The sequence below is a fragment of the Ipomoea nil genome, unplaced genomic scaffold (genome assembly GCF_001879475.1).
Source record: "Ipomoea nil cultivar Tokyo-kokei standard unplaced genomic scaffold, Asagao_1.1 scaffold2848, whole genome shotgun sequence".
NCBI lineage: Eukaryota > Viridiplantae > Streptophyta > Magnoliopsida > Solanales > Convolvulaceae > Ipomoea > Ipomoea nil.
The window spans coordinates 1,264,521-1,408,699 of NW_017619276.1; the positions used below are offsets into that span (position 1 = coordinate 1,264,521).

General features: G+C 39.8%; 7 protein-coding genes and 2 long non-coding RNA genes across 10 annotated transcripts; 3 read left to right on the forward strand and 6 right to left on the reverse strand.

Moving 5' to 3' along the window:
- The first annotated feature begins 966 nt into the window (after nt 1-966).
- On the forward strand, nt 967-4,185 carry LOC109160512. The gene is made up of 5 exons (XR_002050749.1): nt 967-1,179; nt 1,323-1,428; nt 1,568-1,737; nt 3,359-3,450; nt 3,722-4,185. It is a non-coding gene; the product is annotated as an uncharacterized LOC109160512 (long non-coding RNA).
- Nucleotides 4,186-17,654: 13,469 nt separating this feature from the next.
- LOC109160585 (pentatricopeptide repeat-containing protein At3g53700, chloroplastic-like) lies at nt 17,655-20,514 on the reverse strand. Its single transcript, XM_019308870.1, has one exon. The coding sequence runs from the start codon at nt 20,220-20,222 to the stop codon at nt 17,934-17,936; it is 2,289 nt and encodes a 762-aa protein (XP_019164415.1). The 5' UTR covers nt 20,223-20,514; the 3' UTR covers nt 17,655-17,933.
- Nucleotides 20,515-38,778: 18,264 nt separating this feature from the next.
- LOC109160502 (uncharacterized protein K02A2.6-like) lies at nt 38,779-39,603 on the reverse strand. The gene has a single exon (XM_019308790.1). The coding sequence runs from the start codon at nt 39,601-39,603 to the stop codon at nt 38,779-38,781; it is 825 nt and encodes a 274-aa protein (XP_019164335.1).
- A 6,953-nt stretch (nt 39,604-46,556) lies between these two features.
- On the reverse strand, nt 46,557-49,186 carry LOC109160582 (pentatricopeptide repeat-containing protein At3g53700, chloroplastic-like). Its single transcript, XM_019308868.1, has one exon. It carries the CDS (start codon nt 49,121-49,123, stop codon nt 46,838-46,840), a length of 2,286 nt encoding a protein of 761 aa, XP_019164413.1. The 5' UTR covers nt 49,124-49,186; the 3' UTR covers nt 46,557-46,837.
- Nucleotides 49,187-51,136: 1,950 nt separating this feature from the next.
- LOC109160583 (pentatricopeptide repeat-containing protein At3g53700, chloroplastic-like) lies at nt 51,137-53,661 on the reverse strand. Its single transcript, XM_019308869.1, has one exon. It carries the CDS (start codon nt 53,404-53,406, stop codon nt 51,274-51,276), a length of 2,133 nt encoding a protein of 710 aa, XP_019164414.1. The 5' UTR covers nt 53,407-53,661; the 3' UTR covers nt 51,137-51,273.
- Nucleotides 53,662-55,533: 1,872 nt separating this feature from the next.
- Nucleotides 55,534-59,402, forward strand: LOC109160503. Its single transcript, XM_019308791.1, has 3 exons — nt 55,534-56,590; nt 56,695-56,767; nt 56,825-59,402. The coding sequence occupies exons 1-3, from the start codon at nt 55,534-55,536 to the stop codon at nt 59,400-59,402; spliced, it is 3,708 nt and encodes a 1,235-aa protein (XP_019164336.1).
- Nucleotides 59,403-60,697: 1,295 nt separating this feature from the next.
- LOC109160461 (pentatricopeptide repeat-containing protein At3g53700, chloroplastic-like) lies at nt 60,698-63,270 on the reverse strand. The gene is made up of 2 exons (XM_019308747.1): nt 60,808-63,270; nt 60,698-60,758 (listed from the first exon to the last, which is right to left on the reverse strand). The coding sequence occupies exons 1-2, from the start codon at nt 63,104-63,106 to the stop codon at nt 60,754-60,756; spliced, it is 2,304 nt and encodes a 767-aa protein (XP_019164292.1). The 5' UTR covers nt 63,107-63,270; the 3' UTR covers nt 60,698-60,753.
- Nucleotides 63,271-94,025: 30,755 nt separating this feature from the next.
- Nucleotides 94,026-96,184, reverse strand: LOC109160576 (actin-depolymerizing factor 1). 2 transcript variants are annotated; one of them, XM_019308862.1, is made up of 3 exons: nt 96,062-96,184; nt 94,685-94,950; nt 94,026-94,603 (listed from the first exon to the last, which is right to left on the reverse strand). In XM_019308862.1, exons 1-3 carry the CDS (start codon nt 96,062-96,064, stop codon nt 94,453-94,455), a joined length of 420 nt encoding a protein of 139 aa, XP_019164407.1. In that variant the 5' UTR covers nt 96,065-96,184; the 3' UTR covers nt 94,026-94,452. The 2 variants fall into 2 exon arrangements, with proteins under 2 accessions (XP_019164407.1, XP_019164406.1); XM_019308861.1 differs by lacking the exon at nt 96,062-96,184 and having other exon boundaries at nt 94,685-95,002.
- Nucleotides 96,185-101,345: 5,161 nt separating this feature from the next.
- On the forward strand, nt 101,346-111,378 carry LOC109160577. Its single transcript, XR_002050781.1, has 3 exons — nt 101,346-101,507; nt 106,130-106,132; nt 111,366-111,378. It is a non-coding gene; the product is annotated as an uncharacterized LOC109160577 (long non-coding RNA).
- The last annotated feature ends 32,801 nt before the right edge of the window (nt 111,379-144,179 follow it).

Below are 144,179 nucleotides of genomic sequence, written 5' to 3' on the forward strand. Positions count from 1 at the left end.
ATGCAAAATAATTAATAATTATATTCTATTATAATTAGTCAAAGTTATTAATTTCATAATTTGTATACATTACACTTATATAATTACTAGTATTTTCTATGCGCGATGCGCAGAAATAGTTGCCCAATATTAGTCTTTATATTAAAAAATTTAATAAATTTAATATTTATAATTTAGGAATTAACAAACATATAACTCCAGTATATAATATATAATATATAATGTGTATAAATTATTATTATTGAAGAAGATAAGGAAATATATGGTGGATGTATGTGCATGATAATAATAGTGGAAAAATAACGGAAGTTATAACCGTAGGTGTATGTTTGTCTGCAATATTGTATAGTACAACTTTTACAGTATAATAAATAAACAAACGTAATGAAAAAATGAACATAAATAAATGGTATAATAATCATTTACACTTATTATGTTTTTAGATATTAAACTATACATTTAAACAATTTATATAATTTGGACAAAATAATAATAATAATAATAATAATAATAATAATAATAATAATAATAAATGGGCGCCATATCCAAATTTTTGCCCCAAAATTTCACTAAGTGGCGTTTCGCGGTTTCTCCCTTATCCCTCCTGCCGCCTCCCTCCTCCCTCCTCCAGTAGAACAAATCTGCTAAACCCAACAAGTGTGAACAGCTCCCACATCTGACATCTCTCTCACCCAAACCCATCCTCATTTGCTCAAACCCATTTTCACGTCTCACAACTTCACCATTTTCACCGTCTCACCATCAAGCCGCCAAGAACGGATGGAGAAACAGATCCGCCACCATCGCTCGTCGCCGGTGGAAAAACAGATCTGCCACCATCGCTCGTCGCCGGTGTAGAAACATATCTGCTAGATCATTATCCCAGGTCAGATGGTGGTGTTTATTAACAGTTTAGGTTATATATTTTGTTGTGAGTTTGGTAGAGAAGTATCTGAGAAATTGAACCCTAGAATTCCGTAGAGAAGTATTTGAGAAATTGCTTCAATCACACAAATAAGTGTAATTTTATTGTTTCTAAGATTAGAATAATTTTATTATTGAGCAGTGTTAAATTTGTGGGGCAAGAGTTATGGCAGAAAGAAGATAATGGAGTGACTGGGATTCTCCTTGTTCAGGATTCTGCAGAGGCTAGTATTGCGGATCATGCTTTGTCTCCAGGTGATTTCCTATGAGTTTCACTTGTTTATCTGTTACCTTAGTTCATTCATGCTTTGTCTCCAGGTGATTTCCTATGGGTTTCACTTGTTTATCTGTTACTTTAGTTCATTCTTTGATTACAATATTATATGCAATTGTTATAGGTACGGGAACTGATTCTATAGAGTGTACCTTGAAAAATGAAGCTAGCATATCAGATTTTAACAAACATGATGAAAAAAGTCTGCAGCAAGTTCACTGGCATAAGTGGTAAATCTGTCATATATCCTCTTGAGTTTGAAGTGTTGAGGATTTATAATTTAATGTAATGTCAGTTTTTTTGTATTTAGAAATTGAACTGGTCAAAGTTATGTGTTATGCAATGTCTTATTTTAAATTTTTAATGCAGGGGAGTTGCTGCTCAAGCTCTATATCTCTCAAGAGGAGTAGAGAGACCAAGTGGGAGAGTGACTTACACAGTTTTGCTATAAGGACTTTGTAAATTCCGTGTACATGAGATGAGTACCAGAGGGACTTATTGCACAACACAAATTACTTCTCTTGAGTTGACTAAAGCTGGTAAAGCTTCTGCTGTTTCCTTATGTATATACGTAGGTGATATCTATTTCTGTGGCTACAACGACAATTAGGTTTGAAATTTGATGCATTTCTATCCTAAGTTATCAGTTCTTAAACATGCAACTTTGTTTGCAGGTTCAGTAAATCACTAAATCTTGTTAGATTTACTGATTTTCAATGAACTAGTCCAAGTTGTGAAATATTAGGTTCAACTAGTTCTAGAGCATAGAAGAATGATTGATGTAGATCAATTAAATCCAGTGGGGTATTACTTACTTTTAAGATAGTAGAAACAATTAGGAGAATAGGACGCCCAATATAACATCTTCAGTGTTTAATGAGAAGACATTGATTGTTTTACTGGCCAAGTTGTCACTTGTTTACTAGTGGAAGTGCTAGGATATCTTAGAGTCTGTTTGGAAACCCGGAAAATGACTTCTGAAAAATGAGTCATTTTCCAAAAGTCATTTTCCTTTCCTGTGTTTGGCTGCACAATGAAAAACTGTCTTTTGGTGTTTGGTTCATTTTCCAGAAAATGATGAAAAATTGTTTTTGGTGTTTGGTTCATTTTCCAGAAAATGAACAAAATGGCATACTAAAACATTTTAATTATTATATACTGAATATGACAATTTGAAATCACAATTACATGTTAGAAACAACATAAATGCATAAATAATCAAGTCTTGAAAATTAAAATTCACAAATTAAGCAAAAACATTTTATTATATAATCAGTACAAAAAAAAAAAAAAATAACAGCAACATGATTTGACATAAAAAATCAAAAAAAAAAAATTGCATCTGGTTTCGGAACTGGTTTTCCGCATCGGAAACCAGATCTGGTTTTCGATGTAGAAAACCAATTCACTGGTTTTCGATCGGAGACCAGTCTGCACTGGTTTCCGGTCGGAAACCAGTGAGACTGGTTTCCGATCGGAAACCAGTGAGTCACTGGTTTTCAATCGGAAACCAGTGACTGCACTGGTTTCCCCAGCTGGAAACCAAACTGGTTTCCGGCTGGGGAAACCAGTGAAGAAGGTTGAAGAAAAAAAAATCGAAAAGGGGAAGTCATTTTTTGGGAGAAGAAGGTTTGAGCGTGTGTTGATTGGAAGATGGAAAATGACTTCCGCCAAAAAAAAGGGGAAGTCATTTTCCGGATTTTAGCCTTCATTTTCCATTGACTAATAAGCATTTTCCTTTGACCATTTTATTTTCAGCCTTCCCAAACACCAAAAACCCGGAAAATGATTTCCAGAAGTCATTTTCCGGGTTTCCAAACAGACCCTTAAAATAGATTACATGAGCTAAATGTGTATATCTTCTTTACTCTTAAATTTCTGTTGCACAGTTTTAATTATATTATGTAATCGTGAATTGAAGTTTGCTTTTTGTGTGTAAGAACAGATTATGAACTCTTAATAATAGGAGGGAGGGTACAGATTGCACTAACACAATTATTTTCTTCATTTTACACCTGTGCATATTTATTAGGGGTATATTTACTATCTACTTGTATCCTATACTCTTGATGTTAATGATAATACCAATATTAGTTCATAATACTCTTTTGTCACTTTCATCAAGATGTGAGTTACTAGTGTTTTTCTGTTCTTAATCAGAGATGGAGCAAGTTGAGCAAGACCAGGAATTCATTGTCTTGTCATGTCAATTCAAAGCTACTGCAATGGAGCTTTTCTCTATTCTTGAGCAGGTTAAAATTCAGGCTTATCATTAATTATTTTGTTCTCAATGAATTTATGGTTAACAAGTCTTATAATTTATAATGGAAGTAAAAAAAGACAGACAAAATGTGGTAAATTTAAGATATTATTATTCAGTAAAATGGAAAAAAGGTCTTATTTCAGTCTTAATGACTTGCATTATCTTGATTGTGATGGCTTCTTCTATAATGAATTGTGAGAGAAAGATGTTATTGTATTTAATTAGTCTAATGAGTTCTCTCTACTTTTTTAAGAATGCAGAGATGAAGCAGCTTGTGGATGTCAAATGCAGCTCTTTTTATGTTCAAATGCAATTGATGAAAAGCAGTTGTGGATATTAAATGTTTTTTTAAAAAAATTTTATTAGGTATTTTAGTGGTCGGACAAAAACTTTTTAAAAAAAATTGTGGCATTTTCCGACCACCAGTGGTCGGAAATTACGCAACTCAGAACTTTCTCTCCCTGACCAAAATTTTCGACCACATTGTAATTGTGGACGCTACTTCCGACCACCACATGAGGTGGTCGGAATTAGCGACAAAGGTTTTTCCAAATACCCATGAGGTGGTCGGAATTAGCGACAAAGGTTTTTCCAAATACCCAAAATGATCGGAAAGGTGGTCGGAACAGGAGTTTTCGACCGATAATCGTCGATTTCTGACCTTAGGGTTGAGGTTCAACCTTTTGGAAGAATGTATTATATACACAATTTAACATTCAATTCATAGATATTTAATTCAAATATAATCTATAGTTAAATTAAATGTTATTTGATAATCTTAATAAAATTATAATGGAAGAAGAAAAAGATATGATGGATGTATGTGTATAGTAATAGTGATGAAGTTATTAAATGTAAAAATAGTTTATTCTAACAAAAATACAATAAGGATAATTTTGCCTAATAAAATGAAATGCACAACATTTAAAATAAAATGTATACATCTATTAGCAATTTAGCGCGCGTACACACACAAAAACAAAAAAAAGAAAAAAAAAAAAAACAAAAAAAAAAAAAAAAATCAATGGCGTAACCTGGATTGCCACATTTTATATTTTTAGATTTAGATATGGTTGTTTGTTTTACTTACCTACATGAATATGATCAATTATAGTTGGCTAAAGTGTCATCCCACACCATGAACCATTCCTAATTATTCGTGCCGCACCATGAACTTTAATAAGTGACATTTAGAGCCATATATATATATATATATATATATATATATATATATATATATATATATATTGGTCTAGAATATTTTACAGGTTTCCTACAGGTTACCGGTAATAATATTGCTGACATAAAAATTTTTATTAGTTTTTTTTTTGGTATTTTTCTACTTTCGCCTTCGTATTATAATTTGTTTCGTATTTTTCTTTTTTTCTAAATGTATAGGCATGCTCTGCGTTTTTCGCTTCTCGTTTCTCCAATCAGATCAGGCCTGCTCTGTATAGGCCTGCTCTGCGGAGTTTGGTATCAGAGAAACGAGAAGCAAAAAACGCAGAGCACGCCTATACGTTTAGGAAAAAAGAAAAATACGAAAAAAATTATAATACGAAGGCGAAAGAAGAAAAATACCAAAAAAAAAAACTAATAAAAAATTTCATGTCAGCAATATTATTACCGGTAACCTGTAAGAAAATTGTAAAAAGTTCTAGAGGAAAAAAAAATTATAGTTTATGGCTCTAAATATCACTTATTAAAGATCATGATACGAAATGAATAATCAGGAATGGTTCATGGTGTGGGATCACACTTTAGCCATTATAGTTTCATTATAACGTTATGGCCAGAAATCAATGCAAGGTGAAATGGATTAATAACACTTACAATAATGATAGGTAACAATTTTATTTAATTCGGTACACGAAATATGACAATATACACGTTTTTTATTTATTAAAGAGAGAGAAAGAGAACATAAATTAGGACATAACATGCATTTACACATATAGGTTTGAAACTCGCCAACGACAATGTATGAATTACGCTTAAAGTGGATAAATTCCTAGCTTGTAAGCACCGTTATTTGGCACTATCTGCTAAGCCATTAAGTTACCGTGATATACATCATCCCAAATGCTCTTTTGAGTCAGGGTGCGAAGGACCCTAAGGTGGGGATTCAATATTTTGGAAAAATGTTTTTAGATATTAATATTAATGAATTTAATATTTAGTGCTTAATATTAAATAGTACGAAGTAATAATTACTTGATCTAAAAAAAATCTTCATTAACCTATGGTCCTTTTGGAAACACAAAAAATATTTCTAGAAAATGATATATTTTTTGAAATATATTTTCACTTTCTTGCGTTTTGCTTAAAGTAAAAAAAAAAAAAATGATCATTTTCTGTTTGACTGAAAACTAAAAAATTGTATTTTTTTCCAATATTTGATTCATTTTTTAAACATGAACATATATCTATTAAAAATTATTTTTTATAAAATATTAATTATTTTATTGTTGATAATAATTAGTATTTATATTGAAATAAAATTATAAAAAGAAGTTGCAATAGTTATAATGATTAATAATAATAATAATAATTATTGTTATTATTATTATTACTATTATTATTATAAAAATGTAAATAAAATAGTTTTTAACTTGTAACATACTAATAATAATAATAATAATAATAATTATTATTATTATTATTATTATAAATTATAAATTTATAATATGATAAATATAATAATCATGAACGAAATAAATCGAAGAAATGTTCTTTTAGTTGTGGGTGGGTCCGATCATACCTAGGGATGACAATTCTATCCGCACCTAATGGGTTCCCCGCATTTCCGTCGCTATGAGTTTTAAGATACACGCATAATTTGGATAATGGGTGCAGGTATGGGTGCGGATGCGGGGAGGTATTCCCGTCCCGCACCCGCACTTATATATATTGTTATTAGTATTCATTTATTATATAAGTTTATGTATATTTTATAATTAAAAATGCATAATGAATTAAAGTTATTTGTTTTTTTGTTTATGAAATTTGAATAGGAACAACACAAATAACATAATGAGTAAACACTTAATACAATTTATACTACCAACACAATTTTAGTTCCAATTAAGGACTAACTTCATTGACTCTTATTAAATTTTAGAGTTATGTTCAAAGTTATAAAAAAAAATTTATGTGATAATTAGAATTGTAGTATAAAATTATTATTATATTTAAGTGTAATATTAATAATTAGAGTTGCGAGTTGGGTATTACCCGCACCGACAAAATTCCCGCGGAGCGAGTATGAAGTAGGAATTTCATTACCCGTGCGGGTGCGGGTGCGGGTGCAAATGCAGGTGTGAGAAGTGGGTTTGGAATGCAGGTGCGGGGGCACTGGGGCAGGGGATATATCCCCCGCCCCCACCCCGCCCCATTACCATTCCTAGACTTATACCAAGACTTTTATTGTGTTAGTTTGGCCTAGTCAAACTCATATTCCGTATTTAAAAAAAAAAAAAATTAATAAAAACAATGACTCTTAACTAATGAAATTGAAGGACAAAACTTAAATTTTTTATGTTGTACGTTGGGCCACATTTTTTATTATTTGGTTCGGTTTAGCTCAATCCATATTTTAATCGGTCATTGGTAAATGTAATAAATCTCAATCGTTATGTTGTGCATCCGTATGCTCCATGCATGGTGCATACGGATGCCAAAACGACGTCGTTTTATTAAAAAACGCGCGTCTCCCTTTTAAAAAAAATTCAGGTTCGATTCCCAGCAACAACATTATATTGTTCATTCATTCTGGAATTATAGTTCATAGATTATGGAATTATAGTTCATTGATTATGGAATTATAGTTCATCGATTATGGAATTGTAGTTCATAGATTATGGAATTTTAGTTCATTCATTCTGGAATTTTTAGTTCATAGATTAGATTATGGAATTATAGTTCATCGATTATGGAATTATAGTTCATCTATTATGGAATTTTAGTTCATATGTTGTTGCTGGGAATCGAACCTGATTTTTTTTTTTTAAGGGGAGACGCGCGTTTTATTAAAACGACGTCGTTTCTGCATCCGTATGCACCATGCAAGGTGCATACGGATGCACAGCATAATTTGCCAATAAATCTGAGCTAAAAAAATTGAACAAAAGTTATTTTTTAACGTTTTGGGTTCTAGGCCGAGTCGAGCTAAGTTGTTTTTATTGATTACCCCAGTCCCATCAAATCCATATTGTAACAGCACAATTCAATTTAAATAAGGAAAATACTTGGTGTACTCCCATTTTATACTCCCAACTTGTACTCCCTCTCACATGTTCTTGATGTAGACATTTTTTTGTGGACCCACATGTTGAAAATAACCAATCCTAACTTGCCTCATTAGGGAGTACAAATGAGAGAGTAGAATTTAGGAGTTCATGTAGTAGAACTCTTTAAATAATAACCATACATATGATGGCTCAACTTGTGATTTGACACCACTAAAAGGAAGAGAAAAAGAGAGAAATAAACGTGTGATAAGAATCTATAAAATGTTTTCAATATAAATCATTTTTTCTTATTTTCAAAAAAAAAAAAAAAACTCATTTTTTCTTTGATTGAAATGAGTATTTTTCATTGATAATTAAACACTAAAAAAATTCAAAAATAACTTATAAAAGTCATTTTTCAAGTTTTCAAAAAGACCCTATTCTCTTGTCAAAAGTTCACAAATTTTCAGATTTTGAGAACTTCAATAAAGAATAGTTGGTTGCCATAAAAATAAAGGGTGTTGCTCTTTGTACCACCCCTAGTGAAAGGTGGAAATTTTTAAAAATACATAGGTGGTGTAAATAACAATAAGGGTGTAAATATAGTTATTAACACCAAACTGATCAAATGTAGTTTACGAGATTCCATAATAATTTTAAAAGATTTAATTGTACCATTAATAAAATTTTAATTAAAATTTAAAATTTAATATATATATATATATATATATATATATATATATATATATATATATATATATATATATATATATATATATATATATATAGGTGCACTTGTAGGTGAACGTAGGTGCACCCGATCAATGAATGCAGACAAAAATTACATGCATTTGCAGGCGAAAGTAGGTGCACTTGTAGGTGAAAGTAGGTGCACCCGATCAATGAATGCTGACACGTGGCGCGCACTGATTGGTTCGCATTTTTCTCATGGGCACTTATTCGCACATGACCGATATATATATATATATATATAACACCCTCGCATTCTCCGGTAATTGCCGCATGTTGGAAAAAAATAGCTTGCATGTTAAGTGGCTATTTTGTGGTACAATTATCAGTGGGGTCCATTTTCGATTTGGGTCGGGTCAAAGTGAATTCGGATTCTTCATAGTGAGACGAAGAGATTGATATATTGTACGCTCAAAACGGAGAATTGGTGAATGAGATATTGATTCTCAAAGTAGAACCATTGAGTTGGAAAATTGAAGGGAAAAAGTGAGCTTTTGTCCCACATTGGTTTGGAAAAAGGATTCCCCCCCCCCCCCCCCCCCCCCCTTTATACAAGAGCTCTTTTGGAGCTTGTAGAATTGTATAGCATAGAGGCTCTCTCGCGGGGGAGGGGGGGGGGGGGTGCAAATCAAATTCCAACTAGAAACCAGATCGAAAGGCTTAATTCAAGCCCGAGTTCGTGTGTGCCGGCACCTGCGGGCATGAATGTCATCCTGAAATTGGTAGGCCTTGCGGGCTAAGTTATGCCAAACTTCGGTATCTTTTTTCCAACACACGCCACTGGATGTGGCCGAAACTTATGTGGTTTCGGCAAGAGTTTCGGCCTTGCGGGCCTAGACTAGATAGGGCCCATGGACGAAACTTCACGAACCTGTCATGTTGTGACTGTTGGGTGTTCAATTCTGCTGTTACGGAATTAATTCTCTGAAATTAATTTCAATTTTAATTTTTTGAATTGAAACACATGTTAATGGTTGCTGTTACAGAAAGGTGGAGGGGTGCCCTTAAGTGCCTATTAAAAGCTATTTAAATCCTCCACCCCTATATAAGAAGTTGTTGGGCAGTAGAGATTTACACACAACAAGAAAGTTCATTTTCCAGCCTCAAAACTCTCTGCTTCTACTCTTTCTTAGCCATACTGTGTTCATAACCTTGCTTTGTTCGTCGGGTTCCTTGTTTGGGTGCTCAAACATTGAATCATAGCAAGTTTTATCTTGGAAAGCCTAGGCCACACCGCTCCTAGCACTTTTGGGAGGTGGCAAATAAGGTTTTAAGGAAAGATTGATCGCTTGACTCTTGCTTAAAACCCAACACCAAATACTAGCCAAATTCTCCATCGTTCCTTCCCTTCTTTTCCAGGAAAATAATAATCTTATTTTATTAGATTATTATTTGTTTTCTACCAACGGATATCCAACAGTCTTAAAACCTTATTTTCGTTTTTCTGTTGGTGGTCTTCTCCTAATTTCCTTGAAGAAAATGGAGCATCCCGTACTGTCAATCGATGGGGAGGATAATATTGTTGCGGACAACAATGGAGGGAACGACAACAATGTTGCGAATTCCCAGGCACTACCAGTGAACGTTGGTTCACAAGACGTTGGGAGCACCGAGGGATATATTCCCATGACTCGGGTACCTTCGGTACCAAGTGGTTCGGCTGAAAAGCCAGAGAAGTTCACTGGTGTCGGATCGAACTTCAAGAGGTGGCAACAAAATATGTTGTTCTACCTAGCAACTCTCGGCTTGGCAAGGTTCTTGTCCGAGAGTGTTCCTATGTTGAAGGAACAAGATGCACAATTCGTGATGGCAGTTGGCTATTGGAAGGATTCGGACTTCCTTTGCCGAAACTACATCCTGAACGGATTGTGTGACACGCTATATGATGTATATCGAAAGATTAGCACATTAAAAGCGTTGTAGGAAGCTTTGGATCATAAATACCGAACTGAGGATGCCGGCTCAAAGAAATTTGTGGTTGGCCGATTCCTTGACTTCAAAATGGTTGATTCAAAGACCGTGCTAAGTCAGGTAGAAGATTTGCAATTAATCTTCGACAAGATCCGTGACGAGGGCATGGTGCTAAGTGAAGCCTTCCAAGTGGGATCTGTGATCCACTTGTTGCCTCCAGGTTGGAAGGACTTCAAGAACTACCTTAAGCATAAGCGAAAGGAGATGAATCTGGAGGACCTGATCCAGCGACTCAGGATTGAGGAGGGGAACAGGACGAACGAGAAGAAAGTTCCTATCGTTGTTGGCGCTAAGGCCAACGTTGTGGAGCACGGTAAAAGCTTCAAGAGGAACAGGAAGGACAAGCGAAAACTAGGTCCGAAAGGTGGCGTTACCAAGAACAAGTTTCTTGGCGAATGTTACAATTGTGGCAAGCCTGACCACAGAGCATCTGAATGCAAAGCTCCAAGGAAGAAGAACAAGAGTTCTGAAGCCAATGTTGTTGGAGATAGCAGTCAGAAGGAGGTCGAGATTAGCCTTTCGGCTATGGTGACCGAGGTGAACCTCGTGGGCTCAAACCTACATGAGTGGTTCATCAATACCGGTGCAACCAGGAATTTATGTTTCAACCGAGAGATGTTCAACACCTTTGAGACCGTTGAGGGTGAAAAGGTGTGGATGGGAAACTTTGGTTAGTCTGCTGTTGAAGGCATGGGCAAAGTGGTTTTGAAGATGACTTCCGGGAAGGAACTGACATTGAACAACGTGTTGTATGTTCCTGAGCTGAGGAAGAATCTTGTGTCTGGCTCGCTGTTGAACAAGCATGGCTTTCGCATGGTGTTCGAGTCAGACAAAGTAGTTTTGTCCAAGTTAGGGATGTTTGTTGGTAAAGGATATGTAACTGATGGGCTTTTTAAGCTCAGTGTAATTCCTGTTATCAATAAAAGCAAAGTTAATTCTGTTTACTTGCTTGAGTCTTCTAATTTGTGGCATGGTAGACTAGGTCATGTTAATTTTAATTCTATGCGTAGACTAATTAGCATGAATCATATTCCTAACTTTCAAATTGACACAAATAACAAGTGTGAAATTTGTGTTGAGGCAAAACTAACGAAAGTACCTTTCAAATCGGTTAAAAGGGAAACTGAACCACTAGAATTAATCCATAGTGATTTGTGCGATTTTAGATCGATACAAACGAGAGGTGGTAATAAGTAATTTATCACGTTTATCGATGATAGCACACGATACTGCTATGTGTATTTGCTTAAGAGCAAAGATGAAGCCGTCGATAAATTCGTTCTTTATAAGAATGAAGTGGAAAACCAACTTAATCAAAGAATTAAGAAGGTTGTAAGCGATAGAGGTGGTGAGTACGAAGCACCGATTGGTGACTTCTGTGCAAGTGTAGGTATAATACACGAGCGTACTGCACCTTACGCACCTCAATCGAACAGTGTTGCTGAACGAAAGAATCATACATTGAAAGATATGATGAATGCGATGCTTATAAGTTCGGGCTTACCTCAAGATGCGTGGGGTGAGGCGATTTTGACAAGTAACTACCTTTTGAATAAGGTACCCCGCAAGAAGCTCGATAAGACTCCTTATGAGCTGTGGAACGGTAGGAAACTTTCCTACCAGTACCTGAAAGTATGGGGGTGTCTTGCCTAAGTCTTGCTGCCAACACCCAAGAGAGTAATGATAGGTCCTAAGACGGTGGACTGTATCTTTATTGGCTATGCATATAATAGTAGTGCTTATCGGTTCTTAGTAGATGAGTCCCATAATCCGGACGTACATGAGAACATGATAATAGAATCAAGGAATGCATATTTCTTCAAAAATATATTTCCTTGAAAGTCCAACGAGGGACCAAGTACGTCAAAATGAACGTTTGACGAAACTATGGATAATGATAGTGGGGAATCTGAGAAAGAACCCGAGCTCGAGCCAAGACGCAGTAAGCGGGCGAGAGTTGGAAAATCATTCGGTCCTGATTTTCTAACTTACTTGTTAGAGTATGATTCGGGTACTCTAACTTGTTTATTAGAAAATGAACCCGATTTTCTATCTTGTTTGATAGAGAACGAGCCTCGAACGTACGTAGAATCCGTGACTTCTACGGAAGGACCAATGTGGAAAGAGGCTATAAAAAGTGAAGTGGATTCTATCCTACAGAATCACACTTGGGAACTTGTTAATCTTCCTCCGGGTAGTAAACCCTTAGGATCCAAGTGGGTCTTTAAAAGGAAGATGAAACCTGATGGTTCCATCGAGAAGTATAAGGCTAGGCTTGTAATCAAGGGTTACAGGCAACGTGAGGGCCTTGATTACTTCGACACGTATTCTCCCGTGATGAGAATAAACTCCATTAGAATGTTACTTGCCATAGCCGCGTTGCGGAACTTGAAAGTTCATCAAATGGATGTGAAAATCGCTTTCCTAAATGGCGAATTAGATGAGGAAATCTATATGGAACAACCCGAAGGGTTCGTGGTTCCGGGCCAAGAAAGGAAAGTGTGTAAGTTGGTTAAATCGTTCTATGGTTTGAAACAAGCGCCTAAGCAGTGGCACGAGAAGTTTGACCATGCGATGTTAACTAACGGGTTTAAAATAAACGAAAGTGACAAATGTGTCTACGTTAAGGAAACGATAGACGGCTACGTCATTCTTTGTTTATACGTCGATGATATTCTCATCGTTGGTAGTAATGATCGGATGATCAAGTCTACCAAAAACATGTTAAATGCGAGATTTGACATGAAGGATATGGGTTTGGCTTATTTAATCCTTGTAATTAGAATCATTAGAAAACTTGATGGTCTCGTGTTGAGCCAATCACATTATATTGACAAAATCCTTGGAAAGTTTAACAAGGATGATGGTCAAATGGCTAGAACACCGTTTGATACAAACATTCATCTAACCAAGAACCACGGAGAAGGTATTTCACAAGTGGAATATGCTCGGGTTATTAGTAGTTTGATGTATCTTATGAGTTGTACTAGGCCGGATATTGCCTTTGCGGTGAGTAAACTCAGTAGATATACGAGTAACCCCGGTGCTATGCACTGGAAGGCAATAGTAAAGGTTATGAGATACTTGAGGTATACTCGTGACTTTGGACTGCACTACAGTAGATATCCCGCTGTACTTGAAGGGTATAGCGACGCGAACTGAATATCTGATATTAAGGACTCTAAGTCCACGAGTGGCTACGTGTTTACACTAGCTGGTGCAACCGTTGCATGGAAATCTTCTAAGCAAACTGTGATAGCTAGATCCACGATGGAATCTGAGCTGATAGCCTTGGACAAAGGTTGTGAAGAGGCTGAATGGTTACGCCATTTTATAGAGGATATTCCTAATTGGGAAAGACCGGTACCTCCAATATGTGTGCATTGCGATAGTCAAGCCACAATTGGGAGAGTACAGAGTCATATGTATAATGTTAAGTCTAGACATGTGCGTCGTAGACATAATACCATTAGACAACTGCTCACAACTGGTGTTGTCTCGATTGACTACGTAAAGTCAAAAGACAATATAGCGGATCTGCTGACCAAAGGGTTAGGCAAAGAAGTTGTGGAGAAGTTGACACGAGGAATGGGTCTAAAGCCCTTGGACTAAAAAGTTCTATAATGGATACCCAACCTAGCTGGCACCTTGGTTCAATGGGACAACTAAATTATGGAACGGAGCGCGTCACTGTGGGGGTCTCGAACTCCCTACCACTCCTCGTTAAAATAGTGACTCCCGCACGAGGCTAGCATGTTGATGCTTTAATGATTCTTGAGTATGCGGGATACTCAAGAAAGAATCACCTATGTAAGAGAGAAGTGAGGGTCACTTCAAAGGAGAATTGATGGGCAACAATTCTTTAGAAACTCTCGCAGAACCAGGAACGGTGACCCACGACCAAAACAGGCACACTCATGAGAACAGAACATGGTTGGGAGGTTCCTGTGTGAGATATGTCATCGTCTACACAAACGGCAGTCGGTTCAAAGACATCGCGTTCTACCGTACAACCAGTAGAGTAAACATGTCTTCATAAGGGAAGGTTCAAAGGGTATAGTGACTCCCTACCTATCCTATGCAGGGATCAACCGTTTGAACACAGTTGTTTCCGATTTCAAAATACTCTGAAAATCAATTTTTCATTCATGTGGGGGATTGTTGGAAAAATAGCTTAAAATGGCATGTTAAGTGGCTATTTTGTGGTACAATTATCAATGGGGTCCACTTCCGATTTGGGTCGGGTCAAAGTGGATTCGGATTCTTCGTAGTGAGACGAAGAGATTGATATATTGTACGCTCAAAACGGATAATGGGTGAATGAGATATTGATTCTCAAAGTAGACCCATTGAGTTGGAAAAATGAAAGGAAAAAGTGAGCTTTTGTCCCATATTGGTTTGGAAAGAGAATTCCCCCCTCCCCCCCACCATAGAGGCTCTCACGTGGGGGGGGGGGGGGGGGGAGGGGCAAATCAAATTCCAACTAGAAACAAGATCGAAAAGGTTTGATTCAAGCCCGAGCTCGTGTGCGCCGGCACCTGCGGGCACGAATGTTGTCCGAAAATTGGCAGGCCTTGCGGGCTAAGTTATGCCAAACTTCGGTATCTTTTTTCCAATACACGTCACTGTATGTGGTCGAAACTTATGTGGTTTCGGCCTTGCTGCCTATACAGTTTCGGCCTTGCGGGCCGAGACTAGATAGGGCCCATGGGGAAGTTTCGTCCTGGTGGTCGAAACTTGAAGTTTCGGCCTGCACGAACCTGTCTTGTTGTGACCGTTGGGTGTTCAATTCTGTTGTTACAGAATTAATTCTCTGAAATTAATTCCAATTTTAATTTTTTGAATTGAAACACATGTTAATGGTTGCTGTTACAAGAAGGTGGAAGGGTGCCCTTAAGTGCCTATTAAAAGCTATTTAAATCCTCCACCCCTATATATGAAGTTGTTGGGCAGTAGAGATTTACACACAACAAGAAAGTTCATTTTCCAGCCTCAAAACTCTCTGCTCCCTACTCTTTCTTAGCCATACTGTGTTCAAAACCTTGCTTTGTTCGCCGAATTCCTTGTTTGGGTGCTCAAACATTGAATCATAGCATGTTTTATCCTGGGAAGCCTAGGCCACACCGCTCCTAGCACTTTTGGGAGGTGGCAAATAAGGTTTTAAGAAAAGATTGATCGCTTGACTCTTGCTAAAAACCCAACACCAAATACTAGCTGAATTCTCCATCGTTCCTTCCCTTCTTTTCCAGGAAAATAATAATCTTATTTTATTGGATTATTATTTGTTTTCTACCAACGGATATCCAACACATGTAAATAGTTTCAGTCAAATTACCATTAAGAAAAACATTATGAACATCTAATTGTTTCACAGTCCAACCAGAAGATATAGCTAAAGAAAGAAGCAACCTGACTGTGGTTGGTTTTACAACTGGACTGAACGTGTCAAAAAGTCTTGACCAGGAACCTGATTAAACTCCTTTGTTACGTTACCAAACTGACTTTGTATCTCTCAATTGAACCATCCATTTTTCTCTTGGTTCGAAAAACCTATTTACATCCAATCACATTTTGATCAGGTTTAGACGGAACCAGACACCATGTCTGATTTTGCAATAAAGCATTAAATTCCTCATCCATGGCCTGACGCTATTCCAAGTAAACCGAGAGAAATCATCAACAAAGAGAACAAAATATCTATAACCATCAGAAGATAAGAGAGGAGCTGGACCCCAAATATCAGTATAGACTTAATCAAGAATGTTGGAACAAGAAGTATCAATTCGTGGTAATGGAACTGCCTTCTCACCGGAGAAGGCGATGGTTTTTTTTTATAAAAAAAAAAATTTTTTTTAAATTTTAAAATAATTATTTAATTTAAATTTATTAAAATAATATTTCAAATGTTTGACTAACTTTAATGAAGGTGGTGCAAATAGCAAATTGTTATATTTACACCACCTATAAAGCTAGCACACCTATCAAAGGGTGGTGTAAATAGCAATAGTGCAAATAGAATTCTCCAAAATAAAATTCAATTTTTAAAAGTTATTACATCCTCAATTAGTTACATACATGATTGTCAAAATTTGGGAAAATGGTTAAATAAGTTCTTAAACGGTCAATTACGCTTATACACTTTTAAAAAATTGCAATTAAGCTTATCAACATGTTATTTTAGTATATTGAAGCCTAGAAGGAGGTAATTGACTTGTAATAGCAGGTCATTAGGGTTCCGGTGAAACTTCAACTAACTCCGAGCCTCCGATGATGCTTCAACTCATAAACTTGGCAACTGGCGGCATTGATCTACCTTTGAAGAAGGCAACCAGCAAGTCGCTTCTCTGATGGAAAACGTGATCAGCTGGTCGCCTTCTTCAAAGGTAGACCGACGATTGCCGATCGTCGAGCTTAGTGTTCAGAGCTTTGTCGGAGCTAGCCAGAGTTTCATTGAAATCTTAATGACCTATTATTACATGTCAATAATGACTTTCTGGGCTTCAATGCACATAAATACCATGTTAATGAGCTTATTGTAACTTTTAAAAGTTTAGGGAACTAATTGATTTTTTTGTATAAAATTTAAGAACTTATTTAACCATTTTCCTCAAAATTTTGATAAAAATTATGCCAAAACATTACCAACTATTTTATCCCTTAAACCCATTAAATGATGGGAATTTTTAAACTTATTATGAAGTGGGTCGAATTTTTCATAAATATTACAATTTCCCAACATCCAACTAAATTAAATTTTGATTTAAAAGTATTATATTTTTCTTAATTAGTATTACACTTTTTATCTCCTAAGCAATTCTTCAACCACTAAATATTATATTTTTTTCTCAAAAATATTACATTTCTAACATAAGTATTAGTGTATTACATATCCATCTTAACCCGACTTGTCTCACATATCTTGATTTATAGACAGTCCCAAATGAGACTCACCCATAACAAAAACCCAATAGAATTATGTTGTGCAACCGTGTGCACCATGCATGGTGCATACAGAATTAGATTTATAATTTCTATACTATAGATTCATAATTATTGAACTCTATATTCACAATTACAAAACTCTATGTTCATAATTTTCAATGTTCATATTCTCAATTGTTGAACTCTGTATTCACAAATCACTGAACACAAATCTAGGGAAGAACAATTATAGGGAAGAACAATTATAGGGAAGAACATGACCAGATAACCAAAAATTACAACCACAATGCCATCGAGGAAGGGTAGGAAAACAAAGAAATACAGGAACCAAGAGAAAAGAAATCATCAAGCATTCTTATCACAAACACCAAATAAATGTATGTTAAAGCACAAGAATTTAGTCGCAGCCACTCCTTTATGTTTTCCTAATTTCCAAGGCATAAGGAAACGCTTCTAAACTGGAAAAACTTTACATATAGAACCTCTTCTCCACTTCCTGCTAACAAATTTCTGTCCCATTTGCATCATAACTCATAATAAAAGTACAGGTACAGATTATGGCTAATCAACTCATTCCTCTTCACCTGTAATTCCTTTTGGGATAACGCCTATTTAAGACACGGCCAAGAGTGGCCAATGCATCTTGGAATTTACGGATTTTAAGGAAACCCTTAATCATGTCCACCTCATTATCCGAGAAGTATGCTTTCTTCATGATCATGTCAATGAGCTTAACAAGAGTCTCCTCTCTAGCTAAAGCGAAAAGCCCTTCTGCCAAATTGTAGAATGAAGAGAACTCAGGTACGTATCCATTCCCCATCATCTCAACTGCAAAGTTAACGGCTTCATCAATGGGTCCTCCACCGGAGCAAAGGCCCTGGAAAACAATTTTATACGATACGTAGTCTGGAGGATCAGCTTTCTCCTCCATTTCCCTAAAGAGTCTCATGGCTTCTTTAGTTCTCTTTCGTCTGAACAGTGCTAGGATTATAGGATTATATGCCTGCGGTGCTAGAACCATCCCTTTCATCTGGATGCTCCTAAGCAACCTAGTAGCAACCTCGACTCTTCCGGATTTACAGAGACCCTGAATTAGGGTACCATAAGTAACAACATCTGGTTCACACCCAGTTGAGGTCATGTTTTGCACAATATCGGCTGCCTTTTTCACATCACCTGCTCTACAGTAATGAGAAAGGATGGAGTTGTATGTGAATTTATCGGGTTTTAATCCTTCTATTATCATCTGGTCCATAAGCACAGCCGCCTCTTCTACCCTCTTGGCCTTACAAAGACCATCAATAAGGGTGTTATAAGTTATCAAGTCCCTTGAGATCCCTTGCAGTTCCATTTCATCAAAAATTTCACCTGCTTCATCAAGTCTCCTGTTCTTGGAGAAGCCATCTATCAATGTATTATATGTTATTACACTTCTTGCACAGCCACTCGATTCCATATCCTTTACGAGGCTCATTGCTTCATCCAATTTCTTTTTTGCACAAAGGTAGTCAATTAGGATGTTGTAAGTGAACTCATCTGGTTGGCACCCTTCGATCTTCATCTCTTGGAACAATTCCATTGCGCTACTGAAATTGCTATTCAAGCAGTGCCCTTTTATCAGAGAATTTAAAGTACACACATCAGGTAAGACTCCCTTGCTTGCAAGAACACGGGTAAGTTCTGTGGCTTCCTGCACTTGATTCTTCTTACACAAGGTGCTGATTAAAATGTTATACGTGACTCTGTCGGGTAAATAGCCCCTCAAAATCATCTGAGTCAGAACCTTAATTGCCTCCTCCACTTCACCCGCTTCACAAAGTCCAGATATCAAAGTGTTATAGGTAACTAAATCAGGATCAAAACCCTCTTGAAGCATTAAATCCAAGACATCTATAGCATGGCTAATATGTCCTGCTTTGCACAAACCGTTTACCAAAGTGTTGAAGGTAAAACTATCAGGAGAGAACCCCTGGCTAGACATCTCTTGCACAAAGCCAAAAATTTCTTCAATCTTACCCTCTTTACAGAACCCATGAATCAAAGTATTAACTGTTATACTGGTTGGAGGGCAATTAGCTGCTACCATTTGGTCTCTAATTCTCAATGCACCCTCTAAATCTCCACCCTCAATATAACAGTGCATTAGTGTGTTAAAAGTCTTCTCATCAGGTGATAAACCATGTCTAGGCATATCTTCTATCATCAAAATTGCAGCCCTAATTTGATGTGCTTTACAGAGGGCTTTTATCAGTATATTAAAAGTTGAGACATCAGGTTTTAAACCCTCACTCAACATCCTAGAATGCACATCTTCAACTAGCTTCAATTTATTCCCATCAACCAGAACGTTCAACAACAAATTGTAACTAAAGGTTCCTGGTTTCACATCAAACTCCTGTTCCATCACATCAAGAACACCAATAGCCTCATCATAAAGTTCAAACTTGGCATAACTCTCAATCAAGATGAAAAAAGTACCTTCACCAATCTCAACCCTGGAGTCTTTCATATCATCCAAGACTCTCCTCATCGCATCAAAAGATCCCGCTTTTCCAAGCTTACGGAGAATCTCCTCGCAAATCTGCCGACTGGGTTCAATCTCAGGCTGCTCTAAAGCCCATTTAAAGAGGTTAAGAGCTGAGGCTTCATCTTTCTCCTGACGAAGAGTATCCAGAAGCTGCTTCTGGGTGAAGTCTGGTGGGAGGTGTTTGGATTTGAGGAGTGAAATTGTGGCGGCAGAGGGTGAATTTGTGGCCGAGATTGAGGCAAAGAGCTCACGGCGTTGTGATAATGTGAAAGAAATGAGCTTTTGAGAGTTTAAGGATATGGTAAAAGGGAACGCATTTACAAAGCATGATGAGACACCCATTGATGCAATTCAACAAGCATGTAGCATGCAATATCAAAGTCTGGATAGAAACTTATACCTTAGCTCGAGATATTTGCACATACAGCCAAATCAGTAGAGGACAGTGAAGGGTGTTGTGGTGCAACACAGAAGAATTCAATTGCAGGTGATACTGAAAAGTGAAAACTGCGATTCTTTAATGGGTGGTTTTGTCATGGATAAGAAAGTGAGCGCGAAAGATTTTGGGAAACAGACTTCAGAAAAACGAAGCATAAGAAATGGAGTCCGGCCTCCCGGATTTTATCTTTTGTTTGGTGAAATATATATTCTTAGCTAATTACATTATACATTTACATTTTCTTTAAGGCAGTTATGTTGCTTTTCCACCCTTTGGCTAGTTGAGTCTCACTGCGCACTAGGAGTCCTCTCACTTTGAGAAGTTAAAGTTTCACCTCTATGACCAGTTGAACTACCCATGCGAGCTTTGTTTTTAAATACTTGATTCTTTATAATGTAGTATCTGTTTTATACTCTCAATTTTTCTTTAGCTCAAAGAATTAATGCCTCCCACGTTGAAAATTGATCATGTGACTACTCATTTAAAAGACGTATTTACTGGTAATAACTGTGTTCAAAAAATATTGTAAAAAAAACTTTGTTCAAAAAATTAGTAACATGTTTGGTGTTATTAAAAAATTAATTATAATATGCAGATTGCGATTAAACTAATACGGAGTTCAACATGAAAATTAAAATAAGTAAATAATTAAATTTCCCCTCCTGAAATTCATCATAATTTATAATTATTGGATGTCATAAAATAGTTGATCCACTTACTTGTTATTAAAAACCAAATTATCCAATGAAAAAATGCTAGTAGACATTACCCTTGAGCCATTGTCTCGCTTACCCCAATATCAACCTCAGGTTCCTAGGGTCTCTATTTCTTTGGGGGTGGCCGGTGGGGAATTGCTTGTGGCTCCTTGACTGTCATATAGCATCCCTAAGTGAGATTATCTTCACCCAAATAGAAGAGTTTGCTCCTGACCAGACTCATCCAATGGACTAGATGGTGGGGTCAACTACGATTTTAGAAATAGTTGTCATCTATAATTTTATAGATATTAAATGAGGAAAGACTTCCTAGATGAAACACAAACTTCACTACTCATTTCACTATCAATTTGCAGTTTGGAGACTGGGGTGTTAATGGTGGATATATTAGACTTGGCCTAAGTTTTTAAGCCTAAGAGGCGTGGTGCAGACCCAAGGCAAAGCATGCGAGCCAAGGGCCGATCTTGGGGTCGACCATGTTGGGAGGTTGGCCATTACTCAGGGTCAACCAATGCATAGGAAGCGAAAGTCGTGAGGATGCTCAAGCTTATGGTCAACCTCTATAATCGGTTTCTAGGGTTGGTTCGGCAAAGATCAAGTATTGTTGAAACACCCTATCCGAGTGGAGGTTGTTAAAAGGACTAGTATAAATAGTTGATTCCTTGTATAGTTCAAGACACACTTTGTCTTATTATATTATAGCACTTCCCTTTGTACTCTGTAATATCTTAGCATTCAATAGTGAAACACAAGATTTCGTTGTCTCATTGAGACATTATTTTCACTTCCATTTCTATTAATCTTTAATCTTGATTATTAAGTTAATTAATTTTGACCGGGTTAATTTTCTATAAAAGTGGGAGAGGAGTAAAAACCTAAAAATGCACCTAGGTTTATGTTGTCTCCTTCTCCAATAGCGCTGGTTACAGGCTTCACATATCGTACTTGCTCCCTTTTTGAGTTTCCAATATGAGCACTTGAGTTTAGGGATGACACTGTGCCCCGTCCCTGTTGGGGATCGCCCACCCCGTCCTCGAATAATTAATATATATAAATTAAGACACTAAAGACATTAACCCTAATATATAATACCTTATTCAATGTATTCAGTATATATATATATGATGGAATAATTACGGAGCGAACCCGAAGCAAAGCAATATGGAGCAGATCACACCCGGCACCGAGTAGACTATGCACGCGGCCGGACAGACCATGGAGGGGTCTACCTCCCCGGGGTCCTCGATTACTACCACGGGGTCCTCGGCTATTACCACGGGTCCCCGGCTACTATGCACACGGAGTGACGAACCACCCTGGGGTCGGCCAACATGGGCTCGGCACCCCGGGGTCGGCCTACGCGGGGTCGACCACCCCAGGGTCGGCTTGGCGTGAGGTCGGCTCGCCGTCGAGCCGACCTCCACGGGGTCGGCCTCGTGGGCTCGGCTGAGCCCATGGCCGGCACATTGGCCGAGCTCCGCGCTTGGCCAAGGACCGGGTCCTCGCGTGGAGCGAGTCCCGCGGCGCGGGCCGCGGGTCCTCCCGTGTGACCCGGGCCCGGTCCAGTCGGGGGGGTATAAAAACACCCCTCGGTGTCCTATTCAAGCATCTCCTACCTTCAGACAACACTTGTAACGTTATTACACGTCCCGAACCTCTGTAATAGCATTTTATGCTCAATTAATATAATATTTACCGTTTTATTATCTACTTCTTACATTCAAACATATATACGGGTTGTATAATCCGGACGCCCGGGTTCATATAATCCATCATTGGTGCTCTTGTTGAGAGCGGCTGTACAAGCTTAAGCGCTCTCCCCATTATCATTCATCCACAGCGATGACAAGATCCGGGTCAAACACCCACGACTCGCAGGGTTCACGCAACACCAGCAACCTCTCCCTCGCCAACCACCCCAACGGGACCACGACGATTCGGCAGACCGTGCCCGTGGGGATGGGAGGGGACCTCAGAGATCAGATCAACGGGAACCAGCAGGGGACGGCGGAGGACCTCTGGGGTCGGCTCACCAACAATCGCCCACTCAGCGGGTCGGCGCCGCCCGTCCCACCCCGGATTCCGACTCCCAGGAGGAGGCCGCCACGCTCGAGTAGGCGGCGACTGCGCTCAACCGCGTCGCGGCGGGGTTGCGACGAGGTGCCCCGGCACCACCACCTCCGCCCCCTCCGAGGGAGCACGGTGGTCCCAGCACTCACGCGCCCCAGGCGCCTGCAACGCCGGCTAATGAGGAATTCAACTCACCGCGACCATCCGAGAGACGAGAAGAGGAAGAAAGAGGAGGAGGAGGGGCGGGGCCGGAGTGACAAGGCACCTCAACCTCAAGAGGACCGTCGCCCATCACGGTCACGCCGTGATCGGGGTCCCCGTCTAGCCCCTCTATGACACCTGACCCCGCTGACACAGCCAGTGAGCATCATCCTGGAACACGCGAATGACATGTGTATCGTTTCGTTCCCCGAGGAGTGCTTGAAGGTCTCCCCTAAGGCCGACTCGAAGGAGTACTGCCGTTTCCATCGGCAGTGCGTGCACGACACGGACGAGTGTATGGTCCTCAAGAGACAGATCGAGGAGCTCATCCAGTGGGGATACATAGGCCAATACGTGAAGAGGACAGGGCAGGACCCCGCCAAGGGCCACGACAACACCCGGAAGAAGAAGGGCGGTGTCGGACCATCCGCCTCTGCCCCGCGCAAGAGGGAACTGGGCCAATTCACCGAGGACGAGGAAACCGAGCCGGAGAGCCCGCCAAAGAAGAAAGTCATCCACGTCATCTTCGGCGGCCTGGAGGGTGGAGACACGCCCGCCGAGAGGAAGAGGTGGGCGCGGAGCCTATACGTGGGGGAGGTCATCCGGGTACCCCACGAAAAGAGGACACGCCGGGAGCCCATAACGTTCACCGACGACGACCTCTCGGATGGCCCCCTGTCCCACCGAGACGCGTTGGTAATCAGGCTGGAGATCAAGGACATCATTGTCCACCGTGTACTGGTGGATACGGGAAGCTCCATGAACGTCATGTATTATGACACCTTCAAGCAACTCGGGCTATCCCAGAAGTAGCTCTCCCCAGTACGGACCCCGCTATCTGGTTTCACCGGGGACTCCACCGAAACAGAGGGCTCCATCACCCTCGAGGTACAAATCGGCACTTCGCCGTACGTCAAAAGGTGGGAGGTGGTGGTCAAAATCAGCTGTGCCCACAATATCATCTTCGGCCGACCTGCCATGGAGGACCTCAGGTGCATCATTTCCATGGAGCACCTCTGCATCAAGTTCCCCACCCCCACAGGAGTGGGTATCGCGCGGGGAGACCAGAAGATCAGTCGGAGCTGCTACTTGAAGGCATGCCGCCAAATAATAAAGGACCTCCAGGTACACACCGTAACTGAGAAGGCGCTTCGATAGGAAGAGAAGCAGCCTTGAGCCAAACCCGCGGTGGAGACGGAATAGGTCATTCTGGACCTCAGCCGACCTCCGGGGTTGGATCATGGAGGTCATCTGCAGCAAAAAGGGCGTGTTCGCCTGGGGTCCCGAGGACATGTCGGGCCTCAGTTAGGAGGTCATCACGCACAAACTGGCGGTGGACCCCAAAGCCAAGCCGGTCCAGTAGCGGAAGCGCTACCTCGCCGCGGACAGACGAGAATTTGTGAATATGGAGGTCGACACCCTCCTCGAGATAGGGCACATAAGGGAGGTCCTATACCCGGCATGACTCGCGAACGTAGTCCTCGCACCTAAACCACCTACGTGGAGGATGTGTGTGGACTACACGGGCCTCAACAAGGCATGCCTCATGGACCCCTTCTCGCTACCCAACATAGACCAGCTGGTGGACGAGATGGCGGGATGCGCGCTCATGAGTTTCCTAGACGCCTTCCGGGGATACCACCAAATCTTCATGCACGAGGATGACGAAGAAAAGATGGCGTTCACCACCCCCGAAGGGGTCTTTTGCTACCGGGTCATGGCCTTCGGGCTCAAGAACTCGGGAGCCACGTACACAAGAATGGTGGCCAAGGTATTCAAGAAGGTCCTCGGTCGGAACCTGCAAGCTTACGTTGACGACATGATCGTGAAAAGTACGGAGACCTCCACATAGCCGACTTGATCGAGGTACCCCAAAGTCAAAACGGGGGCACGGACTTGCTCTCCAAGCTCGGCCTTGGCACCCCGGAGCATGTCTCTAAGATAGCACAGATTGAATACCTCAGAAGGTCCACCCTGGAGGCCTACCCAGCCCTCCCCATACAAACTCGCCCCCCATGCTGGTTAGACCACCTGGTGGAGTACAAGAGAACGGGCACCCAGCCAGCAGACGAGGCGGCCGCCAAGGCAGTCAAGAGGAGGTCACCACCATATGTCCTCCTTGGCGACACCCTTTACAAAAGGTCCTATAATGACGCCCTCCTCTGGTGTTTGTACCTAGACGAAGCCAAGTCCGTCAAGGAAGAGATACATGAGGGCACCTGCGCGGCACACCAAGGAGCCTTCGCCATGGCGAGGAGGGCCCTATTGCAAGGGTACTTTTGGCCAAATATGGCCAAGAAGTGCGCAGAGTACGCCGGGGAGTGCCCGACCTGCCAACACTTTCACGCGGAGCCGGGTCGACCAGTAACCAGCTGCACGCCAATCAGAACGGTGATCCCATTCTCAAGGTGGGGAATCGACATAGTCGAGGACTTACCCATGGGGTCCGCAAAGAGGAAGTACATAATAGTCGCCATAGACTATTTTACAAAGTGGTTCGAAGCTGAGCCCCTCGCCACCATCACAAGCACCCGGTGCACGGAGTTCGTACGGAGGAACATTCTATACCGCTTTGGGGTCCCCATGCAAATCATCTCTGACAACGGGTGGAGTTTGAGAGCAAAGAGTTCAAGGAGTTCTGCGACCAATGGTACATAAAACACACCCGTGTGGCGGTGGCGTACCCGCAGGCAAATGGACAGGTGGAGAACGCCAACAGAACTATAGTGGAAGGCATCAAGAAGAACCTGGACGCAGCGGGAGGTACATGGGTGGAGGAGTTGGACACCGTCCTATGGGCGTACCGCACCACCCCAAGAAGAGCCACCGGGGAAACTCCGTTTGCATACGGGTTCGAAGTGCGGGCCCCCACCGAGGCAATACCATCCTATCGGTTCGCAGTGTACGACCCCGACCTCAATGAGGAGCACCACGCCGCCGACCTCCACCTCATCGACGACAGAAGGGAGGACGCCATGGTTCGCGCGGAAAATTACCAGCGCCAGACAAAGGCATACCATGACAACAGGGTCCGACCTCGCTACTTTCAAGTCGGCGATTACGTCCTCTAGAGGAGGGAAGCAAGCCGACCCCAGGACGGAGGCAAGTTTGCCAAGAAATGGGAAGGACCATATGTGGTCGAAGCCATAGTACGCCAGGGCAGCTACAAGTTGAGGACTCCATCGGGCAAGAAGGTGGATCGGGTGTGGAACTCGGAACACTTGCTGAAATTTTACCAGTAGAAGCACATTTGTACGGCCTACCCCCTCCACAATAACAGGCCGACTCCCCACAATAATGTTTTGTTTTCGTTCATAATGGAATAATGAATTTGGTTGAGTAATTATTCTATCCTGAATGGTGGAAGAGCACAGGCACATGCGAGATCAGGTACTCGGGCACCGCGGGGCCGGCCATGCCGGGTCGGCCGGACATGGAGGCTACGTACGCTGGGACCGCAACGGCCAACTTAGACGTAGCACATGCCCAGGGGGTGGTACGAGGTCCGGCCTCGCCTATCGCCGAACGGAAGGGTTCGGGGCGCGAGTCAATGGACTCCTCCCGAAATCGCTAAAACGTCCTAGGGTCGGTACGTGGTCCGGCATCGCCTACCGCCGAACGGGCGTAACGCAATCTTAACACCCTAAGAGCGGTACGAGGTCCGACCTCGCCTATCGCCGAACGGAAGGGTTCAGGGCGCGAGTCAAAGGACTCCAACCCCAGAATCGCTAAGACGTTCTAGGGGCGGTACGAGGTCCGACCTCGCCTATCGCCGAACGGAAGGATTCGGGATACGAGTCAAAAGGCCCCAACCCAAGAATCGCTAAGACGTTCTAGGGGCGGTACGAGGTCCGACCTCGCCTATCGCCAAACGGGCGTAACGCAATCTAGATTCCCTAGCGACGGTATGAGGCCTGACCTCGCGTACCAACCCCGACGGAAGAGCTTAACGGCCCCAGTCCGGTGACTTGGAGTCGAAGGGCCACCCTAAGGGGCCACGGGGTCCGACCTCGCGTACCAACCCCAACGGAAGAACATAACGGCCCAAGTATGGTGGCTTGGGGTCGATGGGCTACCCTAAGGGAAGCCCGAGGTCCGACCTCATTCGCCACTCGGCAAGGTCTCGGTTGACTTCACAAGGAGGTCTTGGCCGACTTTTCCGATGAGATCTCGGCCGACCTCTCGAGGAGGTCTCGGCCGACCTCTCGGGGAGGTCTCGGCCGACCTCTCGAGGACGTCTCCGTCAACCTCTCGAGGAGGTCTCGGTCGACCTCTCGGGGAGGTCTCCGCCGACCTCTCGAGGAGGTCTCGACCGACCTCTCGATGGGGTCTCGGCCGACCTCTCGAGGAGGTCTCCGCCGACCTCTCGAGGAGGTCTCCGCCGACCTCTCGAGGAGGTCTCCGCCGACCTCTCGAGGAGGTCATGACCGACCTCTCGAGCGGGTCTCGGCAGACTTCTCGAAGAGTGCTCGGCCGGCCTCGCGGTGCACCCTAGGGGCGGTACGAGGTCCGACCTCGCCTATCGTCGAGCGGATGAGCCGCGTCTCCCTATCACCCGGCTGAAGGAGAGCCTCAACGCCAACGGGGTCAATGTGAATCCGCTTCTAGGGGACATCATCACAGGCACCATGTGGAAGGTCTGAAATCAAGTCCGGATTGGACGGGAGGTCCGTGGCCGAGCCCCGAGGGGAAGTCAGATGAACATCTCCATTGGCCACCTCCATCGGGTCGGCTAGAGACTCCGGGTTCCCGAGGTCAGCCGGGAGACCCCACGCCACGGGGTCGAGGGTCTCGTCTCTCATGCAAAGAACGAACTAAACCCTACGCTACATCACATACTCTCCCACATTGTACATCTGCAACCCCTGCACAGCCACGATCTCTTTCCCAATGGGGTCGCGTGGAAGGTCCCCAAAGGTCTCCACCGCATGCTCGGCGAGGTAGGCTTTCACATCCTTGATGAAAACCTCGGGGTCCTTGTAGCTTGACAGGGCTGCCTTTAAAGCCCACCTCGGAGTCCTTGTAGCTCGACATGGCCGCCTTCAAAGCCTCCACATGGACCCAGCGCTCCTGCGCATGGTTGACAATCAACTCGGCATACTTGCCCTCCAACGCCGCAGGCATGCTCTCCATGGCCTTGTGCGCCGCCTCCAACTCTTTGCGACCCCTCATCTCGGCCCCTAGCTACCCCCGAAGGGTCCCCAACACGCTCTCCGTGGACGCCGCTCGGGCGACAGCTTGCACAACAGCAAGCATAGACGAAGGATAAAGCGTTAAAACACGAGGGGGGTCCGTAACTATCAAGCGGCTTTGGTACTCTCTTGGGCTGACGACTTCTCGCAGCCCCGAGAGTGGGGGATTAATGATATGGAATAATTACGGAGCGAACCCGAAGCGAAGCAATATGGAGCAGATCACACCTGGCACCGAGTGGACTACGCACGCGGCCGGACAGACCATGGAGAGGTCTACCTCCCCGGGGTCCTCGACTACTACCACGGGGTCCTCGGCTATTATCACGGGTCCCCGGCTACTATGCACACGGAATGATGAACCACCCCGGGGTCGGCCAACATGGGCTCGGCACCTCGAGGTCGGCCTACGCGGGGTCGACCACCCCGGGGTCGGCCAACCACCCCGGGGTCGGCCTGGGGTGAGGTCAACTCGCCGTCGAGCCGACCTCCACGGGCTCGGCCGAGCCCATGGCCGAGCTCCGCGCTCGGCCAAGGACCAGGTCCTCGCGTGGAGCGAGTCCCGCGGCGCGGGCCGCCGGTCCTCCCGCGTGACCCGGGCCCGGTCCGGCCGGGGGGGGGGGGGGGGTATAAAAACACCCTCCGGTGTTCTATTCAAGCATCATCTACCTTCAGACAACACTTGTAACGTTATTACACGTCCCGAACCTTTGTAATAGCATTTTATGCTTAATTAATATAATATTTACCGTTTTATTATCTACTTCTTACATTCAAACATCTATACGGGTTGTATAATCCGGACCTCCGGATTCATATAATCCATCAATATATATATATATATATATATATATATATATATATATATATATATATATATATATATATATATATATATATATATATATATATATATATATATATATATATATATATATATATATATATAATCGCACTCAGGTGCGAATGCTCCGCCCAGGCGCGAAATAGGAATGGATTCTGTCCATCCACGTGTCCAGATCTAATGGATGAGAAACACTGATTTTTTTTTTAAAAACGCGGTGGCATTTTCTTAAATAATTGAACATCGAAGTGCAATTAAAATGTATTACAAGTGCATGTAAAATGTATTATAGGTGCAAGTAAAAATTTACACTGAGCATCAATATATAATTGCACCTATAGTTCTAAGTAGTTGCACCTATAGTTCTAAGTAGTTGCACACATAGTTATAAGTAGTTGCACCTAGGTGTATGAATGTTTGCGAGTGGTTTTCAGGGGTATTACTACCCGCTGTACTCAGATCAATGAATGTGAACAAGGAAAAATTACATGCACTTATAGGTGAAAGTAGGTGCACCTATAGTTATAAGTAGTTGCACCTATAATTATAAATAGTTGCATCTATAGTTATAAACACACCCAGGTGCATGAATATTTGCAGAAAGTGAATGCTAACAAGGCAAAATTACATGCACTTATAGGTGAAAGTAGGTGCACTTGTAAGTGATTTTACTTGCACTTCGATGTTCAATTATTTACGAAAATGCCACCGCGTTTTTTTTTTAATCTACTAGATCTGGACACGTGTTGCACGCTGATTCGTTCGCATTTCCTTCCTGGGCACTTATTCGCACCTGAGTGCATCCCTATATATATATATATATATATATATATATATATATATATATATATATATATATATATATTGCTTTCACTGCTTTGTATATATACATATATCTATGAGTTATTTTATTAACTAATTTATTTGGCTAGTAATGGCTTTTAATTTGCACAGATTAACAACCAAAATATGAAACTAGGTATATGAACATAATTTGAAGAAGACTAGGAGTTTAATTAAGTTTTGCCTACTGTGTCAATGGCACTCCCTCCGTCCCTAATTTTTTTTTTTTTTTTTATTATAAGGAAGGGGGAGACCCTACATTCCTCAAGTGAGGTTTGAACCCATCACCTCCCACTTAGGGGAACAATCCAATACCAGTGGACCACAAGCCACCGGTCCCTCCGTCCCTAATTGATTGTCTCATTTGCTTTTTGCACAGTTTTAATAAAACATAACAAATGTTACTAACTTTTCAATTTTGCCCCTCAAAAGTAGGTGTTATTTGTACAACATACAATTGTACTTATCTCTAAAAATTTGAAAAGTCAAAAGGGTAAATTGGGAAATGTAGAGTGATATTATGTTCAATTTTGGAAATATGACATTGTTTTGGGACAAACTAAAAAGGAAAGTGAGACAGGTAAAATAGGACGGAGGGAGTATTAGTTTGACACTTTGACTATGGGTTGACCGGGAATGGAGATTCTCCGTCCCTACCAAACTCCCAGTGATAATAGAAACGGAGAATTTTTTCAATTTCTCGCCAGAGACGGGGACGGGGATGGGAATGAGGACGGGGTCGGGATAGCGGAGACGGGGACCCCGCCTCGCCCAGTTGCCATCCATACTTGGGTTCACTTTACGCTCCAAAATCTTTCAATTTGGGCAAAATAAAAAAAAAAAAACAATGAGTTACGGTTTATTCTCCCAAATTTTTATTTTTTTTGGAAGGACATTCTCTCCAATTTAATTCTTTTTAGGGAGAATGACGCTTTTAGTCCCTCAATTGTTTTACTTTTGCAAATTTAGCCCCTATCAATTAATTTGAACACATTCAATCATTTAATTGTTTATAATGTGGCACATTTGATCCCTAATGTTATATAATTAAACAAAATTAATAATTATTTTACATAGGATTATATTTATCAACCATTAGGGGGCGTTTACTAACAGGAAATTTTCAAGAATTGAAAATTGAAAACAGTCAAAGGTATTTACTATTATTTTTTTCCATTTCCAAATTTGAAAACAATTTTCATCTCACGCAAGAAATCAGAAAACAAAAAAAAAAAAAAAGTTGTTTTCAAAATAGAAAACACACGCGTGAACAGTAGGAGTACCATCGAATCCTGCCAACCACATTTTATTCTTTCTTTTCTCCTTTCTTCTCTACTTTAATGTCAGCCAACTACCCTCCATTTTCCTTCATTACTTTCTTCTTCTCTTTCACACCCACCCTCAGCTCCTTTTCTCTTTCTTCTCCCGCTGCTGCTTCCATATATTGTGACTCCTCTCGCCACTGTCTCACACCCACCCGCTATTCCTCAGGCCACCGTGAATCTCACCATCAGTGAAGTGCTGCTGTCCGCCAGACGTTCCTCAGAGCATCGGGAGTCTCCTCAAGCTACCAGTGCGGCAGACTCCGCTCTCTCCTCCCTTCTTTCCTCCGTATCCTCTCTCCAGTCTTCCCTCCAACGAGTTCGATCCGAGCTCTTCGATCCCCATCGCGTCATTGCCGCCAAGACTCTCCAGCTCTCCAATCTCCACTCTACCACTCAGCTTCTCCAGTCCACAAGCTACCAGGTAATTTTATTTTGATAATTTTAACTTGGTTACCATAGAAGATTTCTAGATCTTGAAAATTTTGCTCGTGATTTATTAGCTTGTTATTGCCATATTATCATGTACCGTGTTGTGCTTCTCTAAGATTGCAGGGTATGCAAATTAAAAAAGAAATCTGATATGCTAAATTAAACCAACTTACTGCTATTATTTATTGATGTTTGTTGCGAAAGTGGTGGGCTTTTTAGATTAATCAAATTGCTGCTATTTTGTTAAATTGGCAGTTAACAAAATTCCTTTAAACTAAAAAATTAACAAAATTCCTTTAAGCTAAAAGATTAACAAAATTCTATCTGTCTTATCTTACTTTGAATTCCTTTAAGCTAAAATGGTTTTGTTTAATAAAATTTACTAACACAATTGCTGCTATTTTGTTTATTACAATTGTTGCGAAAGCTGCCATCTAAATGAACACATTTTTTTGCTTTCTAATTGGGTATGATGTACGGAACGCAAGACATGGTTTTGGATGATGGTGGAAGTAGTAGTGGTGGTGGAAATGATACCATACAATTAGATATGAGTCAACAAGACCAAATGCTACAATTGCGTGAGGACATCGCAAATGCACTCTGGGCAAATTATAATCATTGATGGTATACTCAATTTTATTTACAATGTTTTGTAATCACATTTCGTCACGAAACAACTTATTTTAAATTATTGCAATTAATATGTTTTGTAATGGTATTTTAATTTGTCACGAAATAACTTAAGTACAGGTAAACACGTTTTCAATTTCAGTTTTCGAAAACAGAGAATAGAAAACAGAGAATTGAAAACAAAGAATTTTCAAAAAAAAAAATAGAAAACATAAAATAGTTTTCTGTTAGTAAACGGGCCCTTAATTTCTTCTCCCTCCTTTAACGTATGCCTTTTGGTCAGATCCTGTCTTCATATGATAATATAGCATGGTTTAATGTCTCTGTGAAATATCTGAGTCTCCAACTGTTCATGGAGATAGAACAGTGATGCAGCCAGAACAATCTTCTTCCTCATCTCCTAGTCCAGAGGCGGCGGCCCCAAGTTCTCTTATCTTTTGAACGGAACTCTATCAAGACTGCGATTAGGCATGTAGTCATATATACTAAGAAAGTTGATTGTCATGAACACACCACCCCAGAGCTTGACAAGATTCCGGTGACGGAGATGAGCCACGGCCACCAGCTCCGTGCGCGAATGTTATCTCAAATCTCTCCCCTCTCTCCGCCAGCCACTTCACCGCCACCACCGTTCCGTTGCTGGGCATAACCACCCTGTGTACCATCCTAAATCTCCCGCTGCCCAAGATTTCACTTTCACTAAAACCATTAATTAGACCGGACAAAGAGCTCGTAATAGCTAAAAATCCTTGGATTATCGCTCCCTACGTTATTTTCCCCCATCTGCGTGTGGTAAAACTGCCCGGAAAACTACTTCTCCCCACCACTTAGGGGCTGCAAAAGCTAACCCACCCCGAGTCCAAGAATCTATGCAAGGAATCGTTAACAAGTTAAGAACATGTCCCCGCTGCCGCGTTCCACCAACATCAACTCCTTTTTCGTGATCAACCAGCGCCGGCAGTGCGGTCTCATCGTCATCCGGGAAGACGAAACAGAGGCGTTTGATGTGCATCTTGGCGAGGTCTATGGCTATGGCGGCGGTGGAGTCTGTGAAGACTGAAAAAGAATCAATGGTTCTAGTGTTGGAGTCCCTCCATGTCATGAAACTGCCTAGAAAACTGCTTCTTCCTCGCCATTTTCTGGCTAACACATCCAGAAGCTACGTTAAGGAGAAGAAAGTTAATGGTAGAAAAGAATTCACACATATAACCCCACGAGAAAAGAAATTATTAATAAAATTTTTAATTATATAACATCATGGACTAAATGTGCTACATTATAAATAATTAAAGGACTAATCTTGTTCAAATCAATTAACAGGGACTAAATTTACAAAAGTAAAACAATTGAGGGGTCAAAAACGTTTTTCCCCTTCTTTTTATTATTTTAAGCTTTTCAATTAGGTTCACCATTTATAATTTCTTTTGTTCAACTTATTTATGGAATACAAAGATCAAAAGATTAAATTAACCCCTATGGTCCTATTAGATAGCAAATTGACGTTTTTTATTTTTATTTTTTAATTTTTTTACATAGGATCATGGTTGCAAAAATCACGCCTAAGCGCCGGCTGACCGCCAAAATTTTCACCGTAATCGGTGTTCTAGACGGCCGGCCAACTAGGCGACCTAGGCAGTCGGCGGTCGAATAGCTATTGTTTTTCTTTAATGAGTTATTTCACTCACATCGACGTCGTTTTGAGCGAAATAACCCCAAATCGTTTGAATCGGTCACAAACTCAAAAAAAAATGTATATAAAACCAAAAACAAAACAAAAAAAAACCAAAAAAAAAAAAAAAAAAAAAAAACAAAACAGAACAAAATCAGCTACTCTAATATTGATACTTTGTGGGTTGTGACTTTGTGGAATTCTGTTTTAATTCTTTAAATCTTTACACAATTTACAATTCTAAATATTTTTTTAAGTTAATATTTAATATTTTAGTATTAACTACTGTATTAAAATATTAAATAGTTTATAATTATCAGATCTTTAAAAATAAAAAAAAAATAAAAAAAGAAGACACCTAATAAATGCCCCATATACATGTTATGAAATGAAGTAGATGTCCAAGGTGGGGTTTAAACTCCTAACCATCATTGTTGAGTTGGTCTCGAAGGTCCCCGGGCCTCTCGTTGTTGAGCTGTTCTCGGAGGTCCCCTCCACGATTGTTGGTGAGTTGGTCCCGGAGGTCACCTAAGGCATTGCCATTGTTCACGTTGCGAGAACCGTGGGAGCTGCGGGACACCATTCTTTCAAGCTTGCTGTTGAAAGATGAATGAGTTGTGTGTGTCGTCGCCTGCTTGAGTGTTAGACTCAGGCTCTCAATGAAAGCACCAATGACGGTAAATATGTTACCGATAATAATAATATTATACTAACGTTATGTGAAAGAGTGACAATAGTTGTATTGCCTTAGTCTCAGTATAGAAAATACAGTGTGTCCTTTGCTAGCTGAGGAGAGCCCCATTTATACTAGAGTCCTAACGGTAACAACATGGGACATAAATGGGGAGCCTAAGCCTTCAACTCTCTCTCATCAATGGGGGCTTCAATGCTGGCTTCAATGACAGTAAAGGTGGCACCTGATGGAATTCCTAACCGTTGGAGTTCTGCCGGTTGGGTTCCCATGTGACGCTGGGTTAGATGCCCACTTGTGATCCGGGTCGGGTCTATTATCCTGTCACCAGTCTCCCCTACTCCTGAGTCAACGGATGTGTTTGAGTTGACTTGGGAGTAAGGCTGAATCTATTTTGATCCTGTGTAGAATCCTGCTTGATTTAGGATATGTGATTTTATTTGATCCTGTGTAGAATCCTGCTTGATTTAGGATATGTGATTTTATTTTCAAAATCCCTAATTTGTGCCTTCCAAATCCCTGATTTGTGCTTTCCAAATCCTTTCCTGCTTCACTTAACTTTTTTTCTCCCAGGCTCCTCTCCAATATAAACCCTTGCCTCTAAGTAGTTTGAGATCACCTCTTAATCAACTTCTGCCACAGCTCTGTAAGTCTCCGTTGTCCTTACTATTTTGCGATTTATTTGTGTATTTAACATATACGCATATATGTGCGTGTTTTCCTTCTTTTTTTTGGGCCGAGGCGCTGCGCCTCGGCTTGTGGCGGAGGCGTCGGCTCAGCCATCTGGCCGAGGCGTTGCCTCAGCCCCCCTTTTTTTTTTTTTTTTTTTTTTTGCGTGACCGAGGCGGACTTCGATTCTTCGGCCGAGGCACGCCTCGGCCGAAGCTGTCGCCGCGCCTCGGCCACCCGAGTTGTGTCTCGGCCAATCCGTGGCCGAGGACTCGGTTCTCTTTTTTTTTTTTTTTTTTTTTTTAATATGCTCTTTTCCTGACAGGAAGTTTTTGTACCCAAGTCTTTGTGAGCTTATCTGTAACCGAGGTGAGGTTAGTGTCTTTTGCTTATAATGGATGTTACTCCCTCGATTGATGTCGGAGAACTTGATTTTGATGAGGAATACCTTCTCGAGCATGATTCCCCTCTTTTTGCAAAATTTCCCCCTCTTCCGTTTGTTGTTGACTCGCCCACACCTAGGCCCCAACTGAAAAAGAAGAAAAAACGCAAGGCCTCATATTCTGCTCTTGATAAGTCCCTCGTCCTGTCCATACGGCCTCAACTAGGGTCACGGGATTGGGATGATATTAGAGGTCTCCTTAGTCTTGACGTTCTGACTCTCCCTCCTAACCCTCAGGGTAATATCTCCGACCCACCCCTCGATAAGTATTTTGTGGTCCACCTTCTATCGCTACAGGTTGGGCTGCGGTTTCTCCTTCATAGGTTTGTGATAGATTTTATGAACTACTACGAGATAGCCCCTGGCCAGCTTGTTCCCAATGGTCACCAGGTGATTGCGGGCTTTCTTTCTATATGTAAGGACAAAGGGATATAACCCACGCTAGATCTTTTCCAGACTCTTTTCATAGTTGGTAGGGCTTCTCAGGAGGGTAAGGGATTTGTCATGGTTTCGAGCAGGCCGCATTTCAAACTCTTTGAGGACCGTCCTACGTTTAACAAGGATTGGAAACCCAAATACGTCTTTGTCACCCTAGTGGGTAGTCCGTCTCCCTTTCGTGTCACGTGGGGATCCCATTTACGTTGCCCTCCTACTCTCGACATGAGTCCTTCCCTCCGTCGAGATGTAGATGATTTACTAGGGGATGGTCTTTTATCGATCGTTGATTACACTACCGAATGGAAGCTCGCGGGCTTAGGCTTCGTGAGGACTCATCCTTCTGTTCTTGCACCCACGGGTACTCTTCTATTACCACTTAGTCTTTATTCATCAACCACTAACTCTAACTTGTCCTCTTTTGTTGCAGGTACCATGTCTTCGTCTTCGAGAATCGGTCGATACTTGTCGCGATCACAGGATCCCCCCTCCAAGAAGAGCAAGGTAGAGAAAGGTAAAAAGAGCCAAGCTGAGGCCGAGGAGGTGATGCCGCCTCCGCCGGCACGCACGCTTACTCCATCCAAGGTCGCTGAGCGTACGCCTACTCCAACCAAGGTCGCCGAGAGGGTGCGTACGCCTACTCCAACCAAGGTCGCCGAGGGGGTGACGCAGCCTCCACCGACTCGCACACCCACGACCGTTACCTTTTCCCCCCAACCCCCCGAGGTGCAAGGAGACACTTCCACTGAGCCCGGCTGGCGTGTTCGGACCAACTTGATCCGACTGGGAATAGACGTGCCACCGAGAGCATCGATAATAAACAAAAGTCTTGATGCGGTTGAGTATGCTGCTCGTATTGCTCCTCCTGCGGACTTGGAGCACCTCGTCGCCATGGATGTCAACATGCTGCAAGAGCGTTATCTTCGACACATTTTTGAGGTTAGTTTTCTCATACTTATGTTCTTTCCTTGCCCTGGCGTATCTTACTCCGTCTGTTACTTTCAGGCCCTGCTAGAGGGACAGATCATTCATGCCCAACGACGGCGAGTGACGAACGCGCTCATTGAGGATGTCAAAATTAGGGATGTGGACAACAAGAGCCTGAAGGACCTGCTATCGATCCGAGAAGGGGCTTTGAGCAAGATGGAAGGCGAGCTTGGGGCGCTAAGGAAGGAGCACCAAGCGCTGTTGGCCCATGAGGAGGCTCTGAGCAAACTGGCGAGCGAGCTTGAGGCCCTAAGGAAAGAGCACGGAGCGCTTAAACTTGCCCTAGGGAAGGAGTGGGAGGACCATGAGAGGACTCGTGCTGGCCATGCTGACGCCCTTGGCCGGGCTGTGGAGGCCTACAAGAGTTCAGCCGAGTTCAGAGAGGACGCGATGCACTATATGAGCACTCCTGAGGCTATCCGGGAATTCCTCAAAACTGGAGCTGGTCAAGAGGCGGTTGAGGTCGAGGCGCAGGTGGCTTTTAACATTGGGATGTATACGAAGCAACAGCAGATTTTTCCAGTGTTGAGAGAGAAGGTTCCAAATTTTGACCCCGTGTCCCTTGGCTTGCCTGTCATAGAGAAGAATCCTGACCCTGATGCCCAGAATGAATCCACCGATGATGTTACAGATGCTCGTGAGGATTCTTCGGTGGACGAGTTTCACGGCATCGACACTAGCAACGTCCCCAATGTTCCACTCGATCATATTGTGATTGAGGAGCTCTCGGACAATGAGTAGTTCGTAGTCGTACTTGAGATTTTTCCCTTGCTTTCTAGCTTCGAACAATTTACTTTCCTGCTTTTCTATGTTTGAACAATTTGTCTTTCTATGTTCGAACAATCTTGCTATTTTTTTTTTTGGAATATTCGGAATAAACCAATTACTTCGGAGTAAACTCGTTACTTATTTTATTTTATTTTTATTTTTTTTTATTTTTTTATTTTTTGCCGAGACGGACTTCGGCATTGGTCGAGGCGTGCCTCGACCATCTGATTTTTATTTTTTTTTAATTTTTTTTAACAACATGGGCAGACTACGAGCACGGGATATTATTTTAGAAAGCTGCGTAAGAGATGATAACGAACTTGCTTTACTAAATAACATGGACGGACCATGAAGATAAGATATTATTTCAAAGAACTTTAGCGTGTAGAGCGGACGGACCGCGATTACCAAGTACTAGTTCCAATGATTACTACTACAAGATATTTAAGGGAAGTACTTGATCAAATGTTCCGAGTTCCATACCCTGTTGTTTTTAACTTGTATGTTCCTGGGCGAACGACTTCTTCCACGGCATAAGGCCCCTCTCATTTCTTTGTGAATTTCCCCCCTTCAAGGGGTTGGCTGGCTTCCCTTCTTCGCAACACAAGGTCGCCGACTTGGAAATACCGGGGTCGGACTTTTGCGTCATGGTAGGACTTTAGCTGACGACTATAGTTCTCCATCTTGCAGAATACCGCTTCTCTCTTTTCATCCAAGAAGTTCAGATCCACCCTTTGGTGGAGTTCATTTTGTTCTGACTTGAACTCCTCCACCCTTCTACTAGGTATGATTACTTCCACCGGGGCCCGAGCTTCGAATCCATAGGCGAGTGCAAACGGGGTTTCTCCGGTGGCCCTTCTTGGTGTCGTGCGGTAGGCCCAGAGGATGTCGTCGAGTTCCTCCACCCAGGCTCCGCCGGCTACTTCTAGATTTTTCTTGAGGCCGTCGAGGATGGTTCTATTCGCATTCTCCACTTGCCCGTTCGCCTGAGGATAAGATACCGCCACCCGGCTGTGCTTAACGCCCCATCCTGCTAAGAATTCTGAAAATTCTCGTGCTTCGAACTGATGACCATTGTCTGTGATTACCTGGAGAGGGATGCTTTTCTCGACGAACCTTTTGCACCTTGCTGCGGTGATGCTCACCAGGGGCTCGGCCTCCACCCACTTCGTGAAATAGTCGATGGCCACAATGATATACTTCCTGCTTCCAGTCCCCGTGGGAAGGGCCCCTACCAGATCAATTCCCCATCTTGAAAAAGGAATCGTGGTGCTTACCGGGGTGTAATTCGTCGCAGGTCGACCTGGTAGTGCCTGGAATTCTTGGCACTTGGGACATCGCTTTGTATACTCGGCGCAGTCCCTCAGCATTTTGGGCCAAAAATACCCTTGTAACATGATGCGTCGTGCAATGGTGTACGCTCCTTGGTGCGCGGAGCATACCCCCTCGTGGACTTCTTTAATCACCAACTTGGCTTCATCTGGATATAGACACCTCAGTAACGTGCCGTTGTAGGAGCGTTTGTATAGCTTATCGCCCCGAGACAACGTAGCTGGGTGCCCGTAACTTTGTTACCTTTGCGTCTGCCTCGTCTTGTGGTAAGGTGCAATCTGCCTTGTATCGCTTGATATGATCAATCTAACATGGCTCCCTAGTCTGCACAGGGAAGACCCACGAAACGTCGATACTTGAAGTCTCGAGGTCTTCTAGCCGAGCGATCTTCCTAATGTGGCTTGGGGACTTCGGTACTTAGTTTTGAGAGCACGTCGGCGTCGGCGTTCTGCTCCCTTGGTACCTGATGTATTTCATATCTCTCAAACTCGCACAAGGTTCTCAGCACCGCGTCTCTGTATTTCTGCATGCTTCCTTCGTTGGCTTCATACTCCCCAGACACCTGGCTGACTACAAGCTTGGAATCGCATCGAATTCGCACCTTTTCAGCTCGTAGTCCCGCCGCCAACCGCAGCCCATTGAGGAGGGCCTCGTACTCCGCCTCATTGTTAGATAACTTGAAGTGGAATCGGATGGCATAGTAGGTGCGGAATCCCTCCGGATTGACGAGCACTACGCCGCCGCCGCAACCTTTGCTGTTGGAAGAACCGTCTGTGGACAAGGTCCACCACCCTCCATCTTCAGTTTCTACTTGGTCCGTCACTTCCCGAGCTGTGCACTCCACTATAAAGTCTGCAAGAGCTTGGCCTTTGATGGCCGGCCTTGGTTTGAAATCTATATCAAACTGACTGAGGTGCATGGCCCACCGTGCCATCCTGGCGGAGCTGTTAGTATTCCAGAGGAAGCTCCCCAACGGCTGGTGTGAGAGTACGTGGATGGGGTGAGCTTGGAAGTAGTGAGCCAACCTTTTTGATGAAGTGACTATGGAAAATACTGTTTTCTCCAACACACTGTACCGGAGCTCCGCGTCGTCTAGGGCTTTACTCACGTAGTAGATGGGACGCTGAGTCCCTCCTTCTTCTTTGACCAGCACAGAGCTGATCGCACCCTGTGACACGCCCAAGTACAAGATTAGGGCTTCACCTGCTTCTGGCTTTGCAAGCAGGGGCGGGGACAACAAGTATTTTTTCAACTCCTCGAAGGCATTTTGACAGTCTGGCGTCCACTCGAACCCTTTGTTCTTTTTCAAGATTTGGAAGAAGGGGAGGGAACGTTCAGCCGATTTAGATAGAAAACGGCCTAAGGCCACCAGACGCCCGTTGAGTCTCTGGACTTCCTTTATGGACCGCGGAGTCTCCATGTCAAGGATAGTCCTTACCTTTTCTGGGTTCGGCTCAATGCCATTCCTAGTGACCATCAAGCCCAAAAATTTGCCCCCATCAACGGCGAAGGTGCATTTTTTTGGGTTCAAGCCCAAATTAAATTTCTTCATAATGGAAAATACCTCGCTGAGATCCTCGACATGGGAGGTGGCCTTGCGACTTTTGACGATCATGTCGTCCACGTATGTTTCCATGTTTCGTCCCAATACCGTCTTGAACAGCTTTGCCACCATGCGAGTGTATGTGGCCCCGGCATTCTTCAATCCGAATGGCATGACCAAGTAGCAGAATATCCCCTCGGGAGTGGTGAAGGCGGTCTTTTCGGCGTCCTCCTCATGCATGGATATCTGATGGTACCCACGGAAGGTGTCCATGAAGGTCATGAGTTCACATCCTGCCGTCTCGTCCACCAATTGATCTATATTAGGTAGTGGAAAATGGTCCATAGGGCATGCCCTATTAAGGTCCGTGTAGTCCACGCACATCCTCCACGTTGATCCTTTGGGAGCCAAGACTAGGTTGCTCAGCCACTGTGGGTAGTAAATCTCCTTGATGTGCCCCACGTGGAGTAACGCGGTCACCTCCTTTTTCACGAACTCTCTTCGCTGCCGACATATACCTTTTTCGCTGATGCACTGGTTTTCCGCTGGGGTCGACTGCGAGCTTGTGGGTTATGATGTCGATCTCTGCCCGGCATGTCCTCTGGCCCCCATGCGAACACCGCGTGGGAACGGCGGATTACATCCACTATCTGGGCCCTTAGCTCTGGGCTTAAGCCTGTGCCGATCTTCACCACTCGGTCTGGTCTGGAGGGATCTAGAACTATATCTTCCGTTTCTGACACGGGCTCAGCGCGGGGCCAGGCCTCTTCTTCTTTGAAAATTTTCTCCGCGATCGTGTGGACCTGTAGGTCCTTACTGTCAATCTTCTTGCATGCCTTCAAGTAGCAACTGCGGGCTGCTCGTCGGTCTCTGACGACTCCTATTCCATTCAGAGTAGGGAACTTCATACACAAGTGTTCCACCGATACTATGGTCTTGAGGTCCTCCAGTGCTGGCCTCCCCAGTATGATGTTGTGCGCACAAGAGAGTTTTACCACGATGAACTCCATGTCCAGCTTGCGAATGTTGGGGCTCGTGCCTATCTCCACGGGCAGGGTCACCGACCCTTCTGTTTCCACCGAATCCCCAGTAAACCCAGAGAGTGGAGTTCGTACCTCTTTGAGCTGGCCTCTAGGTAGCCCTAACTTGGTGAAGGCGTCGTAGTACATCACATTGACCGAGCTTCCCGTGTCGACCAAGATACGATGTACGATCATATCATTGATGTCCATCTTAATCACTAGTGCGTCGTGATGGGGTAAGGGGCCCTCGGGGAGGTCCTCGTCAAATAAAGTGATGGCATCCCGCCTCTGCTTCTTTCCTTTGGGAAGACTTACCACTTCTCCCACGTACAGTTGTCTGCTCCAGTTCTTCCTTTCTGTGGGTGTGTCGCCCCCCGCAGGTCCACCATAGATAAAGTGTTGGTGTGCTTCTTTTGTCGTCTGGGCGCCACCTCGGTTTCCTTCTCGCTATCATCCTGCTCAGATATCTGGTCATGTTCTCTTTTCTTGGCGTTCGAGGTGGACGACTCGGCGCCATCCTCCTTCCTCCAGACATTTTTTGGTGGATTTTTTGATGGATCGTGTTGCGGCTATTGCTGCTGCTTGGATCGCTTGACAGAATGCCGGAAGTAGCCTTGCTGGATGAGTTCTTCTATTTGCCTCTTCAGCACGTTACATTCATCCGTGTCGTGCCCGGGTTGCCTATGGAACCTGCAGTACTTTGCTTGGTCTTCTTTTGGGGAGACCTTCATGCACTCTGGTGGGAACTCGACTATTCCCATCTCCTCAGCCTGTTTTAGGATGACACTGACGGGATGGGTAGGAGGAGTTAGGTTACGCAAGGGGACCAGGCGAGGCCGTTCGTGGTCCCGACCTTTCCCTGCGGCCGGGTGGTTCGAACATGGTGCCTGGCTGGGCGGACCAGCTTTCCCAGGTTTCTCGTTTTTCCTACCGTCCTCCTCATCTTTTTTCTCCTTGTCGACGTCCTCCGCTTCGGCATAGCAGCTAGCCGTCCTCATCAGATCTTCGTAAGAAGGGGGGTGGTGGGCATTCAGCTGCTTGTGAAAATACCCCGATCTCAAGGCATGGATGAATATCGGGATCGCCGCCTTGGAGTCGAAGTCGTAGACATTATTGACTTCCTTTTTCCATTTGATCAGGAAGTCTTTGAGGCTCTCGCCTCTATCTTGCTTTACTACACAGAGATGAGAGAAGGGTTTCTTACGCTGTATGCTACCACAGAAGTATGTCAGGAAGCTTTTGGACAACTCCCCAAAGCTTTGGATCGACCCGTCCGGGATGGTGTTGAACCAGTCTTGGGCCGTTCCATCCAGGGTGGACAAGAACGCTCGGCACATGATGGCTTCCCCTGCCCCGATCATTACCATAGCAGCCTTGTACCTCGTCATGTGGACATGTGGGTCAGTGGCTCCCGTGTACGCCTTGATGGCGGCTAACCTGAAGTCCCTCGGCAGAGGTACGTCCATGATGCTTGGGGAGAATGGTGCTGCCATCCGTACCTCGGGTTCCAGCGACTGCTCCCGTGCCTTCACCCTTCTTGCTAACTCCTCGATCCTTCTCTGCAGCATCTCGACTAGGGTCGACTCGTCAGGGTGCCGGCGCGGGGCCGGCTGCCGCTCCTCCATGTGTCGGCGTGGGGCTAGTTCATCGACGTGCGGTCCATCTGAGTGTCGACGCGGAGCTGGTTCCTCGACGTTTCGTCCACCCAAGTGTCGGTGTAGAACCCGCTCATCAACGTGTCGCTCGCCCGCTGAGTGCTGACGCGGAGCCGGCTCATCGACGCGTCGCTTCGCCGAGTGCCGACGCGGGGCCGGTTCATCGAAGCGTCGCTCATCGGAGTGTCGACGCAGGGCCGACTCGTCACCGTGCCGGCGCGGGGCCGGCCCACGAGACTCGCCCATCCTTTCTGTGGGCGACCTTTCCGCTTCTCTTTCCTCGTGTCGGCGAGGGCCTCTAGCGGAGGACCCCTCGGCACGTGACTCTGGCCTTTGCCGAGCGGGCGCCCCGTGTCCCAACCGTTCCAGGGCAGAGCGAGAGGGTCCAGGTTGCCGTCTGGCCGAACCGCTTCTTTGGGTGCCCTCTCCTGGACCCCTTGTCCTGGTGCGACACCCTGCGTCCCTCGCTGCACGGGTTGCGTCCTGGGCATCAGCCCTCCGTGGGGATTCTACTTCTATTTCCTGAGGTCGTGGCGGGACTACTTGGCCTTGGAGTCCCACTGCCACCTGATTTAGTGCCGCCGTCACTGCTTGATGAATGGTCGCCTGGAGGTTCACGACTTGGTTCACCCCTCCATTGTTGAGTTGGTCTCGGAGGTCCCCTCCATTGTTGAGTTGGTCTGGAAGGTCCCCTCCATTGTTGAGTTGGTCTCGAAGGTCCCCGGGCCTCCCGTTGTTGAGCTGTTCTCGGAGATCCCCTCCATGATTGTTGGTGAGTTGGTCCCGGAGGTCACCTGAGGCATTGCCATTGTTCACGTTGAGGGAACCGTGGGAGCTGCGGGACACCATTCTTTCAAGCTTGCTGTTGAAAGAGGAATGAGTTGTGTGTGTCGTCGCCTGCTTGAGTGTTAGACTCAGGCTCTCAATGAAAGCACCAATGACGGTAAATATGTTACCGGTAATAATAATATTATAATAACGTTATGTGAAAGAGTGACAATAGTTGTATTGCCTTAGTCTTAGTATAGAAAATATAGTGTGTCCTTTGCTAGCTGAGGAGAGCCCCATTTATACTAGAGTCCTAACGGTAACAACATGGGACATAAATGGGGAGCCTAAGCCTTCAATTCTCTCTCATCAATGGGGACTTCAATGCTGGCTTCAATGACAGTAAAGGTGGCACCTGATGGAATTCCTAACCGTTGGAGTTCTACCCGTTGGGTTCCCATGTGACGCTGGGTCAGATGCCCACTTGTGATCCGGGTCGGGTCTATTATCCTGTCAGTAGTAATACACACACGCAATAGGTTCTTCTTCTCTTTTATTTTGTTAGTTTTGGTGGTGTTGTTTGTATTTTTAGTTATGGAATTAGGGTTTATTGCTATTATGTTTTTCTTGTGTCTCTAGTAAACTGAAATATTTGGTGTTTTAATAATTCTTATTTTTCAAATATTAACTATGCAGATGGATGATTCTTCATCTTGTCATCAACAAAACACTTCAAGTGGCACTTCAAGTGAACCAACTGAACAATCGGTCAGGCAAAAAAAAAAAAGAAAGAAATGTTCAAATAGTGGACTTCCACCAAAATCGAACTGAACTCTAATGTTAAACCGAATGACTTAATATATATTTTTAAATCGAAAAATCGAAACCGAAGCCCAAAATGCTCACCCCTACTTTGTAGGCAATTTATATCCTGCACCAGGGCGCGCATTGCATTGTTGCCCTGATGCAAAACTACTTCGTTTCAGATTTTTTTTTTTTTTTTTTAAATTTCGCTACCCTGTGTTGGCGGTTAATTTTCTTTTAAAAAAAAATCTCATGTTAAAAAATTTACATAATTTTATACTAGAATACACATAATTGTATACATGAATGTACATAATTGTATAACAAAATACACATACTTTTTTTTGAAAAAGATAATACATATAATCTAACATAATACATAATATACATAAACTTTTAACATAATAAACATCAACTCTTAACATAATACACATAAATTTCCTGTTTCGGATGTACATAATTGTATAAAAAAAGATGTACATGATTGTATAAAAAATGTACATAATTGTATTGTTATTGTATAAACAAATACACATAATTTATAAACAAATACACATAATCACGTCAACTCCCTACATAACTTACCAAAACGACGTTGTTTTGAGAGGCGCAGGACGCACAGTGCTATGCGTGCCGTGGTGCTGGTATAACGATTGTACTTTGTATAGGACTAAAAGTGATACTATTATAATAAATGGATCTAAATATAAAATTAAAAAAAAAGTTTGTCAAGGATTAAAAATGAACATGTCTTGTTTTCAAAAAAATAAAATAAAATGAACATGTCACTATAATTAATTAACAGTGGAACCAAAAAGAGAATCAGTTATACAGATTGGTTAATTAATTAATATTTTTAATAAGCTCAAATGGTACAAAAATTCTTTTCAATTTATTTCAAAAATGGTTCTAAAAATTTCTCTCAAAATAATATAATAACTTGAGATAAGTTGGTAAATAGACTGCTAATATAATTGTAAGGTTAGAGAATTCCCTTTTTGGAGGATGATATATGGGAACGTTTGGATCACTTTTTTACAGTGTTACAGTTCTTATTCCCATCTTTCAAGGTTGATATGACAATCTCTATCTGTATCCATAATTAAAGGCAGAGCATGACCAGACAACCAAAAAACATGCAACAACAATTCCATCAAGAAAGGGTGTGAATACAAAGAAACAAAGTGAAACCTTGAGAAATACAAATCATCAGGCTTTTGCATTCTTATCACAAGCATAAAGCAAATGCAGATTGAAGAAGCACAAGATTTTAGTTTGCAGCTAATCCTTTAAGAATTGCTAATTTCTATCAGGTAAAGAGACACTTCAAAACTGGAGATACTATACAAGCAGAGCCTCTTCTCCCCTCCCTGCTGACAAATTTCTCATCCATTTGCATATCATAAGTTCACTCATGAAGAAGAAAACACTTCAGTACAGTGCTAATCAACAACTCCTATTCTTCCCTTCAGTAATTCCTCTAGCAATAATGTCGTCTATTTAAGACACGGCCAAGAGTGGCCAATGCATCATTAAATTTACGGATTTTAAGCAAACCCTTGATCCTGCCCTCCTCATCGTCTGAGAACTCTGCTTCCTTCATGATCATGTCACTGAACTTAACTATAGCCTCCTCTCTGGCTAAAGAGAAAAGCCTTACCGCCAAAATTGAGAATAAAGAGAACTCAGGTACATGTCCTTTCTTCATCATCTCAACTGCAAAATTAACAGCATCATCAATGGGTCCTCCACCAGAGCAAAGGCCCCGGAAAACAATTTTATATGATATGTAGTCGGGAGGACCAGCTTTTGCCTCCATTTCCCTAAAAAGCCTCATGGCTTCTTCCGTTCTCTTCTGTCCGAAGAGTGCCTGGATTATAGGAGTATATGACTGTGGTGTTTGAACCATCCCTTTCATCTGGATGCTTCTGAGCAGCCTAGTTGCAACCTCAACTTTTCCAGAATTACAGAACCCCTGAATTAGGGTACGGTAATTAACAACATCTGGTTTACACCCATTTGAAGTCATGGTCTGAATAATATCAGTTGCCTTCTTTACATCACCTGCTTTGCAGTAATGAGAAAGCATGGAGTTGTATGTGAATTTATCAGGCTTGAATCCTTCCATTATCATCTGGTCCATAAGCTGAGCTGCCTTCTCCACCCTCTTGGCCTTACAAAGACCATCAATGAGGGTGTTATAAGTCACCAAGTCCCTTGAGATCCCCTGCAGTACCATTTTATAAAAAATTTCACCCGCTTCTTCAATTCTGTTGTTCTTGCAAAAGCCACCTATCAATATATTATATGTTATTACACTTTTTGCACAGCCACTTGATTCCATTTCCTTTAAAAGGGTCATAGCTTCACTCAATTTCCTATTTGCACAAAGGTAGTTAATTAGGATATTATAAGTGAACTCATCTGGTTGATACCCTAGAGTCTTCATCTCTTGGAACAATTCCATCGCGCAATCTAAATTGCTACTCAAGCAGAGGCCTTTTATCAGACAAGTAAAAGTACACACATCAGGTAAGATTCCCACGCTTGTAAGATCACAACTAAGCTCAATGGCTTCCTGCACTTGATTCTCTTTACACAAGGTGCTGATTACAGTGTTATACGTGACTCTATCGGGTAAACAGTTCCTCGAAATCATCTGAGAGAGGATCTCAATCGCCTCCTTCACTCTACCCGCTTCACAAAGTCCAGTTATCACAGTGCTATAGGTAATTAGATTAGGATCAAAACCCTCTTCAAGCATCAAATGCATGACATCTAGAGCATGGCAAACATGTCCAGCTTTGCATAAACCATTTATCAAAGTGTTGAAGGAAATACGGTCAGGACAGAACCCCTGGCTAGACATCGCTTGTGCAAAATTTAAAGCTTCTTCAATCCTACCTTCTTTACAGAACCCATGAATCAAAACATTAACTGTTATATTGGTTGGAGGGCAGTTAGCTGCAAACATTTGGTCCCTAATTCTTAAAGCATTCTCTAAATCTCCCTCCTCAATATAACCCCGCATTACCGTTGTAAAGGTCTTCTCATTAGGCGATAAACCGTGTCTAGGCATATCTTCCATCATCAAAATTGCAGCCCTAATTTGATGTGCTTTACAGAGTGCTTTTATCAGTATATTAAAAGTTGGGACATCAGGTTTTAAACCCTCACTCAACATCCTAGAAACCACATCTTCAACTATCTCCAATTTATTGAATTTTCTGCCATCAACAAGAACATTCAACAAGTTGTTGTAACTAAAGATTCCAGGTTTCACATCAAACTCCTGTTCCATCACATCAAGAACCCCAATAGCCTCATCATAAAGATCAAACTTGGCATAACTCTCAATAAAGATGATGAAAGTAGCTTCACCAATCTCAACTTTGGACTCTTTCATACTATCCAAGACTCGCCTCATCGCATCAAAAGACCCCGCTTTCCCAAGCTTCCGAAGAGTCTCTTCACAAATCTGCCGTCTGGGTTCAGACTCAGGCTGCGTTAAAGCCCATGTAAAGAGGTTAAAAGCTGAGGTTTCATCTTTCCCCTGGCGAAGACTATGCTGAAGCTGCTTCTGAGTGAAGTCTGGCGGGAGGTGCTTGGATTTGAGGAGCGAAACTGAAGCAGCAGAGGGTGAAGTTGTGGCCAAGATTGAGACTAACGGTTCACGGCGTTGTGAGGATGTAGAAGAAAAGAGCTTTGGAGCGTTTAAGGATATAGTGAAAGGGGACACATTTGCTAAGCATGATGAGACACCCATTGGAGCAATTCAACAAGCATGTAGCATACAATATCAAAGTCGGGGTAGAAATTTACCTTAGCTCGAGATATTTGCTGCGCCTATAGCTAAATCAGTAGAGGACAACGAAGGGTGTTGTAGAGCGATACAGAAGAATTGAATTGCAGGAATCCAGACGATGAAAAATGGTGATTCGTTAGTGGGTTTTGTCATGGATAAAAATTGAGCATTTTGCAAAGAGACTGCAGAGAAGCATAAGAAACGCAGAAATCAGGCCGGAATAACACATTATTATAAGAGCCCGTCTCAATGTCTTAAATAAACCCTACGTGACAAATTATACTGTGCAATATGATTTATATTCCAAGGTAAATCACAGATACATGTTTATCATTATTATTTTTTGAAAGCCAATAAGGTATTATTACAAGGATAAGCGACGAGATGGAGATTATGCCTAAAATGGCCAGATGATCATGTCTGCTAAGTTATTGAGTCACCGTGATTTACATCCTCTCAATCTGTAGGTCTGGAGACCTTTGTAGTTGAGGATTTAACATTTTTGAGAGAAGAATAATAGCTTGTTGCTCTTACCAAGGCATGAACAACCCAGTTTACTAATCTCTTAACATGACAGTAGACTTTTTTTTTTTTTTGAAAATTAACATGACAGTAGACTACTTTATCAAAAGTTGACATTACTTTAGAAAAACAATTAAAAATATGATCGGCATATGACTGGTCCAACGTCTTCTTGACAAATCAATGATCACGCCCATATAGTCCAACTCTAGGCGAACTTTTGTGATTCCCTGGTCCTTCAGCCACAAGAGGGCCTCACTACAGGCAAAGGTCTCGACTATAAACAGGTCTTGGGGGCAACTTAAGATGCCATTAGTTGCTGCACCAAAATCTCCTTGACTCATGACGAAGACCGCGTCATAAAGCCATCGTCGCCTCCTGGGGGATGAGAGTTGTGTCAAATTGGCAGAGGTATGGGCGAGCTACCTTTAATTGGGCTTGGGTATGTCCACTCTTGATTGCGAGAGATGCATGTTTATTTTTAATATACTAAATATTTATTTTTAAATATACATAAAAATAAACATTCAACGTATTAAAAATGAAAATCATCATTATACTAAAAATAAGTATTATGTTAATAGTCCACGATATAATGATTAGTCATAAATCCTCACTCGTGAGATGAGTTAGGCTAATAATAAATGGTGCCCACTAACCAAGTTCTCTCATTAACCTCTTTCAACATCTCAATCTCTTCTTTTCCTATTCTCCACCATTTTAACCTCTCATCTCCTTCGTCGTTTCAATATCTATCCCACCTTCTCCGTCATTTCAATCTCTTTTCCAGTCTACCCACATTCCCACCACAAGATACAAACTTTACTTAATTTGTTCAAAATATCATTTTAGCTTAAAATTTTAACAATTTTCCTGCACAATACTTCAACTTAGTAGCAAATAGTAGCAATTTTGATTAAATTCTAGAAATTTTGAATTCTTATTAAATTATTGTATTTAGCCAAAAATATTACCAATATGGAGGGTGGAAGTTCATATTTAATTTTTCTAAGCAGTTCATATTTAATTTTTCTAAGCATCAAGATGAAAATGTAGTTAGCATCAAGATGAAAATGTAGTTACCATCATTTCTAAGGAGCACCATGATCATTCTGCATCTATAGACAATGGAAGTAAAAAATTATAGGGCATGCATAGTGCACATATTAGTATAAAATTGACTATTCACATATATTGTAAATGACAATACGAGTTTGTAGTACAATAGATATGTATGACAAAAACTTGCAATGTCATTACTTTACACATTTATTGTGTAATAGACACAGATTTTTTATTTTTTATTTTTTATTTTTTAAAATATATTATACGCATATGTTCTTGACAAGAAACAAACGCGTATAGTGTTATAGAAAAAAAAAAAAAGAAAAATAAAAAAAGAAGAGAGGAATAGGCATCTACTCCTAGTCACGAACATACGCCAGAACATGACCAGACAACCAAAACATGCACCAAACAAATGAAGGTTGAAGGAACACAAGACTTTATATTAGTTGCAGCCAGTCTTTTATGCTTTCCTAATCTCTAAATTCTAACACCTAAAGAGATGCTTCAAAACTGGAGAAACTTTACAAATAGAGCCTTTTTTCCCCTCCCTGTTGACATATTTCTTTCCCATTTGCATCAACAACTCTCATTCTTCCCTTCGCCAAATTCCCTTGGGAATAACCGCTATTTAAGACACGGCTAAGAGTGGCCAATGCATCTTGGAAGTTTCGGGTTTTAAGGAAATCCTTAATCAAGCCCTGATTATCTGAGATGTTTGATTTCTTCATGATCATGTTGATGAGTTTAACTAGAGTCTCCTCTCTAGCTAAAGCGAAAAGCCCTTCCGCCAAAATTGAGAATGAAGAGAACTCAGGTACATATCCTTTCTCCATCATCTCGACAGCAAAATTAACGGCTTCATCAATGGGTCCTCCACCAGAGCAAAGTCCGCGGAAAACAACTTTATGTGATAAATAGTCCGGAGGATCAGCTTTTTCCTCCATTTCCCTAAAGAGTCTCATGGCTTCTTTCGGTCTCTTTTGTCTGAAGAGTGCCAGGAGTATAGGATTATATGCCTGTGGTGCTAGAACCATCCCTTTCATCTGGATGGTTATAAGCAACCTAGTAGCAACCTCGACTCCTCCTGATTTACAGAGCCCCTGAATTAGCGTACCATAAGTAAAAACATCTGGTTCACACCAATTCGAAGTCATGGCTTGCATAATATCAGCAGCCTTTTTGACATCACCTGCTCTGCAGTAAGGATAAAGAATGGAGTTGTATGTAAATGTATCAGGTTTTAATCCTTCCGTTATCATTTGATCCATAAGCTGAGCCGCCTCCTCTACCCTCTTGGCCTTACAAAGACCATCAATAAGGGTGTTATAAGTCACCAAGTCCCTTGAGATCCCTTTTAGTTTCATTTCCTCAAAAATTTTGTGTGCTTCTTCAATTCTCTTGTTCTTGCAGAAGCCATCAATCAATATATTACATGTTATTACGCTTTTTGCACAGCCACTTGATTCCATATCCTGTAAAAGGGTCATCGCTTCATTCAATTTCTTATTCGCACAAAGGTAGCCAATTAGGATGTTATAAGTGAACTCATCTGGCTGGCACCCAACAGTCCTCATCTCTTGGAACAATTCCATCGCGCTACTGAAATTACTACTCAAGCAGAGGCCATTTATCAGAGAATTAAATATAAACACATTCGGTATGATTCCCATGCTTGTAAGAACACAGCTAAGTTCTATGGCTTGTGGCACTTGATTCCCATTGCACAAGGCACTGATTATAGTGTTATATGTGAAACTATCAGGTAAACATTCCATCAATATCATCTCCGTGAGGATCTCAATTGCCTCCTTCACTTCACCCGCTTCACAAAGTCCAGATATCACAGTATTATAGGTAACTAAATCGGGACTAAAACCCTCCTGAAGCAATAAATCCAAGATATCTAGTGCATAGCAAACATGTCCTGCTTTGCATAAGCCACTTATCAAAGTGTTGTATGTAAAATGGTTAAAACAGAACCCATGGCTAGACATCTCTTGCACAAAATTTAAAGCTTCTTCAATCCTACCTTCTTTACATAGTGCTTTTATCAGTATATTATACGTCGAGACATCCGGATTTAAACCCTCACTTAACATCCTAGACAGCACATTTTCAACTAGCTTCAATTTATTCCCATCAACAAGAAAATTCAACAACAAATTGTAACTAAAGGTTCCTGGTTTCACAGCAAACTCATGTTCCATCACATCAAGAACACCAATAGCCTCATCGTAAAGTTCAAACATAGCATATCTTTCAATAAAGATGAAGAAAGTACCTTCACCAATCTCAACCTTGGACTCTTTCATATCATCCAAGACTCGCCTCATTGCACCAAAAGACCCTGCTTTTCCTAGCTTACGAAGAATTTCCTCGAAAACCCGCCGACTGGGTTCAAACTCAGGCTGCTCTAAAGCCCATTCAAAGAGGTTAAGAGCAGAGGTTTCATCGCTCTCCTGACGAAGGGTATCCAGAAGCTGCTTCTGAGTGAAGTCTGGCGGGAGGTGTTTGGATTTGAGGAGTGAAACTGTGGCGGCAGAGTTTGAGATAAACGTTCCACGGCGTTGAGATAATGTGAAAGAAATGACCTTTCGGTAGTTTAAGGATATAGTAGAGGGGAACACCTTAACTAAGCATGGTGAGACCGCCATTGAAGCAATTCAACAAGCATGTAGCATACAATATGAATATTTAGCTATTTACCTTATCTCCTCCGTACAAGTGTACAATCAAATCAGTAGAAGACAGTGAAGGGTTGTTGAGGTGCAATACAGAAGAATTCAGTTGCAGGTGATGAAGGGATGGTTCTTTAATGGGTGTTGGAATTGGAATAGAAGATTTTCGGAATAGAATTCATAGAAGCAGAGGTGAAGAAACCAAGTCAGCTCTCCCATGCTTCAAATTTAAATTTAATCAAAGAAAATGCTCTCAGCGTCAACACCACCGGAGACACAAAGAAGGGCCGCGTCGGCGGCTTCACGCACAACGGAGGATCAAGATTTACTGGAACGTAGCACGAAGAAATCGAAGACGAGCGGTGACAATCCACCAGCTTTCGAGGGAGGGGTCGCGATGGATGGAGTTGAACTGTCAACCGGAGGAAACGATGAGATCACAGCGCCTCAATTGAACAATGCTACGAGTAAAAGCCAAGAACAGCCACCTTTGACACAGCCAAGGGCTGTTACGTTCAGAGACATGTTGGCTGGCCAAACACCTAAGGAGGGGGAGGTGCCTGAGTACCTTGAATCAGATGATGATGAAGTAGACCTTGATGAGGACCCGGAGTGCCCTGAAATCCCCCTAACGAGAGAAGATAAGATTCGGATGAGAAAGCCATGGCGTCAATCCGTGATCGTGAAAGTCCTAGGCAGAAAGGTGGGGTATACATACCTTTCGAAACGACTCAACGCCATTTGGAGACCAAAGGCAAAAATGGATGTAGTAGCACTGGATGATATCTATCATGTGGTACGGTTTTGGTCTGTTGATGATTATGAGTTTGCAAAGTATGGAGGACCTTGGACAGTGATGGACCATTACTTGATCGTGCAAGATTGGAAACCAAACTTTGATCCGAAATCGGACAAAACTGAACGCGTTTTGGTTTGGGTACGTTTTCCTGATCTTCCTATGGAATATTATGACTACCCTTATCTAATGAAACTGGGAAAAAGGATTGGTGAACCAAAGTACATTGATGAGTTGACGAGCGCAGGATCAAGGGGACGATTTGCGAGAATGTGTGTCGAAGTCGATATCACCAAACCACTCCTGTGTAAGTTTACAGCCAAACTGAAGGTGAGAAAGATTGAGTACGAAGGAATCTACCAGGTTTGCTTCCACTGTGGCATATACGGCCATGCGGCTGAAAAATGTCCTCGACGAATGGCGGAGGAAGGCGGTGCAGCGGCAGACACTGGTGGCGCTTCGGGCGAAGGGGGAACGGAACCAAATAAGGAAACAGATCAACCGGTGCTAATTAGACCGGAACTTGTGGAGAGGTACGGCACTTGGATGTTGGCTCCAACAAGGAAATATCGAGGAAATCAGACTAATAAAGGCAAGAATATCATACAGAATGGTAAGGGGAACAATGGAGTACAAAGCACCAACGTCTCTAAAAACACCGGGAATGAAGCGCAAGATGGGAATAAAAAAGGAAAAGAGGCCGATGATCAAGGGATAGGAACTGATTCCATGTTCGCGGTGCTGAGTGAAGATAATGAAGAAGGAATAAATGAGATGAATGTGGAGCTGAACAAGGGAACCCATGCAGAGAATCACGTGCGTCCAGTTGAGAAATCTAAGTCAAAAAATAAGGAGAAAGCCAAACGCCCTAATGTCCAGGTTTCAAAAAAACAGATTGAAAATATGAGGGATACGAGACCAACTCCCATGCATGCACAGGAGAAGAATCGTACGCATGTTGTAACTGAGGCGAGCACGTCCCGACCACATTACAGAAGAAACCAAGCAGCCGCAGGGGATACATACACAGTCGCAAGGGGTAGCATGAATGAGAAAAACTCGGTGACCACTATCTGCCTTAATAGCAATGAACCTGCCGCCCAAGTAAATATGGAGGTAGAGTGTCTTGAGCTTATTGGGGACCCCCCTGACCTTAATATTGACAATATGGAAGATGATCCATGGCACGAATGCGCAGAGGATGAGAGCCGGAGTGGCACCTCGGAAGAGGTTGCTGCCTAGGCTTCTGTTTGTCGTGTTTTTGTCTTTTTTGTTCGTTTGTGTTGTTGCCTCTGTTGTGTCTTCACATGAAGATTATAACATGGAATTGCCAAGGCGCAGCCTCTAAGAGGTTTCTTAGGGCTGCCATGACAATCATTAGGCAACACAAGCCTAATTGTTTTTGTGTTCTTGAGCCAAAATCCTCAGGTACCGGGGCCGATGAAACTTGCATTAAGTTAGGATTCGATCAATGGTTGAGGGTGGAAGCGGTGGGGATGAGCGGAGGAATTTGGATCCTCTGGAATGACTCTCTAAGCTTACACAACATTCGAACGAATCCACAGTTCGTGTCTATGGAAATTAAAAACAATAACAGCAGGACCTGGAATATTGCGGTTGTGTATGGTAGTCCCTCCCACAGCCTCCGACGTAATCTTTGGTTGGAACTAGGTAGGGAACAATGTGGGTTGAATGAAGCCTGGGTTACCCTTGGGGACTTTAACTCCGTTAAAAGTAGTACAGAGGTAAATTGCCCGGACAACTTTAATATGAGACGTAGCAAGGACTTCACTGATTGGATTAGCAGAGAGAGCCTCATTGATCTAGGATTCAGAGGCTCTCAATTCACTTGGAGGAGAGGAACGACCGTGGGCACGTTCAAAGCAGCCCGTCTTGATAGGTGTCTATGTACAGAAGCTTGGCTAGACATTTACCCGGAGGCGGCTGTCACTCACCTTTCGAATTTCTCTTCGGACCACAATCCAATCCTGCTGACTCTGGTTGATAGGATCGAGAATGCAATGCCAAGAAGATTTCAGTATCAGGCCATGTGGGGTTTGCATGCTGATTTTGGGGATGTTGTAAACAATACTTGGAACACCACCAGTGGGGCAGATTTTGATGATAGACTCCAGGCAACGCAAGTTGCGCTAAAGACATGGAGTAAAGCAGCTATAGGTAATCTAGAAAGAAAAAGGAGGCAGATTATGGCTAGGATTGATGGCATACAAAGGGCAAAGAATTACGGAAAGAGGGGTGGGCTAATCAAACTTGAAGCAAAGTTAAAAATCGAGCTGGATGACATCTTACACATGGAGGAGCTAGCTTGGTTCCAAAGGTCGAGGGAAGATTGGATAGCCTTGGGTGATAGAAATACAAAATACTATCACGCTGTCACAAAAATAAAAAGACAAGGACCCTAGTATCAAGTCTGAAAGATGGCGATGGAAACTGGGTCTCGAATGCAGATCAAGTCACGCAGATGGTCCAGGACCATTTCCGGGATTTTTTCATGTCAGCAACAACCAGCAATAACGAAAGGTTTGTATGCCCAAGCTTAATTAGTAAAGATTATAATGAAATATCTGTTTTGTGCAGGAAAGTCACAAGCGATGAAGTGAAGATAGCCCTTTTTGAGATGGCTCCTTACAAAGCTCCAGGGCCTGACGGTTTTCATGCTGCTTTTTATCAAAGAATGTGGAGCGTAATTGGGATGGATTTAACAGACAAGATTTTGGAGTTTTTCCAAACCGCTAAGATGCACAATCATTGGAATGACACCTTGATAGCTTTAATTCCTAAAGTTCACCATCCAGAGCTGATCACTCAATTCAGACCGATCAGCTTATGTAATGTAAAGTATAAAATTGTTACCAAGGTCATCACCAATCGCCTCAAGAGCCTTATGACTCAAGTGGTGGGGGAAGAACAAAGTAGCTTCGTCCCACAACGCCAGATCACAGATAATATTGTTGTTTACCAAGAGCTCCTTCATACTATGAGAACCAAGAGAAGTGGGCTTAAAGCAATGACCCTAAAGATTGACCTAGAGAAAGCTTATGATCGCATATCTTGGGACTTCCTTCAGGACACGTTATATGGGCTGGGAATGGAAAGACACTGGGTTAATATAATCATGGAGTGTGTCACAACACCGAAACTGGCGATTCTATGGAAGGGCTCTCAATTGGATTGGATTACACCAACAAGAGGCCTCAGACAGGGAGATCCCATATCCCCGTATCTGTTTGTTCTTTGTATGGAACGGCTTAGCCGGCTAATTAAAGAGGAAGTGCACAAAAAAAATTGGAAAGGTGTCAAACTGTCAAGGTATGGTCCCGAACTAACACATCTTTTTTTTGCTGACGATATGGTGTTGATTGCAGAGGCTTCGTTAGAACAAATGAAGGTGATAAAGGGTTGTCTCCAAAAGTTTGAAAAAGCCTCAGGACAAAAAGTTAGTATACAAAAATCTCAAATTCACTTTGGGAGAAATGTTGAACCTGCTTTGGCACAAGACATTACCCGAGAGGCGGATTTTGTATGTACAAAGGACCTTGGCAGATATTTAGGTGTACCATCAATTCATGGGAGAGTCACGAGCAACATCTTCACACCCTTAATCGAAAAAATCGACGGGAGGTTGGAAGGATGGAAAGGCAAAAACCTATCTTTGGCAGGCCGTATTACCCTTGCACAAAGTGTTCTGAATGCAATGCCTTACTACATGATGCAATCCATGTACTTACCAAAAGGTGTTTGCGACACTATTGAAAGGAGAATCAGACAATTTATTTGGAAGGAAAACATTCACTTGGTAAACTGGGAAACCATAACGAAGCCGAAGGAACAAGGAGGCGTGGGGCTACGACGGTTGAGAGAAATGAATTTAGCTTTCCTTACGAAGCTAGGTTGGAGATTGCATACAGAAAAAGAGAACCTTTGGGCAAAGGTTGTCTTGGCCAAATACATGCATGGTACATCCGAAGACTGCAATTACACAAAAAAGAAGGCGTGCTCTAATCTTTGGCGAGGGATTTGTGAGGCGCAACCCATTCTGTCAGAAGGAACAAGTCGTCAGACACAGATGGAAGGTATGTTCTGGAAGTTGGAGCCGAATGGTCACTGCTCGGTCACTTCGGCTTATCGACTCGCGCTAAAAACTGATAAAGGGGATGATGACAATACTTGGAAGGTAATCTGGAGCCTGAAGGTGCCAAGAAGAATCAACAGCTTTCTTTGGCTCCTTAGACACAAGAAACTGATGACTAATGTGGAACGCAAACGCCGAGGCTTCACTATTGACGCAAGGTGTATCAACTGCCATGCGTACGAGGAAGATGTTCTCCATTGTCTACGAGACTGCGCAGCAGCAAAGGAAATATGGGAAGTATTCTTACCTTCTGGGGCTCAAAGGTGGTTCTTCCGCTTAAATGTTGATACTTGGTTTACTCGTAATGTAACAGGTAAGCTTGTTGAAAACAAGGAAGGAAATTGGAAATCGATGTTCGCAATAATAGCCTGGTGGATTTGGAACTGGCGGTGCAAAAAAACCTTTAACGAAGACAGCTGGAGCTTAACAAGGAGGATTGATTGGATAAAGGAGCAGGTGGAGAGCACTACGAGAGCCTTCCTACGTCAAAAACTCCACATCAGGACTAAGATGGATGTTGCTGGCAACAGACCGATTACACAAGCGTGGACTCTGTTGAATACTGACGCTTCTTTCTCACCCGGAAGCTCCATGACTGGTTGTGGAGGAGTGTTGCGAGACCATGGAGGACATTGGATCAAGGGGTTCAGTTGTATGATGAAGACAAGTAATTCAACAGAAGCTGAGCTATGGGCGATTTACTTGGGCCTCAAATGGACCTGGGACCAGGGGATAAGGAGTATCTACTTAAGAACCGATTCACAACAAGCGGTGACTTGGTTAAATGGACACTCAAATATCCTGGGTCATTGCGACACGCTAGTTAAATGGTGTAAGGAATGGTTACGAAAGGATTGGACAGTCATCATCGACTATGTCCCCCGTGAGAAAAATGGCGTTGCGGATTGGTTGGCTAAGGAAGCTCCGAGACGAAAATGTGAGTGGGTGGACTTTCACTGCCCACCGAGGGAAGTTGGTGATATGATGAGCATGGATACTGTGTCTCATGTGCTGGGCCACTAGGTGTTAGATTAGCAGGGTTACCCCCTCCCTTTTCATCCCAAAAAAAAAAATTTAAATTTAATCAGATTTATAGTCTTTCGAAAGTGACAATTAAAGATTTAATATTTAATATATAAATTTGAATTTTCAATAATTTAGGTACTAATTTATTTCATGTACTAGTATTAAATGTTTAATTAAGGGAAAAGTTTTTTTTATTTTTTTTAATTTTTTAAATACATTAGATTTTCCAACTTATGCTAGATTAATTCTAATTAAGTTACCATAATTTTTGTCCATGGCGCTGGAGGAGGTAACTAGAAATTTTCATCACCTCTGATCAATTTTTTAAGGTGACCCTTGAACCATTAAGCTAAGCCCCATGCGGCAATGATATGGTCTTTTTTTTTTTTTTTTTATTATTATTATTTTTTTTTACACTCTAACTTATTAGTTGTATCGTTTAATATTTCAAGATAATGTCAAGTCTAACGGGAATGAGACTCCACATGAGACCTTCATTTCTTTTGACATGCTCATTCAATTATTACTTCATTCATTTTTTTCCTCATTAGTTATCTTAAAAGTGAAATTTTTAATTTTTTTGAATGCTACTAGCTCTATTACATTGTAGTATTTTAATTAGTTGATGATAATTTTTAACTTTAATAGCCAAATGACAATAGGTTAATAGGTTAATATTAACTAAAGAAAAATGTTTGGGTTACCCTCTTCTAAATGCAATTGAACTAAATTGACCGCTTCTATCAATTACCTAGCCATGTGATTTTTTTTTTTTTTTTAATTTTAACTTTATTATATTAGTTCACCATTTTCATCACCGGTACCGAAAAAAAAAAAAAAATCTTTGTCTCAAAGAGTGGAGATGAAGAGAAAGTTCTTGGTCTCCGGCATTGAAGACAAGGGAATATATATATTTTTGCAAAAATCCAACTCAAACTAATTAAAAAAAAATAAAATTAAATGCCATCAAATTAATCTAATGGCATAAATTTGACTTGTTCAAGAAATCAATTGTACAAATTTGACTTAAATGGTTCAATTGCACTTTTACGTGTAATTGAGTGGCTATTTTAAAGGGATGTGATTATATCTATCTTCATCCAGAAATCCAGAATTACAAGACAACCAAAGGAGCACAACAATTTCATTGAAACTATTCCTTTATGCTTTCCAAAACTCTAAACTACAAGTCTACAAGTAAAGCCTCTTCTCTCCTCCATTAATTTCTAACTAATTTGCATCATGAATTCAAAACAAAAAATCCACCACCCCCCCCCCCCCCCCCCCCCCCTAAATAGAGAAAAAACCAAAAACAAAACAGTTTCAGACTTTCTTGCTAATCAACAACTCAATGTCTTCCTTCAAAAAAAAAAAAAAAAAAAAAAAAAAAAAACAACTCAATGTCTCAATCTTCCCTTTACCAAATTCCCTTTGGGATAATGGCTATTTAAGACGCGGCCAAGAGCGCCCAATGCATCACGAAATTTACAGATTTTAAGGAAACCCTTAATCATACCCTTCTCATTTTCCGAGAAGTCTGCTTTCTTAATGATCATGGCAATGAACTTAGCTAAAGTCTCCTCTCTAGCTAAAGAAAACAGCCCTTCTGCCAAATTGTAGATTAAAGAGAATTCAGGTATATATCCTTTCTCCATCATCTCCACAGCAAAGTTAACGGCTTCATCAATGGGTCCAGCAGAGCAAAGGCCCCGGAAAACAGTTTTATAAGATACGTAGTCTGGAGGATCAGCTTTCTCCTCCATTTCCCTAAAGAGCTTCATGGCTTCTTTCGTTCTCTTTTGTCTGAAGAGTGTCTGGATTATGGGATTATACGTCTGCGGTGCTATAACCATCCCTTTCATCTGGATGGTTATGAGCAACCTAGTAGCGACCTCGACTTTTCCTGATTTACAGAGCCCCTGAATAAGTGTAGCGTAAGTAAAAGCATCTGGTTCGCAGCCATTCAATGTCATGGTTTGCATTATCTCCACCGCCTTTTTGACATCACCGGTTCTGCAGTAAGGATGAAGAATGGAGTTGAATGTGTATGTATCAGGTTTCAATCCTTCCATTATCATCCGGTCCATAAGCTGAGCCGCCTTCTCTACTCTCTGGGCCTTACAAAGACCGTCGATAAGGGTGTTATAAGTCACCAAGTCCCTTGAGATCCCTTGCAGTACCATTTCATCAAATATTTCACCAGCTTCTTCGATTCTATTGTTCTTGCAGAAGCCATCCATCAATATATTATATGTAAATACGTTTTTCGCACAGTCACTTAATTCCATATCCTTTAAAAGGGCCTTTGCTTCGTTCAATTTCTTCTTTGCAAAAACGTATTCGATTAGAATGTTATAAGTGAACACATTTGGTTGGAACCCTTCAGTCTTCATCTCTCGGAACAATTCCATTGCGCTATCGAAATTGCTACTCCAACAGAGGCCTTTTATCAGAGAATTAAAAGTACACACATCGGGTAAGAGCCCCATGCTCGTAAAAACACAACTAAGTTCTATGGCTTGCTGCACTTGGTTCTCTTTACACAACGTGCTGACGACAGTGTTATATGTGACTCTATACGGTATACAGTCCCGCAAAATCATCTGAGTGAGAACCTTAACGGCCTCCTTCACTTCACCCGCTTCACAAAGCCCAGATATCACAGTGTTGTAGGTAATTAAATTAGGATCAATACCCTTTTGAAGCATCATATCCAAGACATCAAGAGCATGGAAAACGTGCCCCGCTTTAAACAAACCGTTTATCCAAGTGTTGAAGGTATAATGGTCAGGACAGAACCCTTGGCTAGACATCTCCTGCAGAAAAGTTGAAGCTTCTTCAATCCTACCCTCTTTACAGAACCCATGAATCAAAACGTTAACCGTTATATTGGTTGGAGGGCAGTTATCTGCCAGCATTCGGTCCCTAATTCTCAATGCACCCTCTAAATCTCCATCCTCAATATAACCCCACATTAATGTGTTGTAAGTCTTCTCATCAGGCAATAAACCGTGTCTAGGCATATCTTCCATCATCAAAATTGCAGCCTTAATTTTACGAGCTTTGCAGAGGGATTTAATCAGTATGTTAAAAGTTGCCACATCTGGGTTTGAACCCTCACTCAACATCCTAGAAAGCACACCTTCAACTAGCTTCAATCTATTCCCATCAACAAGAACATTCAACACTAAATTGTAACTAAAGATTCCTGGTTTCACACCAAACTCATGTTCCATCACATCAAGAACACCAATGGCCTCATCATAAAGTTCAAAATTGGCATATCTTTCAATAAAGATGAAGAAAGTACCTTCACCAATCTCAACCTTGGACTCTTTCATATCATCCAAGACTCGCCTCATCGCATCAAAGGACCCCGCGTTTCCAAGCTTGCGAAGAATCTCCTCGCAAATCTGCCGACTGGGTTCGAACTCAGGCTGCTCTAAAGCCCATTCAAAGAGGCTAAGAGCTGAGGTTTCATCACTCTCCCGACGAAGGGTGTCGAGAAGGTGCCTCTGAGCGAAGTCCGGTGGGAGGTGTTTGGATTTAAGGAGTGAAATTGTGGCGGCAGAGGGGGAATTTGAGGCGGAGATTGAGACAAACAGTTCACGGCGTTGAGATAATTTGAAAGGAATGAGGTTTTGATTGTTTAAGGATATGGTAGAAGGGAAAACCTTTACTAAGCATGATGAGAAACCCATTGGAGCAATTCAACAAGCATGTAGCGCACAGTATCAAAGTCGGGATAGAAATTTAGCTTACCTCCATACAGCGAATTCAGTAGAGGACAGTGAAGGGTTGTTGAGGTTCAACACAGAAGAATTCAATTGCAGGTGATCAAAAGGTCATTTTGGGAAGAAAATTAAGAGAAGCAGAGCGGACAAATCGAAGTCAGCCCTCCTGGATTTTACGTCATATTCTTCAATTTGTTGTTTTGTTTTGTTTCTTCTATTTTATATTGGAAAAAATACTAAATAGACCAAAATCTAATTGAGCAAGTGAATTATAAAAGAGTTCAATTAAATCACTCCACATTTAAAAATCATTCAATTTTTGCATATAATTTGTTGTTGGTTTTAAGGTCTAGGCTAAATCATTCAATTTTTGCATATAATCTGTTGTTGGTTTTACGGTGTAGGCTAGTCGTTCGGTGGATCAACACTACCGTTAAATACTAAGGTTTTGGAATGGAATAAGAGATGTCGAAAGAGAGGCAGAATAACGATATCTTATTCCAAAATCCGATAAGCTTGCAGATAACAATTCCGGGCCACTTTCTGGTCACATCACACTACTTCGACGTTGGTCGGTGTGCGGAACTTCATGCATAGATGCTCAATGAAAATCAAGGCGCCCAAATCCTCTAAAGCTAGTCGGCCAAGTATAACGTTGTGCGCACATTCCAGAGCAACCACTACGAATTCCATTTCTAGTTTTCTCAAATTGGGCCAAGTACCCATCTCCACCGACAGCGAGGTGCACCCCTTTGCGTCGATTGCGTCACTGGTAAACCCGGCCAGGGGAGTCTTGACCGGCCGCAATTGCTCTAGTGGTAGTCCTAGCTTTTTGTACGCTTCCGGGTATAGCACATTAACACTACTCCCCGTGTCTACTAGCACTCAACAGATGACTACTCCCTGGATGTCCATGGCAATGACTAGGGCGTCGCAATGAGGAGTCGGGCCCCTAGGCAGATCGTCATCGGTGAAGACAATCGGTTCTTGGCAGGCTTTCTTTCGGTCCGATTCCTGGAAGGCTATCGCTCTTACATATAACTGGCTTATGCTTCCAGTTTTTGTCCGAGTCATCTTCTTGAACAGGCTGCTTGCCCTTATCCACCACCTTCCCGCCCGGTCGGGCAGGCGCATCCTTATATCAGGGCAAGCCTGGACGGCGCCACTAGTTGGGGAGTAACGACTGACCACGCTGTATGAGCGCCTCAATTTCTGTAGTAGGGGGCTGCGTTCGCATCGACCACCTGCGAGTTGTCTCCTGGCCGGACGGGTGGAGGAGGAGGTAACTGAGCACGAACCTCATGGACGGGTTGTGCCACCAGTCGGTAGGCAGGAGCTCCCAGCCGGTCTTGCACCTGACGAGCTCTCACACGCGCACCTCCCGTGTCCTCCGTTCGACCATCTCGAACGTTATCTGTCCGAAGCCTCTTGTAGGTGGAAACCTCCTGCTTGCGCTTTTGTTTGACCGCCTCTTTTGTGTCCGCTAGCTGATTAGCCCTCTGGATAGACTAGGTGTACGTCTTGAGATTCTCGTCCCTTAACTTACTGTAATGCACATCCGCTCGGAGGGACTCGATGAAGAACGTCAGGGTAGTCTTGTCATCAAGGCCCTCGACTGCCTAGACCTCCTTCTGCCAACGCGTTATATACTTGCGCAAGCTTTCCCCCTCGTCTTGATGCACTCGGGATAAATCCAAGATATACTTCTTGGGCTTCATGCTCCCGGCGAAGTGCAGCAAGAACTGATTAACCAATTCCTTGAAACTATTGATCGATCCTGGGGGGAGGAGCTTTATGAACCACCGTTGGGCGGGCCCGATCAGAGTAGGAAAGAATGCTTGACAAATCATCAGCTCATCAGCCTCGACCACCTGCATCTTGGCCTAGAAACTAATCACATGATCGCGCGGATCTCCAGATCCATCACAGGTAGGGTCATCGAGTAGTTTGAACCCAGTCGGAGCCTTATACGACAACACTTTCGCCGAGAACAGGGATGAAGTCAACAGGCTATCAGCAATCGGCTTATCTTTCCCTTCTATCTTTTGGTGGAGCTCCTGAACTGCGGCTGCCAGATCGGCCACTCTTGGGGTGGGAGCATGAGTGACTCTCCAGTACCTTCAACAGCCTCCTGCCTATGCCTTGCAGCGATCCTTCTCTGAATGATGGCTCGTGGCGACTCTTCCTCAGGCCTCTCTCTTCCCCTCCTAACTGACTGAGCGAGGAAACATTGCCCCGCTCGATCGCCCAACCAATCCATGACCGACAAAGCGGGAGCTATGGGGCCAAGCTGCGAGTGCACGGAACGGGCCGCTCGAGGATGACCCGGCGAGCGCCCCTCCGAACACAGTGAGTGCTCTGAGGCCACATTGTTTAGGTCTGCGACGGGAACTGACTGCGCAGGTCGGAGAGTAGCGGCGTTGGGCGCTTGGCCGACTTCACGGGCGTATGCATCGAAGGCCTACGCCAACAACTCCACGAAGGTGGTTTGGGCCTGAACGATAGGCGGCGGAGAGTTTCTCCCAGTGTCTCATGGGTTGGCACGACAGTACATTCGGTACGTGCAGTCGTGTGACAACCCAAAATTTAATTTTATAAATTTGGTTTTAAGAAATTCAAAAATAGTCATTTTTCACTCTATAAAAATTTTGCGATGAAATCGGTGTTTACATAAATTATTTTGAGCCATTTTGAAAAAAATTCAACACTAAGACATGATTTAAATTTAAAATCCTAGATCTTCGGGTACATTGCGTACCAAGTTTTGAACTGAAAAACCTGTCTGAGTGAAACCGGGAGAAATCTGAGAAGCCTAAAACAAGTGTTTATCTACAAAAGTCATTTTGAGAAATTCACTTTCAACCCCAAACTATTTTAAAACTCAATTCTAGTCCTTGGTTCATGAAGCATGGTGGATCACAAGCAATCCAAAAACCTTTGTCTGATTCAACTTTTAGCCAAACTTTGCATCTTTGCCCTCCACCAATCATGAGAGATTATCCTAGGGTTTCTTGCCTCTATAAATAAGAGCACTATCAGACATTAGCCTCTTGATTCCACTCTTTGCTTCCTACATTTTGAGCTCTGCAAGATCAAGAGGCAACACAGTAAGTTTTCACCATTCTTCTCCATTCAATCCTAGCATTTCATTCCTTCTAGCTCTTCTCCCTTCTTTGAGGTTCGAGTCTTAAGTTTTGTGTGGTTTGTTTGAGATGTTTAGGAGGTGAAGGAGGGTGTATCTAGCTTGGGAAGAAGGTGGAATCCCACCTCAAAGGAGGAAATCTACAAAGGTATAACCCCATGGACTCCCAAAGCTATTTTAGACTCTGTGAGGTCTATTTTTGTGGTAGAAATGAGTAGACATGCTAGTTTATTGAATTGTTTGAGCTGTTAAGTGATATATTGTTGATTTATGTTGTGTTGTTGAGGTTTTGGAAGTGTTAGAATGCCTGAAATAATTCTTGCAGGTGAAAGAGACCATCTGGTGCACAAAGCAGTGTGCACCAGACAGTCTCACGGGCCTTGCCAACGGCCCTAGGCAGGAGCCGTTGGCCAGCCCCGTGAGTAGGCGTCCCCAGGGTACGAACGGTCCTTGGTGAAGGCCGTGGCCTTGAGCCGTGGAATGACGGAGCTAGTAGGCGGGCCATCCCAAGCCCCGCCGAGAGCCCCGCCAAGCAGAAGCTGTGCAGTGGCCGAATCCTTGTGGCTCAGCTACGTATCATTTCGGACCGGGACTCGCGGGCCCTCGAGGCTCGGACACTCGTGGCCTTCATGACGCACGAATATATGTTGATTTCTTTGAATTTGGAGTAGAATTGAGCTTTTTGTGTTAGAATTTGTGATGAAGAATGCTATAGAAAATGTCTGAGAGTATTTACAGTAAATGATAATGTTAAGTGTTGGCTCTTGGCTATTTGTTTGAGGAGCATGACAATTATATGATTGTTAGATAATGAACGATGATCAATATTTGTTAAGTTTTGCTAGAAAAACATGCTTAGATGTCTATTATGACTTGTTGAGAATTTTGCCAAGAGTATCACATATGTAGAAGTGTACAGAGCATATTTTCCTAGAATGCTAAACTTGCAGTGTATGAGTATAAGTTAAGTATTTTGAATTCAAGTAAATGTTGACTACTTGCTAAGAGTTTGCTAAGAAGATTTGTTAAGTTATGATTTACTAGCATGTTTAAGAATTTGTTGAGAGTTCACAGTGAATCGAAATTGAAGTATGCTTTACAATAAATTGCATATTTGAGCATAGCATGACTTAAAGTGCATAAGTGGCTTAGAGAAAGCCTAAGTACTCTTTGAAAAACTGATATCAATTTTGGAAAATCATTATCTAGTTGCATTGAATAGTTGCATGATATTTGATTTCCTTTTTGCGAGAAAAGAGAATTTGTTGTGAAGTTATGTGCACAAGATTGCATAAGTAAAGTTGTTGCATAAGATTGCATTGCATGAGTTATGTTTATATGTATCTATTATGAGGAAAACTTGTTTTGGAGGACCGTTAGGACTATGTCCTTTCGGAAGAAAAGAGAAAGAAACGGATATTGCGATCCGATATGATGTAACGAGGTCGATATTCCCCAGTTACTAGGTTGGCAACTGCCCGCCAGGCTTGGAATCCTGGTCAGGGGGTGCGCACACTGATAGGTCGATACCTGATTCCACAGAGTTTGAGAAAAGAACCAAGAGAGTGGTTCAGTGGGAGAGATGAGTATTAGGCCGGCTAGATTCCGAGCCCAAATAGGTTCATTCACACTATGGTGAAGTCCTACCTCGCCCACGAGTATAAAGAAAGCGAGTCATTGCGACTCTAGAGAAAGCGAGTCATTGCGACTCTAAAGAAAGCGAGTCATTATGACTCTAAGCAAAGCGAGTCATTGAGACTCTATAAAAGAAGAGCAATGCGAGTCATTGTGGCTCTAAGAAACCTCCACAGAAAAATATTCTTTTTACAAATGAGTGTATATGTATATCTATCTATACTTATACTAAAACATCATGTTTATTTTATTGCATGACCAAGATGATTGCACGAGATTGCATATTGAGTATATGATAGCATGAGATTTCTTATAGATTATATGATCGCACGAGATTGCATGTTGAGTATATGATTGCACGAGATTGCATATTGAGCATGAGATTGCTTATAGATTATATGATTGCATCAGATTGCATATTGAGTATATGATAACATGAGATTGCTTATAGATTATATGATTGCACGAGATTGTATATTGAGTGCGTGATAGCATGAGATTGCTTAGAGATTATATGATTGCACGATGAGTATATGATAGCATGAGATTGATTTGAGATTATATGATAGCACAAGATTACTTATTGAGTTATGTGTTAGCATGAGATTGCTTACTGAGATATATGATGATATGAGTTTATTGATAAGATAAGTATGTGACAGTATGAGCTTATTGATAAGATAAATAATGGTGAAAGTATGCCTATTTTTTAATTAGGTTGCAAGCATATAGAAACCCTGTTAAGCATGATAAAGTGTTGCCTAAGTGATTGAGATTACTGGATCAAAGTATGTGAAGCAAATGTTTTCCAAAAGTATATACTGTAGTACTTTACAGGGTTGAGTGGCGTTCTACTTAGCTTCGTGCTAACGGGTTTTTTTTCTACTTGTTGTTTGTTAACCTCTTTCAGGTGGACCAGTGCATGAGAGAGTACGAGTTAGACTAGACTAGCATAGTTAACTGTTGTAGTCTAAACTCTTGATGTTATATCTTTTGAGATTTGTAGTTGCCTACCCTTGTTTTGATGGTGCTGGACACCGGGGTCTTATCCCCTTGTTTAATTGATGTTGTAGACTTGAATGATTTAGTTGTTTAACCTTTGCCTGTGCAATCACCGTGAAGGGTGATTCTGGCGGTAACACCTCTATTAAGTTGTTTAGTAAGTTTATTCCGGTGCCTTAGCTTACCTTTCAAGGTTAAGACTGTTAATAAGGTTTAAGAAAAGTGGGGTGTTACAAGTTGGTATCAGAGTGGTTTGAACCGCAGGAAACTTAGGAAGTTTGACCCTTAAGATTGAGTATAAAAACTCTATGTGAAAAGTCCTAGAAAGGACAAGTTAAGGAAAAACCTTTGAGTTGAAGTCCTAGGAAGGACAAGGTGAGAAGAGAACTCTAAGTGAAATCCTAGGAAGGATAAGATTAGGGAACACTACAAGAAAAATGCACATAGACAACACTAGAAAGACAACAGTTTTTAAGAAAAGTGTTGTCTTTTGTATAAAAGACAACAGTTTGGTCCAAAACCGTTGTCTTTGATGCAACACTTTTGTCAAAGACAACGGTTTTTACTTAACCGTTGTTATAAGTGTGTTGTCTTTGTGCATTTTGTGAAAAGACAACACCACAACGACAACGGTTTTTTTAAAACCGTTGTCTATGTGCGTTTTTTTTTTTAAATAAGACAACGGTTTTTTTAACTGTTGTCGTTGGTGTGTTGTCTTTAAGCGCACTGGAATACACAACACTAGAAAGACAACGGTTGTTTAAAACCGTTGTCTTTGTGCGCTCTTTTTTTTTTAAAAAAAGACAACAGTTTCATTTAACCGTTGTCGTTGGTGTGTTGTCGTTAAGCGCACTCGAATACACAACATTAAAACGACAACAGTTTTATATAACCGTTGTCGTTGCGCGTTCTTTATTTGTTTAAGACAACGGTTTTATTTAACCGTTGTCTTTGGTATGTTGTCTTTAAGCGTATTTGAATACACAACACTACAAAGACAACGATTTTAAATAACCGTTGTCTTTGCGCATCATTATTTAACAGGTATGATTTGGTCATTAGAACGTTGTGGTCATTTGGACTTGAATTGGTTAGTGGAATTGTTTTTTGTGTAGTAGTATTATGACTTGGATGATAATTAGAATTGGTCCTGGAAGTCTTTTGACTTGTTATTTTGAACCTTATTAGCTTGTGCACAATTATGTAACTACACTTTGCAACATATGGTGAATGGATAAATTGTTTTTTATATGATTATAATTTAAGCAGGTGAAAAACGGTTAAAAACAGTTGTCTATTTTACAATAGACAACAGTTAGAAACCGTTGACTTTTCTACAAAAGACAACAGTTTATGGGTGTGACAAAAGCGATTTCAACAACACACAATAGACAACAGTTTATAACTGTTGTCTTTTAAAGAAAAGACAACAGTTAATAACCGTTGTCTATGTGCGTGACTTTTAACAACACCGGTTTCAACAACACTTAATAGACAACGGTTAAAAAACCGTTGTCGTTGGTAGAAAAGACAACGGTTAATAACCGTTGTCTATGTGCGTGACTTTTAACAACACCGGTTTCAACAACACTTAATAGACAACGGTTAAAAAACCGTTGTCGTTGGTAGAAAAGACAACGGTTAATAACCGTTGTCTATGTGCGTGACTTTTAACAACACCGGTTTCAACAACACTTAATAGACAACGGTTAAAAAACCGTTGTCGTTGGTAGAAAAGACAACGGTTAATAACCGTTGTCTATGTGCTTGACTTTTAACAACGCCGGTTTCAACAACACTTAATAGACAACGGTTAAAAAACCGTTGTCGTTGGTAGAAAAGACAACGGTTAATAACCGTTGTCTATGTGCGTGATTTTTAACAACACCGGTTTCAACAACACTTAATAGACAACGGTTAAAAAACCGTTGTCTTTTCTAGAAAAGACAACGGTTAAAAAACCGTTGTCTATGCGCGAGACTTACAACAACACCGGCTTCAACAACAGAAATTATAGCCCTACGACAACGGTTATTAACCGTTGTCTATGTGCATTTTTCTTGTAGTGGAAAGTGCCCTAAGTTATGAAATTTGAGATGAGAAAGACTCTAAGTTCAGTGACTAAGTATGCGAATCAGAGTTAAGAAAAAACTCTAAGTATCAGTTAGGAACGCGGTGAGGTTGTGAGTTTCCTTACGCTTGCTTAACTATTTATGTGCTTTATCAATGTGTTTAAAGTGCTTCTTGCTTATCTTTTGAAAGTAAAGTAGAGAAGTTAAAAGTGAGAATTGAAAGAGAAAAACCAAGAGTTTGGAAGTTGAAAGTAGAAGTGAAAAGCTAAGAAAGCTAGAAGTAGAGACTTCGAAAGCTAAAATAGAAAGGAAAGCTAGAAGTTAATGTATGAAAGAAAAACCTTGTGAGGTTGTTAAGAGTAAGAAGTATACAATTTTATACTTATGTGTGTTTGTATGTTTGTGTGTTTTGCTTGTAGTAAGCCTTGACTTGAGAATAGAAAAGTTAGAAGCAGTTAACTCCAAGAAACTCTAACTTAGTTTTCCGTTTGCGTTTAAGGGTGGTGAAATGCCACCGAGGCAGCTCAATGAGAATGAGTTACCTCCTAGAAACAAGTGTACCCCTGGCTTGTCAATCCGAGGGGGAGTTAAGAAGAAGAAGAACCGGTCGGGCCGGAGAAAAGAAATCGCCAAGAATTGGCGCAGCAAGCTATCTCACGGGACGAGCGGGGAGGAAGAGAGAGCACAAGGGGGAGTGTTCACCACTTGTTTAGATCCAGTCGTTCCAGTGGAGTTAGTAACCGGGACGTTTCATGTGAATAACGTACCTGCCGTGGTGTTGTTCGACTCCGGGGCCACCAACTCGTTCATATCATCATCATTAGTAGATGAGTTGGGTTGGAAGCTTACTAGCAAGAAGAAAATGAGCATCCATTTAGCATCGCGGAGAATGATTAATTGCGAGGACATCTTAGAAGATTTGCCCGTAGAAATATCGGGAGTAATCTTTCCTGGAGATTTCATCAAGATAGGATTGGAAGGCATGGACACAATCCTAGGAATGAATTGGCTGGGCAAACACAAAGACAAGATTCTATGTGAAGAGCGAAAGGTGATAATGAGAGGACCAAAAGGAAAATACGTGTCTTACAAAGGGAACTCGGAACCACCAGGAATGAGGGTGGTATCCATGACTAAGATGAGGAAGTATGTGAGCAAAGGGCATGAAGTTTACCTATGCACTCTACAGGATTTGAATGCCAAAGATAAGGATCTAGAACAAATTGCCGTAGTAAGGGAATTTCCAGATGTTTTCCCTGAAGAGATACCGGGATTGCCCCCAGTAAGAGAAGTAGAGTTTTCAGTCGACTTGCAGCCGGGCACAACACCCATTTCCAAAGTTCCTTACCGGATGACACCCGAAGAAATGGCCGAACTCAAGGGACAGTTACAGGAATTACTAGAGAAAGGCTACATTAGACCGAGTGTGTCACCTTGGGGAACCCCAGTCTTGTTTGTGAAGAAGAAAGATGGGAGCATGCGTTTGTGCATCGACTACCGAGAGTTGAATCAAGTTACAGTGAAGAATAAATACCCCTTGCCTCGGATAGATGATTTGTTTGACCAGCTAAAGGGAGCAGGAGTTTTCTCTAAGATAGATTTGAGATCGGGGTATCACCAGTTGAGGGTGGCGGATAAGGATATTCAAAAGATGGCCTTTCGCACGAGATACGGGCATTATGAGTTCACTGTAATGCCGTTTGGTCTGACTAACGCACCAGCCATCTTCATGGATTTGATGAATCGGGCATTTCGACCATACCTAGATGAGTTCGTGGTAGTGTTTATCGACGATATTCTGATCTATTCAAAGGATGTCGGTGATCACGAGAGGCATTTGAGGATTGTGTTGCAGGAGTTGAGGGACCACCGGCTCTACGCTAAGTTATCAAAGTGTGAATTTTGGAGGGATAGTGTAGCTTTCTTGGGGCATATCGTCACGAAAGCAGGAGTGACAGTAGACCCAGCCAAAGTAAAAGCAGTGATGGAGTGGCCATTACCTAAATCAGTCACGGAGGTGAGGAGCTTCTTGGGTTTAGCGGGTTACTACATGAGGTTTGTACAGAATTTCTCGATTCTAGCCAAACCCTTAACTAATCTTACAAAGAAGGCAACCAAATATCTATGGACTGAAGAGTGTGAAAAAGCGTTTCAAGAGCTCAAGCAGAGATTGACCACGACACCAGTCTTGACCTTGCCCTCAGGAGAGGATGGGTTTGAGGTTTATAGCGATGCATGGCATAAAGGACTCAGATGCGTTTTGATGCAAAATGGGAAAGTTATAGCATATGCGTCGCAACAGTTGAAGACTAACAAGGTTAACTACCCTACACTTGATTTAGAGCTAGCAGTAGTGGTGTTTTCCTTGAAGATTTGGAGGGCATTACCTATATGGAGTGAGATGCAAAATTTACACAGATCATAAAAGTTTGAAGTACATCTTCACCCAGAAAGAATTAAACATGAGACATCGAAGGTGGTTAGAGTTGATTAAAGATTACGACCTGGAAATCCAATATCACGAGGGGAAAGCAAGTGTGGTAACCGATGCCCTGAGCAGAAAATCTAGTCATTCCTTGAGTGGTATTTGGGTGATGCCTGATGAGCTATGTAGAGAGTTTCAGCGACTGAATCTAGAAGTAAAGAATGGTGGTGAAGTTAGCCAAGAGATAGCATTGTATACTTTGAGAATCACACCAAGTATCTTCGACGAGATAAGAGAGAATCAACCGGGGGATGTCAAGTTGGAGCGAGTAAGGGCAAAGATGATTGATGGGAGATGTGGACCCTTTGAGATACATGCCGATGGGAGCATTAGGTACAAGGGACGCTGGTGCGTACCGATGAAATGTGAAGGGATTAAGAAGCAAATCATGGAAGAAGGGCATTGCACTCCTTATTCAGTACACCCAGGTGGGGATAAATTGTATGGAGATCTTAAGAAACACTTTTGGTGGCCAAAGATGAAAAGAGAGATAGCCGAGTTCGTACAAAGATGTCTTAATTGTCAAAAAGTTAAGGCGGAAAGGAATAAACCTAAGGGGTTAATGCAATCTCTAGAAATACCAGAAAAGAAATTAGACTCTATCTCTATGGATTTCGTGGGAGGTCTACCCTTGACAAAAACTGGGAAAGATAAAATTTCGGTGATTGTTGATAGGTTAACCAAGACAGCTAGATTCATAGCTGTGAAAGAAACGTGGACAATGGAACAGCTGGCCAGAGCTTATATTGAGAAAGTGGTGAAGTATCACGGGATACCCCGAGACATAGTATCCGACAGAGACTCCCGTTTCTTATCACAGTTTTGGAGGACTTTGCAAGCTACCTTGGGAACCAGGCTTAAGTTGAGCACGACCTTTCATTCGGAGACCGACGGACAGACTAAAAGAACCATACAGACACTGGAAAATATGCTTAGAGCTTGTATGATGGATTTTCATGGCTCTTGGGATGAGCACCTCGACCTGATCGAGTTCTCTTATAACAACAGTTACCACTCGAGTATCAAAATGGCACCATACGAGGCTCTTTACGGATAGAAATGTAGGAGTCCTTTGTGTTGGGAAGATGTGGTCGAGAATGTGGTGCTAGGGCCTTAGTATTTGCAAGAAACAGTGGAGAAAGTCAAGCTAATACGAGAAAGAATGAAAGTTGCCCAAGATAAACAGAGATCGTATGCCGATCAAGGGAGGAAGCCAGCGAGTTCCAAGTGGGAGATAAGGTAATTACCCAACTTTGAACTTGTAAACGAGTAAACGTTAAGTTTTTGAAATTTTAACCTTGTATTGACACTAGGTGTTGCTAAAAGTGTCTCCCACTTAGGGGGTGATGAGATTCGGAAGGAAAGGAAAGCTAAGTCCTCGTTTTATCGGACCTTATGATATAGTAGAGAGGATTAGAGCGGTGGCTTACCGTTTAGCCTTGCCTATGGAGTTGGAAAAGGTAAAATATTATCCCTAGAGTTGGATATGAGTTTTATAGTAGCTTTTCTTAGAAGTAACCTTGAAATCGAGTTGTTGGTACACGATGTGTTCCATGTCTCACAACTCAAGAAGTACTTTCCGGATAGTACTCAAGTGATCCAATCCGAAGAAGTAGAGATGGACGAATCTCTAACTTATGAGGAAATACCAGTACGGATCCTCGATCATAAGACGAGAGGTACGAGAAGGAAAAAGGTGAAGCTAGTCAAAGTCTTGTGGTCCAATCCGTTATCTGAGGAGGCCACTTGGGAGACCAAAGAGGATATGAGAAGTCGTTATCTGGCTCTCTTTGATCAAGGTAACCGTTAAGCCTTAAAAGTTCAGTTAGTAGCTTTGCTTGCGTGGCAAGTTTTGAGGAGGGTTTTAGTTAATGTAACTAGGAACTCAGAGATTCCTAATCCTCCAAAGTATTCCATAAGAAATTCTTAAGCCAAATCTTGAAACTCTTAGCATCCTTTTGAAAGTTTCCATACCAAGTGAACCATTCGTTTATCCTAAGTTTCGGCACGAAACTTCTTTTAAGGAGGGTAGAATGTGACAACCCAAAAATTAATTTTATAAATTTCGTTTTAAGAAATTCCAAAATAGCCATTTTTCACTCTATAAAAATTTTTGCGATGAAATCGGTGTTTGAATAAATTATTTTGAACCATTTTGAAATAAATTCAATACCAAGACATGATGTAAATCTAAAATCCTATATCTTCGGGTACATTGCGTACTAAGTTTTGAGCTGAAAAATCAGTCTGAGTGAAACCGGGAGAAATCTGAGAAGCCTAAAACAAGTGTTTATCTACAAAAGTCTTTTTGAGAAATTCACTTTCAACCCCAAACTATTTTAAAACTCAATTCTAGTCCTTGGTTCATGAAGCATGGTGGACCACAAGCAATCCAAAAACCTTTGTCTGATTCAACTTTTAGCCAAACTTTACATCTTTGCCCTCCACCAATCATGAGATATCATCCTAGAGTTTTTTGCCTCTATAAATAAGAGCACTATCAGACATTTGCCTCTTTATTCCACTCTTTGCTTCCCACATTTTGAGCTCTGCAAGATCAAGAGTCAACACAGTAAGTTTTCACCATTCTTCTCCATTCAATCCTAGCTTTTCATTCATTCTAGCTCTTCTCCCTTCTCTGAGGTTCTAGTTTTAAGTTTTGTGTGGTTTGTTTGAGATGTTTAGGGGGTGAAGGAGGGTGTAGCTAGCTTGGGAAGAAGGTGGAATCCCAACTCAAAGGAGGAAATCTACAAAGGTATAACCCCATGGACTCCCAAAGCGATGCTAGAAATGCTAGTTTATTGAACTGTTTGAGCTTTTAAGTGATCTATTGTTGATCTATGTTGTGTTGTTGAGGTTTTGGAAGTGTTAGAATGCCTGAAATAATTATTGCAGGTGAAAGAGACCATCTGGTGCACAAGGCAGTGTGCACCAAACAGTCTCACGGGCCTAGCCAACGGCCCTAGGCAGGAGCCGTTGGCCAGCCCCATGAGTAGGTGGCCCCAGGGCACGGTCCTTGGTGAAGGTCGTGGCCCTGAGCCGTGGAATGACGGAGCTAGTAGGCGAGCCATCCCAAGCCCCGCCAAGCAGAAGCTATGTAGTGTCGAGCCCTTGTGGCTCAGCTACGTGTCGTTTCGGACCGGGACTCGCGGGCCCTCGAGGTTCAGACACATGAGGCCTTCATGACGCACGAATAGATGTTGATTTCTTTGAATTTGGAGTAGAAATGAGCTTTCTGTGTTAGACTTTGTGATGAAGAATGCTACAGAAAATGTCTGAGAGTATTTACAGTAAATGAGAATGTTAAGTGTTAGCTCTTGGCTATTTGTTTGAGGAGCAAGACAATTATATGATTGTTAGATAATGAACGATGATCAATATTTGTTAAGTTTTGCTAGAAAATCATACTTAGATGTCTATTATGACATGTTGAGAATTTTGCCAAGAGTATCACATATGTAAAAGTGTACAGAGCATATTTTCCTTGAATGCTAAACTTGCAGTGTATGAGTATAAGTTGAGAATTTTGAATTCAAGTACATGTTGACTACTTGCTAAGAGTTTGCTAAGAAGATTTGTTAAGTTATGATTTACTAGCATGTTTAAGAATTTGTTGAGAGTTCACAGTGAATCGAAATTGAAGTATGTTTTACAGTAAATTGCATATTTGAGCATAGCATGACTTAAAGTGCATAAGTGGCTTAGAGAAAGCCTAAGTACTCTTTTAAAAACATATATCTATTTTGGAAAATTATTATCTAGCTGCATTGAATAGTAGCATGATATCTGATTTCCTTTTTACGAGAAAAGAGAATTTGTTGTGAAGTTATGTGCACAAGATTGCATAAGTAAAGTTGTTGCATAAGATTGCATTGCATGAGTTATATTTATATGTATCTATTGTGAGGAAAATTTGTTTTGGAGGACCGTTAGGACTATGTCCTTTCGGAATAAAAGAGAAAGAAACGGACATTGCGATCCGATATGAAGTAACGAGGTCGATATTCCCGAGTTACTAGGTTGGCAACTTCCCGCCAGGCTTGTAGTCCTTGTAACACCCCGTGTTACGGACTTTAATCCCGGATTAATTATTTAATTAATTCCGTTAAAAATAATTAAAAAGGATTTAATTTGGTTAGGATTCCCTTTAATTAATTAATGTGGTCCACCGTGGACCGTGGACCCTTTCCTAAACTACAGTCTTAAGCCTATTAGGAATAAAGAGAGTATACATTTTACTAGTCAGATTCTAATTAGGAATCCTAGACCTATATATCTGTTATGAATAAAGAAAGTAGGTCTTTACTATTCAGATTATGATTAGGATTCCTGATTCTATAAATAGGGGATTAGATAAAGCAATTAGAACCCTTACCACCCATAGTTATATCACACGAAAATATTCCCAAGAGATTCCCCACCACCAAGCCTAGGGAGATCAATCGGAGGGAAATTTTAGAGAAGAACCTTAATAGCCAAGGGAGGATTAATTAAGGCTAAGAGGTAACCCATGTCTTATAAAACCTATTTTCCTTGCTATATCTTATTCATTGGCTCCTTTGATAATCGTATGTGTAATTCTGTGATTGAGTCTTGGTAGAGCTTTGATTAGGGTTCATATTGTGTTTATTCGATAATCTCGATGTTATTGATATTGTGATTGATTATACATATGATCTTGTATTTTAATTACGTCTAGGGTTTATATCGTGAATTTCGTATTATGATGTTCTTGGTATATTTGGGTGGGATTATGCATGATCGGGTGTTGAGTCTAGCCTAGGTCTTGTATTTTGGACTTTGCATTTAGATTTCTTGATGTTCTTGTAGTTCCGGATGTTCCTGAACCGTTATATGATTAATACGGAGTCTTGACATGTTTAGGAATCGTGTTAGAACGTATTTGGTACGATTCTTGATTGAATCCCGTTAATTGAATACGTGGTGTTGTTTTTATGTGTTTGGATGTGTCTGGACATGGTTTTGGGTTCCACGAGAGATCCCGGGACCGAAAGTTACATGAGTATCAGTGCGGGGTAGGTGAGGGTACGGGTACTCGCCACCTACCCGCTGCCCGTGGGTACTATTCCAGCGGGCAGGCGACTGCCCGCCGGGCATCCGCTGGAACAGAGGGTCGCCGCCGGCAGGTGGTCCTCCACCTGCCACCCACCCGCTAGAATTGTGTGGTGCGTCATGATGTTTTTCCCGTTTGTTGTTTCCCCGTGTCACGTTGTACCCCGTTTGTCGTGTATTAGTCTCGTTTGGTGTTTTGAGTACCGTTCTAGGAATTTATGTGTAATACATGTCATTGTTGTTGTGTCTTGATTTTTAATTGATTATGTGTTGATTGATTGAATGGTGATGAGTATCGTGGTCATTGCGCAATGGCCGGTGTGACTGATAATGATGATGATGAGATTGTGATTGGTGGAAATGAATTGTTGGCGGTTGGCACCACTTGTGCCCGGTCATTGTACTAAAGGTACAGGCCTAGCGGTTACTGTGCTAAAGGCACAAACCCACCTTCGAATAGCTTGCCATTGAGCATGGGTCAGGTTATAAGTGTTGCGGTGTCATGTCAGGGCTATATGCGTTGACCCCATTGATATTGGCACTAGAGGTGCGGATCATGTGAATGGCACTGCGGCGCTATCTTGATATGTTGGTGGTTGAAAGGTGGTTTGTCGGTGGGGGAATGTAGTTGCCGGAGGAATAAGGGAGGCGATATAAGGGTGGCCTGGAGGTATATGTTGGAACTGATATAAGGACGGAGGGGAGCTACTAGGTTGGAACTTGGTATAAGGTTGGAAAATGGATTGTGTGTCTTGATGTTTACCTGCTAATTGATTGTCCTTGAATGCCATTGTTGTCTCTATTTGCTATTTACGAGCTTATTTGTCTGTCATGTCTTGTATCGTATTCTTAGGACGCATGCTAGCCTTTATGATTATATTGTCGAGTCTATTACCGTGTCTTGAGTCTTGATCTTGGATTTAAATTAGAGTCTCGTATGTTATATATGTGTTCCAGTTTCAAAATGATTTTCTTATATCTACCTATATTGTACTTAACGCGTTGGAGTGGTTACCAGCATTATTCGCTGACGGTTGTTACACCGCATGTTTTTCAGGCACTGACTAGTAGCTTGGGAGTGTGTTCGACGGACCCGCAGATTTAGCATTAGTTAGTTCTAGTCATAGTTGCTATGGCCTGTGTGCCTGGAATTGTATTTGAATATTAATTGTGGATTATGCTTGGATTAGTTAGTTGTAGCCTGTGCATCTAGGTTCTCAAACCTAGGTGTGGCGTAGCACCCCGACTCTTATGATTAGTTTATGCTCTGTTTGGATGATTAATAATAGATTTACCTTGATTTCATAAGCTTTAAATGTTTTAAAAATTAGGGGTGTTACAGTTGGTATTAGAGCTTAGGATATAAGAATCTTAGGACACGCGGATAATGCCCTTAAGACAAGACTTTAGGACATTAAACTTGAACTCTAGGTGTTTAAGTTCTTAGGATATAAGAATCTTAGGACTCGCGGTGAAACTGTGAGTTTATCGCTTTCTGTTACGTTCCCTATACTTGTTCCTTGTTTCCTACGCTTGCTCCAAAGTTGTGATATCCTTACATACTTTTACATGCTTTGTCACATATCATTCTTTGATTATTAATGATTTACCTTGACTTGCTATTGATTCTGTTTCTTAAATAAATGCTGGACTTGGTTATTTGCTTAAGCATGAAAGTTTGGTTATTTTCCTAATTAATTCATTCATATATCGGCTAAGGACTTGCATATTATTGCTTAATTGTTTGGTCAATACGCATTATTTGGATATTTGTTATTTGATGGAATATTTTGGAACTTGCAATTGGCGACCTTATTTGATCGATAATTGCTCGCTTTTTCTTAATTGTGATTGCTCGATTATTTTGATAGTTAACTTACTTATAGCTTGATAAATACTTGCATGAGTTTGCCTAAAAGTTGTGGGAACGTAGCTTTATTCTTTAGGAGGGGAGGAATGTGATGTGTGATCCTTATGATGTCTTGAACTTTCGTTTAAGTCTCCCGTGTTCCTTGTTGATATCATAATAATGTTATTTCTTGATGTTTACCATATACTCAAGTACCTTTTGTTGTTCATATGAGTGTGGAATTGTTTGGACTTGAATTTGTGCATTCTTGGGACTTTTCCCGAAGTGATTCCTTCTTCACAGTCACGTTCCAGTGGGATCCTGGTAGGAGGTCAACCTCCCACCACGTGCCCACTGTCACATTCCAGTGGGACCCTGGCAGGCGGTCGACCGCCCACCGCGTGCCCACTGGTACGGTATGTTGATTTCTTGACTTCTCGTTTTATTGATCCATTGTGCGCTTGTATGCCTTCCTTGATGATTCCTTATGTGTTAAACATGTGAATAACAATCTATACTCGGACATGAAGGTTGGATTATTTCCTAATTATATATATATATATATATATATATATATATATATATATATATATATATATATAATTAAAAGATAAATGCATAGGTACGTAGGAGCATATATATGTACGGTACGTAGTGATCCCTGTCCCCTAACTCTATTAACCTAATATCGTCATAAACCCTATTACATGTTGGGCCCAATACTATACTCGTAGTTCTAATATACGTGTACATAGTTATACATACCTGTACCAAGTTTTGACCCAGAAGACAATCTGAGAGAAACCGGGAGAAATCTGGGAAACCTAAACTAAGTGGCCACTTCAAAACTATTTTTGGAAGAAATCCATCTTGACCCCCCAAACTATTTAAAACTATCCTTCTAGACTTCGGTCCATGTTGCATTTCTGATCCAGGAGCACTACCAAAGTGTTTCAAGGGCGGGATGATGGACCACAAGCTTCCAATGCCTTGTCTGATGCTCTTGACCATTAAGATAAGAACCCCATGAACAAACATTTATACATAAATAGGTATATCCCTCTATTATAAACATATTCCCCTAAACTTCTATTATATATATATATATATATATATATATATATATATATATATATATATATATATATATATATATATATATATATATATATACACATGTTCCTAAAGTATAGTAATCCCAATTATATTCGTATGCTACACTAACAAGCACATAATAATTATTATTATTATTGTTATTATTATTATTATTATTATTATTATTATTATTATATCCTAAACCTAATCACTTTGCCTAATCCTAAATAATACATATGTACCCTAGCTATGTTAATCATATATGTATCTACAAGTTTACACTTAGCGTATCCTAACCTTGAAATATTATTCCGTACAAATTACATTACTCTTTTATATATATATATATATATATAGAGAGAGAGAGTTAGGATCATATGAGAACATGTGTTTAGGTGAGAACGTGAGAACACATCATGTACATCCATCTAATATTTTTTAATGGTCTAGATTAGATTAAGTGTGTGCGAACGCGCATTAAATGTGTGCAAACACACTAAATCGCGTTCGCACACATTTAATGCGCGTTCGCACACACTTAATTTAATCTAGACAATTAAAAAATATTAGATGGATGCACATGATGTGTTCTCACGTTCTCACCTAAGCACATGTTCTCACTGGAACCCTACCCTATATATATATATATATATATATATATATATATATATATATATATATATATATATATATATATATATATATATATATATATATATATACACACACACACACACACACACACACACACACACACACACATATCTTGAGATAACCCTAATTCTATATTTCCTCCTCGCATAATCTTTCTATTGTCACTCCTATCTTCCCTAAATAATTAAAAACTTTAGCCTCGTCATCAAGTCATCAATTGATTCAGGAATTAGCAATCAAGGTTCTTCAATTCTAAGTTGTTTAGGTATTCTGGGCTTCTAGAGGTAAGATTTATGCCTACCTAAAATTTATTTACCCCGAGATAAAACTAATTTTCCTAAGTGCTTGTGTGATCAAATTCTGTCAAGATTTCTCAAAGATAAATCTTTTAGTATTTATGAACCTAGGTTATTTTACTCGTACTTATTAAAGAATATGTGTATGCGAATTGTATGTTCAAATTGTAGGTGGAGATTTATATTTTCATGGTGTATGTATTATGTGTCAAATCAGATAGCTCGCATGTTTGTGTTGAAATACATACTTACGCACATTCATGTATATATAAAGCATCTTAGACAAAACTGTATGTTATAAGGAATCCCACTATGCATATATACAATATTATTAATTGCAAGCAATATGCATATACATGCCAATACTTGTATACTTAGTATGCCATGAACAATCCCGTATAACACCTCGCGTATTCATGGCGTATGAATTAGACATAAAGTATTCGTCTATGAAATCCAGTGAAATATTCCGTATGTGCTAAACGTTAGTATTTATGTAAATACTTGTTATGTGATTATCCATCATTATTCATGATGTGTAAAATAAATGTCTTAATTCTATTGTCTCCCCAAAGTTTATTTAGCCCATAAGAAACAAGAACCTTTCTCCTAATTGCTTACATGAAGATCTTTTCATAAAAAATCGATCTTTTATTAATTCGAGTAATTGTTATATGATTTATGACCTTCCTGAATTTATATGACAATTGTTTGGTTATGCCACAATGTTGAGTACGTGAATTTATTTGTTAATTATGCACTAGTTTAACGTGTTGAATAATACGTATATGTGTTGTGTGATTCCATAGGACTAGTTATTATTTAAGATTTGAAATATGTTCACATGCATTCATACTCTATGCCTATAGACTTAAGAAATTGCATATTTAGCATAATTACGACTGTATACATATAGGCATGCCAACTTGTAGGTTCCACACATAAATAGTTAATTATTATACGTGTTAGGCTTGTTATTTTGTAATCGCGAGAATTTGGTATAGTCTGTTTAGCACAATAATTAGGTATAGATCCTGTATATATGGCATTTGGCTCACGACATGCTACACTACATATTAAATATTTGCATCCACTCGTAAATGTGGTTCGCCTGTGTTGATATATGTGCATGTGTGTTTTATAATGATTATGTGGCTATTCGAATCTGCACCCGCATGGTATTAGCCTCTTATTTAGGTACATAAATAATTATATTTGCATGTTCGGTGCAACTTGTGATCCTATATGTTAAATCATTATAAATTATTTAAACAATGAACATGTCATGGGTAAGACTTCTATGTTATGTTATTATTCATTCATAAAAGTAACGTAATGTGAATTGCATATTCATAACCTTATTATTTGGTGCATTTTGCTAGCACAATAGTTAGGCTTAAACCCAGTACATTTATATGTGTATATGTATATATTTCCAATATAATACTTTCCTTATGTACTACTATATTAATTCTGACTCTTTATCCCCAAAATGATCTCTAAGCTTTGGGGACGAAGCTTCTTGTGAGGGGGGAAGGTGTAACACTCCGTGTTACGGACTTTAATCCCGGATTAATTATTTAATTAATTCCGTTAATAATAATTAAAAAGGATATAATTTGGTTAGGATTCCCATTAATTAATTAATGTGGTCCACCATGGACCGTGGACCCTTGCCTAAACTAGAGTCTTAAGCCTATTAGGAATAAAGAGAGTATACCTTTTACTAGTTAGATTCTAATTAGGAATCCTAGACCTATATATCTGTTATGAATAAAGAAAGTAGGTATTTACTATTCAGATTCTGATTAGGATTCCTGATTCTATAAATAGGGGATTAGAAAGCAATTAAGACCCTTACCACCCATAATTATATTACACGAAAATATTCCCAAGAGATTCCCCACCACCAAGCCTAGGGAGATCAATCGGAGGGAAATCTTAGAGAAGAACCTTAATAGTCAAGGGAGGATTAATTAAGGCTAAGAGGTAACCCATGTCTTACAAAACCTGTTTTCTTTGCTATATCTTATTCATTTGCTCCTTTGATAATCGTATGTGTAATTCTGTGATTGAGTCTTGGTAGAGCTTTGATTATAGTTCATATTGTGTTTATTTGATAATCTCGATATTCTTGATATTGTGATTGATTATACATATGATCTCGTATTTTAATTACGTCTAGAGCCCTAGGGTTTATATCGTGAATTTCGTATTATGATGTTCTTGGTATATTTGAGAGGGATTATGCATGATCGGGTGTTGAGTCTAGCCTAGGTCTTGTATTTAGGACTTTGCATATAGATTTTTTGATGTTCTTGTGGTTCCGGATGTTCCTGAACCGTTATATGATTAAATTGGATTCTTGACATGTTTAGGAATCGGGTTAGAACGTATTTGGTACGATTCTTGATTTAATCCCGTTAATTGAATACGTGGTGTTGTCTTTATGTGTTTGGATGTGTCTGGACATGGCTTCGGGTTCCACGAGAGATCCCGGGACCGGAAAGTTGCCTGAGTATCAGCGGGGGGTAGGTGGGGGCACGGGTACCTGCCACTTACCCGCTGCCCGTGGGTACTGTTCCAGCGGGCAGGCGACTGCCCGCCGGGTGGTCCTCCACCCGCCACCCACCCGGTGGAATTGTATGGTGCGTCGTGATGTTTTTTCCCGTTTGTTGTTTCCCCGTGTCCTGTTGTACCCCGTTTGTCGTGTATGAGTCTCGTTTGGTGTTTTGAGTATCGTTCTAGGAATTTATGTGTAATACGTATCGTTGTTGTTGTGTCTTGATTGTTAATTGATTAATTATGTGTTGATTGATTGAATGGTGATGAGTATCGTGGTCATTGCGCAATGGCCGATGTGACTGATGATGATGATGATGAAATTGTGATTGGTGGAAATGAATTGTTGGCGGTTGGCACCACTTGTGCCCGGTCATTGTACTAAAGGTACAGGCCTAGCGGTTACTGTGCTAAAGGCACAAACCCACATTCGACTAGTTTGCCGTTGAGCATGAGTCAGGTTATAAGTGTTGTGGTGTCGTGTCAGGGCTATATGCGCTGACCCCTTGATATTGGCACTAGAGGTGCGGATCATGTGAATGGCACTACGGCGCTATCTTGATATGTTGGTGGTTGAAAGGTGGTTTGTCAGTGGGGGAATGTAGTTGCCCGGAGGAATAAGGGAGGCGATATAAGGGTGGCCTGGAGGTATAGGTTTGAACTGATATAAGGACGGAGGGGAGCTACAAGGTTGGAACTTGGTATAAGGTTGGAAGATAGATTGTGTGTCTTGATGTTTACCTGTTAATTGATTGTCTTTGAATGCCATTGTTGTCTTTATTTGTTATTTACGATCTTATTTATCTATCATGTCTTGTATCGTATTCGTAGGACGCATGCTAGCCTTTATGATTATATTGTCGAGTCTATTACCGTGTCTTGAGTCTTGATCTTGGATTTAAATTAGAGTCTCGTAGGTTATATATGTATTCTAGTTTCAAAATGATTTTCTTATATCTACATATATTGTACTTAACGCGTTGGAGTGGGTTATCAGCATTATTCGCTGACAGTTGTTACACCGCATGTTTTTCAGGCACTGACTAGTAGCTTCGGAGTGTGCTAGACGGACCCGCAGATTTAGCATTTGTTAGTTCTAGTCATAGTTGCTATGGCCTGTGTGCCTGGAATTGTATTTCAATATTAATTGTGGATTATGCTTGGATTAGTTAGTTGTAGCCTGTGCATCTAGGTTCTCAAACCTAGGTGTGGCATAGCATCCCGACTCTTATGATTAGTTTATGCTCTGTTTGGGTGATTAATAATAGATTTACCTTGATTTTATAAGTTTTAAATGATTTAAAAATTGGGGGTGTTACAATCCTGGTCTGGGGGTGCGCACACTATTAGTTCGATACCTGATTCCACAGTGTTTGAGAAAAGAACCAAGTGTGTGGTTCTGTGGGAGAGATGAGTATTAGGCCGGATAGATGCCGAGCCCAAATAGGTTCATTCACACTATGGTGAAGTCCTACCTCGCCCACAAGTATAAAGAAAGCGAGTTATTGCGACTCTAGAGAAAGCGAGTCATTGCGACTCTAAAGAAAGTGAGTCATTGCGTGTCTAAGCAAAGCGAGTCATTGAGACTCTAGAAAAGAAGAGCAAAGCGAGTCATTGTGGCTCTAAGAAACCGCCTTAGAAAAATATTTATTTTTTTACAAATGAGTGTATATGTATATCTATCTATACTTATACTAAAGCATCATGTTTATTTTATTGCATGACCAAGATGATTGCACGATATTGCATATTGAGTATATGATAGCATGAGATTGCTTATAGATTATATGATCGCACGAGATTGCATGTTAAGTATATGATTGCACGAGATTGCTTATAGATTATATGATCGCACGAGATTGCATGTTGAGTATATGATTGCACGAGATTGCATATTGAGCATGAGATTGCTTATAGATTATATGATTGCATCAGATTCCATATTGAGAATATGATAGCATGAGATTGCTTATGGATTATATGATTGCACAAGATTGTATATTGAGTGCGTGATAGCATGAAATTGCTTAGAGATTATATGATTGCACGATGAGTATATGATAGAATGAGATTGATTTGAGATTATATGATAGCACAAGATTGCTTATTGAGTTATGTGTTATCATGAGATTGCTTACTGAGATATATGATGATATGAGTTTATTGATAAGATAAGTATGTGACAGTATGAGCTTATTGATATGCTAAATAATTATGAAAGTATGCCCATTTGTTAATTAGGTTGCAAGCATATAGAAACCTTGTTAATCATAATAAAGTGTTGCCTAAGTGATTTAGATTACTGGATCAAAGTATGTGAAGCAAATGTTTTCCAAAATTATATACTGTAGTACTTTACATAGTTGAGTGGCGTTATACTTAGCTTCATGCTAACGAGTTTGTTTTCTACTTGTTGTTTGTTAACCCCTTTTAGGTGGGCCCAGTGCATGAAAGAGTACGAGTTAGACTTGACTAGCATAGTTAGCTGTTGTAGTCTAAACTCTTGATGTTATATCTTTTGAGATTTGTAGTTGCCTACCCTTGTTTTGATGGTGCTGGACACCGGGGTCTTATCCCCTCGTTTGATTGATGTTGTAGACTTGAATGATTTAGTTGTTTAACCTTTGCCTGTGCAATCACCATGAATGGTGATTGTGGCAGTGACACCTCTATTAAGTCGTTTAGTAAGTTTATTCCGCTGCCTTAGCTTACCTTTCAAGGTTAAGACTGTTAATAAGGTTTAAGAAAAGTGGGGTGTTACAAGTCAACCTTTCACCGGAGGCGCAGTGGTTTAAGCGTTCCCTCAGATATCTTACGGAGGCGCGATTACCTGCGGGTTGCACCCCCGCATTCGCGATGACGGTGACATGCACGTTGGCTGCCGGGTCGACAGCGTTTCGACCGTTGCGTCGTGTACGAGCTATTAGCGAAGCTTAGAGATGAGACATTTTGTTTTGATTCCCCACAGATGGCACCAATGTTGGTTTACGGCCTAGGGTAGCTGTTCGACGGGCCAACACTACCATAAAATACTAGGGTTTTGGAATGGAATAAGAGATGTCGATATCTTATTCCAAAATCCGACCCTTTACATGGTGACCCCCAGGGGGTATTTATACAAGAGAATAGGCCCTTTACATGGTAAGTAGGGCAAGAGAATAACTAGATTAACTTAGGAATCTACTATAATTAATGCGAGAACAAGGAAAGGAATTTCCGCAGAATCTGTCATTAACTGCCTCCGGAGCGCGCACTCGGTCGGGGGCGCGCCGACTACCTGACGAGGTAGCCCAGTTAGGGAGGCTAAGGCACCCAGACGGGGACACTCCCACCACAGAGCCTGGTCGCCCATCCGAACCTTTGTGAGGGCTCGGTCAAGGACACCCCGACTACTGAGCCTGGTCACCCACCTGAGCCAGCCGAAGACCCCTACCAGGTGTATACCCGCTTGGCGGCCTGGTCTCCCTGATGCTTGCATCGTCGTGGGCTACGAGAGAATCCCTTCCTTTTGTACTGCCAAGTGTCATCCCACAATCGGGTCTGATTACTGTTCGTACCTCTTGGCTGAGTGCCAGATTTGGGGTATCTATCATATGTTATTCTAGATTCATGCAGGTTAAATTTTGTGTGGTTCGTGAGATTTTATGCCACCAACAATCAATAAAATAAAGAAAGTATTTCCACATCATATATATACCAACAATTTTTATTTAACTTGCGTGGACCTGAAACAACATGTTATATTGAAAAATTGGATAACTTTTGAATGGTGAGTGGTTTAATTGAACTCTGTTGTAAGAATATTCAGAAATAGAGAGATAAGGGAGAAAAGAAGAGGATCATCTCATTCATCGGTTAGGAGCTAATGGCCAACGGGCACAATAAATCACAACAAACTCTTTATTGATTCAATGACTCAATTGAATTTTGGTCTCTGATTTAGTGGTTTATTTGACCATTTTTCCCTTTTTAATTCATTTTCTACTCCTTTATGACGTGGCGTACTTTGATTCATCTATTAAAAAAAAAGTGGGACAAAATATTGATTCCTTTATTTTTATTTTTTGTTTCTCCAATAAAATCCATACAAGTGGAGGTAGTTACTCCCTTTGAAGAGTTGAGTACAATTTTTATTTTCCTTTTTTATTTTTTATTTTTATTTGGAGGATGCTAGTCAAACTAATTGTTATGGAGTATTATTTATTTCACGTTATTCTACCTCTCATCGAACTAATCCTAAGTCCTATAAACCCCTCCTTAGGTCATGATGAGGTAAATCGAGCATGTTTTTCTTTTGAGACCCACACCCAAAAGGATAAACTTTTTTGGTCAATCAATTAAGACTCATACCAAGATTAATCAAGCTAGTTAATTATAACAATATACGGAGATTAATCTTGTTCAAGTTAAGTATGATCTTAACCGCAATGAAGCACTCTGTTACTAGTTTTAAGGTAACTATAATCTTAGGGTGCAAATCAAGTTATTTTATTAAGTATTTAATCAATAATTATTTGGCATGTGATGCATTCTTTTGTTGGAAAAATGACATTTTTGTTAATCAATGATCAACATAGTTTAGATTTAATCTCTTAGTTACTCATAGTTCAACATCCAAATTTTATACTTTAATAACAATGGTTGGATGGTTGGACAAAATTTACATCATGAATGAGAGAATGAATAAGTTTTTAGCTTGGTGCAAGAGTGCAACAATAAGAGAGTGAGAGAGATGCAAAGAGGAAAATTACGTATATCAGTAATCTAAAAATAAGTTTTCAACTCAATATTACTAAAAGACAAATAAGTAATTGTATAAATTTTACATATTTCAACTATCTAAAAAAAAAAAAAAAAAAAAAAAAAAAAAAAGGAAGGAATCCTTTAACTTAAGATTCTTAAGGGGCGTATTCAATCAAACATTTAAATACTTTCAAAGATTTTTAAAGTGATTAATTTTAAAAGACTTTTGTAGAGTTTTTGTAGATTTTCTTAAAATCTTTTAAACTCTCATCAACTTTGGCTCTGTTTGGCAACGCTAAGCTAGGAGCTTATAACTTATTTTAAGCTACTAATAAGCTATAAATTCTGTTTGGTAATGTTCTCAAAATAAGCTCTTAGCTTAAAATAAGAGCTTATTTTAGAACGTTACTTTATGTAGCGTTTCAAAATAAGCTACTAGTTTCCTAACTTTTTTTCCATCTTTACCCTTATTATTTTAAAGTAATGACATATTTTAACCTTATGAATTAAAACCCTTTCTCTTCCCCTATCCCAACTTTCCCGTCAATCCCTTCCTTAGTCTTGTTTCCTGCTAAACAATTATGTTGAAACTTTAGCTTATTATTATTATTATTATTATTATTATTATTATTATTATTATTATTATTATTATTATTATTATTATTATTATTATTATTATTATTATTATTATTATTATTAATGTTATTTTAAAATTAGCAATATGGCTTCAATCTCAAATTGAACAAGAGCCGCCAACTAATGCTCAAGAAGCATCAATTGTGCACATTCTTCTTTTCGAAGTTGTATTGAGAGGTCGTTTGGAGTATTGAATAAGAGATGGAAGATACTTGCTAAAATGCCGCAGTTTAGTGAGGAGACCCAAATTGATGTTATTATGGCCACATTTGCACTACATAATTATATTCGGAAGAATTCACAATATGACATGATGTTTAATGTGCTTGAGCAGCATCCAGAATACATACCGCCTGTTAAACTTCAAGATTCAAGTAGGAATATCTCCATCAACGAAAATTTAAGTCACACCTCTATGGAGATGAAGGAGATTCGCAACAATATTGCTACTTCATTATAGGATGCTAGATCATGATCATGCTAATAGTTTTATTTTAAAAAGTGTTTATGGAAGACGAAATGTTAAATTTTAATATGTAAACAAACTAATTTAAATTTTATGAAGATATCATTTTTAGTCTTTTTACATTTATCAGCTTATCAAAAAGCTAATTTTACCAAACACTTTCAATCATAACAGCTAGCTTAACAGCTCTTCAATTTTCAGCTCCAAGCTTATAGATTTTCAGCTCCTTTTCAGCTATCAGCTCCTACCTTATAGCTTTTCAACTAGGTTTGTCAAACAGAGCCTTTGTAAGAGTCTATCACAATCCGTAGGACAAATAGTTATAGACTTAAAAAAAAATCATATTAAAAAGTCTACAAAAATTATTAAAACTCTAAATTGAATACACTCTTATAGACATTCCATACCTTCTATTAATACATTATTTATAATTTTCTTACAAAAATATATTTTTATAAATCATAAATAAATTAATGTATTGTAAAAAAAAAAATATTGATTGTCAAAAAATAGAGTATATTATACATAAATAAAAAATAATCAATTTCACTAAATATAACCAATCATACAAGTATATAAAATTATGTTAATTATATAAAAAAAAATTAATAAAAATTGAGTATGTTAATTTTACTACGACCAATAGCAACTTGCTACTGGTCGTAGCAAAAGATTTCTGTTGCGAGCAGCAATGCTTGCTGCTGTCCGCAGTAGATTTTAGCGAAAATAATAAATGAAGAAATTTGTTTGTATAAATGATAAAAATATAAAAAGTATATGAATATTTATGAAAGGATTGTTGATAAAAATTGATGAAAAGTTTGTCTGATTTAAATAAAAGAAAAAAGGTTGTAGAGAAAATTGAAAAGTTTGGGGTTAGAGACTTAGAGGGATGGATTCATCTATTTATATTAATAAAGAAAAAGTGTACAGAAATCCTATTCTGATAGAGTTTATGAAATTTGATAAATTTTTGAATACTAGTAGACTTTTAAAGACTCTATAAAAGTCTGAAACGAATACCGGTATACTTTTAATGACTTTTGAAAAGTTTGAATCGAGAATATCGATACTTTTAAATGGGGTGTTTGGTGGGATGGAATTGCAATTCCATTCCTATCAAATTCCATGGAATTGTAATTCTATGGTTTGGTTGGAGGGAATTACTGCAATTCCCTCCAACCATGGAATTGCAATTCTTATGGCCCCCTAGGAATTGCAATTCTATTATAAATTACCACTTTACCCTTATTATCATTATTATATTAATATCATATAAGGACATTTTATTATTTATTCACTTCTTCCCTTTCAATTTCCCATCATCCTATTCTTTCTTACCAAACAATGTAATTTAAATTCTCACATTATTCTTTTCACACCGAATTACTATTCTTTTCTCCCCTAATTCCCTCCTTCCAACCAAACGCCCTGTAAAAATCTAAATTGAAAATCGTTAAAAGTTTTTGGAACTCTTTAAAAGTTTTGATTGAATACACCCCTCGAGTTTATTTAAAATTTTCCAACTCAACATGTACATTAAACATGGTAATAACTTGTCCACGTTTTAAGTTGTCAATCTTTCCTATTCATCCATTATCATCTTATAGTAACTTGGAAAAGCCTACGCATCAACACGTTATCCCAGAGCTTTCATGTTAATAGCCTTGTTTGAAAGAATTGATTCTTGTTGTCATCGTTTGTTGATTTTTGATAGTCTTAAATCTTAAGATTCCTTAAACTAAAATACATGCTAACTACAAAAAAATATTCAATATTTTGTGACATAAATTAATAAAAGAATTAATGTCATATGAGATCCTCCGAATATAGTGATTTTGTTACATTTAGTCTTAAACATTCAAATTAATTACCAGTGGTCCTTCGAGTTTCAAATTATTACCATCTATGGTTCAAGTTAATCACTCATGGCCCTTCAACTTTCTAAATTTAACCAGACATGGTCCACCTAGAAGGATTATGACACGGGTGGTAACGATTTGAAAGTCAAAGAACCACAGATGGTCAATTTAAAAGTTTAGTATAACTCGACATCGATAGTGTGACATAAAGCGCCTTTAATAGGATTGGGGATTCATTCTTTTGGGAGAACAAAACAAGCATTGAAAGTGGTTCTTACTAATGATAAATGTGAGTTTATTATTGCATGAGATGACCTCATAAACCTCAATAATTATATTTTGATACATTTATGCCGTAGACATGCAAAGGTAGGCACATGTGAGTGGTCCTCAATTGGTGACCACTTACACTTTTCTTATTATTTGTTATTATTATTTTGATTCGTTTTCTTACCTGGCTTATAGGTCTCCAAAAAAAAAAAAAACTCTTAAATAAACTTAAGCTACTATGGATGTTATTAATTTCTTTTCACAAAAAGGAGTAATTTGTCAATTATAGATACAACCATAATGGTTTCATCAATGTACATGTAATGTTCACTTTAGCCTATATAAAATATGATGAATCCCATGAAACTTTTCCATCATAGGAATTAGGACAACCATAAATTACCATATGATTATTAAAATTAGTCTTCAAAAACTTCTTGATTAAGGCATTTCTAACCATCTATTCAGAATTCAAGGGAGTCCACAATTCCTTAACAAATTCAACATTATATTTCAAAAAATATCAAAAATTATGTCAAAACATATCATTAAAAATTCACCACAAATGGGACAACCTCAACCAAATCCATCAAGCTGACTTAGTAATTACAAAGTCACAATTTCAACTCCCAACAACCTATTGACTTTCTTATTTAATAATTACAAAGTCACAAATTCAACTCCAAACAATCTATTGGCTTTCTTGATTGCGGGCCCTCATCACATTTCCAACCGCTCAAAACTATTCTTCTTCTTCTACTTTTAAGTTTTGTAATGAATTTTTTTAACTCCACGAGGTGGAATTGCCCACCCCAAACACCCCCACACTCCGACCTGACAGTTTGCAGATGAATAAATCATGGTGACTCAACTGACCAACAGGAGGCTAAACTAGACTTTTACTCACTGCGCACAAGGGGCAGAGCCCCCTTCATGTACAAACAACCTTGTATGAATCATGAGTTCCATCTACCCCATACATTTTACAGGTAAGTTGCAGAAACATCATGGGACAGCATTAAGGCAAATATAACAGCACTATGATTCTTGCATCTCTTAACTTGAAGAAAACAAAATATTCATATTTCTGATCTGATCACAAGACAGAGCTAGGGTGAAATATCAGATGAACTACTATAAAGGCAAAAAAAGGGAAACTAAAAGTAGCATCTATCCCCCTTGCAAGCTCTTTAACATTATGGATCATAGGCATCAAACTATTAGTGAGGCACACACAATGAATTTTTGAGGCAACAAATCATCAACTCATATACCAGACACCACAAATTTTGTTCAAAATAAATAGAAGAAGAAGATCATATGGTAGCCCTTGGCAATCAAATATTATCGGTAGCCAAGTTTTTCCCTTTCACAAACCATAAAAACATTTTGACCGAGTAAAGAAGACTGCAGTGAGTTCTCCCTTACAATGTCTATCAGAAGTCTATCGATCCATCTCTCTCTGCTGCATCTAGTTAGCGCGGCTTCTAATCACATCCATACCCATTTCAGTCGGGTCGGTCGCTTGGAGTTCCACCTGAATTCCATCGAGCTCCCTCTTGAATCTATCCTTGGAGCTCGCGTATATCATCTTGCTCCTAACCCTTGATGTGTCGGGGGACCTTAAGACGACAAAAGAAAACACGTGAGCAGCTCTCGGAAGATAAATTTACTAAATAAACATTTGCCAACGACAAGAGTACCATGCGATGAAGAAAATCTTGCTTTTCTGGCAGTTCTCCGCTGTCACGAAATCAAAATCATAAACTGCGTATCGGCATTCATCAGCAGGAAGGCTAGCGGTGAAATCCTCGTAGCTTTGCGCTGGCTCACCAACCTTTTCGACAATGACCTGCTTCTGCTTCTCCTCGATCTTGAAAACAATAAAACGGTGCGTTCTTTTCGCTTTCAGCTCCAAGAACCTCAACTTGCAGTCATCGTGCACTGCCATCCCAGAAGCTGCATTAGCCTGAAAGATGAAGTGTAAGAAGAATTCTACAACTATGGATTGCATAAACTTCCACGAGAAACGAAACACCAACAATAACCATCCCAAGAACTTCAGAACAGTTCAAATTTAGAAAATATGCACTATTTACTCAGGAATCTCTAATCCCAATCCATCAAAAAAGCAAGACAATTCAAAATCTCATACAATTAACGAGATTGATGAAGCTCCAGGATGTTTTTCTAAGCACTCAACAAACATGAGTAGCAATTGGGCAACAGGCACTAGTGGGCCGCTGAGTCATCGTTATTTACCCTCCACTATATTGTCTGGCAAAAGTGTGGGGCCGGGGCCGGGGCCGGGGCCGGAGCTAGGGAATTTCGCCTTTTGTGGGCAATCAATTGGATTCAAAAATTATGTCCAATCAACAAACCTTACTCCCAACCACCATCAGTAATGAATAAGCTAGATTTAGGGGTAACATGAACCAATACAGAATCCTAAAGGCCCTCTGAAAGAGCATAGAAAGAAATGCATACATGCCACAATAATTACAAAACATTACCTATGGAAGTTCAATCATATATCTTAACAACAAATTCAAGTAAAAGCCAATAAAAAAGGTACAGCACTTTCTCCTATGACACTGTACCAATCATAGATAAAATTATTTGAATACCTATATTCCAATCCACAACTATTCCTATACAGGATTATCCCCAATCACCAATTCCTATCAGAAACTACTAGAAAAAAAATCCAAATATCAAACAGTACCATCTCAGATTAGTAAGAACACAGTGGATCAAGCACAAATCATCAAGAACTTCAGATCCATTACAGTAATGCTCAGAACACAATCTTGAATCTCCAGCTCAGCTCAACCCACATCGACAAAAGAGTTACACAATATTGAATTGCATGAGCTGCTTAAACAATCAAGAACCGAAATTCTGAACCTTTTAAAGATCTCAAGCCACAGATGATCATCAATTCCCATTTGAACACAGATCAAGCACTAAACCCATACATGGAATCAAATGACACCCAAGAAAACGCAGTACCCAGAAAAGAAAAATGGATTTTTTAAAGGAAAAAAAAAAAAAAAAAAAAAAAAAAACAAAGAACTCACCATTTTCGCTGTACTGAATTAGGACCCAAGAGAGACTTTGCCAACCAGAGAAGGAAACCGACTTTCTGTGTGTGGCAGAAGGGCGTTGGAGCTCTTCTTATGAAGCAGCGCCTCTCCTCTCAGGTGGGCGATTATACTGTGTGGTTGGAATACCCAATTCTAGTGTGTGGCTGCGGATTGAATCAATTACTTGGCGCCGCGTAATGAGAAAAAGACTTGACTGCTGAAGCCGGCGCTGAAAGAATCGGCTCAGATGAGTCGGCTTGGACAACTCAAATTCTCAAAACGCAAAATGTAAACAAAACGACGGCGTATCTACATTAGTGAAGCAAAGCTCGGCTTGAACTAATTGGCCAAGCTGCAATAATATATTAATTTAATACTCCGTAACATATTTTTGAAAACAATTAATTTAATAATATTTGCATATAAAATACGGAAAAGAAAAAGAGAATACTTTTTTGAGTACTACTCCTTTTGTATATTCTAATATTCCGTATTCTATTTAGATAACAATACTTGACTTACAATATTTACTATTTAATATAATATAAATTTTATATGTTTAAAACTTCTACTACGTATTAAATATAAAAATATAAATTTGAGAATTACATAAATTATTAAAGAAATATGTTAATAAATAAAAAATTAATTTTTTTATTTATTAACATATTTCAGAAAAAATATTAATTTAATTAATAAATATGAAATATGAAATATGAAATATAATATTGGACAAAGGGGAGTAATTCATAACATATTTGATAATAATTTTTGGGGATAAAGTACAAATAAGTCACTAAACTATTTGGGAAACAGCAATTAAGCCATCAAACTCAAATAACTCCCAAATAAGTCATTGAATCTGAAAAAAAAAAAAGAGAGAAAATAAGTCATTGAACTCAGAAAAAAAAAAAAAAACAATTAACATTTTTAACAGGTTAACTATAGGTTTTTGTTGACTGGATTGCCAAATGTTTATTTTATTTACGTTTTTTTTTATTATAATCCACCTACATAATAATATATTTTAAAGTAATTATAATTAAAATAGTTTTGTCTTGTCGAGGTTTTATTGATTGAATGATTGATTTATTATTATTTTTCACTAGATCTTCTTATTAAAAAATAATAACAAATAAATAAATTAGATCTAAACAAGACAAAATTATTTTGATTATAATTACTTTAAAATATATTACGGAGTACTATGTATGTGGATTATAATAAAAAAAAAATGTAAATAAAATAAACATCTGGAAATCCAGTTAGCAAAAACTTGGAGTTAACCTGTTAAAAATGTTAATTGCTCTTTTTTTTCGAGTTCAATGACTTATTTGTAGGTTATTTGAGTGGGGTGACTTAATTGCGATTTCCCAAATAGTTCGGTGACTTATTTGTACTTTATCCCTAATTTTTGTATCAATATATAAAAATTGTATTCTATAAAATGATATTCATATTGCAATGAGGTGTAAAAAACTTTAACTACCACAAAAAAACTTGTACTCAGATACAAAAATATATGGAATTAATTTAAATATTTGTTGACTTGTAATCTAAATGTTGCATAATTAAGCACTTATATGTTAGTCTGAGAGTATGCTTTTATAGTTGATTTTTCACTTTCATTTTATTTGTAATATTTTGTCATCTTGATCTCAGTTAATGAAATTTCTAGTTTGTTTTCAAACTACACAGGAGTAGTAAATTATATTAGAAATATCTTGTGCTGAGAGTTCGATCGGAAGAGTGCTGGTAAAAATCAAACTTATTAATTTTAAGTATATAATCATGTCTAAGTCAATAGAGACTCGACCACTTATTTTGAGATAAAATAATAATTTAAATAGGTATGTTGAGTTTTTGGTATTATAATTATATAATATACTTATATATTTATTTATTGTATACTATTTTGTTGCAAATTGGAAGGCTGATTTTAGTCAATTGAGTGAACAGATTGGAAAGTAATGGCACTACAAGCTGGGGTCCATTAAGAATCTTTATTCAACTTTCTGCGTTACTCTCACGCAACCCATCTTTAAGATTTTTTATTTTTTATTTGTTATTTTTATTTTTGTTTCCGAATTTATTTATTCTTTTGTACACGGATCCAATTTATCATGATCATTAGTGTACCTCAAGAAAAGTCGTTTCAAGAACAAAAGGCGCACTAACCCATGTTGGCAACTTTGAACACTTGCATGGCTCTCTTTGTGTGTGTGTGTGTATATATATATATATATATATATATATACTATTTCTTTTACGCGCTTTGGACGAATGGAATAATGTCCAATGATTATTTTTAAATAAGTATTTCAAAGTATATCAATTCAATATTACATCGGAGATGTTCATGCATAAATAAATAAATATTGAATTTATTTAAATAAAGTAATTATAGACATCTAATTCTAAACTAATTAAATGCATATGTATTTTTTTTGTAGCTACTAATTTATTTAATTTAATAAGAGTAATAAAGTGTCATACATACTTTTCATCAACAATAATGAAATCATTGATTTTTTTTTTTAATTTACATTCGTTGTTGAGATATTATTTTGAGAGTTTGTCAATAACAATTGTTACAATTCCTGTCAATAGAGGATGATAATAAATAATGCAAAATATATAGTTACAATAGATATTGTTATTATGATATAGTAAACTGAACTTACAAATTTCTTTAGAAGCTTTCATGCATTGATAAAATTCTGATGTGTAAACTTGTTCAATTAGAGCCAGTAGGATGTCAACATTGTCAATTATTTGGAAAATGGTCCTACCGTTTAAGAGTCCATGTGTAATTGTATTTATGATCAACAACTTTGTAGTTAGGTCGTGCAGGTCTGACAATGATGTAAGAACAATTTTGTTCGATAAAAAAATAATAGTATAATATTTGTAAAGTAATGTACAATTATACCATTATAAAAATACATACAAAAATTTTTAATACCATAACGACCTAAATCATACCAATAATGCAAAAGTATAATTGAAATATTAAGTTTTTTTTTTTTTTGGATCTAAATAATCAAAAGAAGATTAATTAAACGAAAAAAAAACTTAACCTAACTTTTTTTTTAAATGCATAAAAATCAAATGATTTTTAAAATTCTTAATTTATAATCTTTGATGCTTAACTTTGAATGTTATGTATTTAGTTGAACTAATTATTTGACCAAATTTTATGTTAAAATTTATATTATATATATTTTTAATACATTTTAACATATTCGTAGTATATGTTTAACAATTATGTCAACTCTAATTGGGATGCGTTCGAACCTAAGACCTTTCTTATAGAAATTAATGAGTAAGTTTAAAATAATAAATAGTTAACGAAATATTCCGTTACTAAAGTTTATACTAACGGAATTTAGGTTATTTAAGTGAAGAAAATAATATAACATATGGTAAATAAGGAAAATCATTAAAAAAAAAAAAACTAAAATCAAAATAATATGAACCATTCATTTTAAGAAACAATACTACCGACATTTTTTTTTTTGTTCCAGTTAAGGGCCTAACATTATTGGCTCTTATTAGAATTTTACTAGTTTTTCTACGCGCTTTGCGCGAATAAGATAATGCCCAATACTTACTTTTAAATAAGTATTTCAAAGTATATCAATGCAATATTATATAGAAGATGTTCATGCATAGGTAAATAAATGTTGAATTTGTTTATTTGAATCGGTAATTTAAAGTATATAAATGCAAGATAATATATGAGAAATTGATTATATATAACTGTCACAAAAATAAATGTTTGCAACTTTGTAATAACTTTAATCTAAGTATTAAGTCTAAAAGCATAGTCTAAATAAATACTATTTTTGGTTTAAATGTTTCTAATTCTCTTTTAGGTAGCATTGTTATTGTTTTCATTTTCAGTACATGTCTCTTTTTTTTTTTTTTTTTCTTGTTATTGGTAGTGTGTCATGTGCAATTGGTTTATTCGTAGTATCATAGAGGGATTCATCATGCAATGAGATTATGGTGTATGAAGTTTTAGATTTGTCTTGTTGTGTATATGACTGGGATCTTAGTTATGCTATGAACTCTTTATCTTATAAGCACATGTTGATATTTGGTAATGGTAGTTTTCCCTACATGTTTCATGTGTTGTGAGACATCTAATTCTAAATTAATTAAATGCATATATATTATTTTTTGTTGTAGCTACTATTTTTTTTTTTTTAAATTTAAGTAATAAGAGCAATAAAGTGGGAAAATTATGATGTGGAACCGTGTCCACCTTGCAAGGTGGACAAAGGTGGACACGGTTCCAAAATTGTTCATAATTATGAATATATAGTTCAAAAATTATGAACATAAAGTTGTGAACATAATTATGAACATATACTTCTATAATTATGAATAAAGAGATTCAATAATTGTGAATATGAAGTTAAAAAATTGTGAATATATAGCTTTATAATTATGAACATATAGTTCAATAATTATGAACATAGAGTTCTGTAATAGTGAATATAGAGTTCAATAATTATGAATATGAAGTTAAAAAATTATGAATATATAGCTTTATAATTATGAACATATAGTTCAGTAATTATGAATATAGAACTGTGTCCACATTGCAAGGTGGACACAGTTCCACGGCATAACAATTGAATAAAGTGGCGTACATACTTTTCATCCACAATAATGAAATCATTGATTTTTTTAAATTTCCATTCGCTGTTGAAACAAATTGTTTTGAGAGTTTGTCAATGACAATTGCTGTCAATAGATGATGATAATAAATAATTCAAAATATAAAGTTACAATTGATATTGGCCCTGTTTGGTTATCGACGGATCCGCCATTTTTAACGGTTTGACCATGTCAAACCGCCGCTTTCGCAAACGCTGCAAAATGCAGCGTTTGCAGTTAGCGTTTTGGGGAAAATTAAATTTTCCCCAAAACGTCCCTGTTTATATATTATTAATTATTTTAAAAAAAAACCTATAAACTTTTATTTAAGGAGCCGAAATGGCTCCTCAATTTGAGGAGCCAAAACCTCAATGTTGCCCATCCCAGATGGGCAACGAATGAATTTGTGGAGCCTTGAGGCTCCTTAAATAGGAGCCTCAAGGCTCCATTCCCACTTTTCCCACCGATGTGGGACGGTGGGAAAAGTGGGAATACAAGAGCCAAGAGGGGAGCAGCTTGCGCTGCTCCCTTTTTTTTTTTTTTTTTTTTTTTTTTAATTTTTATTATTATTATTAATTATTAATCATTAATTATTATAAGTATATAGGTCATTTTACATATTAACCGCTAATCTAAACAGCTAATTTTACCAAACACTTTTTTATAAACCGCTAATACAATCTGCTTGTCAAACACGCTAATACAATCCGCTATCTGATAACCGCTAACACAACCCGCTACCGCTAACCACTAACCGCTGATAACCAAACAAGTCCATTGTTATAATAATATATAGTAAAAATTAACTTACAAATTTCTTTAGAAGTTTTTATGCATTGATAAAAACATAATTGAAATATTAAGTTTTGTTCTCAATAATCAAAAGAAGATTAATTAAATGAAAAAAAAAAACTGAACTTAAATTTATTATTATTTTTTTAATTAAAGAAAATCAAATGATTATCAAAGTTCCTGATTTATAATCATCATTGAATGCTATGTATTTAGTCGGGCTAATTATTTGACCAAAGTTTATGTTAAATTTTATATTTTATTTTTTAATACATTTTAACATATTCGTAGTATATTATATGCTAACTCTAATTGGAATGAGGTTCGAACCTAAGACCTTTCTTATAGAAATTAATGAGTAAGTTAAGAATAATAAATAGTTAACGGTCAGTCAAAAAAAAAAATAGTTAACGGAATATTCCGTTAATAAAGTTTATACTAACGAAATTTAAGGTTATTTAAGGAAAGAAAATAATATAATAAAGGGTAAATAAGGAAAATCATTAAAAATACTAAAATCAAAATACTATGAACCATTCTTTAAGAAACAAGTAGTACCAACATTTTTTTTATTCCAGTTAAGGGCATAACATTATTGGCTCTTATTATAATTGTGTATATATATATATATATATATATATATATATATATATATACACTAATGATAATATGAGATCACTTGTTCTTATGAGTCTATGTAGACAACTCTTAACCATTATAATATGAAGATCTAGGGTTTAAAATAAAAGATTTTTAAAAACTTCAATCCCTTATTTTGTGCACGTACTATTTTAGCTAAGTAATCAAGGCTTAGGGGTAATTTAGAATGCCACTTGCACACTAATCCTTAGAATTTTGGGATTAAACTGTCGCTAGTCTCATTTCCTTCCACTCAAGCATTAAACTCCATCAATTCTTCTCCTTCCATTCGTGTAAGAGTGCAACGTCGACAGAGATATGGGTGAAGAGCTTAGGCATGCACACAATAGACATGCACGCTATCGCATATGCATACTCCTAACTATACGCATGCACACCTGCAAGCTAATTTGCACACTCTCGCATACTTATTATTTACACATGAATACACATTTTCACTTAATGAACTTACTAGTTGTTGTTTTTCTGGGTGAATTTCTAATTTGGTGTTTTGTTCGTGTGCGTGTTGTGTGCATCTCCCCTTCAACGCTACTATTATAGAATGTGGTTTGGTGTTTTGTTTTGTATATCGAATGATTACGATTCGAAGTTTGTTGTTGGTTTTGTGGTCCTGGGTTTTGAGTGTTTTTTAGGCAAAGTGTATATTGTGTGCATCTCTGTATTTTCTAGCGTGTAGCTCACACGGATCCACACATGCACTCAATTTCTAGTTGAGGTGAATTGTGCAATTCCGTTTGCAATAATGTGCAACTGTGCATACCGTTAGTCCAAAGTGTAATTAATAATGTACAACACCGTTACTCACCTAAACTGCCAGGAGTGTTGTGTGCATATAGGGAATCCAAAGTGTGCAACAACCAAAATCATGCATAATCCGATGGTGGTGATGCAGGCCAGTGTTGTGTGCATATAGGGAATCCGACGTATGCTACAATTAAAATCATGCATAATTTGCTGCTGGTGATACCGACGGAACCAAAAATGTAGTAAATCTCCTAAAAACGCTAGCATAGAAAGATTCTACTTAAACCAAAATTCCTAAAGTCATACATAATATCTAATAAAAAAATTAAAACATTTAAAATAGACAATCAAATTACTAAACAACCCTCACTAGAATACAAAAATGGAAAACAAAAAGTACCAAAAAAATCTTAGCCGTTCATAATACAAAGATCAATGAATATGATTAGCATAATAAGTGTGAAAATTATTTTTATAAAAGAAAATAGTATGTTGACTCTAATTTTATGCTCTTAACTTTTATTCTCACTCTCAAATTTTTGGTGTACACATTTTTCTAGATACATGAAAATAGTTTATCATTGTAATAAAAGTGAGGGAGTAGAATGTAAGAGTATACATATAGTAAAACTCTTTTCTAAAATGGTATTTACTTTCTTTTTTATATAATATTGATAATGATGGTTTTTTTGAGATTGGGTCCACCATAAACGGGTATTGAAGTACGTACAAAACGGGGGTAGGAAAGTAGTAGTATTATCGTCTAGGGCGCTAGACTCAAAATAGTACGTACAAAGCACGAAATACTGGCCCAAAATAGCGGCCTAAAGAATACATATAAATAATAAATACTATAACTCTAATAGTGGACTAAAAATAATAATGTTGTTGCTAGGAATCGTGTTGGAAAAATAGCATAAAATGACATTTTAAGCGGCTATTTTGTGGTACACATATTAGTGGGGTCCACTTTCTATTTTGGTCCGGTCAAAGTGGATTCAGATTCTTCGTAGTGAGACGAAGAGATTGATATATTGTACGCTCAAAACAGATAATAGGTGAATGAGAAATTGAATTGATTCTCAAAGTAGACCCACTTGAGTTGAAAAAATGAAGGGGAAAGGCTTTAAAGTAGCATTTGTCCGACATTGGTTTGGAAAGTGGGTTTGCACCACTATTTATATAAGAGCCTTTCTAAGGCTTATTGAATTATATAGCATAAAGGCTCTCTCTCGCGCACATGGGAAAAGCCTGAAAAGGTTTGACTCGTGCACGAATGCACGACTCCTACTATTAACCGTACAACTCATATTTTTACACACTGAGAAAATCTAAGGGGGGTGTATTCAATCATGACTTTCATAGAGTTTTAAAGACTTTTATAAACTTTAAAAGTTCAGAGGTATTCAATTCAAACTATTAGAGAGTTTTTAAAAGTCAGGCGGTATTCAATCAAGATTTTTAAAGAGTCTTTAAAAGTCATGTGGTATTCGATTAAGACTTTTAAAGAGTCTTTAAAAGTCATGTGGTATTCAAAAAGTTATGAACTTTTGTAGACTTTTTAATTTTAAGACTTTTGTAGACTGTTTCTTCTCAAATATAAATAGTTGAAATCCAACCATCAACCCCAAGATTTCAAAATTTTCTTTCTAACAACTTTGAATATTTTCTCTCTCTATTTAAACTCTATTTTTTCTCCCTATTTAAACTTTATAAACCTATCTAAATTCAATAAAATTATTTTTTTCTTCATTAACCTATATTTTCCTCATACCTAAACTCTACTAATTTTTCTCTCTCTCCTAAACTTTACAATCTTCATCTAAAAAATTGAAATAATATTATTTTTACTTCATTATTGCTCGTTTATATTGATTTTTATTTTTTCTACGAATTTGTTATCCCTAATTTTCACTAATTCTCCCTAAATACATGAATAAAGCAAATTTTTCATCGTCAAATTTTAGTATATGTTTCATAATATTCATATAAATACTTATATATTTTGATTTTTATTCTTTTTTTTAATGTTTATATTCGTAATATATATTTTTCTTTTTTTTTTTTTAACAACATGTTACTACGAATAGCGAACTACTGTTTGCAACAACAATTTTTTTTATGCAACTTGTAATTATATTTTAAAATATTTTTATTTGATCTATTCTTTTATTATAAATTTTATTGTTCAATATTGTTATGATTTCTAATGAATAATATTTTTTTTTTTTGATGTTTATTAATAATATATATAAGTAATTAGTATTTTTTTTGAAGAATAAGTAATTAGCATACAAGTCTCAGCATACTATGGATAAAAATAATAATGTTGAGAATGTTGATGTGTGTGAAGAACTATATAATAATTAAGAAGAATTTTATGATATATTATAAATATTTTGTAAGAAAATTATAAATGATAGGAATTAAAATCATTGAAAGTTTGTAAGGATGTATTCAATTTAGAATTTCAATGACTTTTGTAGACTTTTTAAAATAAAAAGTCGATAAAAGTCTATGAATGTCTTTTATATAGACTTGTATGGAGTCTTATAAAGTTTTAAAATGTTTTGAACGACTCTATGAAAGTCAATCAAAGTTTATTAAAATCTATCATTTTGAAAGTCTTTAAAACTCTACAAAAGTCATGATTGAATACACCCCCCTAAGCTTCTTCTTCGCGAAACCCTGCTCTAGCTATTTCGTTGGGTTCTAAGTTTGAGTGCTCATAACTTAGAACCAGTGTTGCAAAAATCGCTCCTAGGCGCTAGGCCGGCCGGCTAGGAGACTGCCTAGCCGGTCGGTTCGGTCGATTAATTTTATTTTATTTTATTTTATTTTATTATTATTTTTTTTTAGGTTTAGGGTTTAAAACTTTGTCGAGGCATAAATTTTGACTCGGTTGTCCGTTTTGAACAATTTTTTTTCAAATCGTGTATGTATTTAGACAGTTTAAACAATCTTTTGAACAATTTTACAACCACTTACGTAAATAGTTTGTAAGAAATAACTATGGGAACCTTATGTTTTATAAGTGAATTTTGATAATTTTTAATTTTTAATTTTATTTTATTAAAAAAAATAAAAAAAAACACAAATAAAAAATAAAAAATTGGCGCCTATCGGCGCTTAGAGGGCGTCTAACGTGTTTTGCAACATTGCTTAGAAGCGTAGTACGTCTTATCCTGGGAAACCTAGGCCGTAACGCTCTTAGCGTCTTTGGGGGACGACAAATAAGGTTTTAAGGAAAGAGTGCTTCGCTCGACTCGTACTAACCACCTACTCATTATCCCTTCGTCCCTGTGGTTGTCCTTTTCCAGAAATTTCCAGTTTTCTAGAAAAATAATAATTTTTTTCCGTAGGATTATTATTGTATTTTCGTGTATTTCCACCAACAAATCGAACGCTGGTGTGTGGGTAAAGGTTAGGACCACAAGCCAATGGACTGGGAGGGATGTTTGGCTTTCGTGCTATATATTTTGCTCATTTTTTCTCTAATTTTCCCTTGAAATTGCCCTTTTTACCTTCAAAACATAATATTGCTCTCAATTAGCTCATCCCACATACTTTATTCAATAATTGATCACTTTAAACACAATTAAAGCAATACTAAGCCAAAATTTACCAATTAATGCACAAAAAAGTAGAACAATTAAACACCTGCCACAAACCGATGCAACATAGATTTTATCATATGCTTAGATAGCTTCATAGCTAGATTGATAAGTCCATAGGAATATGAATAATTAATTATTGTATTATTAATTAGAATTAAAGGAACATTATAATAAGAGTTATTATATTATTAGATAGAATATGAATATTATATTATTCGAATTAGTAAAACATTAGAATTAGTTTTTTGAGTATCACTGACTCTATTATAATGAAGTATGTATTCATATCTATTTTTTCAATTTATTGAAATACAAAGAGTCAATACAGTCCTCACTAGGACCTCGAACACATGATATCCCATTTGAGAGAGTCAATCAATGCCACTAGACCATAATGTCATTGACATATTAGAATCAGTTAAACTTTAAGAATACAATGTTATAAATAAGAGGCCCCATGTATTATGTAGGAGAACATGTGAACCATAATAATTATATAATGTGTCTATATTTCTCCATAGCGACATTCTATACCTCATACCTCTTAATTATGTCTCTCTTTATATTCTCTCTATCTTGTCTCCTTTAATTATATTCTATCTCCCTCCTGTTCTTCCCTTTCGATCATAATCTTCTTGGAGTCAGCGCATCTACTGAAAGTGGTGCCTGTTTGATACGAGATCATTTGATCCAAATAAATAGCTTGGCAAAACAACATGATTCTGAATTTGTTCCGATAAATTCAAAATTGTCTACTTACCATTCCATTTGCCTCATTGAGGTTGCTGCTTAGTTGCAACGAGCCATCAAAACAACATATGGATACAATGCTTAGTAGTGGTTTTCAAGAATAAATAAGAATTCGTAAATAAATAATTATAAAGTGTAAAGATTTTTGTTATTTACAAAAAAAGTTAGTTGATAATATTGTTGAATGCGGGATTTAATTTGTAATTGTGTTTAACCCTGTCCAAGTTAAATACATACATACTATGGATGTTGCATGATAATAAAAGTTAGGTGTGATATTAACTTGTTCTTGCATTCACTTATTCTCTTCATATAAATTGACGAGCTTTATAAGGAAAATTCCATAGTTCTGTGTTAGTTGGCTAACTTAATTAACTAATTTGCTTTGTAAACCATGATAGTATGAATATATTAGACATTTAGACGTTCATACAAGTGATTTCATATACCTATGTAACTTTACCACAATTCATTGAATTAAATCACCATTCATATGTACTTTAAGTTAGCATGAGCATAAGTTAAGAGTTAGCCAAATCCTATATATTTTCTCTCATTGTTTGTTGCTATTATTAATCTTTGTTACATTTGAGTACATGGTTTTAAGTAATAATTGACTGGCAATTATAATGATAGGAGGAATAATAGTGCTTAGCATCCATTCTTTCTTAATTGTTGTTCCTTGAGAATTTTACACCTTGAAATATTTTGAATATTTATACGTAGTTTGTGTTGCAACTAAATTACACTAGTTATTAGAATCTAATACAGTTTGCAAAAATAAATAAATAAATAGATAGATAGATAGATAGATAAATAAGTAATTGACAAATGTTTACTTGGGTGCAACTCATTGATCACTTTAAGTAAACTAATTATTCACAACAATTTTTTTTTTTTTTTTTTTTTTTTTTTGGTAATTAAGTGAACCAGTAATTACTATCTGTGGGTTGCACTAAAAAATTAGACTATGTGACAGGTTGATTAAAAACGTGTTGACAATAATCAAATTTGTGACATTCAGGTACGAGAATCCTATTTCATCCGCTTGATCACTACCTCTTAAATTTCTCTCTTAATATATATTTGCTCCAAACGTTATATTACTTGATTAACTCTTTATATATATATATATATATATATATATATATATATATATATATGGATGAAGGTTCAAGTGCATCGATGTCCTTAGGTGTGACGTCACCAATAGTTCAACAAATATGTACCATCAACGTTAGGAAAGTGCACCATAAAAACACTCACAAATTAGGTACGCATCACCAAAAACACACCATTAGGTGTGAGTAAAAATACCATACAGTGTTTGAAAATACATCATTGGGGTGTGGTGAGCTATATGGTCTATTTTTTTTGGGTCTGTTATGTTTTTTTTTTTTTTTTTTTTTTTTTTTTTTGCATTTCATTGTGGCGTGTTTAAACCTTTTCCTATATATATATATATATATATATATATATATATATATATATATATATATATGGAAGGGATCAGGTGCATTTGTGGCTTCCCGTGCGGATGTGCGGTGGATTAATGTGCGTGTGGTTTATACTTAATGTGCGTGAGATTTGTACTCAATGTGTCTGAGATTTGTACTTAATGTGCGTCATGTTAATATGCGTGAGTTTTGTACTTAATGTGCCTGGGTATTATGTTCAATGTGCGTGAGATTTGTGTTTAATGTGCGTGAGTATTTCAGAATTACGAGCTCAGAAGGAAGCAGAACAGAAACTCACGCACATTAACGTCCAAGCTTCTTGTTACTTCTTCCTTCAATTTGGCCATGGATTCTGGATTATCAGCTACCTTCAGTGCAGTTGAATGTTTATATAAATGACGCACGCACAGTAAAATTTGCACAGCAGCTAAATGTGGATTTCTGTTGTATTATTCCCATAATTCTTAACCACCATAGCCCGCCTCCGCATCATCATCATCAGGGAGGGGGCAAATGGCTACTGGGGATGGGGAAGAAGCTAACATCAATATTTTCTGCTGCATTTTACACATTCACGCACATTAAGTACAAATCTCAGGCACATTAAGCACAACACTCACGCACATTGAGTACAAATCTCACGTACATTAATTCACCGCACATTCGCACGGGAAGCATTCAACCGCACGGGAACCTTTCACTATATATATATATATATATATATATATATATATATGATTACTAAATTGATTATCTTTTCAACTTTTAAACTTGAATGCACCACAAAAAAAAAAAAGTTTCAATTCCAATTATTTTGAAACAAATTATTATATATTCAATAAAGCATAGCACGTTGCTAAAGCACTACGATTGGCTCTCCACCTGCCAACGTTGGCATAAAAAAGTGCCAACCCTTTCCCATCTTTACATCAAAGCACATTCAAATCATTATAATATATCATATCCTTTGTGGTTTAGTAATAAGAAATTAAAGGAGAGAATAGGTTGAGAAAATATCTATAAACAGATAATACATTGTAACAAAGTTAATCGTATTCAAAAAAAAAAAAAAAAAAATCCTATCCCTTCATTTTTAATTGTTCTATAATTAAATTACATATATTAAATCAACTTAAAACTTTGATACTCTTAAATTGAAGTTGTAAAAAGATAAAAAATGAATAATAAAAAATTAAAGGAGACAATAATTACATGCTATTGCTAATAACGGGGTTCATTCTACTTCCAATTCTTCAACTATAATAACATATATTATCGATTTTTAACTATGTTATGTTTTGTTTTTAATTTTCAACTTTAAAAGTTTTTTACTTTTAGCCTAAAATGTCTGCAAATGCAATAAAATAAAGTTTTGTACAACTTTTACGAATTAAGACATTTTAATGTATTTTGGATTAAAATAAAAGAATTTTTATATATAGTCAATAAAAAAATTAAAATAAATCAAAATTAATAACCCAAAGTGAAATATTGCTATAATCAAGGGTCAAATATTGAATACACTTAACAACAACAACAATCTCTTGACTTAGTTTTTTTTTTTTTTGTTTTGTTTTTTTTTTTTTTTTGTTTCTTTTTTTTTTTGTTTTTGTTTTTGTTTTTTTTTTTGAAAAGCCCTCTTGACTTAGTTACTTTCAAATTAAAGAAGAAGAGATCGTCCATTTTATTTTAAATTTGAATCCTACCGAAAATAATTATTACATAGAGTGCATGTTCAATTTTCTTGAATATGTTAATCTATGTTACGTCACATGCTACTTTTCTTGATACTTGCAACCTAAAATTTTCAACAAACTTACCTTAAATTGTTGTTTAAACATATGTTGCATTCATCAATATTGAAAAGTGAAATTATAATTTTTTTGAGAAGAAGAGAGTAATATTGCACAAGAAAAAGAAGTAACAAAACACAAAATGGGGAAAAGTCAACTACGTTGTTTCAAGAATTTAGATCCCTTGAAAAGTTGAAAGGATTTAAGATGCATCTCACCTTAGACCATATATCTCAACTTTTTCCCCACTAGGTTTGTCAACAATGGTTCAAACGATTAAAAAATTTATTTAATTTCAATTTGATTCATTTATTATTATTATTATTATTATTATTATTATTATTATTATTATTATTATTATTATTATTATTATTATTATTATTATTATTATTATTATTATTATTATTATTATTATTATTATTATTATTATTATTATTATTATTATTTTATACTTTTGATCTTTGAATTCCATTCAAGAATTTATAAATTTAGTCGTCATTACTAAAAAATGTTTCAATTTTATTTACAATATATGCCACTTTTAGTTCTAGCATTAGAAGTAGTGTTACAAGAACTAAAACTATCACATTTGTAATAGTTGACAATCAAATTTGACTGATTTTAAACTCGAGCATCAAAATTGAAAACATAATAGCCTTGTTTGGTAAATGGCTGTTAGCTGATAGTTGTTAGCTGTTAACTGATTGAGTTAATTAAAGGGTATAACTAGTTGATAACATCATCAGATTGTAGAAAGGTGTTGGTAAATTAGTTGTTAGCTGATAGTTGTTTAGTATAATTTATTTTTCTCAAAAAGCTAATTGAAAGGGTTGCTTTAAGCAGCTTTTTAAATTTTAGCATTTTGGAGTTACAAAAAGCTAATCAACCAAACACTTATATTGACAGTTGTTTAACACCGTTAACAGAAGGACTAAATTGACTAACGGTGAAATAATTGAAGGACCAATTCTATCCAAATTAGAAAGTGAGGATCAAATTGTATATGGGGCACTAATTGGGGGACCAAAAGTGCGATTTCCCCTTAAATTTAACTCCAAAAAGTTTTATTAATATATTTTATGATCTTCCGATGAAAGAAACCTCAGATGATGATGAAGCCATCATGAGATATGAGAATCCAGAATGCCAAAGAATCAGGGTTTCGAAAGAGGAAAAAGAAAGAATAAGACGTCCATGGTGACGAACTTTGATCATTCGAGTGGTAGGCAAATCAGTGGGATATAACTACCTTATGCGAAGACTGCAAGCAATCACTTTGAACTCATTGATCTCGACTATGACTACTTCTTGGCTGGTTTTGAATCACAGAAAGACTACGACTATGCACGGTTTGAAGGTCCATGGATGATCCTGGACCACTACCTCACAGTCCAAGAATGGGTTCCTAACTTTAACCCACGATCAAACAAAACAGAGAAAATTTTAGCTTGGCTCAGATTACCAGCCATCCCGATTGAATACTTGGACGATGTCATGCTACAACGAATCGGAGACAAGGCTGGACGTTCCATCAAATTTGACAAGAGGTTTGGTTCATGGATGCTAACGAAGAAAAAAGAAAGACGAGCACCAAGGAGAACATAGCAGAAAGGCGTGTGAACGGATCAACAAACATCTGGAGGTGCACGAGATATCAAAAAACAGAAAACATCTTCCAATCCACTATTTGGCCCGCTTGAATTACTAGAAGAAGGAAGTGGGAAAGAAGCCCCAGGTGTAGCTTACGGTACGCAGAAAGTCATGTAAGGAGAAGAAGCAGCAAATTCTGCTCATAATCTTGGAGTTCAGGATAACATTCAGACTGTGTTGTCTCCCACAAATGCTCCTAGAAACATCAGGACCCATCATGCTCCTAATATATCAGGGGTAAGGGAGTGAGAATTAAAACTCCTGGTAGAGCTGCGGTTGGGGAGGAGCACATCCTAGTCAGAGGGTCTGTTGGGACCTCATCCCCACTGGAAGAAGGAAGTGGGAAAGAAATCCCAGGTGCAACTTTCAGCTCGCAAAAAGTCTTGCAAGGTGAAGAAACAGCAAGACCTCAAGCAATGTTTGCGTTGTTAGAATAATTATTATTATTATTATTATTCTATGGTTCATTATGGCTCATAATTAAATATCTATTTATAATTTAATAATGAAGATAATCCTCTGATTGCTCAGTTAAGAAGATAAGATTGCAGTTTCAACTGCATATCATCATGTTTACGTTGATGGAACGTATTATTATTTATATTTCATTCTGAGACTCTGGTCCTCTCCCCAACCTCTGTAAAAACTAAAAAACTCTCTCCATCAGAGAATTAGATTAAGTGAATGTTAAAGGTCTGGAGGGAGAAATCAAGTTTCTAACTCAAGCAACTACGGGAAAACAATGGAGCCAGGTATGTTCCCAGAATGCTATTTAAATACAATATGTGAAAGGCATGTGTTCTGAAGATATTATGTTTTAGGATTAACTTACATATGGTATCATGAGCCAAGTTGTAGAACATATGTTTTTCCATATATTATGATGAACAAGCATTAAGAAATTGCATGAATTATTCTGTTGTACGCAAATATATGGTTATATTCACCTCACTGTTGATGGCATCTCACTATGTACACTAAATGCTAAATCTCTACAGTGCTGCAAATATGAATTGCATATTTGGTCTGCGTATAATGTGTATATATGTATTCTGCAGTACTGCATATATGTATTGTGCGTATAATGTGTATATATGTATTCTGCAGTACCGTATATACAGTGCTGCGTATATTGTGTATGATAGTATGAATTAAACACATGAATGACTGCTCTTCCAATCTATTTGTGTTATTTTATATGTAAATTGCTAATAGTGCTACTGTATGTATATATACGTATTAGAATTGCCAAGAGCATTATATATATTCATCATGCAGGGATGTTATTATATTAGAATTCTTATAATGTTAGAATCAGATTTTGTATCTCTTACAAACTGTTAATTTTGTTTTGCATATGTATGTATGCACTGGTCATATCCCATGGTTCATTTCTTGCTTTTTGAGTCAACCATGCAGCAAACTTATGTAATTTGTTGGATGTTTTCATGTATGGATTGCTTCCGCCATTTTAATGCTTGCAGATTAATTTGTTAATTAATTATGTGTTAATTGTGCATGTAGATTAATTTTGATTCTTTGTAGCCAACATGATCGGTTTGCATGGTGGTTTAGAACCTTGTCCATTAAACTTGAGATGAGGGGTTCGGTCCCCACCCATGTAAATGAAGCAAATCATTTGGCTTGCATAATAGTGATAATTATGTATGTGGATATTTTATGATATCATTTATTATATTATATCCCTTAACTTGGTATCTAATTATGATTAATTTGTTAGTCACCAAAGTGGCCAAATTATAAAGTTTTAATAGATATCAAATTTAAATAAAATTCAATTACCCATGATTATGTGATGCTTATAATGAGATAACATGATTTTATTTTCTATAGTATTGGGTAAATTGAAGTTTAATAATTTTGAAATATTTAAGAGTCGCCCAAAGGTGATCAATTATTTCATAATTATAAACATAATAGTGGTTAATTATTTATATTTGATTGGGTTGTTTAGCATATCCAAAGATAGCAAACAAGTCCAGTCATAATATATTTAATGGCCAATTATATGAATTATTTTTGCATCGGATTATGTTTAAAGTTATATGTTGTTGGATCACCCAAAGGAGACCTTCAATGTACTTAATTGTTTATGATTATGTTGATTAAATCTGTTTATCTGTTTATGTATTGAAATATAATTAATGTTTGAGTATTTTATATTCATTGCAGCATCTAGTTGTGTTTCAATTCATTCGCAAGCTGCGTCTATTGTTAAGTATAATGGGCTGAATTTTGCTGAGTGGCATGAACAAATCCAGTTTCACCTCGGTGTTTTGGATCTTGATCTAGCACTCTTGAATGACAAGCCCGCTGCTATTAATGATAATAGCAGTGATGATGATGTTGCTTTCTATCAAGCATGGGAAAAATCGAATAAACTCAGCTTAATGCTTATGCGAATGACATTTGGAAACAACATTAAGTCCACAATTCCCAAATTTGACAGTGCTAAGGATATGTTGAAACATGTGGAGGAAAATTCACATTCTGAATGTGCTGATAAGGCCCAAGCAGGCACTCTTATGAGTAAACTAACCAACATGAAATTTGATGGTTCGTGTTCCATGCATGATTATGTCACTGAGATGTTGAGCTTAGCAGCAAAATTAAAGTCCATGGGAATGGACATGAATGACACTTTCTTTGTACAATTTATTTTAAACTCTTTGCCTCTTGAGTATGAGACATTCCAAGTGAATTACAATTCCATTAAAGATAAGTGGAATGTATTTGAATTGCATGAAATGCTAACTCGAGAGGAAACGAGGCTTAAGAGACAAGGAATCCACTCAATTAATCTCATGGGTCAGTCAAGGGCTAGTAAAAAGTTTGGAAAGAAGAATCAAAAGGGTAAGAAAGGACCAATGAAGACTAATGAGTCCTCTTCTCAAATCCACAAAAAGGAACATAAGAATGACAAGTGTCATTTCTGTAAGAAATCTGGACATTTTCAGAAAGATTGCCTTAAGCGAAAGGCATGGTCCGAAAAGAAAGGTATACATTATATATCAGTATGTTTCGAATCAAATTTAACTGAAGTTCCTTATAATACTTGGTGGATAGATTCTGGTTCCACTACTCATGTTTCGAATACTATGCAGGGATTCCTTATGACTCAAACCATAAAGCCAAATGAAAAATTTGTGTTCATGGGGAATCGTGTCAAAGCTCCAGTAGAAGCCATTGGAACTTACCGTTTAATTTTAGATACTGGAAATCATTTGAATTTGTTTGAAACTCTTTATGTTCCTTCAGTTTCTAGGAATTTAATTTCTTTGTCAAAACTGGATTATTATGGTTTTTCCTTTAAATTTGGAAATGGATGTTTTAGTTTATTCAAACAAAATCATTTTATTGGTTTTGGTATTCTTTCCGATGGCTTGTACAAACTAAAGCTTGACAATCTTTTTGCTGAAACTCTTTTAACCCTGCATCATTGTATTGGATCTAAACGAAGTTTAGTGGATGAAAGATCAGCTTACTTGTGGCATAAACGTTTGGGTCACATATCTAAGGAAAGGATTCAAAGACTTGTAAAGAATGAAATCCTTCCCGAATTAGATTTTACTGATCTAGGTATTTGTGTGGATTGTATTAAAGGAAAACATTCAAACCGCACAAATAAGAATGCAGCCACAAGAAGCACACAACTCCTTGAAATTATACACACTGATATATGTGGACCTTTTGATGTTCCAACCTTCGGAAAAGAAAAATATTTCATCACATTTATTGATGATTTTTCACGTTATGGTTATGTCTATTTGTTGCATGAAAAGTCTCAATCAATAAATGCCTTAGAGGTATTTGTGGATGAGGTTGAAAGACAATTGGACAAAAAGGTGAAAATTATAAGATCCGATAGGGGTGGTGAATATTATGGAAGGTATACTGAAAATGGACAATGCCCAGGTCCATTTGCTAAGTTTCTTGAAAAACGTGGCATTTGTGCTCAATACACAATGCCCGGTACGTCACAACAAAATGGCGTTGCAGAAAGGCGTAATCGTACATTGATGGAAATGGTTAGGAGTATGATGAGTTATTCTTCTTTACACTTATCATTATGGACATATGCTTTAAAAACCGCTGCCTATTTATTAAACAGGGTTCCTAGTAAGGCAGTTTCAAAAACACCATTTGAACTGTGGACAGGAAGGAAACCTGGTTTAAGGCACCTTCATGTTTGGGGATGCCCAGCAGAGATACACATTTATAATCCACATGAAAAGAAACTGGACTCAAGAACAACTAGTGGATTTTTCATTGGTTATCCAGATAAATCTAAAGGGTATAGATTCTATTGTCCTAGCCATACTACTAGAATTGTTGAGACTGGAAATGCCAAGTTCATTGAGAATGATAACATAAGTGGGAGCGTTGAACCACGAAAAGTGGAACTTAAAGAAGTTACAGTGCAAGATTCTCTGATATCTTCTTCTCAAATTGTTGTTCCTGTGCGAAAAATCACTCTACCTAGAGTTACTCAAATTGCTCATCCTGCAACGGTTGAACAATTTAGTTACTTGCCTGAGCAACAAATTAATGATCAAGAGATTAATGATCAACCACTCCATGATGAAGTTAACAATGAACCCACGAATTATATTCCTACAGAAGTAGCATTAAGAAGATCTCAAAGACAAAGGAGATCTGCTATATCTAATGATTATGTGGTTTATCTTCAAGAATCAGATTTTGACATTGGTATTGATGAAGATCCAGTTTCATTTTCACATGCTATAAATAGTCCTAATTCTTCTAAATGGGTCGAAGCCATGAAAGATGAGTTAAAATCAATGGAACATAATGAAGTATGGGATCTTGTTCAATTGCCTAAAGGTTGTAAGCCAGTTGGCTGTAAATGGGTTTTTAAGACCAAACACGACTCAAATGGCAATGTCGAACGATACAAGGCCAGACTTGTTGCCAAAGGTTTTACTCAAAAGGATGGTATTGATTTTAATGAAACATTTTTCACCTGTTTCGAAGAAAGATTCATTTAGAATAATTATGGCATTAGTAGCTCATTATGACTTAGAGCTACAACAGATGGATGTGAAAACCGCCTTTTTGAATGGAAATTTGGAAGAAGAAATTTACATGAACCAACCTGAGGGTTTTTCAATTGAAGGAAAGGAACACATGGTGTGTAAACTTAACAGATCGATATATGGCCTTAGACAAGCTTCCCGACAATGGTATCTTAAGTTTAATGATACTGTAACGACCTTTGGATTTAAGGAAAACACCGTTGATCAGTGTATATATCTGAAGGTCAGTGGGAGCAAGTTTATATTTTTGATTCTGTATGTCGATGACATTTTGCTTGCTACTAATGATCTTGGTTTAATGCATGAGACCAAGCAATTTCTTTCTAAGCACTTTGAAATGAAAGATATGGGTGAGGCATCCTTTGTGATTGGAATTGAAATATTTCGTAATAGATCACAAGGAGTGTTAGGATTGTCTCAGAGAACATATATTAACAAAGTCTTAGAAAGATTTAGAATGGAAAAATGCTCTGCATCAATTGCTCCAATTCAGAAGGGAGATAAGTTTAGCCTTATGCAATGCCCTAAGAATGAATTGGAGCGTAAAGAAATGGAAAATATTCCTTATGCATCTGTCGTTGGGAGTTTGATGTATGCTCAAACATGTACCCGACCAGACATTAGCTTTGCTGTTGGGATGCTTGGTCGTTATCAAAGTAATCCTGGTATGGATCACTGGAAGGCTGCAAAGAAGGTATTAAGGTACTTGCAAGGTACAAAGGAGCACATGCTCACTTATAAGCGATTTGATCACCTTGAGGTGATAGGATACACAGATTCAGATTTTGCCGGGTGTTTGGACACAAGGAAGTCCACATTTGGTTATCTATTCCTTTTAGCCGAGGGAGCTATTTCTTGGAAAAGTGCGAAGCAGACTGTCATTGCTGCATCCACTATGGAAGCTGAGTTTGTGGCATGTTTTATGGCCACAAATCATGGATTATGGCTGCGAAATTTTATTTCGGGACTTGGAATTGTCGACAGTATTGCCAAGCCGCTGAAAATTTATTGTGATAATGCCGCAGTAGTCTTCTTTTCTAAAAACGACAAGTATACTAGTGGTGCTAAACATATTGATCTGAAGTATCTTGCCGTTAAAGAAGATGTTCGGGAACGAAGGGTATCAATTGAACACGTAAGCACTAGATTAATGATTGCAGACCCATTAACTAAAGCATTGCCACCGAAGGCATTTCGTGAGCATGTTGAAAGAATGGGCGTTATTGAAAACTGTTAACGTTATGTTAAGGTTGTGTTTTGAAATATTTGATACTTAGAGCTCAATATAGTTTCGTTTCTGTATTAAAGTATCCTGTTTAGTTTATGAAGTATATATACATGAATTTTTTAATATGTTAATATAAACAGGATTTGTCTTTGACAAAGACATTACCGTGGACCATTATGAAAAAGTTCATTATGAATCATATTGAGTTCGAAATTAATATTGTGATACATGGAAGGGACTGCGTTAAATTAGTGACGTATTACCGCCATGATTCTTATTAATTTCTAACTTAAAGATGACTTATGTTCTGACCAATATAACAAAGGAATTAACTTATACTATGCATATTATGTTTCAAGTTCATTATTAAATTTATGACTTATGAGCCAAGTGGGAGAATGTTAGAATTATTATTATTATTATTATTATTCTATGGTTCATTATGTTTTATTATGGCTCATAATTAAATATCTATTTATAATTTAATAATGAAGATAATCCTCTGATTGGTCAGTTAAGAAGATAAGATTGCAGTTTCAACTGCATATCATCAGGTTTACGTTGATGGAATGTATTATTATTTATATTTCATTCTGAGACTCTGGTCCTCTCCCCAACCTCTGTAAAAACTAAAAAACTCTCTCCATCAGAGAATTAGATTAAGTGAATGTTAAAGGTCTGGAGGGAGAAACCAAGTTTCTAACTCAAGCAACTACGGGAAAACAATGGAGCCAGGTATGTTCCCAGAATGCTATTTAAATACAGTATGTGAAAGGCATGTGTTCTGAAGATATTATGTTTTAGGATTAACTTACATGCGTGACCATAATCCTGTCATTGCTTATCTCCTTGAACCAAAAGTTTTTGGAAATCAAACCAATGACGTTTGTTTTTATTTAGATTTTGATGAATGGTTGAGAGTTGAAGTTGTGGGCTTTTCTGGGGGAATATGGTTTTTTGGAAGGAAACTATAAAAGTTGATATTCTGGTTCGAACCTCTCCACCAAAGCAACATCGAAGTTCAGGCTAGTTCAAGTACAATGCAGCTTGGGTTACACATCCGGATTTTTTTAAGGTCATAAGACTCAATTGGAACTCAAGTGACGATCTGGAAGCATGCAAGATAAAGGTAGCAGAAAGATTACAAAGCTGGAACCAGAACACATTTGGCAATATATTCCACCGTAAATGGAGAGTTATTGCCAGACTTGAAGGAGTCCAACAAAGTCTCTCTTTCAACTTCAGGCCGGATTTGATCAAGTTGGATAAAAAGCTCAGAAAGGAAATATGAGGAAATTCTTTACCAAGAAGAGCTTCTTTGGTATCAAAGATCTAGAGAAAAGTGGATCACTTCGAGCGACCGTAACACAAAATTCTACCAGGGCATGTGTTGCCATGTGTGTGTACGGTACCTCGTGTACTATGAAATCGGTGGTTTTGTTGGAGGGACTGTTGGAGGGGGAACGACGGTTCCCGGGGGAATAAGGTTGGACTTGGTGTACAGGGGGTCCTGGAGGTAAAGGTTGGAACTAGATATAAGGTTGGGGGTAGCCATAAGGTTGGAACAGGGCATAAGGAAGGCATATCAACTCGTGATGTGTGACGTCACGAGGGCTTGTGTAGCCGTGGTTGTGTTCTCTCTTGTGACGTGTGTAGTCAGTCACAAAGGCATGTGTTGCCTTGGCATGTGTTGCCTGTTGTGTGAGTCTTGTTCTTTTGCGTGGAACTTGTCGGGTTTTGATCTATTGAGTGAGGATAGATCATACCTTGACTCTTCTTGTGAATCGTGTTGATCTTGTGGTCTTGGGATGTGTTCCCGTGTTGGTTGTGAGAGTGTTGAGTCTTACGTTGGCTTTTACTCTTGGTTTTACACTTATATATATATATATATATATATATATATATATATATATATATATATATATATATATATATATATATATATGTATTCCGTTTCGAAATGATTTTGTATATATATCCTATCTATGTATGATACTTAATAGGTATTGGTGGGTTACCAGCATTATCGCTGACCGGGCGTCGTCCCATGTTTATCTTTGTGTTCTTTCAGGTGATGTCTAGACGAGCGCGATGTCTAGTGCCCGATAGTATAGTACCTTTCCTTTGCTTTATGGCCTGTGAGCCGATGTAGAGATAGACTTATGAGTTTGGGATAGTTGTGTACACAATGCAGATTTGACCGCCGTAGCGTTTATCATTGTTGGTAAACGTGGCATAACACCCCTGTTTTGGATTTACTTTTATCCAGTTACCTTTTTATCTTCCGCTGTGCTAGTGTTTTGTTGTGTTATCTGCATGTGTTAAGTCTTTTTATATAGCATGTTGGGGGGGGGGGGGGGAGGGGGGGGGTGTTACAAAAATGATACTGTAGTTATGTTAAAATGAAACTGCAGTGTATATTTGATGCCTGAATCACAATACATTGTGGACTGCGGTCCACGGTATAATTTGCCCACAAAATAATTTGCCACTTAAAACACAATTAATATAATGGCTTAAGATTATGTAAATAAATTATGTATCTGTAATTAACATATTATGACCTCTAATTTATTCATAGACATATAGTCTATTAATTGAAGACACATAATATGTTAACTGCAGGCACATAATATGTTAATTACAAACACACAATCTGAATATCATTTTAGACCAGAGTTCACAATGCATGGTAGATCTTGGTCCATGATATAATTTTCCCTTAAAAGAACCCCAAATTAATTAAAATCAAGAAACAATTGGGGATGCCAATTTAATTTGAGCTCAAAACTAATAAGTGATAGGTACTTAATTGTTCTACTTTTCTTGTGAATAATTTGGTCAATTTTGGCTTATAATTGTTTTAATTGTGTTTAAAGTGTCTAATTATTGAATAAAGTATGTGGGAGAGATAATTCAGAGCAATATTATTTTTGAAGGTAAAAATGGCAATTTCAAGAGAAATTTAGAGAAAAGGGAGCAATATAAGATGAAAAGCCAAAATAACGCCATCACGCAGGGGTGTCATGCTCGTAACGCAGATCATGAGGAACAACTTCATAAAGTCATTTTCTAATCTCTACTATCACAAGTGAGCATCGTAGATTGACAAGGGGTTCGTAAGGAAAACATCTTCTGCAAGGGGTGTTCTACTGTTATGATTGGCCATCACAACGTGATAGGGCTCGTGACATGAATGTTCATGCGAGGTGATCATGACCATCATGAGGCGTCATCACGACATGATGTGCCTTGTGACACGACATTTCTCGAAAGATATAAATAGGAGAAATTAGATTCTTTTTGGAGACTTTTGACTTTTGAGCTTTTACTTCTAGACTTAGTTACCTTCTTTTGTAAAATTCAACTACCAATTTTCCTAGTTTACTTTCCATTCCTTGGAACTCTATAATTTACTTTCCAAACTCAAGTCCGATTACAATTCCAATTCAAGTCTAGTTAGATTAAAACTTATCTACATTGTTGGAAGTGAGGATTGAATATTTGGATTTGCATTTTCATCATCAAATAAATAAGTCAATTCCAATTTTATTTCATACTAATTTTTTTTATTTTCTTTTAGTGCTTTGATCTTATACTTTAATTTGTGTTTGTTATGAAATTCCTCTTTGATTTTGAATCCATTGCTATTTTCATTATGATAATGTGTGCGTAATCCTCTTTGGAGGGAGACGTGTAGATTAGGTTCATAGAGATGTGACATTGAATTGGTTGAGTAAAGGAGATGAGACTTGGATTTAATTTGATGATGTTGATTAACATGCATGATTGAGTTTCAATTAGGAAGTAATTACCTAATCTAGGCTCAAGGGGTTAATTAACCTTACTTCACCTTTGAGAAAAGGGAAGTATAGGATGCCAAGATCAATGTGTTTGATGAAATGTCTCTTAGCCATTTATGAGTCATGAGAATGTTCTTAAGTGTTCTAAGAGTGTGGAATGACTTTGAGGAAGGCTTCCTCCCAGCTAAAAGGCATCAGTTATCAAACCAATTAACTCTTTCTCTTATTCCCGATATGGTTACATTACCTTAATGACCTAATCCAACTTCATATTCCCCTCCTTTAATTTCTTATTAGTTGTTATTCATTACAATTGTGTTTGTTTTGTTATTTGCATCAACCAATCTTTTATATATGAGAGCTAGATTTCCACAAGAAGATTGTGTACCTTACTACCTTGTGCTTGAGATACATAAGCTTTACATCTATCACCAACCCTGAAGAGAATGATAATCTCATCCCCCACCCCCCAAATTATACTCTTCTTCAAAGAGCTAACCTAATAAGATTATAGGGTTAGAACAAAAAAATTTGAATCTGATAAAAATCAGCTCGATAAGCTTGAAGTGGATAAACTAGATGGCTCAAACGGGCTAGCTTGAAATTTAGTGGGTTAGCCCATACCCCGATCCATTTAAGGCTATTCCTTATTTCTCATGTGATGCGAAACAAATTATACATGGAGTTTATACGTAAGTTCATCTTAGTAACTTTTATTAAATTCGTAAATAAAATTTTAATAAACTTATTACAAAATAAAATATTTTAATTGTGAAAATAATAATGAAAAAAAAACTTTTTATAATTAGTATATTATAGTGTAAATATATTAATTATTTTTAGTTGAAATTTTGAAATATAGGTTTAGATTGATTAAATGATGTATATGTTTATATTTATTAATGTAAATGCTATAGTTTATTGCAATTGAAAGTTTAGAATGCTAATTTGGAAATGACAAAAGTTTTAAATGAGTTTGCCCGATAAGTATGAGATTTTAGAGATATGGCCAAGAATTTTAAACACAACAAAAAAAAAAAAACTTGATTAGCCTAAACCGATAAACCTGACAGTCTGATAACACTATCTCAAAACTGAACAGGCTGACCGATTGACATCTCCATAAACAATTAAGGTAAATAAAATGAAATAAACATAAATCAATGCTAGATTTCTTCGTAACTTGCATGAGCTGTCATTAGTTGTCATATTTATACCTCGCCATTAAAAGGCGGAGTCGCCCCTAATGTCTAACACTCAATCCGACAAAATAATGAAGGGTTAAACCATGATGACTCAACGACCTCTTAAATGAAATGACCAATGCTTGGTCCCCATGTTTATACCTCAACTATTTAGCAATTGGTTAACTACAATTAGTCATATTAGCATTTATACATTTCGTTGAATTCAATATCCTTAGACTACATTATTTTTGTATTCCAAAATAATGAATTCTTAGATTTACGAGAAAGTTTGCAATCACGTTAAAATATTACAAAGTGATAAATCAATTTAGACTATCAACTAACCAATTCAAAAAAAAAATGGCAATAAATAACTTTCATGAAGAGTCAATTTCTGAAGTTATACAGACCTTATTCTAAACATGCTTGGATATTATTAGGGGTGTGCAGAATCCGACATGTGACACCCCGTAAATCTAAAATCTATTTAAGGATTAATTGGTAATTTATTCCTAAAATCCTGAAATTCAATAGTCGGAGGACTAGAAATTGACTAGTCAATCCAAGTCAAAGAGTTGTACTCTATGTTTTATGAATTGTTCCCTTGTATCCTTACTCTTCCAACTTTAGTAAGGGAAAATAAGTCTTTTTACCTTATGTTTGAGCCCCAAGCTAACCTAGCATCATCCTTCATTTCATTTCCCTAACACCCTAAACACAAAAGCTCCACATTCTCTCTAGAAAATTGATAGCTTCTTCTTCAAGCCAAGTTTTGGGCAATCCTAGATTCTTCAAGTTGGTCTCCAAGTGTAACACCCCGTGTTACGATCCCTAAAACCAATTAAATCATTTAATTAATCACCTAAGAGAAAGAATTAAATCACAACAATTAACTAGGGAGGCCCACCATAGTCCATGGGCCCTTATTCCTAAACCCAATCCTTAGTCCCAAAAGGAATAGAGTTAGCAAACCTACAGTAATTAGGCCTAAGTAAGACTCTTAGATATATAAATAGGGAACATAAGGAGGCACCTAGAATCCCCACCACAATAATCCCTCACCACACAAGAAGTTCCAAGAATTCCCCTAGGAGAAATCAAGAAAGAAGAAAGCTTCAAGAAAGACCCTTCATAGCCAAGGAATTAATTAAGGCTAAGAGGTAACCCATGTCTCAACAAAACCTATTTTCATAGCTATGATTTCCCTCGTAGGATTTCCCCATATTATTGTGTATTGATGATTGTGATATTATTATTGATGATTGGTGGGATGATTCCATGGGTGATCTTGATGATGAGAGGTTCTTGGTAATTATGGTGTTCTTGATAATTATATGACGTTCTTGATGATTATATGATGTTCTTGTTAATTGTAAGATGTTCTTGATGTTTATGTGATATTCTCACCGAATCTTGATATTAGAAGATGAATTGTGTCCTTGTTGATTTAAAAGTGATTAGAACCCTAGGTCGTGTCGTATGATATCATTTTTGGTATATGGGGTGGGAATTCGCATGATTGGGTGTTGATTATGTTTAGAAAAGCATGATAGGTTATATGCCGTATGTTTCTTGATTTTGATCCGTTAATTGTCTACGTGTGTTATCAATGGCATTTGAAAGTGTCTAAGCATGGTTCCGGGTTCCACAAAGGTTCCCGGGGCATTTTTCTGATGAAAGAGTCAGTGGGGGGTAGGTGGGGGTAGGGGACCCGCCACCTACCCGTGGCCTTCTTGAGCAACGCCGGCGGGCGGGTAGCTGCCCGCCGGGCACCCGCTGCCCGGATTAGCTGCCGCCGGCGGGCAGCCGGCGGGTGATCCCTCACCCACCGGCTACCCGCTGGTTTGAACCCCACTTTGGGATTTTGGCTTCCCCGTTTGATGTTTCCCCGACCCCGTGGCGTCCCAACGGACTCCGTCTATCGTGCCTATGTCTAGTTTGATATTTCGGGTACCATTCGTAGGTTGTATGAGTCTTATATATTGCATGCTAGTTGAATTGGTATCCCGTTGACCTAGTTGAAAGAAGTATGAACCCCTTAGGATTATTCTTAGTATGTGAAGGATCACGCATAGGTTTTGTTATACGTTTTCTCCCCCATCCCAACGTGATAATGTGGGTTGCATGTGCTTGCTATGTGTTATGTGTACATGATACCCCAATCCGGTTGCGATCGGATTGGTTATTCCTGAGCTGCGGTTCAGAAGCTGGCTGCGGTCAGATTTACACTCCTGGGCTGCGGTCCACCGTTTGGTTGCGATCAAACGTTTCTACATGAGCTGCGGTTCATACTTTCCTGGCTGCGGTCAAATGACATACTCTTGGGCTGCGGTCCACTGTTTGGTTGCGATCAAACTATGATGAGCTGCGGTTCATCGGTCGGTTGCGATCGACCCCTCCGTGTTGCGATACGGGGCAGGGTGCTGCGGGGCCGTGTCAGAGCTATATGCGCTGACCCTCATGTAGGGGCATGCGATTGGTCCTGTGGCGCCAACAAAGTGTGCTATGTGATGAAATACGGATGAGTTGTTGTTATGAGTATCTTGGGGATGTGACTAGGGGATCTACACTGGGAATCGCATGTGTTGGGTTATGATCATTAATTATGCTTATCTTGACCTGTCTTGCCTGTTTGTAACTATATATGTTGGTTTAACTGTTGTCTGTGCTTAGCCCTATCTGATGCGTCTATCCCTGTTTTAAAAGCTAGAGTTCGTAGGATGTATCTTCATGTTCAAAATGGTTTTCGTATATCTATATATACCTATATGTATTGTATTTCAACGCGTTGGAGTGGGTTACCAGCATCTCTCGCTGAACAGATATATTTGGCTTTTAGGCACAGACGAGTAGATCACCGGAGCGCGCTAGAAGCTTGGGGCATAGCTTAGATAGTTTTCCCTTTCGGCCTGCGTGCCATGATTTAGCATTGATACTGTTTGAAGTTTTAGAATTTAGCCTGTGCACCTGAGTTCTCTAGCTCGGGTGTGGCATAGCACCCCGTACTCTTTGTATCGTATTTTGGGAGTTAATGAGATTCTATCCTTATTATATAAGTTTTAAAAGTCTTGAAAATCTGGGGTGTTACACCAAGATTCATACTTTCTTAAGCTTGAGCATAAGGGAGGGTAAGATCCTTGGTCCCTTAGTGTTTTTAATATCTTTTTAGGTGTCTTTTTCTAAAGATGGAATCTTTGTTGTCTTTTGGTGTGTTTATGAAGTTGGAGTTGGAGGAGAGCCTTAAGAGAAGCTTGTAAGGGTGTGAAAAGTGAAGTAGTAGGCTACAAGAGTTACCCCATGCTTTACAAAATATATTTTCTTACCTATATGATGATTTCTTGACTTCTACTTGTGATTTTTGTTATGAAATGTGAGATTTGATGCATTGTCTTGTGGGAGTGCATATCTAGAGCTTGTTATTAGGATTCTTGTATGCCAATGTTTGGCTATTCCTTTGATTCAAGTCATATTGTTGTATTTTGTGATATTTTGGGTGTTTTGGACTTGGTGTTGAAAATCCCCGAAGGGATTATTTTTGGTACAGGTTGGTACCAGCGGGCGGAACGGCGGGCAGTGGCCTGCTCGTCGCCCCACCCGCGGGGTACACCTCTCGTGGGCAGTGGTACCCGCGGGCGGAACCACGGGTGGAGGTCCACCGATGGCCCCACCCGCGGGGTACATGTTGGTGGTTGTTCGGGGATTTGCTCCCCGTGATTCTTTTGACTCGGTAATTGATGTTTTGACCTCCCGATGTTGTTTTGTTGGGCTATTTGAGCGTCTTCTTGATGTTTCGTATGTCTAGAACAGAATGTTAGGAATCCATGTAGGATTTGGTGTCTTGAATCGTGCTAAGTGTTCAACTTTGTGATTCGTTGAACCATGATGAGTCTTGTATGTTCTAAGGAACTATGTTTGGTTTACCCGTTTGATAAACATGCTAGTTTGATGTTGAAATGCTAGTGTGTGCGGTTTGTTCTTTCCTACTGTGGATGGCAACTTGTGTTGACCATCGTTGGTGTCGGATTGTAATCCATCCTTGTTGAATATGGTTTCATATCTTTGTTGCGATCCATTGATTGATTCTTGTGATGGAAATGTGTGTATTGGCTGTACCTTGATTGCACGGTTAATTGTATGGGACATTAATCACCAAGGTACATATGTCGTCCTCGTGGTGGCCATGAAATGAAATTGGCGGTGTGACTTGAGCTTTAGGCTCACTTGTTGGAGGTTGTGTGATTGAAAAGAACGGTACCCTCGTGTACTGATATGTTGGCGGAAATGTTGGCGGTTGTTGGCAGGGGAACGGCGGTTCCCGGAGGCATAAGGTTGGACTCAGAAGTACATGGGTTCTCAGAGGTAATGGTTAGAACTGTAATAAGGTTGGGGGGTAGCCATAGGGTTGGAACAGGGCATAAGGTTGGAACTTGTGATATGAAGTGTCACTATGGCATGTAGTTGCCAATGTGTAAATGTCTATTCTTTTCTGATGAGCATGTCAAGTGGTATTCTACATTGTGATCAGTAGAATACATCTTGAGTTGTACTTGTTTTATACTATATATGTATGCTATTTAACGCGTATTGATGGGTTACCTGCAATATTCGCTGACCGAGCGTCGTCCCCTTTCTTTATGTTGCTTTACAGGTCCTGAGTAGATATGGCGAGTGCGCTAGCTGTTGGTTGTAGTGTAGCTCCCTTGAACTTTGTAGATAGTGTTTTGGGCCTGTGTGCCATGGTAGTTAAACAAGATAGATTGTTGGTTTTAGACTTGCCTGTGCATCCACGTTGAGGTGGATGTGGCATAGCACTTCCTTGTTTTCCCCGTTTTAATCTAAGACTTCCGCTGTTGCTTACGTTATATATTACCTGTTAGTTACCTTGCCTTACGTAATTAAGTTTTTAAAATGTCTTGAAAATCGCGGAGCCTAGGTTTGAGCCTACGATGTTAGAGTCTAGACTTTTTAGAAGTTAAGTGTGGTTTGAGACCATAAGATGACCTTTAAGTATCTAAGTGTTTAGGACTTAGGATCTTTAGGACGCGCGGTGAGGTTGTGAGTTCTTTTATCATTTTTTTGTTGTGCTTCCTGTGCTTTGTTTTGCTTTTAGCTTTGCTTCTCTTTAGTTAAGGCACCAGGTAAGGGTGCGGGTCTTAAGTTTCCTCCCGTTATCGTGCTGTTGCTGTAGAAGTCATGGATGGGACCATCGAGATCAGACGTCGTGCAAGGTCTTCAGAAACGGTCACCAACGAGCAGTTAGCTCAAAGCTTCCATCAATTGAACCAGATCACCGTGACGCTGAGCAACGCCCTCCTCATCAACCATCCTCTTCAGAATGAGAATCGTGACAAAGTACGACAAATCGTAAGTCTCCGTCCCCCGATCTTCGACGGTGAAGAAGATCCTGCAGTGCTAGATGAGTGGATCCGGATGTTTGACAAGGTCTTCGAGGTAGTGGGGTGCCCGAAGGATCGTCAGGTGTAGTTGGCTATGTTCTACCTTCGGCAAGAAGCGGACTCGTGGTGGATGCTTGAAAGGCCAGCTTGTAGACAAGATCCGAAGTTCAGTTGGGAAAACCTGAAGGTTAAGTTACGTGAGCGGTTCTATCCTGCGCATGTCAAGGTGGCCTACCTTTGTGTAGCTAACCTCTACCGAGTACAATAAGTTCAGAAAGGAATCTGGGAGAACCGTAAGAAGAAGCTTGATGGAAGTGTTACACCTGTGGTTAGGAGTTTGATGGCTACTGGTGCTGAATCAACAAGAAGCCTTCGAAGAGACGACTCTAAGAGAGGTAAGGCTCCCTAGTCAATCCGGAACAACAAGGCTAAGGGAAAGCGCTTCGTCTACAAGAAGTGTGGAAGTGACCATCTCGGCGTGAACTGTCTTGGGAAATCGGTAGAGTGCTTTGCTTGTGGCAAGAAGGGTCACTGGTCCTTTAAGTGTAGGACTAAGAGGAAGACTTTAGTGGACTCAGAACCAATTGGTAGTATCGAACCCCGGTCGGGAAGGAAGCCTCGAAGTGGAAGCAACGATGGACTAAGTGGAAGTAGCTTCCAGGACCTGTGTACGAAGTCGGGACCTCGACAAGGCAAGATCCACAGTCGTGAGGCAGATGCAAGTGGGAACAGTTGAAGTAAGTTCTTGTACCCTTTTTCTGCACCTTCCTTTGTCCTTGTGCCCTTCCTTGCGTGTTAGTTTCGGGCGTTAGCTTGTTCGAGAGTCACCCTTAACCCCCTCTAATCTCTTCTTTCCCCTAGACAAACCCAATCACCCTTTTTGTCAAGTGATCCTTTCTTCCGAACCTTGTTCTTGTTTTCTTTCCAAACCATCTAGTGCAAGGCAGCGGTGATTTCAGCTTATGAAGGAAGATGGCAAGGTCTAAGAGTTAAGCCGCGTCTAAGTCGTGGTAGAGAGCCTTCAGTTTGACAAGGGTAATGATCAACACCAAGCCGAAGTTTCACCGGAAGACGTGAACCCTTTCACCTCTTGAAATCGACTTTCTTCTCTTACCCTCGTCAAGCCCTTGCCCCTTCTCGAGAAATCTTTCCTATATTTTCAAACCTCGTTCTTGTTCATCTCTCGAATCGACTCTGTTCAAGGTTACAACCTCATCTTTCCTAAGTTGTGACTTTGAAAATCATGATTTCCTTCCTAATCAGCGTTATCCTTGAACCTAAACCGGATACCCTTCGTGGGGAAATCTTTCTCAACTCCCTTAACCCTCAATTGATTACTTACTTTCTAAGTTATAGCCCTGTTCATCTTTCTTCTCTTCTTAACCAATGTGATCTTCGAGTTTTCAAACCTTAAAACCTTTAACCTTGATCTTTTACGTTGAACCAGATCTCTTCATGTGAGCCTTCTTTCCCCTGAGTTACCTTTCTCCTTTGTTATCATTCCTGTTTTGGGCCTTTCATTCGAACCGAAGCTTTGAAGTTCTCAAGCGTTGCTTTGTCGAGGGTTGTGGGTTGTGTATGCAAGTATTAAGTCGGCAGCCTGCATCAAGTTAGCCCAAGAGTTGGGGAGAAAGACATCCTGCTCATGTTTTGGAGCTGGCAGTTGCAGCCTTTGTCTAGAAGTGACAGATCAAGTTCAAGCGGATGCCGAGCTCAAGTTGTGTAGTGTGAGAACCTTGCTTCCTTCGGTTGAAGAAGTCAGTGGAGAACAGTGGAAGACGCCGTCCAGGTTCTTTGATCCTGAGTGATCTAGCTTTAGAGTTCTCTTGGTGTTAGTTTTAGCTGTAGGTTGTGTCTTTGCTTAGACGTCTAGATCTGGGTAGATCGGTGGTTAGTTTCAAGCAGGGAGTTAAGTTTAAGGTAGGGTTAGTTTCCCTTACCGGTAAATCTTTTATCTATCACCTTACCTTTCTTTCTTGACTTACCTTTGTGAACCTTCCGCATATTTCTAAGCCTCGTTACTCGTTTTGTTAACCGACGGTTTTTGTAACACCCTGTGTTACGGCCTCCAATCCCGGATTAATTATTTAATTATTTCCGTTAATAATAATTAAAAAGGATTTAATGTAACACCCCGTGTTACGGCCTTCAATCCCGGGTTAATTATTTAATTAATCCCGTTAACAATAATTAAATATGATTTAATTATGTTAGGTTTACCTTTAATTAATTAGTAAGGTCCACCCTGAACCGTGGACCCTTGCCCGAATAAGAGTCTTAAGCCTGTTAGGAATAAAGGAAGTAGGCCTTTTACTATTCAGATTATGATTAGGATCCTCTTTAATTAATATGGCCCACTATGGACCATGGACCCTTATCCCTAAAGTAAGCCCTAGCCCTATAAGGAATAGAATTAGTAAACCCATACCATTCAGGCCCTAACTAGGAGTCTTAAATATATAAATAGGGAACTTAGGAGGCACACAGAATCCCCACCACAATAATCTCTCACCACCCAAAGAGTTCCAAGAATCCCCTTAGGAGAAATCAAGAAAGCTTAAAGAAAGATCCTTCATAGCCAAGGAATTAATTAAGGCTAAGAGGTAACCCATGTCTCAACAAAACCTATTTTCATAGTTATGATTCCCCCTTAGGGTTTCCCCATATTATTGTGATTGGCGAGATATGATGATGATTATTAATGTTTGATGTGATGATCCCATGAGGGATCTTGATAATCTTGATATTGGGAGATTCTTGATAATTATGGTGTTCTTGATGATTATGTGGAGTTCTTGATGATTATTTGTCGTTCATGATAATTGTATGACGTCCTTGATGCTTATGTGTTATTTGTACTGAATCTTGCAATTAAAAGACGAACCGTATTCTTGCTGGTATAAAAGTGATTAGAACCCTAGGTTGTATCGTATGATATTATTCTTGGATTATCGGGTGGGGAAATCGCATGTTTGGGTGTTGATTATATTTAGAAAAGCATGATAGGTTATGTGCCGTTCGTTTCTCGTATTTGATCCGTTAATTGTCTACGTGTTGTCGTAATTGCATTGTAAAGTGTCTAAGCATGGTTTCGGGTTCCACAACGGTTCCCGGGGCGTATTGTGTGATAAGAGTCAGTGGGGGGGGGGGGTAGGTGGGGGGTAGGGGACCCGCCACCTACCCACGGCCGAGAATCACTTTTCCGGCAGCGGGCAGCCGGCGGGCGGGCAGCTGCCCGCCGGCGACCCGCTGCCCGGAACAGTATTATCCGGCGGGTGGCCCCCCACCCACCGGCTACCCGCTGGAATTTTCCCCATCTTGGGTTCCCGGTTTCCCCGTTTGATGTCCCCCCGTTCCCCGTGGTGTCCCAACGGACTCCGTTTATCGTGCCTATGTCTAGTTTGATGTTTCGGGTACCGTTCGTAGGTTTATGAGTCTATTATATTGCATGCTAGTTGAATTGGTATCCCGTTGACCTAGGTGGAAGGAGTATGAACCCCTTAGGACTATTCTTAGTATGTGACGGATCACGCATAGGTTTTATTATACGTTTTCTCCCCCTTCCCAATGTGTAATGTGGGTTGCATGTGCTTGCTATGTGTTATGTGTGTGTGTTACCCCAATTCGGTTGCGATCGGATTGGTTATCCTGAGCTGCGGTTCAGAAGCTAGCTGCGGTCAGATTGATACTCTTGGGCTGCGGTCCACCGTTTGGTTGCGATCAAACGTTCCTATATGAGCTGCGGTTCATACTTTCCTGGCTGCGGTCAGATGACATTCTCTTGGGCTGCGGTCCACTGTTTGGTTGCGATCAAACACTATGATGAGCTGCGGTTCATCGGTCGGTTGCGATCGACCCCTCCGTGTTGCGATACGGGGCAGGGTGCTGCGGGGCCGTGTTAGAGCTATATGCGCTGACCCTCATGTATGGGCATGCGATTGGTCCTGTGGCGCCAACAAAGTGTGCTATGTGTTGTGATATGGATGAGTCGTGATTATGAGTGTCTTGGGGGATGTGAGTATGGGATTTATGTTGGGGATCATTTATGTTGGGATCATGATTATTGTTTATGCCTTGCCTTATCTGCCTTGCCTGTTATGAACTGCATATGCTTGTTATAACTGTTGCTTGTGTCTAGCCTTATCTGTCGAGTCATCCCCGGTTTTAAAGCTAGAGTTCGTAGGATATATCTTCATGCTCAAAATGGTTTTCGTATATCTATATATATCTCTATATGTATTGTATTTCAACGCGTTGGAGTGGGTTACCAGCATCTCTCGCTGAACAGATATATTTGGCTTTCAGGCACAGAAGATTAAGTCACTGGAGCGCGCTAGAACTTGGAGTGTAGAAGTAGATAGTTTCCCTTTCGGCCTGCGTGCCACGTTTATGAAATCACACTTTGAGGATATTAGTTAGTTAGCCTGTGCACTTGGGTTTTCTAGCCCAGGTGTGGCATAGCACCCCGAACGCTTGTATTATATCTTGGGATTTAATAAGATTCTACCTTTATTATAAGTTTTAAAAAGTCTTGAAAATCTGGGGTGTTACATTTAATTTGGTTTGGATTCCCTTTAATTAATTAATGTGGTCCACCATGGATTGTGGACCCTTGGCTAAATTAGAGTCTTAAGCCTATTAGGAATAAAGAGAGTAAAACTTTTACTAGTCAGATTCTAATTAGGAATCCTAGACCTATATATCTATTAGGAATAAAGAAAGTAGGCCTTTATTATTCAGATTATGATTAGGATTCCTGATTCTATAAATAGGGGATTAGAAAGCAATTAGAACCCTTACCACCCACAGTTATATTACACAAAAATATTCCCGGGAGATTCCCCACCACCAAGCCTAAGGAGATCAATCAAATAGGAAATCTTAGAGAAGAACCTTTGTAACACCCCCTAAATTGCAAGCTATAAAAAGCCTTAACACACGCAGATAACATAACAAACAACTAGCACAGCGGAAGACTAAAAGGTAACTGGATAAACATAAATCCAAGTCAAGGGGTGTTATGCCACGTTCATCAACAAGAATGAACGCTACGGCCAAATCTGCATTGTTACACTATCCCAAAGTTCCACAAGTTTACACTAGATTGGCACACAGGCCATAAAACCAACGGGAAAAGCTATGCCAACGGGTACTAAATAGTGCACTTGTAACACCCCAGATTTTTAGGATATTTAAAACTTATAAAATAAAGGCGAAATCCCATTAAATCCCAAAACATAACACAAGAGTATGGGGTGCTATGCCACACCTGAGCTAGAGAACTCAGGTGCACAGGCTAACTAACTAATATCCTCAAATAGTATCAATACTAAATCATGGCACGCAGGCCGAAAGGGAAAACTATCTAAGCTATGCCCAAGCTTCTAGCGCACTCCAGTGATCTACTCGTCTGTGCCTGAAAGCCAAATATATCTGTTCAGCGAGAGATGCTGGTAACCCACTCCAACGCGTTGAAATACAATACATATAGAGATATATATAGATATACGAAAAACCATTTTGAAGCATGAAGATATATCCTACGAGACTCTAGCTTTTCAAACTGGGAGTGACTCGACAGATAAGGCTAGACACAAGCAACAGTTATAATCAAGCGTATACAATCCACAACAGGCAAGACAGATAAAGCTGATCACGAATAATAATCATAACTCATCATACACAATCCCCAGCATAAATCCCATAGTCAAATCCCCCAATATACTCATAAGCACAACTCATCCATGTCTCATCAAATAGCACACTTTGTTGGCGCCACAGGACCAATCGCATGCCCATACATGAGGGTCAGCGCATATAGCTCTGACACGGCCCCGCAGCACCCTGCCCCGTCTCACATTACGGAGGAGCCGATCGCAACCAACTGATGGACCTTTGTCCTACATAATATTTATATACTTGACCGGTCTTTACCTGCCTGGTTAATAGTTGGGATGGTTCTCAGCCCATTCAACTGCTCGTATAGTGGACCTTTGTCCTATATAATATTTATATACCTGACCGGTATCTACCAGCCTGGTTAACAGCCGGTATGGTTCTCAGCCCATCCGACTGCCCGTATAGTGGAACTTAGTCCTATATAATATTTATATACCTGACCGGTCTCTACCAGCCTGGTTAACAGCCGGTATGGTTCTCAGCCCATCCGACTGCCCGTATAGCCCGATTGATCTCAACCAACTCGGGGTTACACACACACATAACATATAGCAAGTACATGCAACCCACATTAACATGTTGGGAAGGGGGAGAAAACGTATAACAAAACCTATGCGTGATCCCTCACATACTAAGAATAGTCCTAAGGGGTTCATGCTTCTTCCACCTAGGTCAACGGGATACCAATTCAACTAGCATGCAATATAATAGACCCATAACCTACGAACGGTACCCGAAATATCAAACTAGACATAGGCACGATAAACGGAGTCCGTTGGGACACCACGGGGAAAGGGGGAACATCAAACGGGGAAGTCGGGAACCCAAGATGGGGAAAATTCCAGCGGGTAGCCGGTGGGTGGGGGGGCCACCCGCCGGCTGCCTGCCGGATTCACTATTCCGGCCAGCGGGTCGCCGGCGGGCAGCTGCCCGCCCGCCGGCTGCCCGCTGCCGGGATCACCATTCCGGCCGTGGGTAGGTGGCGGGTCCCCTACCCCCCACTGACTCTTATCACACAATTTCGCCCCGGGAACCATTGTGGAACCCGAAACCATGCTTAGACACTTTACAACGCAATCAACGACAACACGTAGACAATTAACGGATCAAATACGAGAAACGAACGGTACATAACCTATCATGCTTTTCTAAACATAATCAACACCCAAACATGCGATTACCCCACCCGATAATCCAAGAATAATATCATACGATACAACCTAGGGTTCTAATCACTTTTATATCAACAAGAATACGATCCGCCTTCTAATTGCAAGATTCGGTAAGAATAACACATAAGCATCAAGGGCATCACACAATTATCAAGAACAACACATAATCATCAATAACTCCATATAATCATCAAGAACATCATAATTATCAAGAATATCCCAATATCAAGATTATCAAGATCCCCCATGGGATCATCACATCAATCATCAATAATAATCATCACAAGTCATTAATACACAATAATATGGGGAAACCCTAAGGGGGAATCATAACTATGAAAATAGGTTTTGTTGAGACATGGGTTACCTCTTAGCCTTAATTAATTCCTTGGCTATGAAGGGTCTTTCTTTAAGCTTTCTTGCTTTCTTGATTTCTTCTAGCGGGATTCTTGGAGCTCTTCAGGGAGGTGGGGCGTTATTCTTGTGGGGGTTTCTAGGTGCCTCTTAAGTCCCCTATTTATATATTTAGGTGTCCTAGTTAGGAACTTTATATTATGGGCTTGCTAGTTCTATTTCTTTTGGGACTAAGGATTGGGTTTAGGGATAAGGGCCCGTGGACTATGGTGGGCCTTTCCTAATTAATTATTGTGTTTTTATTCTTTCTTTTGGGTAATCGATTAAATGATTTAATTGATCTTAGGGGTCGTAACACGGGGTGTTACACTCTCCCCCCCTTATGAGGGGATTCGTCCCCGAAGCCCGGTGTGTTAATCCACTCTTTCACCCCCAGGCATCCCGCATCTTGGCCTCCTGGTTAGGAATGTGGCCCCACGTTTTTGCCTTAGCTGGGGTAGACTGGGTTTCTGGTGGTTTGTGATAGAAGGGTTTTAGTTCTACCTTGGTCTCCTGCTCCTGAGCTGGATGCCCCGCGAGTGCCCAAGGTGGCCCCGATCGCTGCCACCCTCTGATCTAGTGCACGTGTCGTACGGATCAGGGATGAGAATCCTTCCTCCATGATTTGGTTTTGTCGGTTGAGCTGCGCGAGTATGCGTTCATTGATTGAGCCCTCGTTTTGCTCCCTTGGATTTCCTCCTGATCGTGGTTGCACTGTTGGGTTGGGTTCGTCTTCCTCCTCCTGGTCCTCATGTCCCTCCAAACCTCCGCAGTCTTGCATGGCTCGTTTGAGTTTTTTGTTGGAGATGTCTAGCCGGTCGACCAATTCCCTTCGCTCTTCCTCGGGTTTTTGGCAAATTTCTTCGAGGGTGAGGTAATGTCCCTCTTCAGTGTTGTAGATGTCGTTGAGGCGGAGGTTCTGGGCGTTAAAAACCATGCCATTTGCGGTCTTGACCTCGGTGTGGCTTAGGTCCACCCCCTTTTTCTCCATGATCCAGCTTAGGATCATCCCGTAGGGTAGGCTGAGTCGGTTGCTTGATTTGCAAAACTCCATGTGTTTTAGCATGAGGGACGGCAGGTTGAACTTGATTTTGTGTTTCAAGAAGTAGGCAAAGGTGCACTCCAAACTTCCCACGTCCTTGCGTATATTGTTTGTGGGCAAGAGGCTATCGGTTACGATCATAACCAATATCTTTTGTTCCGCCGATAGCCACTTCCTATTTGGCCGTGTGGCCGCGGTGAATCCGTCTTCTTTCCCGAATAGGTACCCGAGATAGTCCTTGTACCCCGTGTTTTGGGTATCGATCCACCCTTTCCGGTCATAGTTTGACACACCCGTGGTGGTCAATTTCAAAAGCTTGGCCAAACGGCCTTCGGAAAGTATGATTTCCTTGCCGCGGACCTTGGTGGTGATTTCTAGCTTATCGCCCCGTTTGGTGGCTTCAAGGTGTTGATAGAATTCCTTCACCAATTCGGGGTACGTATCCCCCTTGATGGCGAGATATGTATCTAAAAGCCCTTGGTGTCTAAGCATATCGACCAATTCCGGAGAAAATTGGTCGGGTTCAAGGGCTTTACCTCCGATCACGGTGTAATCGGCGTTGCTCCACTCCGGGGTGCAGGTTCCGAGGGGCTTCTTCGGCATTGTGGAGCTTCTCTTGGTGGAAATATATCCGGCGAACTTTTCCGGTGGCTTTCCGGCGAGTCGACGGCGGCACGTTTTCCGGCGAGGTTCTCGGTGGCGCGGTGTTTTGCGAGGGAGACGGCGGCTAGGCGGGTTCCGGGCGGCGAGGGAGCGATGGCGAGGTGGCGACGTCGAGCAGTAGTGGCAGCGGGTTGCAGCTGGGTGCAGCGCGGGCGACGGTGGGGTGGTTGGCTTGGGCGGCGGCGCGGTGGCGCGGGCGGACGGGTGGCGTTCGGCCGGTGGCGGCGTTTGGCTGCTCGTAGTTTTGGTGGTTGGCGGTGGTGATTCGTAGGGGTGGTCGGACGAGCGGGAGAGGGAGGAAGGGAGGAGGGAGAGAGAGAGGGTGTGGAAGAAGGAGAGGAAGGGTTTTTGATTTGGGGATTTTGTGGGTTTTAGGGATTGTAGGGGCTTTAACAAGGGAGTGTTCCCTTGAGGTTTCAAGAAACACCTTTAGTCTAGTGGTTAAGACCTTGGTCTTGTTAGAGGGAGGTCAGGAGTTCAATTCTCATTGGCAACACTAGGTTCTTTGGTGATGGGGCCCTTATCTTTTTCCTTATTTCGTTTTCTAGTGGTGAGGTTTGGCTAGTTTGCAAATAGGACCGAATTATGAACTAATCCTTTATTTATAATATTCCCAAGTAATTAAGCTAAGTAAGTAATTCTACCACAAAGGTGATTACAAGAGATTGCCAACCTAACCTAGGCAGAATTCGTCTTCTTGACTTTCTCCCACGGGGTTTGCGTGGTCCTTGTCTTCTGGGCTTAGGTTCCCTTCCTCGAGATCGCCCTCGTTCCCGAGGTCGGCTTGAGTGCGGCTCATGAAGAATATTTTTCCGGGAGTGCCGTAGTTTCCTTGATGAGTGGTGCCCCATGTTGTCCCATGGTGGTAGTGCGTGGCCTTTGGGGTTGGGTGCAAAGGAAGGCCTTGTGTCCTTCTTCTCCGCAGTTGAAGCATCGCAAGGGTTTGCCCATGCAATCCTTGCCTCTATGGTTCTTGTTGCACTTCGGGCAAGGAAAGCCCCTGGCGCTAGCGTCGTTGTTCTCCCGAGGTGGCCTTTGGTTGGTCGGGTTGCCGGGTCTCGTGTTGGTGTCGATTCTTGTTCTTTTTACTGGTGGCGCCCCTCCTCCGGGGTTCCTCTTCCGTATTTGCTCCTGAACCCCGTGTTGGAGTAGTTGGATTCGGTAGAGATTGGCGGCACTCGAGTAAGCCTCGTTGAGAGTCCGAGGTCTGCTTACCACTAGTGCTTTTCGGGCTTCAAAGTTGAGGCCCGATACGGATCTCTCTATTTTGGTTACCTCGGTGGGGACAAGTTCGGGCGCGAAGCGTGCTAGTTCAAGGAATCGTTTGTGGTATTCCATAACGGTGGCTGTCCCTTGTTTCAGATGGAGAAACTCCTCGTACATGGACGCTCTCACGTGTGTCGGGTAGAACCTCTCTCGTAGTCGTGTTTTGAGTTGTTCCCAGCTGAACCCCGGTTCTTGTTGGTAAGTGGGACCCTCGTGGATCCACCAGAGATCGGCCTCGTGTCCGAAGTAGAACGAGGCTATCTCCACGCGGAGTTCTTCTGGGCATTCCACTAACCTGAGGATTTTGTCAAGGGTTCAGATCCATTCTTCCAGAATTACGGGATCCTCTTCTCCAGAAAACGTGGGTGGTCGGTGATTTGAAACCTGTCGGCGACGTCCGAGTTTGCGTTTGACGGCGGCGGTGGGGGCCTGTTGTTGCGAAGGGCCGCGTCATTTAGCGCCTGTGCGACCTATGTTAGTTGCTGTAGGGTTCGGGTCAAGGGGTCGTCTGTGGCGGGCTCTGGAGTTCTGGATTGCCTTCTGTTCGGTGCCATGCTATCGTCTTTCTGGTCAGCGTTTATAAGATTGTTAAGTTAGAGTTCGACGCACTTCTTGTGATGTGATAAGTGGGAGAGGGTTTTAGAATGGGGAAAGGTAAAGTGTAGGGAAGTTATGCGTAGGTTTCACAATCTCACTGTGCGTCCTAAGATTCCTGAGTCCTATGCTCCTAGGTACCTAGAGTTCAAGCCAAATGTCCTAAAGTCCGGTTTTTTAAGAGTCTTTTCCTAGGGTCAAATTTAGGCTCTGATACCAACTGTAACACCCCAGATTTTAAGGATATTTAAAACTTATAAAATAAAGGCGAAATCCCATTAAATCCCAAAACATAACACAAGAGTATGGGGTGCTATGTCACACCTGAGCTAGAGAACTCAGGTGCACAGGCTAACTAACTAATATCCTCAAATAGTATCAATACTAAATCATGGCACGTAGGCCGAAAGGGAAAACTATCTAAGCTATGCCAAGCTTCTAGCGCACTCCAGTGATCTACTCGTCTGTGCCTGAAAGCCAAATATATCTGTTCAGCGAGAGATGCTGGTAACCCACTCCAACGCGTTGAAATACAATACATATAGAGATATATATAGATATACGAAAAACCATTTTGAAGCATGAAGATATATCCTACGAGACTCTAGCTTTTAAAACCGGGAGTGACTCGACAGATAAGGCTAGACACAAGCAACAGTTATAATCAAGCGTATACAATCCACAACAGGCAAGACAGATAAAGCTGATCACGAATAATAATCATAACTCATCATACACAATCCCCAGCATAAATCCCATAGTCAAATCCCCCAATATACTCATAAGCACAACTCATCCATGTCTCATCAAATAGCACACTTTGTTGGTGCCACAGGACCAATCGCATGCCCATACATGAGGGTCAGCGCATATAGCTCTGACACGGCCCTGCAGCACCCTGCCCCGTCTCACATTACGGAGGAGCCGATCGCAACCGACTGATGGACCTTTGTCCTACATAATATTTATATACCTGACCGGTCTTTACCTGCCTGGTTAACAGTTGGGATGGTTCTCAGCCCATTCAACTGCCCATATAGTGGACCTTTGTCCTATATAATATTTATATACCTGACCGGTCTCTACCAGCCTGGTTAACAGCCGGTATGGTTCTCAGCCCATCCGACTGCCCGTATAGTGGAACTTAGTCCTATATAATATTTATATACCTGACCGGTCTCTACCAGCCTGGTTAACAGCCGGTATGGTTCTCAGCCCATCCGACTGCCCGTATAGCCCGATTGATCTCAACCAACTCGGGGTTACACACACACATAACATATAGCAAGTACATGCAACCCACATTAACATGTTGGGAAGGGGGAGAAAACGTATAAAAAACCTATGCGTGATCCCTCACATACTAAGAATAGTCCTAAGGGGTTCATGCTTCTTCCACCTAGGTCAACGGGATACCAATTCAACTAGCATGCAATATAATAGACTCATAACCTACGAACGGTACCCGAAATATCAAACTAGACATAGGCACGATAAACGGAGTCCGTTGGGACACCACGGGGAAAGGGGGAACATCAAACGGGGAAGCCGGGAACCCAAGATGGGGAAAATTCCAGCGGGTAGCCGGTGGGTGGGCGGGCCACCCGCCGGCTGCCCGCCGGATTCACTATTCCGGGCAGCGGGTCGCCGGTGGGCAGCTGCCCGCCTGCCGGCTGCCCGCTGCCGGGATCACCATTCCGGCCGTGGGTAGGTGGCGGGTCCCCTACCCCCCACTGACTCTTATCACACAATTTCGCCCCGGGAACCATTGTGGAACCCGAAACCATGCTTAGACACTTTACAACGCAATCAACGACAACACGTAGACAATTAACGGATCAAATACGAGAAACGAACGGCACATAACCTATCATGCTTTTCTAAACATAATCAACACCCAAACATGCGATTACCCCACCCGATAATCCAAGAATAATATCATACGATACAACCTAGGGTTCTAATCACTTTTATATCAACAAGAATACGATCCGCCTTCTAATTGCAAGATTCGGTAAGAATAACACATAAGCATCAAGGGCATCACACAATTATCAAGAACAACACATAATCATCAAGAACTCCATATAATCATCAAGAACATCATAATTATCAAGAATCTCCCAATATCAAGATTATCAAGATCCCCCATGGGATCATCACATCAATCATCAATAATAATCATCACAAGTCATTAATACACAATAATATGGGGAAACCCTAAGGGGGAATCATAACTATGAAAATAGGTTTCATTGAGACATGGGTTACCTCTTAGCCTTAATTAATTCCTTGGCTATGAAGGGTCTTTCTTTAAGCTTTCTTGCTTTCTTGATTTCTTCTAGCGGGATTCTTGGAGCTCTTCGGGGAGGTGGGGCGTTATTCTTGTGGGGGTTTCTAGGTGCCTCTTAAGTCCCCTATTTATATATTTAGGTGTCCTAGTTAGGAACTTAATATTATGGGCTTGCTAGTTCTATTTCTTTTGGGACTAAGGATTGGGTTTAGGGATAAGGGCCCGTGGACTATGGTGGCCCTTTCCTAATTAATTATTGTGTTTTTATTCTTTCTTTTGGGTAATCGATTAAATGATTTAATTGATCTTAGGGGTCGTAACACGGGGTGTTACACTCTCCCCCCCCTTATGAGGGGATTCGTCCCCGAAGCCCGGTGTGTTAATCCACTCTTTCACCCCCAGGCATCCCGCATCTTGGCCTCCTGGTTAGGAATGTGGCCCCACGTTTTTGCCTTAGCTGGGGTAGACTGGGTTTCTGGTGGTTTGTGATAGAAGGGTTTTAGTTCTACCTTGGTCTCCTGCTCCTAAGCTGGATGCCCCGCGAGTGCCCAAGGTGGCCCCGATCGCTGCCACCCTCTGATCTAGTGCACGTGTCGTACGGATCAGGGATGAGAATCCTTCCTCCATGATTTGGTTTTGTCGGTTGAGCTGCGCGAGTATGCGTTCATTGATTGAGCCCTCGTTTTGCTCCCTTGGATTTCCTCTTGATCGTGGTTGCACTGTTGGGTTGGGTTCGTCTTCCTCCTCCTGGTCCTCATGTCCCTCCAAACCTCCGCAGTCTTGCATGGCTCGTTTGAGCTTTTTGTTGGAGATGTCTAGCCGGTCGACCAATTCCCTTCGCTCTTCCTCGGGTTTTTGGCAAATTTCTTCGAGGGTGAGGTAATGTCCCTCTTCGGTGTAGTAGATGTCGTTGCGGCGGAGGTTCTGGGCGTTAAAAACCATGCCATTTGCGGTCTTGACCTCGGTGTGGCTTAGGTCCACCCCCTTTTTCTCCATGATCCAGCTTAGGATCATCCCGTAGGGTAGGCTAAGTCGGTTGCTTGATTTGCAAAACTCCATGTGTTTTAGCATGAGGGACGGCAGGTTGAACTTGATTTTGTGTTTCAAGAAGTAGGAAAAGGTGCACTCCAAACTTCCCACGTCCTTGCTTTTATTGTTTGTGGGCAAGAGGCTATCGGTTACGATCATAACCAATATCTTTTGTTCCGCCGATAGCCACTTCCTATTTGGCCGTGTGGCCACGGTGAATCCGTCTTCTTTCCCGAGTAGGTACCCGAGATAGTCCTTGTACCCCGTGTTTTGGGTATCGATCCACCCTTTCCGGTCATAGTTTGACATACCCATGGTGGTCAATTTCAAAAGCTTGGCCAAACGGCCTTCGGAAAGTATGATTTCCTTGCCGCGGACCTTGGTGGTGATTTCTAGCTTATCGCCCCGTTTGGTGGCTACAAGGTGTTGATAGAATTCCTTCACCAATTCGGGGTACGTATCCCCTTGATGGCGAGATATGTATCTAAAAGCCCTTGGTGTCTAAGCATATCAACCAATTCTGGAGAAAATTGGTCGGGTTCAAGGGCTTTACCTCCGATCACGGTGTAATCGGCGTTGCTCCACTCCGGGGTGCGGGTTCCGAGGGGCTTCTTCGGCATTTTGGAGCTTCTCTTGGTGGAAATTTATCCGGCGAACTTTTCCGGTGGCTTTCCGGCGAGTCGACGGCGGCACGTTTTCTGGCGAGGTTCTCGGTGGCGCGGTGTTTTGCGAGGGAGACGGCGGCTAGGCGGGTTCCGGGCGGCGAGGGAGCGATGGCGAGGTGGCGACGTCGAGCAGTGGTGGCAGCGGGTTGCAGCTGGGTGCAGCGCGGGCGACGGTGGGGAGGTCGGCTTGGGCGGCGGCGCGGTGGCGCGGGCGGACGGGTGGCGTTCGGCCGGTGGCGGCGTTTGGCTGCTCGTGGTTTTGGTGGTTGGCGGTGGTGATTCGTGGGGGTGGTCGGACGAGCGGGAGAGGGAGGAAGGGAGGAGGGAGAGAGAGAGAGGGTGTGGAAGAAGGAGAGGAAGGGTTTTTGATTTGGGGATATTGTGGGTTTTAGGGATTGTAGGGGCTTTAACAAGGGAGTGTTCCCTTGAGGTTTCAAGAAACACCTTTAGTCTAGTGGTCAAGACCTTGGTCTTGTAAGTGGGAGGTCAGGAG

Excerpts from the sequence above, each read along its gene's own strand:
- LOC109160461 (XM_019308747.1), bottom strand. The coding sequence starts at position 63,106 with ATGGGTTTCTCATCATGCTTAGTAAAGGTTTTCCCTTCTACCATATCC.
- LOC109160503 (XM_019308791.1), top strand. The coding sequence starts at position 55,534 with ATGAAGATTATAACATGGAATTGCCAAGGCGCAGCCTCTAAGAGGTTT. Across the intron at positions 56,591-56,694 it reads GGAAGATTGGATAGCCTTGG|ATCAAGTCACGCAGATGGTC; the intron begins GTGATAGAAATA and ends TCTCGAATGCAG. Across the intron at positions 56,768-56,824 it reads ACAACCAGCAATAACGAAAG|GAAAGTCACAAGCGATGAAG; the intron begins GTTTGTATGCCC and ends TGTTTTGTGCAG.
- LOC109160583 (XM_019308869.1), bottom strand. The coding sequence starts at position 53,406 with ATGGCGGTCTCACCATGCTTAGTTAAGGTGTTCCCCTCTACTATATCC.
- LOC109160585 (XM_019308870.1), bottom strand. The coding sequence starts at position 20,222 with ATGGGTGTCTCATCATGCTTTGTAAATGCGTTCCCTTTTACCATATCC.
- LOC109160576 (XM_019308861.1), bottom strand. The coding sequence starts at position 94,995 with ATGCAATCCATAGTTGTAGAATTCTTCTTACACTTCATCTTTCAGGCT. Across the intron at positions 94,604-94,684 it reads AAGATTTTCTTCATCGCATG|GTCCCCCGACACATCAAGGG; the intron begins GTACTCTTGTCG and ends TGTCGTCTTAAG.
- LOC109160502 (XM_019308790.1), bottom strand. The coding sequence starts at position 39,603 with ATGCTGAGGGACTGCGCCGAGTATACAAAGCGATGTCCCAAGTGCCAA.
- LOC109160582 (XM_019308868.1), bottom strand. The coding sequence starts at position 49,123 with ATGGGTGTCTCATCATGCTTAGCAAATGTGTCCCCTTTCACTATATCC.